The 144,179-nt window shown below is 40.1% G+C and overlaps 1 protein-coding gene across 2 annotated transcripts; it reads right to left on the bottom strand.

Annotated features, from left to right (window-relative positions):
- Nucleotides 1-23,262: 23,262 nt before the first annotated feature.
- si:dkey-106n21.1 (solute carrier family 23 member 2) lies at nt 23,263-106,151 on the bottom strand. 2 transcript variants are annotated; one of them, XM_036146029.1, is made up of 12 exons: nt 105,915-106,151; nt 98,333-98,479; nt 90,110-90,267; nt 85,227-85,410; nt 79,113-79,294; nt 71,431-71,548; nt 70,054-70,210; nt 57,434-57,687; nt 51,129-51,293; nt 49,143-49,251; nt 24,000-24,095; nt 23,263-23,920 (listed from the first exon to the last, which is right to left on the bottom strand). In XM_036146029.1, exons 1-12 carry the CDS (start codon nt 105,966-105,968, stop codon nt 23,736-23,738), a joined length of 1,809 nt encoding a protein of 602 aa, XP_036001922.1. In that variant the 5' UTR covers nt 105,969-106,151; the 3' UTR covers nt 23,263-23,735. The 2 variants fall into 2 exon arrangements, with proteins under 2 accessions (XP_036001922.1, XP_036001928.1); XM_036146035.1 differs by lacking the exons at nt 90,110-90,267; nt 105,915-106,151 and having other exon boundaries at nt 98,333-98,471.
- Between the last annotated feature and the right edge of the window lie 38,028 nt (nt 106,152-144,179).

Here is a 144,179-nt window from a genome sequence, read left to right as displayed (position 1 = left end):
AACAGGAACGGAAGCGCTGTGGCTGTACATCCTCCTGTGAAAGTGGGACGGCGTGAGCTCGCGCTGGCGAATACGCTTCCTCCTTATAAGCAGGAATTTGCCGTGAATGGAGGAAAAGATCCGGGCGCAGATCTGCTATCACATTTGCCTCGACCTCTAAAAACAACCTCGGGTCTAGATTAAAACCATGAACAGAGCAGATGCTGGAATCTCTGGGTAAGTGCACCTCTTGCTTCTGAGCAATAAGTTATGAGCGCCCAACAACATGGCTCTGCCGAAGGGCTCATGTTGAAAGGGGAAATTTTTAAAAAAAAAAAAAGCAACGTACCTGTCTGGTGATGGGTCCTAAATTGGCCAGATCATTCTGTCAAGACTGGAATGTATGAACCCAGAACTTGTACCAGACAGGCGGGTAAAATTAACAAAGATTTATTAAAGACAGATATGGCTGAAACCAGGTTGACAGACAAGCAGTCCGGCTAGACAGGTTCGGGCAGGATCGGTGGTCAGATAACAAGTCCAGGTCGATACACAGGCAAACAGGTTAAACAGACAGGGATCAAGGCTAACTTAGAAAATCCAGAAACTGGCTAGGTCCAGTACACAGGTTAGCAGGCAGAAAGCAGGCAGGAAAATCAGGTAATAGGGATCAGGCTGGCCCAAAATGTCCAAAGGCAAATCTGGTCAACATCAACAGGTCAATCAGAAATATGAACGCTGGATACGACTCACCGAAAGGCTTGTAATGATCTGGCAAAGTGGAGTGAACTGAAACTAGTTTAAGTAAGGAGGTGAACAGGTGAACAGAGCAGAGTGCTCATTACCAGTGACAGGTGGAACCATTCAAAGGGAAGGTGGTGACTGAAATGAACCGAACTGATTGCTTAGTGACTGATGACAGGGGAGTGGCAAACAGATTGGGAGGTGAAGTGAGCTGGCAGATTGCTGGCAGGTGAACTGAGCTGATGACTAAGAAGTAAAGTGCAAAACAGAATTAACACAAAAACCAACCTGAAACAGAAACTACAACTAACCGAACTAAGATAGAACCCAAACCAAAACAGAACCTAAACTAAGAGATAAACTCAAACTATGACAAAAGGGTGGAGGCCGTTCCGATTCAGCTTCCATTACTCTGATACTTTTAAATAAAACTGAGTGCAACTAATTCCCATTAGAAGGCACATATTTAGTAAACTCTGTCCATTTGTGTGTGTTTTGATCTTAGCATAAATCCAACTGTTCTGTGAGGTTTGTAAGAGAATATGAGGGAACAAAGAGTCCCATGTAAGCCAAGGAATACAACAGACGAGTCACTGATAAGTTTGAAACAGACTTTGGTCAGTCAAAAATAACCCAAGTTTTGAGAATCTTCTTCAGTCCACATCTAAAACTGGAAAGAGTATGGCACAAGTGCAAACCCACCTAGAGCTGGCCATCCCCTATTAACAGGCAGGCCAGGCCAGGAAAGCATTTACCAGAGAAAAAGCTGACAGGTCAATGAGAATCCTATAGGAGGTGTTGAAGAGTCTTTTACATGGTCTGTACATGGTAACCAATTACTGCAGAGTATAGTGATAAAAGAAGAAAGGCATTGGTGGAATAAATCTTTTTGCCAAAAGGTATGTATAGGGGCCAGAATACATGTGGAATATAAGTGTTCTTTTAGATTGAGCCTTTTTGAAATGTCTGGCCGTTTTATGGTTTTCCACGCAAAGTCCTACCTGTGGTAGCAAAATAACACTGAATATCACTCAACATGGTGGTGGCAGCAACATCCTGTGGGGATGCTTCATGTCAGCAAGGACAAGAAAACTGGTAGAAACTTACCTCAAAAGATTTGCAGCTGTATTTCTGTGAAAGGTTTTGACTCAGAGGGCCTGAGTCATAACCTTGAGTAACAGAAAGTGCTGAGAAAAACTTTTTTCCATTCCTTTAAAGACTGTATCTGTTTTCCCCTTCACATGTTGCTGTTCATGTTTACATTTGAATGTTAATGCATTAGTTCAGCAAGGACAAATTGCGTAATGATACCTAAAACAGTTCCTAAAATGTCAAGACAAGCCAGTCTCAGTCGCGTCTATTCGAGAGTTAAATTGAAAGTCCATTAATCACCATAATCTAATTCTTACTTTATAGGTCTAATAAAGTGTTCCCTGGCAGATATTTGCAGCATGTCGATTGATCTAATCAATCATGGCTCCAGCTAACTAAAATGCCTTTAATGCCTTCGATTTACCTGCAGTTTACTTGTGAATCACATGCTTGTGCGTCGGCAGACAGACTGCAAGATATCAGATATGGACACTGTTCCAGGAAAATGCTCTAATTATTTTTGCTTTGGATGCCTTTACAATTAGCTACATTATTTAGTGCCTGCTTACAGACAAACAGAGTATGAGGAAGAAAAGAGAAACACAGTTTTAACTTACTTTGGTATTCAGCAAATCCTCATGCTTCATTGCCTATGTAAAGCAAAACAAAAGACAAAACAAACCACCAATCACGTAACATCACAGTGTGATTTCAGAGCTTTTCACATCACCCCACCCCAGGACAATCTAGGCATGTATAAACCATTTTCATTACAGATAGTGAGTTGTCACAATACCGTCTCCCAAATTTCCCAAATACATCAAAGTAAAATATTCCTATTATATCTAGGGAGCGTTAACTGCTCTGCAAGTAAATCTAATTTTCTCATGTGTGAGAGCAAAGATTCTGTTTTGTTTGTTAGAACAGAACTGTGTTTCAGTGTCTTTTTTTGGCGATTTAGCAACTGAATCTGTCTCTGTTTTTAACCAGTCATGTGTTCTTCTAGCAGTTCTTCCATTTCTGAGCTTGATCAAACTGATCCTTTTCTTAATGTGTGTAACCGATTTAGGCAACAATTTCTCGGTCCTTCATCAGACATTAAAGAAGTTATGAAGTACTCGTCAACACTGTTGTGCACTCATATTTGACACACATTTTTCAATATCACGTGGAAACACGGGCAGCTTCTGTGAACCGACAGACAAAAGTAAACCTTTCTGTCTTGTAACCTTAGTCCTGTGGTCTCAAATTTAAATCCTCGAGGGCTGCTGTTCTGCAACTTTTAGAAGTGTCCATTGCCCTACACACCTGAATCAAATGCTAAACTACCTCACTTGCATGTAGTCCAGCTCTGCAGAGCCCTGCTGATGACCTCATATTGGAGTCAGGAGTGTTGAAACTGAGATAACTAAACGTTGCAAGACCGGCCCTTGAGGAATGGAGTTTAAGACCCCCGCCTTAGACAAATCATTGTTGGTCACTGGGTTCCATCAAAAGGTGTTAATCTCAATGATGAATTCTATGCTATTCAATTTTCCAAATGTGGTCCCTTTACTTTTAGTCCTTTTTTTTGTTTTAAACCTCACCTGAAAAAATATCTCAACCTGTAATACACTTGGCTTCACAAACAGAAATCTGACAAGTGCGGCATGCATTTTTACACAGCCTGCATCTAATACCCCTAAATAAAATACTGTCATTTGGGGACTTAACAATTCTGGCCTTTGTAGAGTTGTAGCCACAAGAAAAATGTTGATATAAATTTGTATACTCTATTTTGCGCGCATAGTTTGTTTCAAACATGTCAGCCAAGCTGGTCTGGTCCTCTAAATGGAACTTTTTGACCTAGATGCAAAGTGTCCAGTGAAGTTGAATGCACCATTCCCAGTGTGGAATATTGCACTGACAGTTCATGCTGTGGTTGGAAGGTGGATGGAGCTTAATACTTGGCAATCATACAAGAACACCTGTTAGTGACAAATGGCTTTAGACAAGGGTGAAGGTTCATCTTCCAGCAGGAAAACAACCCTAAATATCCTACCAGCGCTGCAATGGAATGGTTCAAGGCATATTCATGTGTTAGCATGGCCTAGTCAAAGAATCTGTGAAAACACAAATTACTACTAAAGCAAAAGGATATTTTGCTAAGAAGAATGGACAAAATTCTAGATGTACAAAGCTGGTAGAAATATCCCACAAAAATATTAACCTATGATTGCAGTGAACGATAGTAATAAAACATATTGACTCAGGAACAATGAAACAAGATTGCGAACAGAATAATATATACTACTTTTTGCAACAGCATTTTGCTGATCTCTAAAAAGCTCCTTCTACAATGTGATGCTGTCAATTCATGTTTGAGCTTGTAAAACGTTGTGCTACCTACTTTTTTCCCAACCCCACGCAATTTTTTTTTTTTTTTTAGGAATTTTTCACAGCTCTAGTGGTTTGCCTTGTTTTTATGACAGTAAGCTGAAATGAAGGGGGGAAGAGGGGGAGAATTATACAGCAAATGACTGCAGGTTGGATTCAAACCCAGGTCAACCGCGTCGAGGACTAAAGGCCTCCGTTTATGGGTTGCGCTACCCACTGCGCCACGATTGCCCCCAACCCGACGCAATTTTTAGCTTAACTTATAATTAAGAAATCAAAAGAAAGTAACTTGTCTGCATTTCAGCTCATATATATCAAGGAATTTCAACCATCACTCAGTGATTGCTGATATACTGTGCTGTGACATCTTGAATTCTTCACACTTTTGCCTCTCTGCCCAAAAAATAAAAAAGCTTTCGGGCGAATGAGCGGGCCAATTTTCTTGAAAAGTCAGTTTTATGTGATGTCAGTGTTTCAAGTTCTCTAATAGTTAGTCTTACCTGTCACAATAAAATCAATAATGGATGAAAAAAGTTAATTAAATGTAATCTGAGAATGGGTGCCAAGTCCAAACTTGTATGTCTGTTTTTTCTTCCTCCCTTTTTGACAGGACGTATAAGTTACACGCATATTTCACTGTCACCACCTGTTGTCACTAACAGAAGAAATCTACCTAGTTTTCCTTCAACATTGCAATAAAAACTGAAATCTAGTAGATGAGATGGAAAAACCATCTCCAGACACAAGAGGAAGACAGAGGCTATATCTTCCAATAAAATTTACCAATTCATGACTCTTCTCCACATCTTCACAAATGTGGAAAATACACATAGTTAGGCCTGTGACTTAAATATCGACTGCTTCACTGCCATTAGAAAAAAAGGCATTTGGAGTACAGTTTTATGTAGTAAGATTAAATGTGTTGAAGTGAAGTGACCAATGCGTCTTGATGTCACTACATTGTAGATTGCTGCAAAAGCAAAAGGTTGGTGTGCAAACAATGTCTAACATTAAATTAAATATATTCAATTGAGGTTCACAAGAAAGCAGAAGGTCATAAATTACTAACTGGAAGCTACAGAAAGTCCTACTTAGAAAATAGTAAATCATACATTACTGTCCACTATGTTAATGTTAAGGAGGAGGGATTACTGCAAAGTCAATTACTTGATGCAATTGGCTGTATTTGTTTATATAGAAAACTTTATTTTTTAATAATTTAAACTTGATTGCTTTTCATTATAATTAAGGTCAAATGAGAATTTTTGTTATTGAATGTAAATATGTCAACATCAGTCGTGTCCAAAGTCTGTCATCAATGTTCTACATGTTATTTTGTTTCTCTTGTTTAACTGACCTGACCAAAAATAATGCATCATTTACAGGCTTCTGAATGCTTTTGTAACACCTGGGGGACATAATTCACAATAATATGAAGCATTATTATACATAATAATATATCTATATAAATCTATATCTATATATATATCTATCTATCTATCTATCTATCTATCTATCTATCTATCTATCTATCTATCTATCTATCTATCTATCTATCTATCTATCTATCTATCTATCTATCTATCTATCTATCTATATATATATATATATATATATATATATATATATATATATATATACAGGTTACACAGTCTCAGTATTATAGGAAAGCTTGTTTCCAACTGTATTCTCTACAAAATAGACATGCCACGACAACAATTTGTAATGTAATCTCAAGGAAAAAGTGTTCTTAAGAATGTGTTGGCTTTTCCGCATTCCTTTACAGTTAAACATTGGCAATGTCTCAGAGCGTGTAGTGTGTTATCACTAAGCCAATTCTGTTTTGTTTGCCGTTTGTTACAATGACAACATTTGATCAGGAAAATCTCTTGATCTCACACAAGGATACATATAAAGTAAAGAAGGCAAAAAAAAAAAAAAAAACTGACGAAGCCTCATACTACAAAAATTCAAAGAGGCAGCAATCATTTGGCGAGTGGTTTTTAAAGTTATGCTGTAAATAAAGGTATGACCTTAATTTGCACACAAATTGAAGCCTGAATCCTGTAGATCATGTTTACATTGTTTACGTGATATCTAGGGAGGGAAAAGGAAATGTTTCTCTATAGAATTATCTATATTTTAGAAAAAAAAGACTATGAGGTGTGTTCAGAAAATGTATTTATTTAACGCGTTTGTCTGCCAAAATCAATTAACATCACAAAAATCCTGCAATGTCTAATATGGAGTGTTGCAATGCATTGCATTTGCTATTGCTGTCTTTTAGCACTATTATTTGTAAAAAACTAAACAAATAGCATGGTTATCACAGTTATAAAAATGTATCAAAATCATCAGATTTTCTTTTTCTGTGTTTTTTTTTTTATATTTGGCATCATTGTCATGCCTTGTTACCTTAGTTTTAGTTTAATATATTCAAAGTGATGGTATCTTTATTTATTTTTACTCAACAATAAAGTAAAGACACAATGTTATAATGAAACAAAGCCGTCAGATTTTTTTTTTTAAAGTGGAGCTGCAAGTCATCCTAGATCTGAAAACAATAAAAACAGTTTTTCATGATTATGTTATTACAAAAAGAACTTAAGAGTGAATTGAAAACAAACATAAACAATAAACAGAGTTCAGGCCAGTGACTCAGAGGTTGTCCTTTTTAGGTTAAGAGTTCAGGTGAGCGACCTGGAGCTTGTCCCATTTAGGTAGAGTTTAGGAGGCCGTCGGCGCAGGAGGACCCTAGGAGGCTGGTGATGCTGGACGGAGCAGGGGGTTTGGAGGCTGATGACACCAGGGCAACGCTCTAGGAGGCCAATATGCCCTGGGGTCTTGGAGACTGACAATGTCTGTGCAGGAGTTTTGGCAGTTGGCAACGCATCAAGTGGAAGCATTTGGACGACCACCCCTGTATGGTAGGCTTGAATCCTGGGCAGGGCTTGGCTGACATGGACTCTGGCCATAGCTTGGCAGTCTTGACCTCATGCAGAAGTTCTGGATGCAGGGGACATGGGAGCTTGAAATGACAAGGGCTTTAGAGGAGTGGTGCTGAAGCTGCGGGGGAAAGCTCTCAACAGACAACAGGGACCTAATCCCACCTGGATTACCTACTGAAATAACTTCAGAACTAGGACTGGAGGAGGGTGCATGCACTCTACATTAGAGAATTGAGGAACGTGAACAGTAGGTGCAGATGATTGATGATGATGATGATGATGATGATGATGATGATGATGATGATGATGATGATGATGATTTGGTTCTTGGGCTCAGATGGGACACTGCACATGTGTTTGGCCTTGCTATGGCAGGATCTGAGATGAGCAGCTGTCCCTCAGTGGTGTCAGCGGAAGCATTCAGCTGACCCTCAAAGGCCGATTCTGAGGCCTATGGCTGACCTTCAGTGGCTGATTCTGAGCTGTCTGGCTGACCCTCATTAGCTGTGGTGGGAGAGGAAGGTGGACCATGGTTATAGGCAGCCATAGCAGCTTCATAACTCCTCTTTGTTTCCTCAAACTTCCCCAAAACGTCAGGAGGAGGATGGAGAGGACGATGGTCACTCAAAACTTAGATCTTTCAGGCAAGGTCCCTCAGAATCACATCATGGTCACCTGATGGATCCAGAACTCCTGAGCAAAGTGAGGATGCTAACATGGGCCGGGTTGCTGGAACAGTAGGGTCGGAGCCTCCAGCAGACAGTGGTGTGGAATGCTCTCCAGCGGATGAGGAAAATGCCACTGTGAAAGACGAGAAAGCCTGCCTGCGTCTGTGACGTCTGCAGCGGGGGAATGAGGGGGACTCCACCTCAGTGGCAGGATGTTCCTTATTTGGTTAAGTTTAATCAATAGGTTCTGCTTTTGAGTAAAAGCTACTGCCTATTTAGTGTTCCATTTACTATGAAATAAAATAAAGCTTACTAAATAAAATATTAATACTTTATTTTTGACCAAAAACTTTCCCGTTTAAAGAAATTTTAATTTGTCATCTTATTTGTGGCTGCTCGCACAAGTGTCCATATACATCAGTCAACTGTGTTTGTCGGCCAAAGTTAAACCAGTCTTGAATTGTGCTTGTGGCCCCAAAATATTTAGCTGCAAATGCCGACCAGCCTATTTTGAACATCTATGCAACAAGCTGAGATGATGCTCAATATCAAATTCACAAGAATAAGACAATATTTTGTGGAAAAACAAAAACAAATATAAAATCCCTATTTCCTGTTTTCTCCAATAGACATTTTCCACACATCAAATCTGTCAATTAAAGGTGTCAGGATTTGTCCTGATGAACCTAAACACAGAACTCTGACTGGCAGACGAGGTTTGGGTGAAGACGATCCGGCAGGGAAGAGCTGACTGAGGGGAGTTTATATAGAGAGGCTTGCAGGTGGAGTGAGTCCCGGGTGACTAGAGGCTGACAGGAGTAGGTGATCAGAGTGGAGTGGAACTGGGTGGAACTGTCCATGAAGATGCAGGGGAAAAACTGAACCCTGACAAAAGGGTCTGTAGTCAGTGTTTAGTAATCCAGTCGAAGTTTAAATTGTCTTTCCTCGACTTTCATATGAACATAAATGACATCCATTCCTAATCAATTAGGGTCAATATGATGTTGGTCCACCTTTTGCAGCTATAACAGCTTTACTCTTCTGGGAAGGCTGTCTACAGGGTTTTGGAGTGTGTTTATGGGAGTTACTGACCAAATGTGAGGTCTTACACTGATCTTGGATGACATGACCTGGCTCATCTCCAATCTAATTCATCCCAATTCAAATCAGGATCCTGTGCAGGCCAGCCAAGGTCATCAATGTGTTTATGGACCTTTATGGTTGACTGAGGTAGGGTGGACCTCAGTCAACCCTATACCAGAATCCCCCCTACACAAATTTTTAAGCTTGGCACAATACAGTGAGACTAGTACCACTCTGCTGTGTACTCTCAAACCCAGACTCCTCCATCAGATTGCCTGATGGGGAAGGAGGAGTCATCACTCGAGAGAACACACCTCTGCTGCTCTAGAGTCCAGTGGTGGTGTACTTTATACCAGTGCATCCAATGCTTTGCATTACACTTTGTCATATATGGCTTGGATACAGCTCCTCTAACCCCGTCCATGGAGCTCTATGCACTGTTCTTGAGCTAATCTAAAGGCAACATAAAGTCTGGAGCTCTGTAGCGAATGATTGCAGAAAGTTGGTGACCTCTACACACTATGCACCTCTGTCAGTAACCTGGATAGACAGGAGACCCAAAATTCAAGCTGGACATGGTGTTGCGTTAAGATCTTTGTCTTGTTTTTTATAAGAAAGAGCTGGTGTCAATCAGACATCCTCTGGAGGAGAAAGCTGGAGGTCGGGCAGCGAAAAGAGCTGGCTTACTCACTGCAGAGGTGACAGTCAGGATAGCTAAGGCTTAACCAGAGTTCAGGAGACAGGCTTGAGTCATATACAGGGTCATACACTGGAGATCAGAATGATTTGCAGAATTAAAAATCAATAACCTTTAGATGATTCAGTCTTAATATTATGTAACTATTCCACAGGGAATTATAGAACTGAGTCATGGGATCTATCCAAATACCCTTATTAATAGCTCCTAGCTCCTGTTCCTTGATATTTCATGGGGTCAACAGTTAACTCATTCTCATCTGAAATAATTGATGTTCCCAAAGCATGATGAAACCCTGGCAGGCAACGCTCTGACAGCCTTTCTGTAATACCTTGCGGTAAGAACATTGTGACCGAGGGAACCTCTTCTGCTAATGAACACTCGCATATGTTGATACGACTTAATCCACATAAGCATTCTGTAATCCTGTTAGATTTGTGCAAAACCAGCTTTCATTTTTTTTCTCCCTGCAAACGACCCTGTTTCTAGACTGGGCAAGCCGTCAGACTTGGCACTAACCCCTGTCCACATGGCCTTTACATATGGTCCTCAATGTGTGTGACCTCATTTCACTCCCTCTGTCACTGGAGCTGATGGTGCAGGAGACTTGTGTGTTCCCTGCCATGTTTGCATTTTACAGTCTGTGATAAATCTTGGGAATGTGATACATCAGTGCATGTTTTCAGCACAATGAATCTTGTTTTGGCTATGTTTATTTGACTTCAAAGTCACCAGCATCCACATCCGTGCCCCCGTAGATATTTCTGGGCCATGAGTTGTCAACATTGTGCATTTCTGCAGTCTCATATATGTCATAGATTTCTAAGCTGGTTAAAGTGCTGCTGATGTACCAAAGTGAGGCAATCAGCACCCATCTTTGTTTAGGTTTCTGATATTTTATCTAAAGATAGAATAGAAATATTATTGTTATCCTAAAATAGGGATACGAGCAGCTAAGGTAAATTGAAGATTTCAGATTAATACAAAGGTGGAAAAAATATATAAAAACAGAAAATAAGCATAATAAACTATATTCAATTCAATTCAATTCAATTTTATTTATATAGCGCCAAATCATGAAACATGTCATCTCAAGGCACTTTACAAAATCATATATATTGTAAGAGCAAATTCACATCATGAGAAAAATAATACTGTACAATTAATAAAAACAGATTTGTACTCAGATTAAAGGCCATGTGAAACTGTGAAGGGTTTTAAAAAATGCAGAACATGCATGTATACTTGAACATAAAAAAACACAGACTGTTTACAATAAATGAAATCAAAAATCAGTGGAAAAACAAAAAAATAGCAGGGTGTAAAAACTCATTGAGTTTTTTTTTTTTTTGGAACAGTGATGGTTATATAACCAAACCGCTGCTGGGAGAAAGGACCTGCGGTAACGCTTCTTTGTGCATTTAGGATTCACCAGTGTGTCACTGAGGGAGCTTCTCTCTTAAGCAACAGCTTTGTGTATGGGGTACAAGACATTCTCCAACCGTGATGCTATTTTTGCAAGAGTTTTTTTTTTGTCTCTCACCATCGGCACTGGGTTTAGGGAGCATCCTAGGACACTGCAGTCCTTTTTGACAAGCTTTTCTAATTGATTGCCCTCAGCTGTAGATGAGCTGCTGCTCTAACAAACTAGACAACAGAAGATGGTACAGAGTCAAAAAAAGGTGTTTGTGTGCGCTTCCTGCACTCCAAAAGATCTCAGTCTTCTTAGCGGATAGAGTCTGTTCTGATCCTTCCTGTAAAGAGTATCAGTGTTTTGACTCCAGTCCAGTTTATTGTTCAGATGAACACTTGTGTCCAGTATCTCAATATCAGTTCCCTGGATGTTTACCAGTGTTGGTCAGGTGGATCTGTGCCTGCAGAAACCCACCACCGGCTCCCCTGTTTTCTCCATGTTGATCAGGAGATGGTGTCTGCTGTCTGTAATCACTTGTACAGCTTTCACCTGTGATTAAACCAACTCTGTCATCAGAGAAGTTTTGTAGAAAACAACCTGGGGAGTTGATGGAGAAGTCAGCAGTGTAAAAGGCAAACAGGAACAAACCCAGCAAGTTCCCTCCATGACCCTCATACTGCAGGCCAGCCAGTCAACATGTGTCCAGACATACTGCCAATGGTCCAGTATCCTCTGCGTCAGGTGACGGTCTACTCCTGACTGCTCCAGCTTAAGAGAACTTAAAGAACATGATCATCACAGTACTTCCAGGCTTCCTCAGATGGTTTAGAGTCCGGTGCAGCAGTAACTATGGATTTTGGATATGGTTTGTTCGGCTTACTTACCTGTGGGTGGGCAACAGTCTCATGCATTTTCTGACATTTCATTAACTAATTCATCTTCATCTATAACCTTTTTGACGTCTCCCTGTCTGCAAACCAGTTGTCACACAAACACTAAATAAAATATTTAAGAATAAATTAAGAATTTTTATATATCCCTAAATGCACAACAAACATGTTCACCTTGGATAAAAAAAAAGTCCCACTTATGACACACTATAGACAATGTAGCTGAAAACCTGCATGTTTTTATTTTATGTCTGTCATGGTTTTCAGGTGACGAGCCCACATGCAGATACGATCGGGAGGCAAAGCACAGTTTTAAGATGTTTATTTAAAGAAACAGGCAGATCTAAGGACGGGAACACGGGTGAGTCGGCTGGGTCAGAACGTCAAGGCTGGCGAGTCTGTAAGAAAGAGGAAGTCAGAAACTCTGAAAGTTGAACCAGGGGAATTGCTAGAGGTGCGCTGCTTACCATTTAGCCGGGCGGACCTAACTGGGAAGAAGTAGCGTCGGGAATACTCTATGATTCTACTCGGCTGGAGTTAGGCGGCTGGTGGCTGAGGACGGCTGATGTAACTGGCGAGGGATCCTGAGCGAACCTCGTCGGCAACGGTTGACAGATGGATTGACCAGAGTGAATGCAGAACCAGCAGGAACCGGGAGAGGGGAACTCAGGCCTCGCTGGGTAACATCCAGGAAGTATGAGGGGAGCGCCAGAGCAAAATCTGAGCAGGCGGTTCTGCTGGTCTGTTTCTTCGGAACGAGACGTCAAGACGGGTGAGTGCATCCAAGCACAAAAATCTGAGGCAAACAGAGATCCAAAAATTAGTCAAAAAACGAAGAGCAAAAACTCACAAGCTGGTGTCCGAGCGTAGGGACAGAGGCCACGTCGTACCACGACTGGTTAAGGCTCTGGCGTCTTCCATCTGTCAGCGCTCTGCTTAAGAAGCCAGAGGAAGCCGCCTGCAACGAGCTGCAGGTGTGGGCCACGCCTCCTCAGCCAACCAGACACACCTGAGGAATAGAGTTAGAGTAGAGCAGCACAGAGAATCCTGACACTACCCCCCCCCTCAACGGCCGCCTCCTGGCGGCCCAGACGACGAGGTGCTGGGCTGAGTAGCCCAAAAATCTGAAATCAAGTCCTTATTCAATATAGTAGCTGCGGAAACCCACGAGCGCTCCTCAGAGCTACAACCCTCCCAGTCGACGAGGTATTGGTGACCCCTACCTCGCCGACGGGCATCCACAACCCTGAGAACCCGAGGGTTCTGACTGTCCTGGGAGGGTGGAGGGGGTCCGGAAGGAGGGCACAAGTTGCTGTCCAAAACGGGCTTGATCTGGGACACATGAAAAGTAGGGTGTACTCGGGAGTGAGGGGGCAGACGTAAACGGACGGTGCTCGGGTTAATCACCGTCTCTATCTCATAGGGACCAGTGAACCGGGGAGCAAGCTTCTTAGCGGATGGGTTGGACAAAACGTCTCTGGAGGACAACCAAACCTTCTGACCGGGGCGATACTGAGGAGCTGGTCGGCGGTGCTGGTCGGCAAACCTCTTGCTCCGCTCCGCGGTGCGAGTGAGGGCAGTGATAGTTGTTCTCCAGATGTCCTGGCAGCGAGCAATGTAGTCGTTTACGGAGGTGAAGGGAATCCTGAGTTCATCTGTAGGTAGCAGTGGAGGCTGATATCCTAAAGCAACCTCAAAAGGTGAGCGTCCAGTAGCTGAGGTAATGTGTGAGTTGAGGGCATACTCCACCCAGGGCAAAAACTTGTTCCAGTCAGAGGGTGAAGATGACGTCAGGCAGCGGAGAGTAGTTTCTAATTGCTGGTTCATGCGTTCCGTTTGGCCATTAGTCTGAGGATGATATCCAGAGGTGAGTGTATAACGGGCACCCAGAGCAGAGCAAAAGTGCCGCCAGACCTGGGAGATAAACTGAGGACCCCGGTCAGAGAGGATGTCAACAGGGATGCCGTGAAGTTTGAACACATGTTTGATAAGAAGCTGGGCTGTCTGGAGTGCGTTGGGTAATTTGCGGATGGGAATAAGATGACAGGACTTAGAAAACCGATCAACTACCGTCAAGATAGTTGACATACCTTGGGACAAGGGGAGACCGGTAACGAAATCAATCGCTATGTGGGACCATGGACGTCTGGGGATGGGAAGAGGATTTAACAAACCGGAAGGTGGCTGCGTAGAAGACTTATTCTGGGCGCAAACGGGGCAGGCGAGAACATATTCTCTAACATCCTTAGTCCATGAAGGCCACCAGAACCGCCGGGAGACCTGGGACTGGGTTCTATAAATGCCCGGATGGGCGGAAAACTTCGTGTCATGACTCCAACGTAGAACCTCAGGACGAACAGACTGGGGAACGTACTTAAGCCCAGGTGGCCCTGTACCTGGGTCCGGGTCTAAGAGTTGGGCCTGTCTGATTCTGTCCTCCAGATCCCAATGCAGCGCTCCAACCGTACAGGTGGGGGGAAGAATCGGTTCCGGCTCCCTCTCTTGTTCAGAAGATGTAAACAGACGGGACAGTGCATCAGGCTTGACATTTCTGGAGCCGGGTCTGTAGGTGATGGTGAGGTTGAATCGAGAGAAAAACAAAGACCAACGGGCCTGTCTAGAGTTGAGTCGACGGGCTGACTGCAGATAGGAGAGGTTCTTGTGATCTGTCCATATTATGATGGGCTGCTCGGATCCCTCTAACCAGTGCCGCCACTCCTCCAACGCTAGTTTAATTGCTAGTAGCTCACGATCACCTACATCATAGTTCTGCTCTGCCGGTGATAAACGACGGGAGAAAAACGCACAAGGGTGCAACTTACAGTCTACCTCCGACTGTTGGGACAAAACCGCTCCCACCCCGGTATTAGAGGCATCGATCTCTAAGATAAACTGTTTGGCTGGGTCGGGGTGAACTAGTATGGGAGCCTGGGAAAAACGGGCCTTAAGTTTACTGAAAGCCTCCTCGGCCTCTGGACTCCAGACATAAGGTACTTTGGGGGAAGTGAGAGCATGTAAAGGAGATGCTACCTGACTATAGTTCCTGATAAAGCGCCGATAGAAGTTAGCGAAACCAAGAAAGCGTTGGAGCTGTTTGCGCGACTCAGGAACAGGCCATTCCACCACTGCCCTTATCTTTTCCGGATCAGACTTCACCTGTCCGCCCTCTAAAATCAGACCAAGAAAGGAAACAGAAGACTGGTGAAAATCACACTTCTCGGCCTTAACAAATAAGCGATTCTCTAATAATCGCTGGAGAACAAGACGGACGTGTTGTTTATGTTGTTCTAGGTCACGAGAGTAAATCAGGATATCGTCAAGATAGACGAAAACAAAAACATTCAGAAAATCCCGAAGGACATCGTTCACTAATGCTTGAAAAACTGCCGGGGCATTGCACAAACCAAAAGGCATGACTAAGTATTCAAAGTGACCTAGCGGGGTCTTAAAGGCCGTCTTCCACTCATCCCCCTGTCTCACCCGAACCAAATGATAAGCGTTGCGCAGATCAAGTTTAGTGAAGATCTTAGCATTCTGGACTGGTTCGAGGGCTGAGGATAATAGAGGGAGCGGGGTACTTGTTCTTAACGGTTATTTGGTTAAGCCCTCGATAATCGATACAGGGTCGAAGGGTTCCATCCTTCTTACCAACGAAAAAAAAACCGGCGCCCAATGGGGAGGATGAAGGACGGATTAACCCCGTAGCTAGAGATTCCCCTATATACTTCTCGAGCGCTTGACGTTCTGACCTGGAGATGTTGTAGAGCCGACTCACCGGTAGAGGAGCCCCAGGCAAAAGGTCAATAGCGCAATCGTAAGGGCGATGTGGGGGAAGTGAACAAGCCTGAGTCTTACTGAATACTCTCTGAAGATCGTGGTATTCCTCCGGAACTAGCGATAGGTCAATAACGTCCCCAGATTCTGTCTCAGGGGAAGGAGTAACAGATACAGGGCGAGCGGACTGTAAGCAACGAGAATGACAAGCTGGAGACCAAGATTCTAATCGGGACTCGGCCCAGTTAAACTGCGGGCTGTGGACACTTAACCAGGCTAAACCCAAAACAACGGGTGAACGCTTTACAGGGAACACGAAAAACGAAAGTTGTTCCCGGTGGTTACCCGAAACTATCACTACTAGAGGTCGAGTGCGATGGGTGATTAAGGTTAAACTCTGCCCATCCAAGGACGACACCCGGAGAGGCTCGGGTAAAGGTTCGACCGGCACACGAAGCTGATCCACTACGGTTTGGTCAATTAGGTTGAAGTCCGAACCGGAATCAACTAGAGCCGAGACATCGAAAGTATCCTGATCAAACATTAACGTCACTGGTAAATGTAAGCGAGAAAGAGATGGCGCCTTAGTAACTACTCGGGGGCTAGAACTATTAACGTCCACCGTTCTCCCCGTTACGAACGGTGGACTGGATCTTTTGGCCGAACCGGACAATCCTTAAGGAAATGACCTTCCCCTCCACAGTATAGACATAAGTTGCCCGCGAAGCGCTGTTGACGCTCCTTATTGGTTAAACCAACCTGGCCCAACTGCATGGGTTCGGGAGGTGATGGAGCGGACCGCGGTTCCCTATGGGTGAGCGTGGAAGAGGTGGATGATCGCATGACTTGGTTCGGTCTAACTCGGCTCCGACTACGTAACCGGGTATCCAACCGGATGGCTAGCGCCACAAAATCCTCAAAATCCCCGGGTTCCTCCACCCGGGCTAATTCATCCTTAAGGGACTCATCAAGAGCCTGAAAAAATACTGCCTTTAACGGTCTTGGTTGCCAATCCGCCGCTGCGGCAACCGTACGAAACTCCACTGAGAAGTCAGATACGCGTCGACCGCGCTGTCTTAACGAAAGGAGATGACGAGACTGGTGAGCCGAATCTAACTCGGGCGAAAAAATAGTCTTAAACTCGGTAACGAATTCCTGAAAAGTAACCCCGAATGACTGACAATCAGGGAATCGAGCCTCAGCCCAACTAAGTGCCTTACCTGTTAGGAGTCGTAATACATAAGATATCTTAACCTCATCAGAGGCGAAAGTCTGGGGGGATCGGTTAAACACCAGTTTACACTGAAAAAGGAAGCCTCCGCAACTCCCATGGTCACCAGAGAATTTCTCCGGACTAGGTGACGCGCCCTCAAGTGGCGGAGCCCAAAGCTGATTATCAGTGCTCGGAGCGACGGGAGGCGGGGTGCTAATGTTTTGAGTGACAGGCGACGTCATCGCGGAAGTAACTGTGTCCATGAGCTGGCTAAACTGAGCGGCTAATCTATGAAGCTGCTCCTGTGTTGAATCTACGGCTAAACCTAGCGACTGCATCTGCTCTTGCTGTGCGGCTAACTGCCGCCCGAACGTATCCGCTGGACTTTGGTGGCCAGAGCCTTCTTCTGTCATGGTTTTCAGGTGACGAGCCCACATGCAGATACGATCGGGAGGCAAAGCACAGTTTTAAGATGTTTATTTAAAGAAACAGGCAGATCTAAGGACGGGAACACGGGTGAGTCGGCTGGGTCAGAACGTCAAGGCTGGCGAGTCTGTAAGAAAGAGGAAGTCAGAAACTCTGAAAGTTGAACCAGGGGAATTGCTAGAGGTGCGCTGCTTACCATTTAGCCGGGCGGACCTAACTGGGAAGAAGTAGCGTCGGGAATACTCTATGATTCTACTCGGCTGGAGTTAGGCGGCTGGTGGCTGAGGACGGCTGATGTAACTGGCGAGGGATCCTGAGCGAACCTCGTCGGCAACGGTTGACAGATGGATTGACCAGAGTGAATGCAGAACCAGCAGGAACCGGGAGAGGGGAACTCAGGCCTCGCTGGGTAACATCCAGGAAGTATGAGGGGAGCGCCAGAGCAAAATCTGAGCAGGCGGTTCTGCTGGTCTGTTTCTTCGGAACGAGACGTCAAGACGGGTGAGTGCATCCAAGCACAAAAATCTGAGGCAAACAGAGATCCAAAAATTAGTCAAAAAACGAAGAGCAAAAACTCACAAGCTGGTGTCCGAGCGTAGGGACAGAGGCCACGTCGTACCACGACTGGTTAAGGCTCTGGCGTCTTCCATCTGTCAGCGCTCTGCTTAAGAAGCCAGAGGAAGCCGCCTGCAACGAGCTGCAGGTGTGGGCCACGCCTCCTCAGCCAACCAGACACACCTGAGGAATAGAGTTAGAGTAGAGCAGCACAGAGAATCCTGACAATGTCAAAATAGAATTTATCGTTTTTCTCTGAACTTTCCTGTCCTCTCTGAAGTTGATGGCTTTAGCATCTGCCAATTCTAAACCAGCAGGGTGCACAAGTAAGGGAGTAGGACAAAACCATATTATTAAATATATGCAAACAATACCTAATTAGTAGTTTATCATTTTAGTCTAATTTTCTTCTTTGTTAACTTTATCTACAGGCTTTATCTTGAGAAAGGAGTTAATCTCCTTATCTAGCTTGTTCTTTTTTCCATCTTACTTATCCTCTCTGCTACCAGGTAAGTTTAATATTTTAGGTCTGCCTGACAGGCCCATGAAACTTTTAAATTTTACTTCTGATAACATGACCATAGAAACAAACAACATTTTGTCATGATTTAAGGGTTTGTTTGCTCTGGACCTTTCCTGACTTTTCTAGAGTCAGCTCAGTCTCCTTCCAACCACCATCCTATCAGCTCTATCCACTTCTCATCCACCAGTTATCATCCAATCAGCTCAGTCTCCTTCCAGTCGCCGCTCTCCTCTCGATCAGCTCCACCTGCTGCCACTAAATGTAGTCAGCTCTGCTCACCTGTTCACCTGCCTACGTGTACCTGCCTCTTTCAGCCACTCTCTGCCAGAATGTCTTGTCTTACCTCCTGTGCACTTCCACTATGTTTCTACCAGTTCTTGTGTGCTCTAAAAATTGGTCTCTATTTCCCTGTTCCTGTTCAGCTCCCACTGATGTGTGCTTCCAGTGCCTGCGTGCTGCTCAGTCGGCCTAGTCCCCTGCGATTTCCAGCTACTTGCTAAGCCTGTTCTGGTCATCTCCTGTTTTCATCTCTGGTTCTGGTCTGCCACTGTCTGCTTCACCTGTGGTTCTACCGGTCAAGCCACCTGCATCCTCTGATCCCCTGCCCATTACAATCTGCCTGCAATTTCATCCACTATTCATTATTGCAACAAACTTTTTAGAACTAAACTCTGTATCTGGCTGATATCGGGTCTCCAGCTCTATTCAAAACACATTTAGGCTTTATGTAAGCTTTTTAAGTTCAAAATGTGCCGCTTCTTGCTGAGTACTCCACTCACACCAAGCAGTAGCTTCTAACAACCCCGGACAGTAGTGGTTGGTCACTGATTTGCATCTGACTTAGAATGCACCGAGGAGGATGGGCTTCCATGTCCTTAAAAACAGCAGCGCACCAACTGCAGGTTGCTCAAGTGCGAGCCACCAGGATTGACAAGGACTCCTGGATAGCTGTCAAAACGTCTTCAGAAAGAACTGAAGTCTGGTTGCCTCCAATTTAAGCCTGTTTGCTGTTGCGACGACTCGGATAACTGAGAACTGGCACAGGCTTCTTGCTAAAAGTAAACTCCCCATGCATGGGAAACATTCTGTGAGGAATAACTTCCTTAACATGACATCTGGCTGAACCATCAATTTAGCTCGTTCACCTAACTGACCAACCAACAGAACAAGAGAAGAAGTAGCCAATCATCAACAAATCCTAGTCAAAGCTGTTGAAGTGTTTCAAAGAACAAAAGCAGTGGAAGTGGGAGAGGAGGCAGGCAACCTCAGCGCTGAAACAGCAGGTCTAGAGAAACTGAGCAATGGTACTGAGGTGTAAAACTGTGGAAAAAGTGTTAAAACACATGATGTGGATGAGCATTTCACAATGGGTGTATATTTTATTCAAAGAATCATTTGATGACCATGTCACCATTGATGTATCTGCTCTTATGGCCATAACTTATGTTAAAAGCCTGATTGGATAACAACATCAATCTAACTCTGGACAACTGCATTATAATCAACTTCATTACAATGATCTTTTTTAACAGTTATTTGTCATTCTCCGGCAAAGGACATGGACTTTCTTGTGTATCAACAGCTTAACCACTCATTCATATCACTACCTGGGAAAACTTCCCACTCAAACGATAGCTGGTGTCTGGTATTTTTTAAATCACAAAGCTTTCTCAAATGCAATCTTTTCTTTGGCTATTTTTAATGAACACAATTCAGTCTTTAGTCAAACTGTTACAGTTAGATGTCACATTTACCAAATCACTGCCAGCACACAATCTGATCTATTGACAGCTTTGGAATATTTTCTCTTGTTCAGTAAAATCTCTGTAAACACAAGATATGGGTTGCATGTGAAAAGCCAAGTACAACAGCCCATGTGTTAGGCTGTTTGGAACCAACAACCATGCTACGTTCTAAATCCCCTTTTATCCACAGTCTGATGCTCAGTTAAAATATCTACAAGTCCCTTTTGGCACGTCTGAATGCCTAAAAGCCCCGAATTGCTACCATGTGATTGGAGAATTCGCCATCTCTCAAGCAACTGACCATGTTTACCTAAAAAGTAAAACAAAATAGGAACTGTAAAGGTCTTTCAATCCTGTTAAAACTGAAGCCATTTTCAGTCGAATAGTTTTCAAGTATCATCTCCAAGTCAAATAACTCTATCAATTAGTAAATTGTATTACTGTAAAAAGAATGGTGTGCAAAGATGCCATGGCTGAAACCACCATGCCTGGCAGTTTAATCTAAGTTAGGACCTTGAAAGGTACAGTCCATCCATCCATCTCTTGTCTATACCTGCTTATTATTGCAGGATGGTGAGGCTCCATCCTATGCGGTAATAGGGCAGGAAGAGGTTGCCAGTCCTTCAAAGGTGTCTACTTCTTTACATCCTACAAAAGAGCACTTCTACTACGATGGGACGGCGGCAGGATCAGGTAAATAAATCTTGCGGCCTTAAACTTTTTTACCCCATCATGATACACTGAGATTGGGAACATTTCCAGGGACAGCTTTTGCTGGGGACAGGTCATCCAAAACAGGACGTCTGGTTACTGCTTGCTACTTCGCTGCGAGCCGCCATTGTTGTCAGAATCCAAACTGTTGATTCTCTGATACATCGCATCTACAAAAATCCCGCCCGGCAAGCCTGATTGGCTCGTCCATCTTATGTGGATTTGAAATCCCTCCCAATGGCAGCGATTCCAGATGGATGTGTGGAGCAGTGTGGAGCTTTATAGAACTACATCCATCTTGCGAGAGTCAGGTTAAAAGCAAGGGATCACATGGATATAACATTAAATACTTTAGGGGATCACATGTGTGACCTTTGTTTTCGGCTTTGATGTTGAAGACATTGAATTTGTTTTCATGCAAAGTTGAACTCTTGAGATGGCTTAGATCTTATTGTTGCTAATAGTATGATTTGCTGTGCATTTTCATTCAAAACATCTTGTGAAGTTCTATAAGGATCAGTGACAAACACAAGACAAGAATCAGAAATGCTCCCTCAATAGTTTTATGAAGAAAAAGAACAGACTAGCACACTCAAACACTTGCAGTATTGAAATTCTTATAAATATATATATATATATATATATATATAGATATATATATATATCGATATATATCTATATATATATATATATATATATATATATATATACACACACATATATATATATATATATATATATATATATATATATATATATATATATATATATATATATATGCATACTATCAACATTACTTATGTGAGCCTCTCTAACTCTGCTTAATCTCAGCATTTACGTTAACCCAGTAAACCTTCTCCACGGCCTTAGTCCTGACTTTTGTTAATTTAACTAATTTTGGTTCAAAAGTCCACCCTTTTTTCAGTTCTCCCAAAGTGACAACAGGCATCAAAATCCACAAGAAATATTTAAGTGTAATTAATCTTAGGCTGCCCGAAAACCTTAACCCATGGGTTTCAGATTTTGAGGTATGTGATCTTCAGTAGATCACATACCTCTACTGAACAGCTGTTACATTTTATTATTAAAAATAGGAATTAGCCTTATGTGACATCTGTAGCTGCCCTTAAGCTCCCATATTAAGCTTCTAGCCACCACCTACCATGTCCACCTGCCTTGACAGCCCACTGAAAGATCTTGTGTTAGGTATCGTAATCAATTTGATGTCATTAATTTTTGTGTTAATGTTCGTAATTTTTTTAAGTGATCATATCAGTTATTTTTGATTCTTTCATCGGTTTCATCGGTTTTTCCAATTAATGGTTACACCTACAGTGTACTTATACATCCCAGTCCACTCAGACGTAATGGGTGCTTATACCTATCAGTGATGATTCTCTCTCAAACTTATTAATTTTCACCTTAAGTGAAAAAAAAGGTGGGACTATGTGGAGGAAGAAAATGTCCTTGGTATAAAAAAGGTATTTCTAAAAACAACACACACTTTTCCAAAAGTAGTTTAGATGCTCAATGGTCTGTGTCAAAGCCATATCTCCAGTCTATAGGAGACAAGATGGCAGCCGCAGGATTGATGTAAAACAATGACATGGTTTGGATAGGCTAAAATGTCATAATAGACAATAATGGATTTAAGTCCTTTTAAATACGCCCTTCATGTTTTAGGATTCAGAGTATTTGCTGTTTGAGAAGTATATGGTTTGTATACAGAATGAAGAACACTTGTCAACTGAGGAGGAAACTTCCAGTGTCTGCTTGATTATTTTTTAAAGGCAATTTTTTGCTGCTTTCCTTCTCCCACTTGACCTGTGTCCCAGTTAACCTGCAAGGTTAGCGACCAGAAGACAATGTCTTGAATGGACCACGGCGCATGTGTGCAGAACAAGGGACCTATGAGACTCGGTGCTCTTCTCCAATTAAAGTAGATTTACACTGAGCAGAAGGTTTGATGCCAACTTTCAGTACAACTCAGCAGAACCACAGACTGATCGCCTTCTTTACCTGGTGCATTGAAGCAGTAATTAGTGATGTATTGAGCACATAGATATAAACATACTTTTCAGAAGTCTTACATTCCTGTTTAAACTATAATTTTTCATTGATCTTATGCAATATTGATATTTTCTGAGACATTGAGTTTCAAGTTTTCATTTTTTATGGGTCATAACCATCAAAAATACAATAAATAAAGGGTTGAAATTGTATACACTATAGGTTGTAGAAGACAATATATGAGTTTCCCTTCCTTAAATCAGTGGCAAGAAATATAGAAGTTTTTAAAGATGTTGAAATATATATTTATGTGATGCTTACATGTTATTTTCCAATGGTATTGTGTCTGTAAGTTATTATTTATTGAATCAGAACAACTCTTTATAATCCAGCACCTTTTATTATCACAGTTCAGGACTACATAACACAAATTAATAAAAGCAAACTGCATTTTTTTAAGCGCAAAGGCACGTTTAAAAGGTTTGACTCTAAACCTAGACAATGACATGATATTTAACCCTTACCATAAAATACAGCTGCAAAAGTAGTGTACAATTCTATGTCAAACAAATAGTTGATATAAAATGTTTCTGTTCTGTTAGTATTGATCATGAGGTAGTAATGATCTTTTGAGAAATTGGTCTATTTTAGGAATAAACCACACATTGATGCATATAAACTTAAAAATCTTTTTTAATTTCAACATCAAAATCCTACTGGATATTTGGTAAGAAAATAAACAACTTGCATTTTGTTTATTAGTTCAACATGTAAGTTACATTTTAAAAAACCACAATCACCTCACAGGTGAAGTTCAATGGTAACAACAGCAATTTTGGCTTAATTCGGTTACGAGGATTAATATTAACCAGGAAGGTACCACTTCTTTATGTGGACACTCCCTCTTTTGAGGTTTTGTAAGATGGGAGAAAAGGTAGAAACTGGAAACATTTAAACCTTTTTAAAAAACGACTGCAAAAAGGGATATCGTAGCATGACATATCACAATAGTTTCTGCCGTCCTCTTGCACCCTGTCCTGCCAGCTGTTGATGCCTCTTTCTTTTTCAGTACCTAGAAAGAAAAGACAAGGTAAGTAGGTATCAAGGATGGGTCTTTAATATTTTAATGTATTATATATTTTTTTCCTTACCTGGAATTGTATTATCAAGAAGAAACCCAAACAATCCACCAATGAACATGTGTGTGGTGAAGAGAACCACAATCACCTGGTCCAGCTCTTTTATTCCTTCAGGAAGAAATAAAAAAAGTAAGTATCATTAAAAGATTGTGTAATATCTTGAAATGTAAAAAAATAAAATACAAATGTCTTGTTTAAGTTTAGTTTTCTAATGCAAATATAGTTCTATGGAATAGTATAGCCATCTTACATTTTCATTTTTCATTTGTTTCCGCACAACCTTGGCCCTAAAATGTTAACTGCTCCCTAAATCTATTTACCAGAGATCTCATCCATGGTGGTAAAAACTGCCATCCAGTGTTCCCGATGACTGGCAATGATTGTACGATGTTGCTGTGGAGTAATTTTGCCCCACTTTTCTTTGCAGAATTGCTTTAATTTAGCCAGACTGCAGATTATTTTGAGCATCCAAAGGTTGTTTAAGTTCCTGCCACAGCATATCAATGAGATTTAACTCCAGACACTGACAAGACCACTTGAGACCTCATTCGGTTTAACAATTGAGAGGTGGAATTGTGCTTCAGATCCTGAAGAAGAATTCTTGGTCAGCAGTGTGTGTCTTTGAGCTCCAGCACACTTGGGTAATGCAACAGCACAAAAGTAATTGAGTTTAAGTTCAGAAACTGATAGACTGATAGATGTTAGTGACTTTATTTCTCATTTGTTCTAGAATTTCTATAGATTGGGGCTTAAAATGGTTATCCTGAGCTCTTATAGCCAACTTCCTGTTGTCGGAAAAGGATTTCTTGATTCTACAGGCCTGGCAGTAATCAGGTCTGATTGTAACCAGTGAAACTAAAGGAAGATATCATCAATCACAGGTAATTAGGGTTAGGTTAACAAAGGGGTCAATTATATTTTCACAAAGGGCACGGTGGGGTTGGATAAGCTGTACACACATTCACTTGTAACAGTTAAACTGAGATACCCATTGTTCTAACATTCATATTTTGGAACATGAGAGAAAGCCAGACTACCTGGAGAGAACCCATGTGTGCATAGAAAGAACATCCAAACTTTATCGAGAGAGACCACACACTGCGATTTAACCCCAGGATCTTCTGGGTGAAATTATCATTGGAAAATTGAATTTTTTGTTTACTTGGGTTCTATTTTGTCTGATATTAAAATTTGCTTAATGATCTGATACTTTTAAATGTGACTAAAAAAGTAAGAACTGAAGAGTAGTTTTTCTATGGCATTGAGATTGAAAACGAGCCAACATATGGGCCCAGCTGAGACAGGTGTTTAAACTACGCCTCTAAACAAAGTGAAATAAGGCTTTTTTTCTAACTGGCTCACTAGAGGAGGCTTTATTGTTTCCAAAACTATCCCCTTATTTTATTTTTTGCTCAAATTGTTATAGTTTTACAGCTATTTAAGCCTGATGAGATTTAAAGGCCCTCTAAACCAGGGGTGTCAAACTCATTTTGGTTTAGGGGCCGCATTCAGCTTAATCTGATCTCAAGAGGGCCACACGAGTAAACTCATTGCAAGATTAAATAGAACTAATAAATGTGGACTTGTTCATTTTTATATTAAGTTAATTTCACTTTTACACAATATATTATGAATAACCTCAGCGTTTTTAAGAAAAGTATGTGCAATTTCAACAATACTTTTATTCAGTTAAACATTTACTTGTGCATTATGCATAAGAACTGATCACAGTGATTATACAATGTTGAAAAACATTTATTCACATTTTTTGGAACTTAAAAACACTGTCCTGCATGACAAAATACATCAAACAGATAAAAACTAAGAAATGATTTGAATTTTTCCACACCTGAAGCTTAATCTGCTAATTTAAACACAGCGCCCCTGGTGGACAATATAGGAACTGTATATTTTCAATTAAACAAAGTACATGTTTTTTTCAATAATTGTTTTATCATTCTCTTCCTTTTATCTTGTCCACTTGTGAAAGTCAAATCTGATGAACTCTTTGTGGCATCTTATTGCCACATTGCCAGACAGGACACTGGAAAAAAAAAAAAAAAAAAAAAACACTTTTTTTTTTTTTTTTTTTATAATGATAATGCATTTAGCCACAGGGCCGGACTAAATTGTTCGGCGGGCCGGATCCGGCCCGCGGGCCGGATCCGGCCCGCGGGCCGTATGTTTGACACCCCTGCTCTAAACAGTGCTGCTATTATAAAGGAAGACGTGTTTGGAGCAACTTATATGGCAAAGTGTTACATCATTCTCCAGCATCTGTGCAAAGATTGTGTAAGTCTAGAGGGCGTTGTTTCACTAACACCTCTATAACTCCTAAAAAAAAAAAAAGCAGCACAGGAATGAAACTTTTTCTGGAGACAGCCTTTGCAAAACAATGTTCACCTCATATAATATTTTAATAATGGTATTAATGATTGATACAAACACTGCTTGCATTTAAAACTAAATGATAAAATATATCAAATATAAATGATAAAATATATCAAATAATAGAACATTTGTTCCCTTAACAGATGTTGTCTCCAGGCCTTATGGTTTGGTTTTTCATTTGGGGGTCGCCTATTGAATCTGTGAACTTGAAGGGCACTACATTTGTGCTGGAGGAGTCAGGAGTCAGGTCGTGGAAAATGGTGCAACACCTGATTTTTTTGACCATGCCTTTGCTTCTTTATCAGCCATTTCTTTGATCTCCTCAACATATGTAATAGCCTACTGAAGCCTTACTGTCAAACTTAAAACAACAGCAGTGTTCAAAAACACAATCAAGCAGTAACAATGCCCACCTGGATAATTATAAAGTTAACATGGTATAGGCTACCGTCATAATGTTAAAGTAATAATAGGACTTGACTGAATGCCAATACGTATCACTGGTATTTTAATGCAGGCTGATAAAAAAAATACCAAAGCACACATATAAGAAAACGGAATCACTGACAAATTACATTGCTTTCTAATCAGTGTAACCGCTGACTGAGCAGATACGGTGTCAGGATTAAGCCTGGCTGTCCGCCTTGTCTGTAGCAGGCTAGCTGTACAGAATAAATTGCCACTGAAACTGAGTCAAGGCTTAATTAAGACAGGATATCTGGAAAATCCACTATCTTGGTTTTGTGAAGCCAGATCCACTCAAATCCACAGTAAGACAGACCATTACAGCACTACAGATCCTTCCTGCCTGCAGCCACCAGCATCTACAACTCGTTGAAGAGACCTCTATAACATGAGTTACGCTAGCATTTCATTTCCTTTGGGGTTCATAAAGTATTTCTGAATTGAATTGAATCGCTATTTTTTTTGTTTCTAATTTATCTATATTGAACTGAGGAACATGATTTTTTTAGGGCCAGCCAGTGGAAGAAAGTAAAAATACAAAAATTAAATTATCCTAAAATACTAAGTATTACTTGGTCGACATAACCTTTAACTGACTAACCAAGTAGTGAGAGGTATGGGAGAAGAGAGCAGCAACGTATAATGTGGAAAGCTGCTAGTTAGATGAGGTTTTGAAGGTATCTGGGGCTGGATTTGAATAGTTGTATGGCAATAAGAATGCAAAGCCACAGCAAGTGCTTCACATAAAGTCAAAGTGGAAATTGCTGTAAATCATAATACAGATTGTACACAAATTAAATGTGAAATAAATGAGAAAACTCATTGTTATTTACTGGCTTTGCCAGCTGACTGAAGTAAGGCTGCTTATCTGGGTTACACCAATCGAATGTCTTATGACAGTTTGAGTTGTACAGCACTTTGGTCAACTGTTGTTTTTCAGTGTGTGGGATAAACAAGTTTGAGTTAACTTGAGGCTGCGTGTTTTTCATCACTGATCTGGAAAGGTTTTGAGCTTCCAGTGACACAGAACAAGTGGAGAGCTAGTAGTGTGTATGGCAAGTCAGTTCGTCATACATTCAAATGCTTGGAAATAACTTGTGAAATCTGATAAAAGCAGTTAAATATGCAACAAACTGAATAATAGGCACTGACAGACACTTGACAGGTGTCATTACTGTTCAAACACTGGCTCAAAAGGTAAGTGGTTAATAACAATTCATTAATTTTGTATTTTTACATATGAAAAAGTTATTTAGTTCTGTATTGTTTTTTTGTTTGCTTTTTTGTCAATCCATCCATCGTCTTCCTGCTACCCCCACGTCCCAACCGGAAGGCCCAGATATCCATCTCCCCAGCCACTTGGGCAAGCTCCACCGGGGGAATCCCAAGGCGTTCCCAGGCCAGCTGAGAAACATAGTCCCTCCAGCATGTCCTGGGTCTTCCCCTGGGTCTCCTCCCGGTGGGACATGCCCAGAACACCTCACCAGGGAGGCGTCCAGGAGGCATCCTAGCCACCTCAACTGGCTCTTCTCGAGGTGGAGGAGCAGCGGTTCTACTCTGAGTCCTCCCCGGATGACTGAGCTGCTCACCCTATCTCTAAGGGAGAGCCCAGACACACTACAGAGAAAACTTATTTCGGCCGCTTGTATCCGGGATCTCGTTCTTTCGGTCATGACCCAAAGCTCATGACAATAGATGAGGGTAGGAACGTAGATCGATCTGTAACCAAAACTGATCCCCTCAACACCTTGGCTGTGCCTAGAAATTCTGTCCATAAAAGTTATGAACAGAATCGGTCACAAAGGGCAACCTTGGCAGAGTCCAACTCTGACCGGAAACGAGTCCGACTTACTGCCGGCTACGTGGACCAGACTCTGACACCGGTCATACAGAGACCTAACAGCCCTTATTAAAGGGCCCGGTACTCCATACTCCTGGAGTACCCCCCACAGGACCCCTCAAGGGACACAGTCGAATGCTTTCTCCAGATTCACTAAGCACTCCAGTGCACCCTCCAGGATCCTGCTGAGGGTGGAGAGCTGATCCAGTGTTACACGGCCAGGACGAAGACCACACTGCTCTTCCTGAATCCGAGATTCGACTATCCGATGGACCCTCCTTTCCAGAACCCCAGAATAGACCTTACCAGGGAGGCTTAAGAGTGTGATTCCTCTGTAGACGGAACACACCCTCCGGTCCCATTTTTTAAATAGGGGGACCACCACCCCAGTTTGCCAATCCAGGGGAACTGCCCCGATGTCCACGCAATGCTGCAGAGCTGCGTTAACCAACACAGCCCCACAACATCCAGTGCCTTAAGGTACTCAGGGCAAATCTCATCCACCCCCGGGGCCTTGCCACCAAAGAGCTTTTTAACAACCTCGGCGACCTCAGCACCAGAGATGGGAGAACCCGACCCAGAGCCTTCAGGCTCTGCTTCCGCAATGAAAGACGTGTTGGAGGGATTAAGGAGGTCTTTGAAGTATTCTGCCCACCGACACACAATGTCACGAGGCGAGGTCAGCAGCACATCTCCCCCACTATAAACAGTGTTGGTACTGCACTGCTTCCCCCTCCTGAGACGCCGGATAGTGGACCAGAATCGCTTCGAAGCCATATGGAAGTCTTTCTCCATGGCCTTTCCAAACTCTTCCCATGCTGAGTTTTTGCCTCGGTGACCAGCCGAGCCGCCTGCCGCTTTGACTGCCAGTACATATCAGCTGCTTCTGGAGTCCCACAGGCCAATAAAGGCCGATAGGACTCCTTCTTCAGCTTGACGGCTTCCCTCACTGCTAGTGTCCACCAGCGTGTTTGAGGGTTGCCGCCGCAAAATGAACCAACAACCTTGCGGCCACAGCTCCAACTAGCCGCCTCAACAATAGAGGAGCGGAACATGGTCCACTCAGACCCCCGCCTTCCTCGGGACGTGTTCAAAGCTCTCCCAGAGGTGGGAGTTAAAGCTCCGTCTCACGGGGGACTTTGCAAACCCAGCAAACCTTCACAATACGTTTGGGCCTGCCAGGTCTGACCGGCTTCCTCCCCCACCATCAGAGCCAGCTCACCACCAGGTAGTGGTTGGTGGAGCACTCCGCCCCTCTCTTCACCCGAGTGTCCAAGACATGTGGCCGCAGGTCAGATGAAACAACAACAAAGTCGATCATTGAACTACGGCCTAGGGTGTCCTGGTGCCAAGAGCACATTTGGACACCCTTATGCTTGAACATGGTGTTCGTGATGGAGAATCCATGACGAGCACAGAAGTCCAACAACAGAACACCACTCAAGTTCAGATCAGGTGGGCCATTCTTCCCAACCATGCCTCTCCAGGTCTCACTGTCATTGCCCATGTGAACGTTGAAGTCCCCCAGAGGAACGAGGGAGTCCCCAGGATGGGCACTCTCCAGTACCCCCTCCAAGGACTCCAAAAAGGGTGGGTAATCTGAACTGCTGTTTGGCGCATACGCACAAACAACAGTCAGAACCTGTCCCCCCACACGAATGCGGAGGGAGGCCACCCTCTCATTCACCGGGGTGAACCCCAACGTACAGGCAACAAGATGAGGGGCAACAAGTATGCCCACTCCAACTCGCCGCCTCTCACCAGGGGCAACTCCAAAGTGGAAGAATGTCCAACCCCTCTCAAGGAGACTGGATCCAGAGCCAGAACCATGCATCGAGGTGAGTCCGACTATCTCTAGTTGGAACCTCTCAACCTTGCGCACTAGTTCAGGCTCCTTCTCCACCAGAAAGGTGACATTCCACATCCCAAGAGCCAGCTTCTGCAGCAGAGAATTGGAATGCCAAGGTCCCCGCCCTCGACTGCCACCGGTTGTACAATGCACCCGACCCCTTTGGCCCCTCCAACAGGTGGTGAGCGCATTGGAAGGGGGACCCATGTTTTCTCTTTGGACTGAGCCCGGCCAGGCTCCATGGGCAAAAGCCTGGTCACCAGTCGCTTACCAACGTGCCCCACCTCCAGACCTAGCTCCAGAGTGGGGCCCCCAGCGACCCGCGTCCGGGTGAGGGAACACAACGTCAATTAATTGTACTCATCACAAGGGGGTTTTTGGGCTGCTCTTTGTCTGGTCCCTTACCTAGGACCTGTCTGCCTTGGGTGACCCTACTAGGGGCATAAAGCCCCTGACAGCATAGCTCCTAGGATCGTTGGGACACTCAAACACCTCCACCACGGTAAGGTGGCAGCCCAGGGATGGCCTTTTTTTATTTATTTTTTTTTTTTCATGAAATCAAGGCCAAATTGGTTGAAAACACACATTTATCATCTTTTTATTTTCTCAGTGAGAGGAATACTTCAGTTTTGGACCTAGTCATACATTTTGACAAATGGAGTGTAGGTCACTGTTTAGTTCAAAGTGAATAAAAAAAAAATACAAGATGTCTTTAATTTTAAATTAAGATACTGACACAAATCGTGCTTTGCCATACAATGTCTCCTATGTTATGGTCTTCTTACACTGTGCAGTTGATTTTAGCAATCTTATAAGACTACTCAATGACACACTGTGCAATGTGGATATAACAATCTTTGGTACGATGTCAAGTTCGATATGTGCACATCATACAATCACTATTTAGTTCTAAATTGCTTACGACATACGACAATAAGCTTCTGACATCCATCTACAACAACAGCTGGACATAATATAAACAAACTAAATCAGCTCTTCAATCCCAAATCCATCAGAAACAAACCACAATCAAATAAGTTTAATAATAAAGAGTCCAGTAATAAATTAAAGAGTTCTCTTTGGATGAATCAGTTTAATCAACTGTCAATATCCTTTCTTGAATAATAATAATAATAATAATAATAATAATAATAATAATAATAATAATAATAATAATAATAATAATAATAATAATAATAAAAATATGTTCTACAAAATGTTCCAGTTCAGTGCATCAAAGTTTGCTGCAGGTGCAAGAAAATTAATCCAACTGGGAGAAAAAATGCTTTGGGACCCAAATTCTTCATCAGTCATGGTCTCGGCTGCCACAATAAGAGAACAATAATGAAGTGTGGTGATGTGTTTCCTCAGATCAATCCAACTTGTCTGATCGGCGGCAAACAGGACAGGTTAACCCTGACAGGAATTGGTTCACAAATCCAGAACTTATTCATTTTATTTTTTAATTGCTGGGCAGTACTTTTTGGAACATGTGAAGCCTCTCATATCATAAGCTCTGATTTTTAGACGTAGGTCGTAGGAGCTGTCACACTGTGAATCTGACACTGTGAGATATTGATCGCAGGTTATCTTTGGTCGCAAGACGCTAAAAATGGCTGCCCTTAAACCTGTGTCACTGTGCGACATAAGACCACTTTAGAACCACGACCAAAGATTTCTCCACCCATCTGTAATGTCAGCTACAGAGGACCCAAAAATTCAGCCAAACACAGAAAACGTTTCAAAATGTTTGTTAAAATAATCTTGCTTGTGGAAAAAAGGAAACTGTCAGGAGCGCTCACAGCAACCGCCTCTCAGAGTCCGGTTGGAGATCATGGATCTGAACCGTGATCCTTGAAGCTCGGTTTGGATCCAGGGAGTCAGATGGATGATGACATCACACCAGGCTGCACTTTGTAGTTTGCAGGCAGCTGTAAGTTCAACACAGGGCTGAATGGCTGAGGCTTGAGAGGGATCCAAAAAAGAAGTCCAGGCCAATACACATGAAAACAGAATCAGACAGACAAACCCAAGGGCTAGGCAAGAGGCTTGAGTCGTGGGGTATATGTTTGGTCTTAGTCCATAAATCTATAATCATATATATATATATATATATATATATATATATATATATATATATATATATATATATATATATATATATATATATATATATATATATATATATATATACTTTTAATTAAATAAAGTCAAAGTGGTAGGAACGTAGGTTTGTATGTTTATCATTGCATTATTCGATCAATTATTTTTTTTATAAATATTATATTATAAAAGGTACTTGTTAAATCAATCTTTTGTTTGTTCTTAAGTTAACTAAACCCTCATGTCATGAGAAAATTCACCATTGATCAGGACTAATGACTAATGGTGAAATGAATGCTTGTGTTATGCTCAAAGAAAGGACTTTGCTTAAGGCAGAGAAGGAGGCCCTATCTAGGGTAGGACTTTTCCTCCCACGATGTGAAGAAGGACATTGCCGGTTAACAGGGCAGAGTGAAGCCCTGAAGATGGAAGTTGTTCTGTTTATATTATATTCTCAAGTTCTTTTTTTGTTTTAACTGTGTTCTATCTGTCGGCGTAAGCTGGTATGGATATATGTGATATCAGAGCAGCTTCATGGAATGTAAATGGTCTCAACAGCACTATCAAGAGGAGCAGAGTGATATCTAAGATAAAAAAGAGAGAACACTCAAATTATGCTTCTTCGGGAAATGCATCTGTCCCAAGCAGAACATGAAAAATTAAAAAAAGTTCAGATTTGGAAATGTTTATTACAGCTCCTTCAAAACTGTCCTTAAAAGAGGTGTTGCAGTATTAATGCATAAATCCCTACATTTTGAATTAATTAAGAAAATACAAGACAATGAAGCCAGTTATGTGTTGGTACAGGGCAAAATGGAATGGGAACTATGTACTCTTCTCAATGGATATGCCCTTGCACTATTCAATTCAATTAAATTCAATTCAATTTTATTTATATAGCGCCAAATCATGAAACATGTCATCTCAAGGCACTTTACAAAATCAAGTTCAATCATATTATACAGATTGGGTCAGATTATACAGATTGGTCAAAAAAATACACTATGATGTATCATTCCTGGGAAAGATCCTAGAACTGCTCTCCTTGGAGTCAAGAGGGGTTTTAATTTGTGCAGACGATTTTAATACAATCCTGAATAAAAACAACACATTTAATATTGAAGGACAACCACACCACAAAATAGGCTGTTGAGAAAATAATTAAATGACATTAGTTTACTGGATAATTGAGAGATGCAGCCAACATGTAGAGCTTTTTCTTACTTTGCTCCTCTTAATGCAGTGTTTTCAGGGATTGATCTCCTTTTGGGTCTCAGGAATAACATACGCAGAATAAAAAGCTGTCAAATTGGTACTCGGAACTTGTCAGATCATGCACCAATATATTTCACTCTCAATCTAGACACAAGAGCCAAAAAACTATATAGAGACTATATACAAGTTGACTAAATGATTAAAAAAAACATCATAAAAGAGATAAAAGCAGAAACAATATTTTTTTTTCTAGAATTAAGTGACAATGGACAAGTTGACCCTAATATTTTATGGGACACTTTGAAAGCTGTCATAAGAGGTAAATTCAAATATTGTTAAGTATGGCTAATAAAAAGCAAGGGGGGGAACAAACTAATTGAACTAGAGAATATATTAAAGGATTTGGAAAGCAGGCATACTGAGACTAATTGTAACCATCTTCTTTCATAAATCTAGGATAAAAGGACTAAAATTCTCGATATATACACACAAGGAACAAGAAGAAAAAAAGTATAAATTCATAAAACAATTGCTCTATGAAACTGGACCGAAGGCAGCAAAATTACTTGCAAGTAAAGTTAGGAAGAAACAAGTAATGCAGTCAGTATGTTCAATAGTGGACCCCATGACAGGAAAGTTACGAAGCAGTCTACAGACGTTCAAATGTATTATAAAACATTATACACACAACTGAACCAAAGTAATTTGGATGATGTAGAAATATTCCTTGATTCACCAACAATCGGGGAGAGTCAGAATAAGCATTAAACTAAGTTTATTAATGAACCAGAATTAGAGTTAATGTTTGAAAAAACAAAAAAACACCTGGTACAGATGGTCTACCAGCCGAATGGTACAAGAGGAATTGTCTCCAGTCTTATTAAAGGAAATTAACTGGACATTAGTAAATAGGACAACACCTCCATTGTGGTCTTATATCGGACAGTTCTACCAAAAGAAGGCCAAAATAAATTAATATGTAGCTCAGATAGACCTATATCCATCCTGAACCAAGACTATAAACTATATGCATCTATCTTGTCTGACAGGCTGAAGCTATTTGTCTCAGAGCTGATTGACGAGGATCAAACCGGGTTTGTCATAGGCAGACAGACTCAAGATAACACAAAACATTCTCTTTATGTAATCCATAACATTGAGTCAAATAATCATAGAGCAGTTTTTATCAGTCTTGATGCAGAAAAGGCCTTTGATCAGGTAAGCTGGGATTTCTTATTTCTGTTCCTGCACCAATTTGGTTTCACTAAAAACTCCATTAATAGTATTAAAACATTATATGCAACACCTACTGCGAGAGTTAAGATAAATGGACACCTAAGTGACCGAATAAAACTGGGAAGATCCACAAAACAGGGCTCTCCTTTGTCTCCAACCCTCTTTTCACTCTATATAGAACCCCTGACCCAGACGATTAGGGAAGATAATAATATCCACGGAATTGTTCAAAACTCAAAGGAACATAAAATAGCATTATATACTGATGATGTCTTTCTATACATTTCCCATCCAGAAGAGTCTATTCAGGCTCTATTACAATTGCGACACATACTGTATTTGGAATTTATTCTGGTTAGCTTAAATATGGATAAAACTTAATTTATGTGTTGGAATTACTGCCCATCAACATAACTTAAAGACAAAATCCCTGTTGATTGGTCTAAAAAAATAATTAAACATATGGGTGTGTGTGCTTAACACACTCCCCAAATGACCTGTACAAAAAAAAAAGAAACGTAGAAAGTGTGAACAGGTCTGTAATAGAAGATCTTACCCAATTGGTGACATGTATATTTAACTTAAAAGCAAGAATTGATCTCATAAAAGTCAGTTTTACCCAAGCTGTTATATTTATTTTCATCCCTGCCTATTAAAATTCCTCGTGCTCAGTTTCATGAATGGGACAAACGGATATCTCAGGGTTAAGTACAGTACTCTTATGATTAGAAAAAGATAAAGGGGGCTTATCACTACCAAGTCTTTATGATTATTATCTGGCAGCTCATCTTAAAACTGTGACACAGTGATGTGATGTTACTTGTGAAGTTAGGTGGAAGGAAATGGAGAACATGTGTGGAAATATCCCTATACAAGCACTGATTGGAGATCAGAAACTTACAGCAGTATGCCAAAAATAATTAAATCCTTTAGTATCTTTTACACTGCAGGGTTGGTTTGAAGTGGACGAGGAACTAAATCTGTGCAGTCAGATATGAGTTCTTTGATGGGCAGCGTTTCATTCAAACTTTAAATCCAACCAGTTTGTCTCAATATTTAAAATTTGGGAACATAAAGGAATAACAGCATATTGCAATTTTATGGCTAAGAATACTTTGCAAGCTTCCAAATGCAACAACAAAAATATGAGCTCAGAAATCTCAAAAGAATATATTAAAAAAAGATGGGAGAAAGAATTAAATATAGAGATATCACAATCACAAGAACAATGTGAGAACATGTGGAACTCCACAGCATCAACCTCCTCTTCCAATTATTGGCGAGACTTTAGCTGGGAAAATCTAGTGCGTTTTTTTGTAACACCCAAAACAACAATCTTTCAGAAGCTCAAACTCGTCAGCATGCTAGAGGGACTGCAGGGACAAAAATGCAAATCACTTCCACATTCTGTGTTCCTGGCCAAAAATTTAAACGAATTGGAGCAATGTCTAAGAGAAAACTGAATAGATTTTTCGTTTTAAATTTCAACAACCTACTTTATTACTATTGTTAGGAGATATTGCTCGCAGCCTGGAAAATAACAATAAATATCTACTAAAAATTCTCAGAGCCACAACTAGAAAAACTATTATTCGGAACTGGCCCAAACATAACTCTCTGACAGTGTAAACAAGAATGGTTGGAAAGATTAACTTTTACGTTAAGACTACAAGCACAGCTCTATGCTAGTAGATGGAATAAATGGATCAGACTCTTTAGAAATAAGTGAGGTTTACATTTGCTGCACGTTAGAAATTGAATATGCCGCTCAAATGAAAATGAAAATTAAATACAGTAGACATGGGGGGTGGGCTAGGGGAGGTAGGGGTGTTGGTCCTGGTGGGTGGTTGGCTGGCGGGCCCTGCGGCCTCTCCCCGGCCCCCGGGCTATGGTGGTGCCGCTGGAGGGGCCCCTTTCTCCGGGTGGAGCTTTCGGGGAGCGGGGGTGCCTATTGGAGTCAGTAGGGGAGCTGGCTCCCTGGGTTGGCTCCCCAGTCCTTTGCTCCCCATCCCCGGACTCCTCCCTCTGCTTGCTCCATCACGCCGCCACACATGTAGGTCCTTGGGGAGAGGGCATTACTGGAGGTTGCCACCTTTTGGTGACGTCCCTCTCCTCAATTTTATCATGCATTTTAGACACTTTCACTCCAAACATTTTCACAACGCACATTCATGTAGGCCATGATATGGGGGGGTGGGGGGAAGACGTCTGGGGGGGGGGGCTTATGTTGTGTGAGCCTCGCCCCGGGCGGCTCCCTTCACCCCCTCTCGCATTTAAACATTGAGGGTTCTGGGTAGTTGCTTGGAGGGGGGGCGCTGGCACCAGCTTTCTTCTGGAGAGGGGTGGGCTGTGCCGTGCACCCCCTTCGTTGCTCCCAGTTTTAAACACACCTGAGATCAACATGCAACAACACAACATCTGAGCGGGCGTAGGGAGGATCGGGGGTCTTTTGCACACCCCCGATCTCCGATCGCGGCACGGAGTCTGGGGCCTGGAGGAGGTGCGGGCCACTGGGTCCGGGGTCTTGGCGGGGGGCTGCTGCGGCTAGCCAGCGGCTTACCGGATCTGGGGCTGACGCCTCTGCTCTCCCCAGGAAAGGATGGGGGGCAGGGGTGACTAGGGTAAGGTCGGGGTGGGAGGGGGTTTATTAGGTATATAGTGGGTGAGGGGGGGCTCTGGTCGGATGGCCCGCACGGGTCATGTCGGCCCCCCCTCTTTGGGTGGCCTGGTCCGGGGGGCGTCTGGTCTGGGGGCGGGGCCGGGGGTCGGGCACAGGCAGTCGTATTGTTGAATTGTGGTGACCCCCCCCCCACTTGGGATTTTTGGATGTGAATGCTATGTGGGAATGTGTGTACAGCGTCCCTTTTTTTTTTTTTTCGTGTCTGTGTGTGGCGAGTGGGGCACAAGGGAGGGAGGGTGTGAATGAATGTTTTTTTTTTTTTTTTCTCCCAGGTTCGGGTCTGGTCTGTTCCCTCTCCCAAGATCTCAAGTCTCTGATAGGTGCGGAGCCCATCCCCCCACGTCCTGCCCTCCTCCGCTGCGTTGGCGGGCGCGGGCGCCTTGGCCCTCTGGCGCGCTGACGGTCCTCGGGTTTGGGGCGGGTTCCCGGGTGGGCGCCGGCCCATTCCCGGCCGTGGCTTCGCGGGGCCTGGCCCCCCGGGGGGCGGCCGGGGCCCCTGCTGCGGGGGCGGGGCGCCCCTGGGGCCTCTGGCCACCAGGGCCCTTGGCCAGGACCACTTCAGCGCGGCCGGCTGCCGGCGGAGCCCACGGGCTCATCCCCGCGGCTCTTGGGGGCGTCAGCATTGCGGTGGCTGGGGGATTTCCTCGGGGTCGTCTCTCCTCTTTCCTCGGGGGGGGGGGGGGGGGGGGGGGGGTTGCAGATTTCCTGTGAAGGCCCCTCTCGGGCGCACTGCTTTGGGGGCCCCTTTGGGAGTCCGGGTTACGGGTCCCCTGACTCCTTCCTCTGTGCTCAGGGAAGGTGGGTCTTCGGTTCTCCACAATCACTATCAATCTATTTCCTTCTGGATAATTTTCACCTAAACTAGTGCACTTTCACAAACTCCTACAGGTGCTGGGTCCCAGGTATTAAATGTTCACTTATATACAGAAAGGCTATAATTTATTTATTTACTTTCTTTTACTTTCTTTTTTAGGTATCACATTACACATGTCAGCTTAAATAATAATACATATGATTTAGCAATGGTATCAAGATGTTACACGATTGTATCTGTTGCTTTATGTCTGTTGGTTGTGCTGTTCTTTTTGTGTCTCTTTCCAGGTGATGGAGCAGACAGAGGACGTTTTATCATTCTCTTCCTTTTATCTCTTCTTTCTTTCACCTCTTCTTTCTCTTTTTTGTCTTCTTGTTTTTCTTTTACTCTCCTACTTTCCCATTGTAGTGTCCATATAATTTGAAATTCTACCCTGCAGGAATCACAATAAAGCTATTTACACGCACAAATCAAGCGGAGCATTATGGCGAAAGCTGTTTGCTCCACTTGTGAAAGTAAAATCTGTCGAACTCTATTTGGCATTGAGATATCAATTTTTATTGCCACATTGCTAGACAGGACACTGGAAAAAAAAAAAAAAGAAAAAAAAAAGAAAATGAAAATTAGGTTAATCAGTAAACTGGCCCATACCAGTGTGTAGTGTGGATTTTGTTAATGGCTCTTGGAGAATAACTCTTGCTACTGTTGTCGACACTGTTCTGTTATTTTCTCACTTTAAGATGGAAACATTTCAATAAAATAAAGTATTAAAAAAAGAAAAAGAAATGACTGAAAAGAAAACCAGGAGGGAGGGAGTATTTACCACTGCTGATTTAGTTTAAATTTTACCCAGGGCTCACATTATATACGGTGCAGATCCGGTTGTGGCGCCACAAGGAACCCAAATACCTACAAAATAAATGTGTCGACACAAACCAGCGTTCTGTTAGCTGTGACATCATTCAGGGAAGACAGATCACCCGCTATTACCATATAACACAGAAAAGATTCCTGGATCAATGTGTGCTTCTGTGCTTTTTTTGGAAACAGCTGCGACTCCGGCTGAGGAAAATGCCACAGGCTAGAACGGAAGTGAATGTGGTCCTATCTGTTGCTATCCCTCATACATGATTAAAAAACAGCCATGGTTTTCATTCTTTAGGGCAAAACCCGTTATCTGTGTGCTCAAATATCCAATTTCATCCTCCAAAAGGCAGTGTTTCTGTGTCACCATTTTGTTTACATTAGCCAAGTAAACTAAGTTGATGGGGTGGTTTTATTCTGAAATTCACCGGAATTTTATCCTTATCTAAGGAAACCCAGCAGATTGCATGAAGTCTTGTCAAGCAGCATTCACTCCTGAAGAAGCGTAGAGCTACAGGGAGAGTCGTCTGCATTGTCCATGGCTTTGCAGCAATCCCTCATACTGAGCAAGCATGAAGCGACAGTGGAGAGGAACCAGCAGACCCAGGCTCAGTGGGAACGGTCAGAGTCGGGTACCGCAACCCGCACCGTGTTCATTGTGATCCCAGGGTAAGCATACCTCATGCAGAAAAGTGCAGTTTGGCAAAGATGCAGCTGAAAAAAACCTGCTTAATAGTCCATCCAATGCTTGCCTTTAATAAGTTGATCCAAAGGTACAGCACATTGCAGCTGATGAGTGACCATGTTAGATGTAGAATTTGAACCTTTCATCCCTGACACAGTGCCAGTGTGTTTAGCTCCACATTTACATGTTTGATCATTGCTCTCTGTGAAAAAGAATACTGGAAGTGTCACGCAGTATAAACAGTGAGCATTTATTCACTGTTTAGTTTTACTTTTTTTTATAGCTATTGATGCTTTATAGCTTTGGAGGTTCTGGAGTGTTATTTGCTTCAACACAGGGTCATTTTGGTTTTACGAAGCTGCTCTCTGGACAAAACTTGTGATGGGCACGGGGAGATCATGTTACATCAATAATCTAGTTATGATCGCAGTCTACTGAATAATAATCCAATCAACTGTGAAGTGCCTGAGAATTCCTATCTCTGATAGGTTATGTCCTTGTCATGTAAAAACACATTGTAGACTTTTACCTACAAAAATTATTTACATTTAGGTGGGTAACAATCTTTGTTTTTTAACATTTACAGTAGGTAGGTAATTATAATTTAGCCTGTATGCATATGTTGATTCTGTGTAGATCAGCTAAAAATAAACACTAAATTCAAAACTGTACAATTAACTCTTGTTTTGTTTTATGTTATCGCATTATGTAATGATTACTGTTCCTGCCTGAGAAGCTGTTGTGTGCAGTTCCATGACGTCACTCCCTGCTCTCTGTTCTGCACCGGCGATCAAGGCTGAGCGGTTACGCCAGCTTTCATTACTGGAGCTGCTGCGAAATATAGATCCCTGGCTCTCCCAGTGGGTAACTGCCAGATTCTTGAAAGCCAATGTGTGAGTAACCGTCCAGTGTTCCTTGCAGAAGCGTCTCTGGGGCACAAAAACTCAACACCTATTTGCAGCAACAACATTTTTTGTGATGCACAAAACCTGACTTTGTTAAATTTTAAATAAAACAGATAGGTTAGCATAAACCAACACACTCAACATGACATTTTTTATAAGCTAAATGTAATTTAATTTTTATACATAAAATTACAAATAGAAGGTTACACTCATATTGTTCATCGATCCTTCATTGAGCCAGCAAGGACAAGGAACACAGATGGCCGCACACTATCCGGCAGAACGTAAATGTAACGTGTGCAATTCCAATATTTTGATTACATGATCATGTGCCTCATGGCTGTCTACTGAGAGCGTGTTGGGCATGTGCCCTGCGATTTCAGATGTTCATTATTTAAGCAAATGTTTGTGGGCCGGCCCCAGTATCAAGGTGCCTCAAAAGGACTTAGCCTACTGAGTTTGTCAGTATCCCGGCAAACTTAGATATATAGACACAAATGTTTATAACAGAAATTTATTGGTAAGGGAATCTGTCTTTTTTTACAATATTACTATATAAAGAATGATCCTGCCCCACTGATTATTGTGAACAAAGAGCTCCGCAGCGACATCTGGGGGGGCCAGACCCCCCTTGGCCCCAAATGCAGAGATACCACAGGTTCCTTGTATCGACCTGCCCTTGATCTGTCTCGTTCCTGATTTCTTCTGCCTGCCTTGTCCCCATGGGATACTCCTGCTGGTTTCTGATCTCTTGACACCGACCTCCTGTCTTGACTCTCGCCCACAGCCCCTTTCTGGATTCTCCTGGCTGCGGTGTATGAACCAAGCCTGGACCCCAGACATGTCTCCTGTCGCCCTGCTTGGGAACCTCTGTAAGGAGTGTGTGCCTCCTGCTAGTGATTCTCTCGCCTGGATCCTAGATTTTCCTCTCATCTAGCCCTTCTGGAAACCGCTGCCCTGTGGACTGTCTCCCTGTGCATGACCCACAAACTGACAACAGCAGGGCAAAACCATGCTTTTTCCCTGGCTAGCGTCAACAAGATTTGGATCAGTCTCCTAGTGATCCAAATCGTCTAGACGGAGCCGTTGGGATCAATCTACGGAGCCAGTGCAACCTCCCGGCATCTGAGAAGATTAGTGGCTTTTATTCAGTGCACTATCACCACCACTGAGTTGTTCTTGGCCACTAACTTTGCTCTTCTCCCTGCAGTGAACCCGTCAGAGTTCCAGTCAGTTCCAGTTCCAGCAACACCAGTCTATCAATGATAAACTCAGTTGATTTATCCAGTCTCCAGATTCTGATTAGACATTACACCATTGAATGTCACATGGTCATTCCATGCGACAATTTACTAAAAAAAATCAACATTAATATGTCAGTTGGCCATGACGAGTACGTGTAAACTTTTGAGCACAGCCTATAACCTTTTTTTTAAAAACTTTGTTGAGTTAATTCAAATAACCATAGGGAGGTGATGAGGAAATATACAGAGTTTCAATTCAAAGTATAGACGAAACATCACTGATGGTAAATGAAGTTATCTGGGGCCTGATTGGTTGTTTACTTTTCTAGTAACTTTGGTCAGTGTAATTTACAGGGATGTTTCCACAGTAGGTGGTCGATGCATTGAAAAGGAGAAAAAAAAAGACCTCTAAACAAATTCAACTCATTTGCCCTGCATGGAAATGTGTGTCAGTTACTTGGTCCCATCTGAAAAACATGTCTGAAATGTTTTTATTGGAACAGACTATTCTTAAAAAGGCTTTTGTTTCAAATCTGGAATTGCCACAAACAAAATTCAATTAACCTTTATAGTATTTGTCCAGGGCTTAAGCTGGGAGCTGAATGTCTTTGACGTTGCCAAGAAAAACTACAACCAGGTCCAGGAATAAATAAATCCATCAAAATGAGGAGAAAAGAACATTTTTTTCTCCTTTTTTTTTTGTAACTCTGAACACTCCAATGTTTGAACTTCTGGTGGCTCTCAAATCTACGTACCCTTGTTAAAATTCCAGGTTTTAGAGACTTAAAAAAATGATATAATAAATTGTTTCCAAACTTTTTCCACCAGTTTATATGGCACACATGCTGTAACAATTAAACCGTAAAACAAACCTCTAAGATGAAGAAATATTTAAAAAAAAAAAAAAAAAGTGATCTGGTTGCACACCCGTAAACTGACACTTTGTGGAAAAACCTTTTTGTTTCATTTCAGCATTCACTTTTTCATGTTACATCTTGACAAGATCCCATTTATTTGCTTCTGCCCATTTTCCAAGGTGACACATCGATTTGATTTGGTCTGGGTCGGCTTGGTTCAGTTCTACATGGGTGGTTTTCCAACACAATTCAATACCATGCCAATGTGGGCACGGTGAACATTGCAAGGTGGTGCCAAGAGTCTGACCTGTAACGTTTCTCTTCAGCCACTAAGCACAAAATTCTGTGCACCTCTGTACTGGACCACGGTATATATCCAACATTGAGTCTTCAGACTGACACGTTGCATTTGGAACCGCATCGGAACAGGCACTAAAAATAGTAACGGCAGTAATGTTTGGGTGATGCTCACTGCTGTTTTCTCACACACACATTTAAGAATTGTGGCCCATACGCCATGAACCAGAGCACATTCTCCCGTAAGACTTTGTAAGACGTTATCCAATGTTGGATGTTTCCTATGGGGTAAAAAAATGCTTGTCTCTTGTAACCCTAATTCTTTATCTACAACTACGTAAAATACAGAGATGCTGCAGAATGTTTTTGCACGTTTCTTCTGACTGATAGCTTTCTGGATATGGCTTGATTATGCACATTAGTACATGCTGGAAAAATCCTACTTGGCCAGGTTAACTTTCTTTTAGGGTTAGCAGATTCCTGAAAAAAATATTTGAGGTGTGAACTTAGTTTAATGGTTTGCACACAAACACAAGTCACAAGGTTATTTCACCTTCTTTTATTTTCTGTTTTCACATCAAATTTATATTTTCTTCCTGCTGAATTGTACAAGCTGAACATTTCCTTGAAGGTGGAAAAAGGCAGGAAACAATTTGTTCAAGACTCAGTTTTTTTAACTCTCACACCTCAAACTTTGAGCAAGCCGTTTGAGAGCCTCTGTAAGTGTTTATGCAACAATGCATTTTTCTCCAAGTACTTAGAAAATGAAATGAAAGCGTAGGCAACCCCTCACAAGGCTAGATGGCAGGATTGGCACAGAAAACAAAATCACGCTATTCAAGAAAACTTCAAAACCAGACCTACAAAGGTTTTCTGGGGGCAAAAGGGAACCCTTTGTTGTCACCAGACCCCTGAGCACGGATTTCCTCAGCTGGCTCAGTGTTGGCTTTTTATGTGGTATTTTTGACCAGCACATGGGTGAACACAGAGGACTGTGGATGCCTTCATGTCCGATGCCTCGCTTTCATAACTTCCCTCAGGCAATAAACCTCCTAATGAAGTTGTATTGAATCAAGAGCTGAACACAGCGCTGACGTAGTTTTAATCTGAACCCACTCTTGTTCAGTTAGCCCAAGACGCACGTAAGCAACCGTGTCCAAACAAGCAAATGCAAACACAAACTTTTCTTTGTCTTTGTGTGGAAACTCTTCCTGCTCAAAGAGCTGGAAGTCAAAAGTTCATGGTACCTGCTAAGTTTACTGGAACCCCTACAGTCTGTCATTTTAATAATATCTGGGAGAGGTGACAGTTTGTTTACAAAGAGCCCTGACAGGCCTCTTGTTGTGCGGGGTGCTTGAGCGTTGAGGCTGGAGAAAGACTCTGGAGAAGAGTGCTCCTTCTGATCCGGGCAGATTACAGCCACTGTCATGGGGGCCAGCCAAGAGGATTTGGGAGGTAAGCAGCCTAGAACTGAGAAAACCAGACAAGACTCTGTGCCCAGTGATGACTCTGGATTAGCACTTCCCTTGAAGACACTCGCATCACATGACTTATAGGATCAAAGTCTTATGTCTGCATAGAAGAACTGTTTAATCTTGGGGATGGCTCTTTTTTAGAGGGCCACCAGAAACAGTCTTGATGAAGCCAATCAATGTGGCGTTAAGGGAAGCTGACGGACTGTGATTGATCTGGTGGAGGTCTTCAACTTGTTGCGCATTGTTTCCCCTGTCTATTTTACCTGGACTGATGCCTTTGTGGCTAAATAAACTGAACTGAAAGTATGGGCAGTTAGGTCCAAAAGTGTTCATACCCCTGTCAGAATTAGGTTTGAAGTTATTTTCATTTAAACAAGAAGTTTATTTCTGACAGGACAGAAGACATGCATCTTTCAAAAGATTTAAAAAAAAAACAATAACTAGCATGTTTTATTCATAGTTTCTGACCAGTGTTTTGCATATTTTCACTGGTATTTTGACAGTTTATCATGTCACGATAAGGTTTAAGTCCCCGAGGTTGGAAGGCCTCTTTGTCATCACCTTAGGTTAGTTTATTATGTATTGTCAGGGACCATGTACAAAAACATTAATCTCACAATGAGAAGTGATGCTTTTAACCAGACCTAGCTAAAGTTACTTTCCATCTGCATTCCCTGGGCTAGTGTGCACAATAAAACAATGCACAAATATTAAAACAATCCACAATACAAAATTACCATTAACTCATATATAAAGAAATACTTGTACATTTCATTTATATTAGAAAACACATTTGCTAAATAGGTCAATTGGCCTCTATTGATCAATACTGAAAATACTTGGTACAGATATATAAGCAGTAATAGGAAGTAAAAAGCAAAAATAACATTAGGAGTTTTGTTGGCACAGTTGATTATTGATATGTTTTTTTTTTTTTTTTTTGAGAAAATGTTTGCAGATGTTAATCTTTAGTTTGCTCTAGGCATTCTATCAGATTCAAGTTGAGACTCAGGCTGGGACCTTCCTAAAGGTTGATTAGACCGTCAATCAGAAGAAACACATGAATCAAATTAATTACTTTAAACCTAAATCTGCCAAGAGTATGAAAAATATTGAGTTTTACTGTATATAGTTAAAAGTACTACAAAAGAATAATTCACTTTTTCCCACACTTGCAGTTCTCCTTTTTATTCCCCCCTCATTTTATGTCTCTCCCTCGTCGCTTTCAGCCTTTGTCTCTAATTTGCAAAGTACAATACATTATCCACAGCCCAGCATTTGCTGAAACCGGTACACACAAACAACCCAGAGGTACCAGTTAACCTGGACTTAACCCTGATTAAACCCTGGGTATGGGTTAAAATACTGACCTGTCACCTTAGCAGTTTAGCTCTAGCCCCTGACCTATAGTACTACTTATGTCATTCTGCTTATGCCCACACATATGCGGATTGCAAAGCATACTCAGCTTTATTAACTGCATAGTTAAATGGTTAAACTCATTAAAACAAAGGGCTGATGCTCCAGAGTGTGAAACCTAATTTTATTTCATCTGTTCACAGATGAACAACAGCAAATATCTTTACCTTTAACAATCTCCCACAATAAGTGCACTTTTGGGGCTATCAGGATGTGTTTATTTTCTCAGGTCCTTAGGCTGAAACCTGAAAAAAACATCCTGGACTGGAGAAACAAGCCAAAAACTAGAAATGTGAGAGGAATCAAAGATCAAGAGCATAAAAGAAACAGCATTGCCCCCAACTGGCAGAACTGATCCTTACATGGCATTATAAGTCATCTGATTGGCTGGGCCTGACCAACTGAGCTACAAACTAAATTAGTCTTTTTTTTCCTCTCTCTTTAACTGACAAGAGAAGAAAAATAAGTGGCAAACAACAACATATTAAGATCCGATCAGGTAAGGCAACTGTATTCTCTGTCCTTGTCACTTGGAAATCCAGGCTGAAGGCTAATGATAAACTGTTTGCCATCTGGGCCTCTGGGATTTGGCAACACCTTCCCTTTAGAAGCTTAGGCTGGCAGAACCGCTCCCATCTTTCCAAGTGTAATCTGAAAGCGGAAACACAATGGGAGGAAACTTTCTAACATTCTCCGTCATTGTATTGTGTAAGCCTGACATGAAAGCGTAGGTTTTGGCAAATAAGAGCTGTTTATCTGTGTTTGTCTAGAAGGTGGTTCCCCTTTAGCTTTGCCAAAAGTGATTGTTTTAGAATGTTCTGAACAACACAACAGAAAATTGGCACCAACACAGCATAGGTGTCATGGGAGAGTCATATCATAATAACCACATACAAGAGAATCCAATTCAAGCATCACAGTTTGTATCAATACTAATGTGGGTACTGATATACAAGTAGTGACTATTGTGGTTCCTAGGTCATGCACTGGTGAGCGGTTGGGACAATTACTCAAACAGTGCCACATCCTGACAAGCTGATACATGTCAGCAAGGTGTGGTGTTATAAATTGTAAAGAATGTTGTGCTTTCAGTTTACTGGTGGTATGGAAACCCAAGGTTAAAAGAGATAAAATCATAAAATTGAATGGTGTCCTGTAAAAGTATTCTTAGGACATGAACGTTGGCAATTTTTGCTGCGCCACAGCCAACCAACTCCAATGTGTTTTATTGAGATTTAAAGTAAAAGCAACAGAAAGTAAGAAAAGGAAGCATGGTTTTCAAAATATTTTTGCATGCAAAAATATGAAAAATATGCCGAGTTTCTTTCCTTCTGCGCGATTTAATCGACGAGTTGCCTCATTAGTTAATAGAGTTGATCTCAGCAAGTGTGGCTGTTCTGCGAATGCCTCTGAGGTTTGTTAGAGAACATCAGCGAATAAATATCATGAGGAGCAAGGAACACCGTATGCAGGTCAGTGACAGAGCTGTGGAAAAGGTTAAAGCAGGGTTAGGTCATAAAATAAAACCTAAAGCTTGAAATGAAAAGAGCAAGGCACAACAGGAAACTATCAACACATGGGTGAATGCCCTGAAAGGCCGGGGAAGGAGAACGCTGAGCCGTATATATACTCTGCAAGAACACAGAAATTTATATGCGCTAGCGGAGCTACTAAAGCAAAATTACATCACTCGTCTTGCAGGTCTGGTTTGGGTGTTAGTGCAGCTTGTTCTTGACACGTATTCTAGGCTGCAGGGTTTTCTTGTGTGCTGTCCAACATATTTTGTGTGTTTGTTTGGAAACTTAAGTTACAGTACTGTAAAAAGCTGGAGTATGAGGGACCCATTAGGACTTCAAAGGAGTTCAGCACATTTGTTCTCATGTTCTGCCCACAAAAAAAAAACAAAAAACTGTATCCTTGTTCTTGCTCCTTTGATTAAACGATCAAATCAGTATGCACAGGTCTTTAATCATTAGTTAGAGAGGCAGACAAGAAGCCTATGGCAATTCTGGTGGAGATTCAAAACTCTTCAGCTCAGGTGTGAAAACCTGGCAACACTGCTACTAATAGTTGTGTACCTCACCAATCTGGCCTTTATAGCGGGTTGATTAGAGACATTTATGAAAGAGAGCCACACAAAGTTCTGTTTGAATTTGCCACAAGCCATGTAGAGAATACAGTGAACCTGGTTGAAGATGTTCAGGTCAGATGAGTTCATGTTAAAATGGCAATATGGAATATGTTGGTGGCAGCATTATGCTGCAGGGGTGCTTTTCTTAATCAGGGAAAAGGAAGCTGGTGAAAACATGCAGCCCAAGGTAAAACAAATGATCAGTATGAACCCAAATTCATGTGAGAATTTCACAATTAAAATCCAGATTTAAATCCAGTTAAGAATACTGTCCACAATTGCTCTCCATCTAACTTAAGTTAGAGATATGTGGCAAAGAAGAATGAACAAAGACTTCAGTCATAAAAAGTGCAAAGGCAGTAGAGACATATCCTAAGAGGCCAAAGTATAAATGCAAACAACACAGAAATAAAATAATTTATGCATCTCCTTTCACTATCTCGCACTATTTTATGTTAGCCTGTTTCTGAACATCCACATTTTTATCGAACCTTTATTTAACCGGGTAAAGGACCCATTGAGATTGAGACCTCTTTTACAACACTGACCTGTAAAATATAGCATGACTAAAAGCAAAATTGTTTACAACCTTGGAATACTTCTTGTACTTTACTGAAGTAATAATTTACTAACGTGTTCCAACCTGGAAGGTCTTTGAAAAAGTGTGTCTGGGGGATAACTTTACCTGTGTCAATGATGCCTGGATTGGAGTGAAACCAGGTGGGTAACACAAGTCCACTGAAGGTAGAGAAGCCAAGGATGAGGAGATTGCGGGAAGAATTGAGGTCAACATACTAAAAAAAAGAAGAAAAGGGACATCATGTAACACAACTTGTTTTCTGAATCTTGGTAAACAAGTTTGTTGGTCTGTGCCAATGAGCCATGATCTCTATTTTGGAACGGATCTGAAATGCAATTAGACGTAATGTGGAAATAGCAAAACGCAACGAGTCAAATGCTATTTTAAGGGCTATCTACATGTATTTGATTATGACAGGTTAAAAAAGGCCAGAGTCCCCTCCTGAGTCTGATATTTATAGACTCAGAAGGGGATCAAATTGGAAAACAAGCAAGAATCTTTCAATCCCATTAGACAAAGATGGTCGGTATTCTATATCAACAGCAGCAGGTAAAGACAAACACATACAGGGTCAGCCATGAAGAGCAACATGCCCCACTTTTGATTTAACATCTCTTCCATCATTAGGCTCTTGTGTGTTTTTCCACTAGCTTAAACACTGAAACACAATACCCAGAGTTTAAGTTCAATGCTAAATCTGAACTCTTTGATATTGCAACCTGGCTTTGTGTGAATGGTACACCCTGAACTGCAGCTCCCTCAGTGTCTTGCCACATATGACTGGGACTCAAGGGAGCCATAGCTGTTCAACGCAAACAAAACAGTTGTTAGAATATCCAGGAAAAAGTGGGGGCGGACAGTATAACGTTTCAAACGTTTTACAAAAACCGATAAAACAATTTCTTTAAAGGAAAAAGGCCCCATTGGGTGGGACTCTAAACATTAATGAGATGCTGAGTTTGTGTTTTGCAAGAGCAAGGTGGAGGTCTTTGCTCTTGGTGTTGCTTTCTGCAAAAGCTTTCCTGGACTCCCTGCTGCTTGTTTTCTTTAACACTCGTTTAAAAGCAGCGTGAAACCTTTAAGGAACAGCCAAACAGTTATGGTCTTCGACAAATGAACCCAGCGTTAAGCTGTTATTAGTTATTATTGGTTATTTGAGCACTGCAATATTTTTCAGTTTCGACAAATGTTCTGCCAGATGTCATACTAACTTCCCTATAGTGGGGAAGTAAAGCCTAACGTCTAAAACATGTTCATTAGGCTCGCTATCAAAAGTAAAAAAAAAAAACAAAAAAAAACCTCAGTTAATAAAATAGTACAACGCTTTGTTACAACTACAAACAAGAACATCATTGTGAAATGGAAGGAAAATTAAAGATTTGTGTTTTGGTTTACAAATAAAAATATGTAAAATAAATATGTCCATCATACTAAGCCCCTCTTTATTTAATATTCATGAAGAACCTTTTTGCTGCCATTATAGCTCTAAGTATTTTGGTGTATGAACTTTGCCAAAAGACTGACATTTACTGCCTATTGTTCTTTCCAAAACAGCTGAAGTTCAGTCTAATAGGATGGAAAGTGATTGTGAACATTGGCCTGGGAAAATACATTTGTTTATTGACTCCCATAAAGGCATTTAAAGAATTACACCAACACGTGGTGAATTAAGTTCTTTATAAAAAGTAAAACAAAGAAGTTGAGGAAAACTGCTTTTTATAACAAATTTCATAACAAAATTCAGGTTCAAGGTAGTCTTTTATTTTACCAAAATGTTTTTTGTGCCTGGATTCAGTAATATTAACATTTTGGGGTGTAAATGACTAGTATTACATTTAACAGCACACGTTTCTGAGCTGCATTGGAAGAGCGGGAAGAGCAGAGATCTGATCCATTAGCAGGTTGTGACTGTGTTTCCAGCTTCCACACACCACATGTTCGTGTACCCAGTTGGGTAAGACATTCATCCACTTTAGAGACTGAGAAGTTTGTCCAATCTTCTTTGCAGTGCTTAGAATTTAATCAAATTAGACAAACAGCGAAAGTGAAGCGCCTAAAAAGACAAACAAAAAGCCAACCTAATGTGTTTACCTGGAGGTTGGATATCCCCACGGCTGCAATCATGCCAAACATGACCAGAAACATGCCTCCAATGACTGGGTCAGGGATGGTGATAAAAACTGCTCCAAACTTGCCAAAGACGCCCAGAACAATCATCAGAACTCCGGTTGTCTGGAGGACCAACCGGCTTCCAACCTGAAATGAAATAAGAAAAAACACATGGCAACCTGTGATTATATTTAGATATGTATGGTGAGAGACCAAGACAAGAAAACTGTGAATAGCATCAACTCCATTTATTTTGTCTATGATTTAACCGGTAGTTTTTGTAATAGAAATCTAAAATCTTGCTAAGATATTGTAATCTGGCAGGAAGTAAAATACTGGCAATAAATGGATTTTGATTCTTATGTGTATCTTTTGACGTTTACAAACGTCCTAGTCCCTCTTATTGACTACCAAAGAGGTAGCGGATATTTCTAAGTTTAAAGCCCTTGCAAACTTTGTGTTGGGTTCTTTGCAGTCACAGGATCTCAACTGAGAACAGCACAACCTGGTAAAAGTTTGCATTAGTCTCCAAATGTCTTGCAGTTTTTGCACTGATGTTTTGAGGAACAGTGATGTAGTTCTCTAGACGTTCAGAGACATGAATCACTAATGATGCTGCTCTAGTAAAAAGCACTAAATATGGAATAAGTTAAGCTGGTATTTCTTTTGAGCTTTAAAAAAATGCTTTTGATATTTGATTTAAATGTAAACAACAAATAATCACGTCAGCCTCATGTTGTTTTTAAAAAAGCTTAAAATTGCCAGTTGCCAGTAAAACCCAGTTAGACAGACATTAGATTTCTCTCACCCAACATTGTGCGTGCATTCAGTTTACCTTCCTTCACCTCTGTTTGGCATGTCTGAACAGATAACAGTGTAATGAATCCTAACGTCACACATAAGTGACTGTGTTTACATGCACTGTAGTAAAAGTCTGAAAAAGTGGAATATTTCATGAAGCAGAACGTGTCACACAGTTGATTTAGGTGTTGTAATAAGCACAGGCATCTGTGTAGGATGACTCTATGGGTCTTTCAGTTGGGCTTTAAAACTGAATCCCTGCATGATTTTTTTTTTTTATTATAAACCAGTCTTACTATGAAGAAAGGAATGGAGAGTCACCTGTTAAAGTTTCAGTTAGCAGTTTATCTTACAATGCCATACCTAGTTGTGATTCACTTGGCACAGGTCCAAAAGGCAAGACTGGTTATTTTGCAAAGGGTGATAAGTTCACTGCAAAACAGGTTTAACAAATTAACTGTGCTTTTTCAATCAACACCCTCAGCAAAACAAGAAAGTATCTCTAATAAATACATTATTTATTAGAGGAGTAATGGTGGCCTAGTGATTAAGAGAGCAGGGCCTTGCGTCCTTGAGAGTCTGCGAGGTTTCTGGTTTGACTCCCACTGACAGCCACTCTGGATCCCTGAGTAACACCCTTAGCCCCACAATGCTCCCTGGGTAACGCACAGTGGCAGCCCACTGCTTCATAAGAGATGGGTTAATGGCAGAGGACAAATTTCATTGAATGTATGTTACAATGTAAAGAAAGATTATTAATATTATTGTTTAAAGAAGAAGAGATTTAGGCTAGGTTTTATCATGCTACTGTAGTGTTCACAGCTTTTGCTGTGCCTCTGTGTTTCTGCTGCTGCTTGCTGACATCATTCTCTGCTCTCTGGACTGCTCCAGCAATTTTCCTGATTGACTGCACCTGTCATCGTCCTGATTACTGGCGCTGCACCAGCTGTGGGCGGCTCTACTTAAACATGCTTCTCCCTGTGCTCAGGCGCCAGATTCTTGAAAACCTTAGTGTGAGTAGACCATCCAGCGTTCATAGCCGGCCTTCCTGTGAGTGATCGTGTTCGTGTTTTGGATTCCTGCCTGTTTGCCTAGCCCTTATCGGACTCTCCAGTGGTTCTCGGTATCTGAACAAAGACTTGTGCCTGTTGCCTGATTCTGCCTTCCTGCCAAGCCTGTCTGTAATTTTGCCTATCGGATAAACTTTGGATAACTGGACCCAAGACTGAACTCTGGACTAGCCCGTTGAATTTTCCCCCTGGAACCTCTGCCTGTCAACGTCTGCTTGTGTATGACTCTGGACTGTCTCTGGACCAATGCCCCTGCTTCTAGCCGTCTAGGAATTATCCTCGGCCATCTATTATTCCCACAAACTGACACAGTCCTTGGATTCAGCACCACTTCTTGGATCCAAACAAGAGCTGTTCCAGTTCCTGAAGTTCCCGCATCAACTACTCCTAATCGTTGATAAAACCTTTAAACGCACACTGACGTCAGTTGAATTATAGGGTCCTAATCCAGTAGCCCTGTGAGAGGTATTCAAAAGGTGTGGTCAATAGGTTTGCAAATGTCATGCAAAAGTAGTCAGGCCCTTTGAGGTTTATGTAATTCTGTCACTTTACAATTAAAAATGGGTTTCATTTATACTTTCATTGTTTTATTTAAAAAATTTGAAAAAAATGTGACATAACTTGACCTCATCATGGTAATTAAAGCTGCAGTTTTAGGGTGTTTCTCTGTTGGTATTGCACATCTATAAACTGATATTTTGGTTGATTCTTCTACAGAAAATAACCTAGACTCAGTTAGAGAGAAAGTACAATGTCTTTGAACAGGATTTATTTTTATTTTTGGCACATTCTTAACCAGATTTAGGTTTGGGATTTGACTGAACTATTCTACCACATTTTTCTGTTTTAATATAACTATTCAATCATAGCTCCGGTGAAAAATGAACCCAGGCCTCAATTTCCATACAGTAATGTATTATTTTCTGGTTTGTCCATCCTTCCATCAACTTTGATTAATTTCCTACACCCTACTGAATATAAAAAAATTCAAGGCAGGCAACTTCACTGTCCAGAAGACTAAGAAGGTGTTTCCCCCCATAGCCATTGACCAGGCCCATGAGCAAATAATTGCTTGCATCTGTAACAGTGTTTAATATGCAGAGGATTCCACTTGTCAAATATTTGTTTGGTTCAGGTATAGTGGGGAGAAACAGCACCCTCTACTGGTAGTTGACGGTGATCAGTGTGGTGGACACGAGGACCTCGTTGCCAGTCAGTGAGTGACGAGCACGAGGTAGGTTCACTTAGGGGACACTCTGGTACAATGTATTGTATCACTGTTCATGTACTTGTTAGCCAACTGTAATATGTATGTAGATTAACGAGGATGTTTAATGTATTATATACTGTATGATGTATTCAAGGAAACTATTAGCTGTGTTAATACACCAGGGAATGTGTCAGCTAGCCTGCTAATAGAAAATGCTGTCCCTCATACGGTGCTGTTGCTGTGGTGACGAGCCTGAAGACTGATTCTTTTCTATATTCCATTTCAATGCAGATAACAACCTTTTTTACTCATCCTGTCTCCTGGCCATCATTATAAACACAGTGCAGAGAACGAAAGAAAGACAGATTGCATAAATTAAACGTGGAGAAGGAGAACTAAAGGTTACACATCAAAAGAGATGGTGGTGCTGTGGGCCTCACTTACAACCCCTCTGCACTGCTGCGATGGATTGTAGCAGCACCAGAAGTTGCTCAATCCATAAAGGAGTTTGAGATTAGCTCCAAAACCATGGGGCAGACGAGATGGCACATCTCACCATGACCAAACAACAAGCTTCCAGGTCACACTTGTTAATGATGTCCACTCTCTGGTCAGTGCAATGGAAACGTTTGGAAACTCTTTTGAAGAGGAACTAAATTGCTGTTGAGGCAGTAATCAAGGTAAAGCAGATAGCAGAGTGCCATTTTGAAGCTTTCACTAGAGAATGCTTTGCTGAAAGAATAAAGTCACTGGATGGTACTATACAAAGAACTAAGCTGATGGGGTTCAGCTCTTCAACTGTGAGGGGAGTATCAAAAGGCAAACAGCAATCGATCACTCTCAAACAGAACAAGGAGCTCTTTTCAAGGTTGTATATTGCTTGAAAGACCAGAGAAGGAACCCATGAGGATTTCTTTCGACATTAGAACCCGCCATGTCCCCCCGGCACTGTCTGATGATTGATGTCTACGTCTTGGACAGAAGAGTGACCTCCTTTAATGCTTGGAACGAGTTCATAGTCTATACTCTGAGGGCACCAAAGTAACCTGCACTATTGTAGATGGGGCAGCTATTATTCAGATGCTTAAACCAAATTCTGCCAAGACCTTCCATGAGTACACCCATGGCATTTTCTTTCCATACCTCAATAGAAAACTTGAAAGTGTGTCCAAGCTTGATCTGGAGTAGGACCGCTTCGAAAGCAGCTACAAGAGCAACGTGTGGTAAAAGGGTGCAGAGACATGGGATAGATACTGCAGCCAGTCCAAGGAACTATCAAAACTTCCTCAGAGTTGAAAGCAGTAAGACTGAGTTGTTCAGCCTACTTTCCAACGCTCTTCTCAAATGGCTTGTGCAGGATGACAAATAGCTTATTGTCACAGATGGCGTAGAAGTCCACAGCAAGCCACCATCTCCAGATATGTCTTGAATTGCTGCATGCACATACAAAGAAGCTTATAGCCGCATGGCCCATGCAGCAAGAAATGGCCGTCAGAAGATCATGACTCTTACTGTTGATACTGATGTGGTGCTAGCTGTGCCAGTGGCTCAGGGTCTACAGCCAGGTGATGAGATTTAGCTGGCATTTGGTGCGGGAAAGTGTTTCTTATACGCACCATCCTATGAAATTGTAACAGGTCTAGGGCCTGAGAAGGCCCACACACTACCGTTGTTCAATGCATTGACAGTCTGTGACACTGTATCAAGTCTTGTTGGTCATGTGAAGTAGATGGCTTCGGATGTTTGGGCTGTTTTTCCTGAGCTTACACTTGGTCTGTTGAAACTATCCTCTGCTCTGGATGACATACCACAGGAGGTAATGGCCACAATAGAGAGGTTTATCATCCTGCTCTATGACCATATCAGCTCATGCACAGAAAAAAACAATGCAAGGAGGAAAATATTTGCTAAAGGGCACAATATGCTGTCAATCCCTCTAACAAAGGCTGCCCTAAAGGAGCATGTTAGGAGAGTGGGATACCAGGGAGGTCATGTGTGGGTTTAGATGCTGGTATCCACACCAGAACTACGTTCACCATGTCGACAGGTTAGAGACATCCCAGGGCTACAGTGAACCGTTTTGGACATGTTTACCAGATACAGGCCAGACCAGCTATGAACATATCTCCTGCAAATGTAAGAGGGCAGTGTAGGCAGTGCAAGTGCATAAAAGCTGAATTAAGCTGCTGTAAAGCTTTCTGTTACTGTGAAGGGGAGTGTTGAATAGACTCCAATGATAGATAGTGTTCTGTCTTGCATTCTCTCTTTTCATTTTATAGTCCTATTTTAATTGTCATTTCAAAGTATTTAAACCCACTTTCCCCTTACCTCCATCCCTCCAATAGTTTACTTCAGGAAATGCTGTGTTGTGTTCAAGTTGTTACAAGTTTATTTCAAGTTTCACGTTTACATGAAACGTACTTATATTATGTGATCAAATGCTGTTAATTCAAGTTTCAAGAACACATAAAATGTAGAGTGAATTGTAAATAGTTATTTTACTCATTAGAACAAAACATTGATCTAAAATACAGTTCAGGTCTCAAGTGTAATTTGTTAATAGTTATTTTACTCTTTCCTAACATCGCTGATGTTGTTTTGCAGTTGCACCTCCATTTTCTTCCTGTAGTTGTTTTTTTACTTTTCTTAACTTTCTCCTCATTACTTCCTGCACTCGCAGTTCTTCTTTCCTACCTTACCTGAAAACGTTCCTCTTTGTGCACACTTACAATAAGTAATAAATAAACTTTACTTATTTACGTTGCAGTTGTATCTTGCTGTTTTTAGTATGTGAAATGTTCAAAGCTTTGGATACTACTTAATAACCTAACGCTTCTTTAAACTTATCCACAACTTTCTCCCTGACTTATCTGCTGGAGTGTATTTATGGGGCCGTTTGTTCCCTTATGTTCTCTAACAATTCTCTAACAAAACTCTGAGGCCAATACAGAGCAGCTGTATTTAGATGACTTTACATCACATATAGGTGGAATCTATTCCATGTATAATTTCCCTTCTACTTCTCAGTTATTTACTTTTTTGTTGGTCAACTGGATTACATATAAATAAAACACCTCACAAGTTGTAGTTGTATTGCCAAAAAAACAGTAAAGAAGGTTTGTAGATTTGCAAGGCACTATAGCTTTAATTGTGTGAGGCATTACAAGGATTTTAGAGTGTCACTGTCCTATTTTGGAGGTGTGTACCTTGGTAATCCCAAGTGCAGCAATGTTTTGGCTGTAGGAGGTGGTGCCATTGCCAGTTCCCCACAGTGCAGCCAGGATACAGCCGATGCCCTCGACAGCGATGCCTCGGTTGATAGCGTGAATGGGTGGCGGAGGAGCACCAGACAAACGAGCACAAGCGTAATAGTCACCAATGGATTCCATAGTAGATGCCAAGACGCCTGCCATCATTCCCAACACTGAGGACAGGCTCACAGTGGGCATGCCCCACTGACCTGGGGACAGGAAACAAATTAGGCATACTTCACTTTCTATTAAAAATCTTAATTAATTCAGATTGTTTAACAGAATCCATGATCTAGTTCCAACATTCCATAGGTTTTTTTACTGTGAAAATTTCAAAAGAACCATTTCCTATTAGAAGTAGAGTGCAGTGAAATGTTTCCCCTTACAGATTTTTTTCTATTGCTTTTTTGTCAAACTTAAATATTTAAAATCATCAAACATTTTTTATATCAGCAAACAAGCTGATTGCAGTTTCAACATGTTGATTTAATAATCCAAACCAACCTGTCCCAATGTGAAATTGTCAATATCTCCTCAATCTAATATCTGGATGTGCCACCTAAAAACTGAGATTAAAGGCCAAGACACACCAAATTGTCCGATTCATCCAATACGATTGAAAATCGCTTTATATCAATTAGATCTGGTCTAAGTGAATAGTGCCGGGCAGATTGGCTTGCGGTTCTCTGCAAATGTGTCTTGCATAGCTCCAACCAAGGTAGATGCAGCAATTTGATGGGAAATCCATGAGTCAGACAGGAAGAGAGAGACTTTGACCAAGTAAAACACATCTGCTTTGGTGAAAATACAAAATAACTTCTCCAAATAGCAAGGTAAACGGCACACAATTTCCATCCAGGTTCATCCCCATATAGGTTGGAAATACAGCACAATAACAGCTACCCATGGTAGGAACTCAGAAGTACAGAAAAGTAGTAAGGATGTGAACAGTGCTCTTCTTTGAGCTTGTTTGAGCAGCAACCACAGCTTTACTTTTACTGCCCAGCTTGTTTATGCTGGCAGACTTTCCAGAAGCTGCGGTTCATACTCTCGCGTGAATACTCAATCACGCGAGTTTGGCGCTCCTTAGAGGGATCCTCTATGCAGCCAGTAAATTAGGAAAAAAATCTGTATGGATCTGTCCGTCAGATCAGACGGATCGGAGAGTTTGGTGAATCTTCGCCTTAATTTGTTATACTAGGCAAGGGTTTGATTACATAGCTGTGGCGCAACCTTTGGCCACTTATCTTGAGAATTGTTTGAATTTAGTTCCATTGAAGTGTTTCCAAGCACATGAAACCTGTTTAAGCTGATGCATTTAGAGTTACGCTTGGACTTCGATCAGTGGTGGAGCCAGGCTTTTTAATTTGGAGGGGGGTTGTTTTGTTTATTACTCAAACAATTTCCCTACCACTCATCTATAAGGGTGTGCACCAGAATGGACGGATGCCTGGATTTGATAACTGACAAAGGTTATCTAACCAGATTTAATTAGGAAAGCACCCAACTTCAACATCACATGTACCCCTTTGAAACAAAGTACCACATCAGCTAAAATTATGTTTTAACTGTATCCCTCTTTCCCTGTAGGAGGGCAAAAAGAAATAAAAAAAAATTCCCTTACCATAGAGCATTAAGTCATATTTACTGTGAAAAAAAAGACGAAATTATAACCTAACATTCTTTAATAAGTGGGTCTCTGCTTAAACTGCAGTGAACCAACATGCACTCAGTTCCACTCAGTCAAGTTCAGTACTGACAAGACCTCGAAGAGGGAGGCAAAAAAAAAGTTGCAGGTCTGTTTAGAACATTTATTTTTCCATCTTCAGTGGAAACATTTAGATAGTCCAAGTCAATAGGCCTTCCTGTGAATAGCTGTCCAAACATATATTTCATTCTTTTTTTCAACCCTCTTCACTGCCTCTGGATAGCTTATCTTATTGGTTGTTTAAACTTTTCTTTCTGCCCATTTCCTGACCTACCCATATGTCACAGTGCTGACCACCACAGTTACAGCACTTTTCCTGCACATCATCTTAACGTTCTTCAAATTAATGATCAGCCACATATTTGGGACACCTCTGGCTTCCTTTTCAGACGAAAGCTATATGCTCATATCTTTGATATTTTCAATCCTAGAAATGCAGCATAATCATTCTTCGTATTCAGATAACAAACAACATTAGTGGTTCTCTTTACTGAGAAAATCCAAAAGATCAAAGGGACAGTCTCTACATCTGCTGGTGAAGATTCTCAGTCATCCAGGTCATGGTCATTCCAAAAAAAAAAAAAAAAACATCTATATCTAATTCAGAACCAAAGCTGTCTCCAACTAGAACTTACCTTGACAAAATGTCTCTATTTAGCCAAATAAACCACAAAAACTTAGAAATCGTTCACCAGCTAAATTCCTCCTCCTGCTGCCTTGATGTTTTACCCACAGCTTTAAGGAAGTTTTGCCTGTCATAGCGTGTGATTTGACTGAGATAAAAAACACGCCCCTTCTGTCAGGTGTTTTCACCCCAGTTCCTAAAAACAGCAATTATGTTGAAAAAGAACAATTTACTTAATTTGGTTCTGCAAACCTGCAGGCTCAAACCTCCCCTTTATCAGTAGGATTATTGAAAAAGCTGTGTTTCAACAATTAAATACCTTCTTAACAATGGCGAGCACCTGGAAAACTGAGTCAGCCTTTCCAGTACAGCATTCATCTGGTCAGTCACCATAACTATGCAGACAACACACAGCTCTACATCACCATGTCAAAATTTTCTTCAGTTGAATAAAAACAAAACTGAAGAGCGATCAAAAGTTAGTGCACCTGTATAGCTGCTTTGGCTTGGAACCACTGATCAGGCCCTAAATCTGGGTGTAGTGATGGACTCAAGCCTGAACCTCCAAAAGCATCTAAACATAATGACAAAGTCGGTCTTGTATCATCTAAAGACCATTTCCAGGATTAAAGGACTAATGTCTCAGCAGGATCTGGAAAAACTAATCCATGCGTTTAGCTTTAGTCAAATCAATTACTGCAACGATGTTTTTACAGGTCTGCCAAAAAAGTCGATCAGACAATTGCAGTTAAATCAGAATGCTGCTGCCCACGTTTTCACTAACACTAAGAAAGTAGAGCACATCACCCCATTTCTAAAGTCCTTACACTGGCTCCCTGTATCTCGTTACAAAAGGGTCTAATGTGTGTGTGAATGTGAACCCCAGAAGGCTCCATCAGGTATAGAAAATGATTGGATAGAGGGTTTAATGCTCCATTAGGTCATTGTAGGTCATAGAAAATGTGCAATCCACAGAAAAGCAAATGGTAATGTACAAAGTAAACTGTTTGCCTTAATTTTAGGATCTTAATCCAGTTACAAAATTCAAAACATCAAAGCTATTGTTGTTGGATAAGATTAACAGTAATCCTTCCAATACACATGATGAAAACCTTGTAAGAATCTGAAACATGGATGTCATTTAAAATTCAGTACACAGTTTAAAAGGCTATCACTATAGGTTTTTCAAGAATGATCTTTAGGTCATTTTCACCACAAATATTGTTCCAACTGGGATTATTAACTTAAATGACAGTTGGCGCTGTGTATGAATGTTTTGTTTTATTAGTAAAAGTTTATGATCCACTGTTAACTTGCCAAAGTGGAAAGTGTTTGCAATGCACATCTCAGCAGGGAAGAGATCCCATTCAGAAAAGCATAATGTTTTATTTCCTTGCTGTTAAGTGTTCTAGAAAAAATATCATAATGCATATTTAGAACCTAAATGCACTTAAAGGCAAAACATCAACCACTGTTTACTATTTCTGCAAATGGAGAACTTTGATTTGGCATTTTCTGTTGATGCACGTGCAGTATGTTAACTTTTCAGATGGATGATGCAGATACTCTGGCTTGTGGGATGTGTGGCTTGAGTCAAATGCAAAGACAGATTTCTATGTATTATAGTTTTTTTTTCCTGCCTCAACGCCTGTCCCCATTTGGCAGGAACTGAAGGTCTTGGACTTGGACAATGTCCCGGTGTAGTGGGTTCTTGGTGGGCTGGCTGTCGCTGATGGGACAGACGCTCTGCATTTAATTTCACTGAGCTTGACCTGTTGTTAACCATTGCCAGATAACTATTACTCAGGCTCCTGTACTGTCACTACTACAGGAATCTGTAATCAAACACATGCACCACCCTAAATGTGAAAATACGGTATAAGCCCATACACTTAAACAAGAAAAAGTAGCCAGGTCTCGTAAATTCCCATGTAGCAACATTTCGGCAGAATACCAAAGAGAGGTCGGACAACCCCTGAGTCATGCAATGCCCTTGATTTGCACTCAGTTTTGATGCCTGTCAAAGACTGAATGAAAGGGAGACTGGCGAAGAAGTTGTGTTAAATGTAGGAACTTGGAATTTTACGCGATGATTGTTGACCCTTTGAAACACGAGAACGCTGGTGACACTTAAGATATAAAAAGTACACCCACATTTCCACATACCTAGACACAAGAGCCCCCATCTGCCATCGCTAAGAAGAAAATAACCACCTTTCGATTCAGATTTTACATATCAGGACAAGACAAATAATGGTGGTCTGTTTCCACTCATTGTTTTATCTAATACCCAAAGATTAGGCTAAAGTGGAAAAGCTTTGTGAGGAAAAACTAAGCACACCCCATCATTCCACAGCCAGCAGAACAATCTTCTGTGTCAGTAACTTGAATCAGTTGTTTGCGTCTGCTTCGGTCTTAGGGTGTCCACCTAAAAAAACAAACTGGACTGGTGTCACAAAACCAACGCTGTCACAGGCTGTAACAGCTGAGGAGACTGAGGTCTTTTGGAGTGCAAGTGCTGCTCCTGAAGACATTCTTGGTGGCATCAGCCATCTTCTATGGTCTCGGAGCAGCAGCTTATCTATAGCTGAGAGGAAGCGGCTGGATGATCTGGTCTTATTTAGACCGGAGTCAGAACAGCGATGCTCTTTACAGGAAGGGTCAGAGCTGACAGGAGTCTGAGGTCTTTTGGAGTGCAAGGGGCGTTCCTGAAGACCTTCTTTGACTATGTGGTGACCCCTGCCATCTTCTATGGTGTTGTCTGGTGAAGCAGCATCTTATCTGTCGCTGTGAGGGAGCAGCTGGATAAGCTCATTAGGAGAACCAGCTCTGTCCTGGGATGCCCCCTGGACCCAGTGCAGGTGGTGGGAGATGGAAGGACTGAGAGAAAAATTACATCACTGCATGGGGCTGTGGCTGTGGAGCTGGGTAGCTCTTTCAATGCTCTCAGAGCATTGCAGAGGGTCAGGCTCGATCCGGCATTATTTACAATTGATTTACAAATTAAGCAAACCGGCATTATGATAGTTATGCAATACTGCCGCTACATGTCGCCACGTCTGTTTAGATTTGTTCATCGCGCCTGAGAGAGGATTATTTCTCATCTCAAAAAGCATTATCAAAACACTGTCAAGATGGAGGTTTTGTGTATATAACCTTATTTTATCATGATCAAACGGTTTTTGGTCTTTTTTTAATAAGCATATTACGTGGCTATACACCTTTAAGCGTTTACAAAATTCTAATGGTTGAGTGGGTTCTGATCTGATCATGGATCTTTAAAACCGTATCCCAGATGTTAATGTCCATTTGTACATGCTTTAGTTACTCTGAGGTGTTGCTGGGCAATCATGCATGTAGCACATTTTTCTCACATGTTGTATAAATTTTCTGCTGTGTTTCCCCTGTTTAACTTGAATATTGAATTTTCATCTGAATATGCCATATTATCAACAATTGTGCAATACGTCCTTTTATTTATCTATTTATTTATTTAATTTCTGATAATTTTGTTCTCTGTTGTTATCGTTAAGAACTTAACTATAGGTCTGATTTGTGTTTTTTGATTATTCTATCAGGCAAATAATACCTGAGAAATACAAAATGCAGTTGTCAAATGATGGTTCAAAACAATCTAGCCCTACTTGAAAAGGTAATTGCCCCCTAAGACTGATAACTAGGTATTACACCCACTGTCTCACGGTGCCACTTGGAAGCCAAAGTAAAATGTATAGAGCTGTGCAGGAAGGTAAGCAATTTAGGGTTCAATACTAGATTAAACTAACCAGTAGGAATAAAACTCACAATCTTTGGATTATTGGACTATTATACCTTCCAGTAAACTTTGCTCAATGTGGGCAGTAACTAGGGTACCCCTACTAGTAAAACCTGTACTTAATATGTTTCTCTGCAATTTTTTTTATTCTCAGAAATAGCTCCTTTAGTACACAATATTGCCAAAGTATTCACTCACCTCCCTTGACTCTAATACAAATTTAAGTGACATCCCATTCTTAATCATAGGGCTTAATGTGACTTTGGTGCATCCTTTGCAACTATACCAGCTTCAACTCCTCAGGGAAGGCTGTCCACAAGATTCTGCAGTGTGTTTATGGGAATTTTTGACCACACTTCCGTAAGACCAGACTGATGTAGGAAAAGAAGGTTTGGCTCTCAGTCTCCGCTCTAATTCCTCGCAAAGGTTGAGGTCAGAGGTTGAGGTCAGAACTCTGCAGGCCAGTCTAGGTCATTCGCACCAAACTTTCTCTTGCATGTTTTTATGAACATTGCTTTGTGCTCTTGTGAGCCAAACCAACAAAGCAACCAACAAATGGCAAAACAGACTTTAAAACTTAACGAAATCTTAAGATTATGTCTGCTGTACGATTCTTGGCTTCACTGTGGCATATCCTATTGATGAATGTTGTCTAATCAGCAAACATAATCTCTCAGTAATAGTGTCAATTATCTATATGATACATTGATTATTTATATAGCTATACTAATTCTAAATGAGTAGATGGTGTTACACAGTGTCTGTACAAGAGTGTTAAGGAATAATGCTCCTAACAGCTCCATAAAATAGAAATTCACTAATTTATTCAGACCAACTCAGGGACATCGTTTAGCTACATTTTTGGAAAACTATTTTTAAACATCTTTTTTGAGTGATTTGCAAACTTAGTGCTCAAAGCATCATTACCTATTAAAGCAGTCTCTCCAGGTATTTTCAAATTGTAAATATTCCAAACATCTGTCAAAGTCTTCCAACCGGCTGCCAGCATTTCCAAAAAACCTTTATGCTTCATGACAACGAGAGGTTGAATGCTAGAAGTAATCAAATACAGCAACTTTCTCAGTAATTCAGTCAGCCTTCCTGTTGCTCCTAAAGCTCTGTCACTCCACAGTAGAATGCCAGGTATTGCTCCACTCCGTGCTCCTGTAGTACATTTTTCAGTTGTTGTTACTGTAACAATCCAACATGAATTCAACTTCTGTAAATGTTTTTTTTTTTTTTTTTTTTTTTTTTTAAATCACGCTAACATCTATCATATCTTATCGCAGATGTCTCTTCTTTGAACTGATTGCTGAGCCTGCCTCTGATTGGCTTAGATTTTTTCTATTCTTCATATAGACACATTGTCTTGGTTCTGTAATGAGCTCATGACGGCATGTAGCTCAAACACTTTCTTGCCCCTATTAAATTTGTGAAGAACCAGGGAGTGCTGGTTTTCCAGCTTATTTAACATCTATTTTGTATCTACTCTGTCTTAAAACTAAAAATATTTCAGCAGATGAGGCAGAGCAGCAAACTGTCCAACTGCTGCTTCTGCAACCAGCACTGCCCATATGTTAAAACTAATGGATAAAATACATCTAGCCATGACATCTGGATTGGTGCGGGGACCAGGAACAAGGGGCTTATGATACCCAATCCAATAACTTCACCAGTATCTGATTCAATACCAGCAGTGGATCAAATCCAGCCCATGTCATGTCATCACTTTGTTTTCTGTGTTTGTGTCATATAAAAAAAAGGTCTGGGTAAGAATACCCCTCAAGCTTTAAAGCTGGAATTCCAACTTTGGTGGGCAGTCGCGTCGACTTGGAATGCAAAAATTCTGACAAATGGAAAATTGAGATGAAAGCTAAAGTACCTTTTTACATGACTGTGGCAAACCCATAAACTGAGTTTAACCTTCCATATTGAGTACCTTGGCACATGTCTAAACCCTCGCTGAACTACTCAAGTTGCATTTTAAGTAATATAACGTCCCCTGTAGGTGTTGTGAAAGTAGTTGTCTAGTACACATGCACACACTTACTAAGTGAATACATAGATGGAAGTGATAAAAAATATTAGCAATTCAAAGGAGTCTGTCAAAAAATAGTTGCAGTTCTCAGTTGACATGTATTTCTTTCTAAAGGTCCTGAAGTCACTCTAATACACAACATATTCCCAAAGTTTAAACTTGAACATATTTGACTGATATACACAGAATTTGAAACAGCTGTTAAATCTCCTTCACCTGACGGTACTTACATCCATGCCAGGCTCACTAAAGAGTTCTTCCCGGTGAAAATAATGGACACCCGTTAAATTCTAGGGTTTTGCACACAGGCATTTGTGGAAAACTATGTACACCCTTGCGATTTTTACATGACTCAAGAAGTAAAGTAAAAACCAGTTGCTGTTAGTTAAATGCTCTTGATTAAGAGATATTTGGCAAGTGTGGTCACTATAAAAGGAGAGGTTTTGACAGTGCAGTGTGAAAAGCTATTGTTGCTACTTATGCTTGGAAGAGTTAGAAAGCCATTTTCATCCATTTAAAGCACATGATTCTAAAATAAAAATTGTCCACAAGTATAAAATTGGAAGACATTTTTAATTCTTCTTAACTTACTTTAAGAAAAAAAGAGAAATCTTCCTATGAAACCTGCTCTTATTTTCTGGTTTTCTTTATGAGCTTATTTAATTTGAGTGGAAAGTTTTTATTATTTGTATTCAGTAGCGGTTCTACATTCAATAACACCTGGAGGCGAAGGGGCGAGACCCCCTCCGAGCAACTTATTTCTATTTTTCCTGGGCTTGGCAAAAATAGCTGACACAGCAGGAAAACAGGATGTAGCCTATATTTATTAAAACATTTTTTATTTGAAAACCATCTCGCTCATGTAGTGTCTTACTTTTCCTGGTCAGTCAGTATGGATAGTCATTCATTTTAATTGATAAAGCAGAGTAAATATTTATACATTCGTATATAATGTAACCTTTATTGATCTGTGTGGCCTGAACTCATCCAAAACAGTCTCATAATATATGCCAAGTCTGGGATGGGATGATAGGGCCATGTGGGGAGTGTTTGGTAACCCGCTGTAGCCATGCTGCTCATTCCGGCGTCGTTACTGGCCTGGCTGGCTTTAACCATGCTAACCTTGGCCCCTCCAGTAAAACACTGTGGTCCCATGGTTAAAACTTAATCGTTGGTTAGTTTTGTGCACAGGTTGCATCCTGCAGACATTTTCTCTACTCCACTCGTTTCCTTCTCCTTTCTTTCCGGCATCTCTGCTACTTTAACTCAGTCCAGTCTCTTTCTAGCTTTTATTCTCAAATTAGGTGTGGCCGTTTGTAACACCACTCAATGCAAAATATCAGATTGATCCGGTCTGTTCTTGTACTGTGCCACCTGCAGCCACGAAGAAGGCTTCACACCCACATATCACTGCAGCTGTGTTTTATTATGGGGTAGAAAAAAAATTCAACCACTGGCCGTTCAGGAATCCTCCCGAACCTTCCTATGGCCACCCGGACCCTGGGCGTGACTGACTTTTGCCCATTCATACCATCCTGTTTTGCACTGTAGAGTGGACCCCCCCCCAACCCCGTTGGAGAAACCCAGAGCTAAACTGGCCCCTCCCCTTTCCTCATCTTATAAGCCTGTCAGCCTTTTTGCAGGGTTGCAGCATCTCCTCACAGCAAGCAGGGGTGCCTACAGCTTCAAGGGACACCAAATTGCCAATCTCCCACTCAGTGACATGATAGATAATGGAAAACCGCTTTTGTGGCACTGATGATTTTAAATTGATTTTCTTTTTTTTAAATGCTTGTGCTTTGCATCATGGAAAAAAATGCTGCCCTGGTTAGCTGCCCGGTTTGCCCGTGCAAAAAAACGCTACTGTTTGTATTGCTACTGTCTTTGTCACTTCTGTATTGCTGTTTTGTGTATGATCAAAATAGGTCTCTCTTGTAAATAAGATACTTGATCTCAGTGGAACAGCATGTACAAATAAAGGTTAAATGAAATAAATAATACTATATTTTTACCATACAATGCTCAGAGAAAAAGAAAACCCTGGTACAGTAACGTAAAAGATAGTAGATAAAGGACTAGACAAGTCAGATTTGTTTGGTGGTCATGGTTAGAGGAAGTCTTTTACAAAATGTGGCATTATGGTATGCAAAGTTGCATCTGACTGAGCAACAAGACTTCTCCTCAGCTTCCAGATTGTTACCCATGAAATCACCTGTATACAAAAGTCCTCTAGAGTCAAATGTGTGGCCATCTCTCCGACGGCTGAAGCTTACTCAGACTGGGTCATCAAACTTAGAAAAATTTCTAAAATAATGAAATGAAAGAGAATAAAGACATTAACCTAAACGTTGTGACCTCAGCTTGACTGAAACAGCGTGGTGAAAACCCCCCAAAAATCTACTAACCTCAGGAACTGAAGAAAAGTTGTAAATACATGCAGGCCAAAGTTCCTCCACAAAGATATGAGACACCAACAAAGTCAAAGCATGAGCCAAGCCATGCTAGCAGTAAAACACAGCTGGAAAGAGCTCGATTAAAGTGCAATTTGCAGCAAGAGTCGGTTTTTTGAATGCAATTCAGTCACATTGTAAATCTGCTTATGTTCACAGGAAGCTTTTTCATTTAAAGTTCAATTTCAATCTGGCCTCTAAATGTACATCACCAACATTTGGATCAGGTGCTTGATTTAACCCATTGTCACCTGCCTTAGTCACCTGCCTACAAGAGGGGGGGTCATTGAAAGCCATCATCCTTCATATCATCATTATTAGTAAGTGCTTTAGTAGGCTGACCTGTTTTTTGTTAGTGAAACAACAGTTTTAGATTGTTGCATCAATCCCCTGAGTGCAATTGTGTTTAGAGTTGTTATGGAATAAATACTTGCAATAAGTTTGAAATGTCTCACTAGCATCCTTCTGGACTTCAGCATTAATTTAAAAATAATAATTTGTGTAATCCATGTAAGTAGTGTGTAACGTTACCTAATGAGTCGGATTTTCCTCATAAACTACAGCTACTAGTTGAATCTGTGTTTCTACATACATTTAAGTCATTTAGAATCTAACCTAAATTTGTGGAAGTTCTTTTTCCTACCGGAAGAGACAGGCCATTTCCATTTATTTGAATATGCATATTTTGGCTTGTCAAGGGAGAGGTCCGTAATTTGCACATGTGCACTCAAAGGAAATAGGTTTTGATCCATGCATCCACAAAGTATGATGCATCTATATTTGGTTTAGTGTTCTCTGCTTTCTAGATATAAGTACATGGTGTTTCAGGAGGAAATCCATACAGGTGTGCATGAAGCCCCCTATTACTTCACAGAAGCTATGTTTACATGGACAAACGTAATCGGAATAAAGGGCTGAAAAATCTGTGATGTAAACAAACCAATCAGAATATTGTGATCAGATCTGCATGCATGTAAACACTTGTCAGGATCAAGTTATTCTGAAAGTGGCAAGCTGACCTGAGTGCGCATGTGCGCTCCCATGTCAACGTGGCGTACTTCTGCTTTGAGTGGCGGAAATAAGCCGCGAAGCAAAATCGTCCGTGCTCCCGATACAACCTTTCTATTTCAAACATTTTAGATTGATCTATGTAGATTATTATTATAATCTACTAATAATTGATTATTATTTATAATAGTATATAATAGTAATATTAATTATGTGCACAGTATTATGTGCATAATATTATAATTTATTCACAAACATTTCAACCCTTAATTAGAATCTGGTGCATGTTCAGCTTGGGTGCTCAGAAGACAAAAAAGCTGTTTGTTGGATATTTTCTTGTTGCTCAGCAAATGGACTGAACTTATATAGCGCTTAGTCATGCTGACCACCCAAAGCGCTGTACACTATAGCCACATTCACCCAATCGCTCTCACTAACGCGCACACATTCATACACCGAGACAAAGCTCGGTAGGCAACTTGGGGTTAAGTGCCTTCCAGCGCAAGGGCAAGCTGGACTTGAACCCACAACCTTCCAATTGCCAGATGGACTACTCAACCCATCAAGCCACAGTCGCCCAAAGTCACAGCAAAGACGGAAATACTTCTTCTGTGGTTTTATTTTTACTATTTTAGGGAAATGTATTAACTGCACATGTCAGAGTGGTTCTATTATGAATACAGCCAGGTTTATATAAACGCACATCTTGATCAGATTAATTGATTGTGTGCCGCTATAAAAAGGTACAATCTGATAATTTTTTGTTTTTTAATCCGAATACATATCAATCCGATCGTGAATTGTTTTTGCTAGTAAACATAGTTACTGTTTTGATGCCCAAAGACTGTGTGCTCCCATTTGATCATAACAGGTGGTGTGCTCTTTGGCCTGTGTTGATAGTTGCATTTTGCATCTGGATGTTTGAAACAGTTTGTGATTCTGGGTGTGAAGGAGGATTTTTTGGCGTTTACCTGGATAAGGCATGTGGAACCACGGCGAGTTTGTCACAGCGTTCAGGTTGATGTCAGTTCTTGCTGAGAAGCCATACTGATTAGACTTTGAAGGCAAGGCGTCAAAGACGGTCAGTAAGAAGCAGACCAGCCAGGCCCCACACATTCCGAACAACGCCTGGAATTTAAGACCAACATAGAGAGCATCTTAGTAGTGTTCAACTTATGTTAGCAGACTCATATAGCAAACATTTTTAGATTTAAACAGACTGTGCATGTATTGTGTTCACAATACCAAGTGACTGGGGAGTTATTCTGTCAACAGGTATTATGTTGGAACTAGAACAGGCTTTTACTATATACAAGTATATCTTTATTTAAAAAAAACATAAGAAAATAACTGCAATACAGCAGCAAGGTAAAAGAAAAACAAACACAGCAAAAGGTGCTAATGAGATTTGGTTAACTTTTACCTCGTCAACTGGATCTAAAGAAAGATCCTGGCTTATTTCCTCACACTATTAAGTGCAGGATTCTGTGGTCCCTTGACAGAAATCATCTTCGAGTGCAGATGAATAGCTCTAAAGAGAATTTGAGACTCGTAGAGGTTCGTTGATTATCATTAAGCAAATGTTTGACAACTTTTATTTACTGTGAAATAATTGGATAAATTACCTCAACTTTGGAATTAAAAATTAGCAATATTGAAATTGTATGTAGCTATACAACATGCTGTGGCTAAACCGCACATGAGCAATTTTTTTATACTGAAAATATAACGTCTGTCTTTTCTAGAGCTCTGCTGTATGTAACAGGTTACCAGGTTCTAAAATGTATTAAGTCTAGACAGAGGGGGTCAAAACTACAAAACAGATTACAATCTAAACAAAGGTCAAGGTCTTTCAGTTACTGCTGCATATTGTCTGGGTGATTGCTACACCTTGATTCTTTTCTTTTTCAGTTGTTCTATTGTAGATTGTTGCTATGTCTGGGATCATTTGAGCAGGAGGGCTTACGTTTGAATGATTCAAGAATAGTGCTGCAAAACAGGTTTGGTACAAGTTGCTAAACCCCATTTAGCCAAACACTGGTGGGGGTGTATTTATTTAAGCCCAGTATGTGTAAATTATGCCTTGTTCTGATTAGAGATAATCCACAATCAATTGCAACATGTGCTGTTGAGTTTAACAACCATGACATTACTCGCTGTATGGTTTCATTCTGGAAAATGATCAGGCATAAAAAAATCATGAACTCAAAATTAAAATGAAATTTGTGGCCACGATGAGCGTACCTTAAACCTGACAATAGTTTAGTTTTCAAAATGCCTGCGTCTAATGAAACAACCTTGCGAAAAGACAAATGCATAAGAATCCTCTATAATCTAGGGAAACTCACAGAGAAGAGCTTGAAGAGAGGATATTGGAAAACCTTCCACTTCTTGTCCTTGTATGTAATCATTGGAACATCAACTTTGCTGAGGTACTGGGAGAACAGGAGGATCAGGCAGACTGTCCTGTAGGACAATAAGACAAAGGACAGAAGATAGGAGAAAATGTATACTCTGCTCACACATTCCATTAATTATCACAATTCACTGGAATGTATTTATTATATGTTTTCCACATTAAAGGATATCATGCAAAATCCACTTTTTTAGCACTTAAATACATTTTGTTATGTATTTGGAGTCTCTAGGAGTGCAGCAAAATGCAAATTTCAATTTAGTCGTAGATATTTTAATATTACTGGGGTCAAAATCGTTAATCCGTTTGGTTTTCTCTTTTATCTATTACATTTTTTGAACTGTTACATCACAGTATTTGCTGCAGAACGGCTTACCAATTTTGCAAACTCGCCGTTTTTATTTTTTGCTGCAATCTTGTAGTCTGAGCTCAAGGATGTCAATGTGTGGATTAATCCCAAATGTTCGGTGGTTGGGTAGAGTGGAGTAGAGGGGAGGGGGGGGGGGGCGTATGACAAGTGCCTCATTTGCACCAAAACGAATTGCTCTTAGACAAACCTCTAGGTTTGGTTGTTGTACACACTATTATACATAAGAAGAACCTCTGCTATTTAACTTTTTCTTTTATTGAAGACAATATTAGTTATTATTATAAAAATAAAGGAAACTGCTGCTGTTTTGTCAGCAGAGGTTCTGCAAAAAACTGTTCAACCACATAACAACAAAACAGAAGACAATACATTTAGTTTAAAAGAAAATGTTACAGCGGACAAATCAGATACATAGATAATGAAAGCACCTCTGTTTATTATTATTCCACCGGTTCATGTATCAAAGACGATTCCTATGTCAAATGCAACAGCTGAGCTCAGATTTTCCAGCCTCCATCCAATGAGAACCTCCCACTGAAGGTTGGAGTTAATAATTACAATAATAACTCTGCCTCTCGCAGTGCCACTGACAGCTGGAGGTGGGCACCAGCCCCACACAGCCCTTCACACATAAGCACATATAGAAAATGGATGAATGGAATGACATTGATAACAATTATGAATATTATTTATAGTGCACTTTAATGTTGCACTATATTGCTACAAAAAAGTTACAAATCGAAATGATAAACAATAACATAAGCAAAATGAAAAAGATTATATATTAATTATAAAACCTGAAAATCAGCTCCTTCTCGACCCCCCTCTGACAGAGTTTAGTCTGGGATGGCTGTGTCCAGCTCCTGGTCTTGGTACTATGGTCCGCTCTCAGTGCTGGTTCTATCGGGGGAATAGGGCTCTTCGTGGTTCGGGCATGCTGGCTGACTAGAGTGTTTTTTTGTTTTGTGTTTTTCCCTCCTTTTCTTCCAACCAGATGGTCCAAAGGGGGGACGGGTGGTTTGGGGTGGTGTTGTTGGTCTCAGTTTGCGGTTGGCTCTCAGGCCCTGCTGCCTATCTCTGGCACTGTGTACTATGGTGGTGCAGCTAGCGGAGCCTCCCTCTCTGGGGGATTTTTGGGAGAATGGAGGTGCCTATTGGAGATGACTTCCTAGGAAGGCGTGTTGCTCCCCAGTCATTCCTTCCCATCCCTGAACACCTTCCTCTGCCTGCTCCATCATGCTGTCACACATATAGGACCTTGGGGGTTGGGGCATCGCTGGGGAGTGGAAAGGATTTCCCAGCTTCCCTGTCTGGTGATGTCAATGGCCCCAATTTTATTATACACACTTTCATTTATAACATTCTCACAACACACATATAAGTAGGGCATTAATTGGGGGGTAAGGAATTTGAAGTGGGTGGGGGTGGGGGTGATTGTGTAGGCCTCCCCCTGGTGGCTTCCTGTGCCCAAGTATGTGCCCTAAGAGACAGATTTAACTCTCACACCAGTTGCTCCTTTAAAATAAACCTTTTAAATCACTTCTTATTTTTGGCTGTAATGTCCTCTGTCTGGAATATTAAACATTATATACCTTTACTAGATTAGATTAGGTTGTTTTAATCTTCATTACTAAAAATTATGTGTGAAAACTCTGTGTCTATGTCGCTGTCACACCCAAATTTCCCCATTGTGGGACTATAAAGGAATTTCTTATCTTATTTCTTCTGTTTTGCAGAGCCAGTTCCTCTGTCAAAGGCACTGGAATTGACATTAAAGACAACTGCTGAGCACAACTCAGAAGTAGAGGGCTTGTCAGACATGGATGATCCCTTGCATGATGCTGATAAAAACGTCCTCCACAAAATAAACCAAGCAGCAGTCAGGAGGAGAACTTTGGGAATGAGGAGCCTGTTTCAAACTAGTATGTGTTTTTTTTTGTTGTTACTCTTACATTGTGAAATGCTTACCATTGGACTTTAAGCAGACAGCTTTATTAACTTTTTTTTCATCTTGTTTTAATTTCCTATTAACTTTTACGGCTCCTGTGCATCTGTGTAAGTTTTATTACATTGCCTGTGTCAGCATTGTAGTTGTTTAAATCCCTCTGGGAAAAAGAAGCAAGGTACAAATACTAAATAGAATTACAGAAATAAGCACTGTAAGAGTTTTAAAGTAGATGGCAACTGAATATTTTTGAGCTTTTTGAAATGAATAACTTTTAAGAGTTTAGGAGCATGATCATGTCTGTTGTAGATTACAAAAATAGAGCTAAAGAAAAAGTGATATGCGACAAAACTGATGTGTATATTTTACCGGGGCACTGTGGCTTTTTCCATCCTTACAATTTTCCTGTGTTTTGTCCTTGGTGTCTGTCCTTAATAAAACAGCTGCTTACTAATTAAAATCTTTATTTCTTTCTCTTTTCATATAAATATTGTAAGACATGCACCACTCAGTTTTAGACAATGTAAGCAATTCATTATACTAGACACAACAATTCAATATTGATGTGTATCAGCAACATGTGACAATGAGCAGGAAATTTGATCTCTAATTAGACCTCCATCTGGATTAATATTTCATGCAGCAAAACTGATATGACTGCAGATTAACACATCATAATTCTTCAGTATCATGAATGTACTGAAATACAGTACATTCAAATATCAAATGTTTGGTAGCTTTTTACAGCAGCCACTAAAAACCTTTTCTCGTAAATTATTGGGGAGTATCAATTGAAACATGGACAAAAAAGAAGTTTTCAATGCACAGAAATAACTTATTTAAATATTTTACTTAGGGCTGGGCAAGTTAACGCGTTAATTTCGCGTTAATTCATTAGACTATTAACGGCGATATTTATTTTATCGCGCATTAACGCATGTTGCTCAAATGCTTTCAGTCAGTGTCAGTCAGCAGGCACGCTGACTGCAGCGCGCTGTCACGGCAGCACTCTCGCTCCCCCTCCCCTCTCGTACATGGCTCAGCGGCGCCAGCCAATCAGCACGCAGGCTCAGCCTGGCCCGCCCACTCAGCTCTCACACAAACTTAATACACAAACAGCTGAGAGAGACCGCAGCAGCGGAAAAACATGAAGTAGCACCGTTCGGCTTTATTTTAATACCGTAAATGAAATCAAGCTGTATGTTTTGTAAAAAGCCGGTTCATTTCAGTGGAAACACAACAAATTTATCTAAGCACGTGAAAAAACATGAAAACGTCGAGCCCCAGAAACGGAGAGAGGAGACGAAACTTCTCTCACTGCCCCGACAGACCCACAGACTGACGTCTCTGACTGAGGCGTTTCAGTCCTCCAAGGAACATCCAGGTAGATCAGTGGATGGATGGATGGATGGATGTTACTGGAGCCCACACATAACATGTAATTAAGACCTTGAAAGAACCCAGTACATATATTAAAAAGTGTTATTTAAGATAAGATAACATTAGCTAATCCTTTTTTTATCCCACGACGGGGAAATTAATAGGATTAAAGCAACAGGCAGGTGCACACAACACAGACAAAATTACATAAGGATTGAAATATATAAGAGGTGGATTAGCGAAAAAACACTGAACATAACATTATTATTATTATTATTATTATTATTATTAAATTGTAATAATAAAATAAAAACCACAAAACCCAAAAGGTCAACAGTTTCATGATACATCAAGCTTAGGGACTGGCTAATATACAGCAGGTCAAAAAAGGCCATATTTTGGCTGCAGTGCTTGTTCTCTTATGAAGAAAAGATCAACTAGTGCACTAAATTCAATAGATGGGTTGAAAATATCCAGTATAAAATAAGTGCTACAAATGTTACAACACTTTTGTTCATATGGCAGCAGAACATTAAAATAAAAGTGCTCTTTACACTACTTTTGAATTCATTCTTGGAGTTTGTAAATACAATGCGATTAATCGCGATTAATCACGATTAATCAGGGCGATTAATCGCGATTAAATATTTTAATCGTTGCCCAGCCCTAATTTTACTATCTAACTAAAGGGAAATTATTAATAATATATCTTCCTCAAAAGACCAACCGTATCAAATAATAAGGTCATTTAAGTTCTTCAATCAATTCCAAGATTCAGCTAAAAACAAACAAACAAGCAAACCACACGTTCTGTATAAAACTTAGTTCTGAACAGCACTTACAAAAGTTACTGTAAAGAAAAGAAAACACCCCTTTGTTAACTTTCAGATACATAGTAATATATGATCTTTACTTGGTTGTGACGTTATTTTATCCTAACCATAAGTGTACAATCCAATAAAAAGGGTGAGGGTGAAATACATAATTATAAATACATAATAATAATATAATTTTGCTGCTTCCATAATATTATATTAGGCACAATAGCAGTAGGGGCTGAAAATCACTTACACTTTATTAACTGAGTCTGACTAGCTCTACATAACTGTCACATTTCGGTTGTGAAGGATTCAAATGCAGAGACTGACTGAGCTGAAAAACTGAGTTCTTTAATAATAATAAAAAAAAACTTACAAATAGCAGAACAATGAGAACATAATATGGGAAACATGCAGATTAATGGGCAGTCAACGGAATGCAGATCAGAAGAAAGGAACATAAGGCAGAGCAACAGAAGAAGCCAGTGATGAGTAGTGAAAACCAGAAACCAGAAAGCATTTATATAGAGGGGCATGTGGAGAAAGGCAAAGCAGAAAGAAGTGAGAGCAATCAGGTGGAGATAAGGAACACCTGAAACTAATAGAGATGAGCTGATGGGAGACGTGTAATGAACAGTAACTGAACAGAGAAAAGCACATGGAAGAAATCTAGCAGAAATCCACAATGTACAAAGAACACAAGAATGAAGCTTGCAAGCAACTGTCCACTATCACCACACGCTCATCCAGGAGGAGTGAATGCTGTTGGTCAATGACTCGATGCAATCTGCTGGGTCTCCTAGCTTTTTACCAATCGGAATAATTACCTCAACTCAATTGCATTGTTTGATAATTAGGATAAATTTTGAATGTATGTGATTGACCTGAAATCTGTATGATTGGATTGAATTGTGAAAAGTGCCTTGAAACAACATGTGTTGTGCATCAGCACTATATAAATACACATAATTTGAATAAACTGAACTGAATTGAAAATCAAAATCAAAAGGGTTTTCAAGCCAAAAGCCTTTTTGTCTTAAAAACATTATGGCTGCTCAACTAAGGTGTTCAACATTGGTTCTGACAATTAGTGGAAGTGTCCTTTGGGAGTGTTGTAACCTTTCATAAGCTCAACAGTAACACTATGGTGGGAAGGAAAGGAGCTTCAGACTGCTGTGCCATTTTCACACAGCCTTTCCCTCATTATTAGGCAATGGAAATGCACATGGATGATTCTAGTCAAATCTGGGCCTGTAGCCTTCTGAAAAAGAACTACAAGGAACGCGTTCTCTTATCTTCAGACATTTTTGTTTTCCGTGAGATGGGCTGCGCTTGTATGTCATATCTCGCAAAGGATTGTGGGATTCCTTATAGCTCCTTAGCGGCAGAAAGGGACATTGTGAGCTTCCTATGCTAAAGAAACTATGATAGGAAGCTTACAGGCTCCCTTTTCTACCTCCTTCCTTACTGACTGCATTGTTATGACAACACTTATCATAGCAAACGCTAACTCTCGTCTGCTTTGATTAAAGAGTCCTTTCCCATTAAATCTTTTTTTGGATGCAAGTTGGCAGTAATACTGGCAGCAGGTGGAGCTGATCTGGGCTAGTGTGCAAGTTTAAAGGTTCTTTTTTTCATTTCCCGTGTAAAAGGCAAGGCAAATTTATTTATATTGCACTTTTCAGTAACAAGACAATTTAAAATGCTCCTTTGGGCTCCAAATGAGTTTTCCTCCATTTACCACGGTGGTCTCTATAGACTTCATTAGCCCCAAATTCCACATCCTCCATGACTGTTCCATTTCGTTCACATATGTGTATGTCTGTCCCATGGAGCAACTACATTGTTATTTTAATTAATGAGAACCATTCCACATTCTCCGTGACTTCTCTGAAGGTCAAAGTCAGCCAGGGGAGGTTCTAGACAGGAGCCTACGGGGGCCTTTCTTACCTTAGAAGATATTACACCTCTAAACAAAAGATTTTTAATGTGTGTCTGCATCTCAATATCAAAACAATAATCAATAAAGATTCTAGATATAATTAGTACAACTTAATGTCATCTGTTATAGCAGCAGTCATTTCTATTTTAAATATTTTTTCTTAAGATGCTATAATTTAATTCAATGAAACAAAATCATGTTGCCTTTATCACAAGCACATTTGACTATTTTTTTAAGACATCAAACCCCTATTCATGGAGAAAGTACCTGCAGAGATTATGTCTCAGATAGTATTGTCCTCAAAAAACGTGGTTGCCTTCAGGCATATTCAGAACTCAGCACTCATCAAGTGCTTGACAGACATCTGTGCTGGGTTTCAATGTGGTTCTTTACATTTCATCTTTGCATGAGAATGCATTTGATAAATGTATGTTATTGCAAGCAGATACACTTATTCAGAAGATTCAGGTTTGCTCACAGTGCAAAACACATCAAACAGATCGTTGCAGCAGAGCAATACACCGAAATCAGTCTGAGGATGCAGTAACTAGTAGAAGTGTGACTATTAAGAAATATAGCAGATTTAAATCAGTGTAGATAGATAGCCTGCTTCAGAAGGATTTGTTTATGGACTAAAGTTGTCATGCGTCCCAGCTAGTGGTATGATAATGTGGTCAAATATTATCATTGCAGACTTCAACCCTCAGAAGCCAGTTCAAGTTTTAATGCCTCACTATGATTTTAGTGTAACCCCAACCATCTACTAACAGCTGCTTCTAGCAAGACAAGAATTTTGTAGAACACTTCTGGTATGTGGCAGTCTAGAAAGCTGTTGAATCTGTGGAAATGATTTATGTCAATATGGAACCAAATTCCAAAGTAGTTTTTTAACATCTGAGTAACACATGCTGTGTATGGCTGGATCAATTATACACTAAACCAGCAAAGTAGAGGCTGAGTCTATAGTTTTATAGTTGTCTAGGAATTTGGCACATGCAGCAGACTAAGCCTCTTTCATATTGTGTAACGCGTGCATAACATGCTTTGAGCTTTAGCAAACTAAGGGCCATTTGGGCACACTAAAAGCTTATCATAATCTCTATATTAAGAGGACATCACTCTGAAAACTGTTAAATGGGTGCGTTGTTGAAACACTCACAGAGCAGCAATTCCCCAGTGACTGCCACATTTCTTCCCAGCCTCGATGAACAGTGACAGGCCAATGAGGTTGATTGTAGGAGCAATAGCCAGAGGGCCGATGTATTTAAGCACAAGACCCACCAGTCCAGAAAAGCCTAAGACTATCTGGAGCAGGGAGGCAACAAGGATGGCCCCTTGAATCTGTAGAAAGAAAGAAAGAAAGAAAGAGAGGGAATCATATTTTAACCACACGCTAATAAGAGAGATTTTTAATATTGTGTGACAGGGCACAAAGGGAGATGGAGGAATGACACAATGAATGCAAAAAGAAACGAGAACCTAGCTAAGAGCACAAAAGGATGAAGTAAATGCAAAATCCATACACAAAGACTAAATTCCATACACAGGGGGATTGTTGGCATAACAAGAAGTGAACAAAACACAGCTAACATTCAGAATATTAAATTAAAAATGCACATTAACTGAAAACCGTTACACAAATTCCCACATATAGTGATGAAACCAATGAGGCATGCCAAGAAACACGTTCAGTGACCTAGTTAACTGCTTTTAGCAAAAAGAAAATCTAACAATGATTTTTCTGCCTTCTATACATTCAAACTCTGCACAATTTATTGTGTTTGAAACATTTTGTGAGACACAAACACAAGCGTACATAAACTGTTGTTACCATGGCTTTCACTAAGTTCAACAAACATGGCAGCCATATTGCATTTTCTAATAACTTTTATGTCACGAAACAACGATGAGGAAAAAGTCCTGTTACACTATTGTCTCTTAAAATGGGCGTCCTTGAAAAAAATGGCTTTCTGGCTTGGGGGAGCTAAGTAGGAGGCTGGCTGGCTGGTAGGACGGACAGATTGACAGATGGATCACAAAGTGTGAATTTGGGAAATTCTTTGATAAACTTTGAACTAAAATATTAAAAACAAATCATTAAATAGTAAACATTTTGACCTAGCACGGAAAGTGCATTAGTATGATTGAAGTAGAAATCAAATCTACTTATGTGCTATGATATTTTCAATAAGTGGAGCTACAGTTCTCTGAGACCCCATTACGTAGGATTTATTTTTCTTTCTTTGTTTTTTTGTAATTTCCAGCTGAGTAAATAAAGACATCAAGAGCTAAGAGGTCTGCAAGCCAAGTTCTCAGCTAAGTCAATAGAAAAAAAGGACTTCAAATGTGAACAAAACATCTTTACTTGGCAGAGCCCTTAATAAATTTTCTGCAACAGATGGATTTATGATTCCACCACCGCAGTTTTTAATGTCTGAAACATCACAGCCTTCACTGTCATTAAACACTATACAGCTACAAATTCTGCCAAACACATTTTTACTTGAAGTGTATTATGCAAAAAAAAAAGTGAATTACAGCACGTGGAGAGGGAAGCTGAACTATATCAAAAAGTGTGTAAAGATATATTCACATTATCTGTAACTAACAGCATAATTAACTTAAACAAATGGGAAAATATTGTTGAACAAAAAACTTGCATAACAGTTTCTACCGAGCTGTCATTTTCAGAAACCTGTTTAAAAGTGACTAAACTCAGCTATAGGGACCAGTCTGCAACATTTTATAGGAGATAATATTATTCTTATTATACCTATTATACAATTTATGAAAGTCTTTCTATATATTATCAGGAAATAAAGAGATCATGGTAGGTATATTTTTCTAATATTATCCATAAAAACATCAAAATTGACCACCCTTTATTTAGAGTTCCTAACAGGCTAACGTATCCCTCACATTCTGTCCCTCCTGAACTTTTATCCAGCAAGTCCTACAAGGACTTTGCAGATTTTCTCAACAAAACCAAATCTGACAACCAGACAGTCAACATGTCAAAGTAGAATGGGAGGCAGCTCTTTTAGTTATCAGGCTCTCAGTTTTGGTCCGTGAGGCAGACACCATGTCTACTTTTAAGACTAGACTTAAAACTTTCCTTTTTGACAAAGATTACAGTTAGAGTGGCTTAGGTTGCCCTGAGCTACCCCTGTAGTTATGCTGCTATAGGCTTAGGTTGCTGGAGGACATCAAGATCTATTTCTCTCACTTTGCTGAGTTCTCCTACTGTTCTCCAATTTGAGTCGCTGGTTGTAATTTCAACTTTAAACTTTATTTTCTCTCTGTCATTTTTCTCTCCATAGTAGGTACACTAGTATGGTGTTCTGTTAGCTGTGACATCATCCAGGGGAGGCAGATCATCTTCCATTACCATATAACATAGAAAGGATTCCTGGATCAATGTGTGCTTTTTTGTGTCTCTGCTCTGTCTTCTCTAACCCCTAGTAGGTCGAGGCACATGACCGTTCACACTGAACCTGGTTCAGCTGGAGTTTTTCTCTCCACTGTCGCTTCATGCATGCTCAGTATGCAATACGCTCTTTCAGGAGGAGTGAATGCTCCTTGGAGAGACTTGATGCAATCTGCTGGTTTTCCTTAGATAGGAAACTTTATGACCAATCTGTCTGGAAGTTATGATTGGATATGACTTTGTAAAGTGTCATGAGATAATGTGTAAATTTGTAAATTTGCACTGTAAATTTGCACTATATAAATTAAATAAAATTGAATTGAAGGTCTCTTGTTTCTGCAGTATCATTAGTTTAACAAACTGAATTATGTGTCTTTGACAAACATTTCATAACCTAAAAAAAACTTGCTGTGGTTTATTGCGCACAAGGTTTCCTAAGAAAAGTTGCACCAAGGAAATAATTTTCTTCAATCACATAATTTATTTAAGGCCCTGAAAACTGCGGCGATCAAACCTCTTTTGAAGAAATCAATTCTAGATGCATCAATAATAATAATAAGACAGTTAAAAAACTAATTCACCCTTCTATAAAAAGTATCTTCAGTGCTCTCTAGTCAAAGTTTCACAGAACAAGCTTCATAACAATGATGGATTTAGAACTTCAGTCTTGGCATTACTTGATCTCAGTGCTGCACTTGACAAGCTAATTTCGTATTCATCCAGCGAGACAAGAGGCCCGTTTACACTACACTTTTTTAACCGAGCCAAGCCGAGACCAGTCTGAGCTTGGATCAGTTAACCAAGCCAAGACGACCGTTTACACACCACACTATCCCGGTTCCTTGGTTGCTCCTCGCCTCCTAGTGACGATCTGTGGTACTACCGCTCTCTGGGATTGAAGGCGGAAGCAGCAAAACAAAACGGCAGCGCCCGTAACATTCAGGATGTAATGTTTAGACAGAGTCGGCTTTTGGGACGTGGATAAAACAAACGAACGTCTAATAAGGATTTTTTTTTATTTTATTTTTTTTATTAGTTTATTTGTCAGGGACAATGCAGCGCACATTACATTCATAATTGTAATAGGCAGAGCCATAACAAAATGTATAGATGTGTTGCATGAAAGGTTTCTAGCCTATAGGCTAATTTGCAACCCCAGTCCCCAGACTAATGCAGGAAACAACAGACACTGAGGTTCATCACACTGCTAAGCAGAATCATCTCTGGAAATCGTGTGGCAAGGTAAGGAAGCTAGTATTATTATGAATGTCTAAAATTTGTCTGAATGGAGTGTGAATCGGGACGTGCAGCCAGACACGCCGGAAAAACCGCGGACAGTCAGCTGACTGTAAGGGGATGACTGCATGAGCAGTGGAGGAATAGCCATGTCCTCTGTTGCAAACCTGTCCGTTTATGATCAAGGCTAGCCGATTTTACCATTTATTTGCTGTATTTTTTGTGCATTTATTTTATGCTTATTTATTTATTGAGCATGTATTTATTTATTTCTATTTATTTTTAGTTATGTTAGAGTTGGTCATCTATAATGTTCACCTCATATCAGATTTTATTAGTGACATTAATACAAATGCTGTTTGAGTGGTTTGCATGGACTCTAAAACAAAATAAAAGAATTTAATACAGGATAAATTATATGCAATGAGATAACCTATTCATGGTAAATATATCAAATAACATAACGTTCTTTCCCCTCACAGTTGTTAAGTCACAGATCCTTGTTGTTTGTGTAGTTTTTTTCTGCTTTTGCAGCAGTGAGATTGCGTATTTTTTTCACTTAAGGAGAAATGTTTCAGCAAAACAGCGCTCTCTAGAAATTTGTGGAAAATGGTGTAACGCCAGAATTTATTGACAACACCTTTATTTCTTTATCAGCCATTTTTCAAATCTCAATACATGCAGTACTCTATTAAAGCTGCCAGATAGCCTGTCTGCTTCGTGTGTTGGATTTTTCCTGTTTTGTCCCTTTTCAGGTTGTCCCTTTTGTCCCAGAATTCTTCACACTGATCCTTTAACCAGCTTGCTGATCAAACCTCTAACCGTACCCTCTGACTACCTCTGCCTGCTTCACACAGTCGGAGCCCCTGGACCTACGGATCAAATCCTGTGGAACTTCCTGGACTCTGAGAGGCTTCGTTGCTTTTGTTCAGTGTGAATTAACTCTCACTGAGTTGTTCCAAGAGGGTGTTTGCATGCATGCAGATGCTAACCCTAACTTTGTTCATTTTATTAATTAAAACTAATTTTCAAATATCTTTAAGGACTTGTACCAGAACCACTTATAGACTATATAATTAATCTGTAGTGATACAGAAGATTCCCCACAGCTGCCTCAGATGGCAACTGTAAGGTCCCTCTCCATAAAACCTCTTTTGTTCAATGTACTCCCTTTTGTGAGATACTGAACTTTGAACTAAGTCCCTGTTAATTTCAAGTCTATGATCAGATTCAAAATTTTTACAAAACAAACAAGACCCTATTTGTGTCAAAAGCCCCACTATAATCATGTTTAATCTGTTTTACAGCCATGTTTTAATCCTATAATTGTATATATGGTATTGTTTTGAATTTATTTTTTATCTATACCTTTAAAATAAACTCAATAAAAAGAAAACTGATGTCAGAAGTCCCTCTCTCTCTTTTCATACCACCTCCCTTGAGTCCAATGGTTGTTCAGTGCTTGAATGAAGGAGATTTCAAAATACAGAGCCAAAGCCAAAGAGTCAGTCTGGTGGCCCGGGACAACTAAACAGATAATTTAATTGGTGGACATGTATGAAGTAAAACATAGAACCCAACTCCAGACCCAGACCATAAAAAGGCAGAATGTTTATGTGGGTATATTCTTCCAAAATATATTAGGGTAGGAGAGCTTAAGTGTACGATGGCTTATATTAAAGCTATTAAGGAGATTTTTGCTGAACTTAAAATTTCAGAGACTGTGGAATTACACAATACTACTTCTTGGGATAAATCATGGGGCTTAACATGAGTTGCTCAGGGTTTTTGGATCATGTTTAGGTAATTTGTAATCAATGCAAACCTCTTGGTGCTTCTTCTTTCAGGCATAGATTTGTTAAGAGCGTGAATCAGGCAAACCCAGTATTCAAACCAAAACAAGTGAGGTATAAGAAAACACAGGATTTAATGAACATACAGAGACAGGCAGGCTCAATGGTCAGAATGGCAGTCCAAAATCCGGTACACGAAAAGCAGTCCAAAACAGGCAGAAGTACAGACCAGGATAAGGCAAACTCAGAATCTCTCAAGGCAGGTCCAGGTCAGAAAAACAGGTGAACAATCATACAGGGCAGGAAAATCAGGTTCAGGGTTCAGGCTGGCTCAGAAGTCAAAAAGGCAATCAGGGTAATATCTACAGGTCAGTCAAAAAGAGACCGCTGGACAAAACTCACCGAAGGCTTGTTAATGATCTGGCAGATTGCAGATGTTTGTAGCAGGACTATATAGAGGAGTGAGCAGGTGAACAGGAGTGAAGACTAATTACAAGTGACAGGTGGAAATAATCAAAGGAAAGGTGGTAACTGAAATGAACTGAACTGATTGGTTAGTGACTGGAGGTTGACAGGTGAGCAGATCTGATTGGCTGGTAACTGGTGATCGGGGAGTGACAGATAAACAGATTGAGTGAGCTGGCAGATTGCCGGGAGGAGACAGAACTGAACTGGAAAGATAAAGAAAATCAAACTACAATAAAATCTAACCTATTCCATAAACCAAAACTCATAACAAAAACCCAAATCCTGACAAGAGTCACTAGTCCAGGTTACCAGAAATTTTTGTTTTGCTTCCAGTGAATGTTTTACTCACCTCGCGTATTCGTGACATCCAGATTTCATCGCCGTTTTCCCCTGGCAGCGGATTGGTGTGATTCTGCAGCTGCATGGACGGGGTCACTGGTGTACTTTGGGCTGGGCACTGCCATTTTGGCAGGGCAAGAATGGCCAAAGTAGGGGTGATGAAACTGAAAGTCCCTCCCTGAAGGATTGGTAACCTTTAAAGTAGAAAAGTCAAGTTGTTAAAAGTCAGTAGAGAAGGAAGATCTCAATGGGCTGAATGGGCACCAAGCAAAGTTGGAGATGAAATTTAGACAGGAAGATGGCCCTTCAATGCAGAGTATGCATGCTCCTCTAACCTTCCCCAAACGTTAGGGAATTGGTTTAGGATTATATGAAAAACACCAAAAAAAAGTAATCATAGGAAAAAAATCTGTTGCCACCTAAATGCCACGTGTATTCAATCCACAGCTTGTCAGAATGGGCAGGCGCCCACAGCGCGGTAGGCAGGAGTTTACGATGCATCACTCTTAACCCATAATGCAACAGTGCTTTTCTCTAATCATAACAGGATGGAGGCTACAACAGAGCAATGTTTTAATTATGCCCTTAATTATGACCTGAATGAGCTGGATATATCTTTATAAACTCTAAAGCGTTCACACTGAGAGCAAATGTGTCAGGCCGAGCAACAGAGTTACACGATATCCCTACGCACAGGTGCCACACGGGAGCGACGTGTCCCAAAGTGACGCTAAGTGATCCCACAGAGGCAATTCCAGCAACGCATAACACGGGATTTTGGCAATTAAAACGGAGCCAGAGTCACACAACACCCACGAGGGATGCAAAATGCAAAATGACAGTTGTTGGAGTTGAAAAAAATTCTCTGCCGGGAGAATTCACAAAAAGTGTAATCAGGTAAGATTTGTTTTTGTCTTTTACTGTATTTGTAGGTGGTGGTTGTTACACTGCGTGTTCTGTGCACGCCGTGACAACCAATCAGGAACTGGATTTGGCTGTGACGTGGGGCGAAGGACTGCAGTGGAGACAAAGCTGTTTTTACTCAACATGGAAGACCAGCTGATAATGGCGGTCTGTGAGTTGTATCACTCAACCAATTATTACTACAGAGACAAATCCAGAAAGGAGCAAAAATGGAGAAGAGTGAGTGGCGAGGCTGGAGTGGCATGGAAGTGAAAGCATCACTAGTATTGTACTGCTGTATTCCTGAGTTGTTGCCCGCTGTACAATTACCGTCGCATGCTGTGCGAATGGCCGGCGATAATGTCAGGTCAGCAATAGCACGCCAAAGTGGCGACTTTGTGAACGCCACCATTGTGAACGCACCTTGAGGGAAAAAACAGCATGTTGCTTGGAGGTTGCATCACATTTATAGTTATCTGATTGGTTCTTACCTGTTCCTGCTGACCCTGTTAGTTCCTCCTTTGAAACCGGGTTCTACTGGCGGCTTTCCAGACTGATATGCCATCTTTACAGTGTAAGTCAGTCTGGTTGGCCAGGCTGGTCATTTGCTGCCCTACATTTCCGTTATCGCCACTGGCAATAGAACAAACTTTCACCTTGAATTATTTTCTGCTGTATGTACAGGGCTCTGCTAAAATGTTCATACTCCTTGAACTTTTTGGCATTTTGTCCCTAACTTTAATGCATGTGTTTGTATTGTATAGTTGCAAAAGATAAATAAATAAAAATAATCCAAATAACTCAGCACCCCCCCTCCCCCCTCCGGAAGGTAGCTGGTGCCGGTGCACCCCCTCCAAGCAACTACCCAGAACCCTCATTGTCTAAATGCGAGAGGGGGTGAGTGGAGCCATCCGAGGCGAGGCTCACACAACATAAGCCCCCCCCCCAGACGTCTTCACCCCCACCCCCCCATACCATGGCCTACATGAATGTGTGTTGTGAAAATGTTTGGAGTGAAAGTGTCTAAAATGCATAATAAAATTGGGGTGAGGGACGTCATCAGAAAGTGACAAGCTCCAGTAACGCCCCCCTCCCCAAGGTCCTACATGCGTGGCAGCATGATGGAGCAGGCAGAGGGAGGAGTCCGGGGATGGGGAGAAAAGGACTGGGGAGCCTACAGCAGTCCCAGGGAGCCAGCTCCCTAACTGACTCCAATAGGCACCCCCGCTCCCCGAAAGGCCACCTGGAGAAGGGGGCCCCACCAGCGGCACCACCATAGCCAGGGGGCTAGGGAGAGGCGGCAGCCAACCACCCACCAGGACCAACACCTTCACCCCCCAAGCCCATCCACCAAGCCTACTGCCCCCCCCCCCCCCCCCAAAAAAAAAAATTTGATAAATAAATAAGCTGGGTCCATCTTCTAAACAACCTTTAGCTTTAAAGCAGCACCAAGTCATTTTTCGAGTGGCACTCCCTCTACAGGACTTTTTGAATATAGCGCGGTCGTAAACACTGGCTGCCCTCTGTGTGCCCCCACAGCTACCCCACACTTTCACTCTCAAAGCAGCTACAGAGAGAGCGAGAAATGTTTATATGCAGAGAGATCATTTTTGCCAGCTCACACTGCCTAACACAGCAACACATGCGGGTCTATATAAAGGTCTGGTTCATAGTTGGTTATTTTGTAGCCCAAATAAGCAACTTCACGGTCAAAAACAAGCCTGATAAACCACAGCCTGCGGCTCACAATAGTTACAAGAGACTTCAGGAAAAAAAAGCCCACAGCCACTTATGATAAGTGCCGTAAAGCTGTTTGTCTTACCGCGGGAACAAGAACAGAGCAACGAGACTGCCACTGGGTCAGTGCAAAGGAAGTTGCAAGTGTTTTTTTGGCGAGAGACAGTAGGAGAAGATGACAGACCCCTGAATCATCTAATAAACACTTAGATTACCATCACAGGGGCTTAAAGAGGATATAGGAAGAAATGTATTTAGTGCTGCTTTAAACCAAAGTCTTCAGTTAGTTAATTGCAACTTGGCTTATTATAGTTCCAGACCAGAATCAGGTCACGGACTTAAATCATCAAAAATCAGCTTCCCTGTTCCTGCTTAACAGTAACATCACCACACCACAATGCTGCCAACACCATGTTTTACCATAGGGATTGTGTTTACAAGAGACATGTTTGGTCCTCCTCCACACTTAATGTTTTGCATACAGAAACCTGATAAAAATGGGGCATGCACTGGAATCCCAGGAATGAAAACACATTAACACCTCTACTAGAACACCTATCCAGGGTCCATTTTGAGTCTGAGCTGTACCATCCAAGTTCCTCTATCTGCTTCCTTCCTCCAGGGTTAGTCTCGTGATATTATTACTTTGCCAGTGTTAGCCAGTGTCTCCTGTCCTACTGTAGTTTTCAGACTCTTCCGTTTTCATCAAGTGTGAGTAACATTCGTGCCTGTATATCTATGCTGCCTGGGGAGTTACGTGGATTGATAGATAGACAGAGTGATCCGATAGGATGAAGAATGACACAAAAAGTGCAATCTTTCAGTCACCAATTAGAGACCAGCAAGAAGTCACATGGAAGTTGAGGAATATACATAAAGCCTCATTACTGAAATGCATGTATTTAAGCCTACACAAAAATAACTCCAAATAAACCCAAAATGGAATGGGAATGCTGAAATATAAAGGATCAGACACATTTTAGACAAAATAAAATCTTTGCTTTTTATTTTGTAATCTATGTTTACTACAATTTTGATAAGATTGGCACCCTAGCACTCCATATTAAGTAGCCATGACTTCATGTAAGGCCCAATGTTCAGCATTTGGGCTCTTCTGACTGGAGAGCCTTTTTTTGCTGTTGAGCTCTATGTAAAGGTCTCCAGATAACAGCTGTACTAAATTGCACACATATAAGACCTTTTTTACTAAATAGGTGACTTTTGGTGCTGAATTCTGTGTGTGTGATTACATATGTATGTCCTTTTTTTAAAAATGTAAAGCATTGAAAATCACTTATCATTTTCCCTCCACTTGACAAATTTGAACTAGTTTGTGTGAATCTACTACATGGAATCCCAATAAAATTCATAGAAGTGGCTGGAACATGGCAAAGATGTGAACAATTTCAATAAGTATGAATGATTTTGCAAGGTACATGCATATTCCAGGTGTTAGTAAACTATTTGAAAGGTACAATAAAAACAAAGGTTAACTGACTTATCATTCAGTGACACCCTGTTTGCTTGGATCCCATGTGACCTTTTAACCATTTGCCAAAAATGTAGGTGGAGAACTTGAACAAAGACCTGAGCTATTTGCACAGGCTGATTGATGCACAAATGTGTATGCACACGGTTTTGAACAGTGTTCCAACACAGATGCAGAATTAGAAACTTGCAGCGAGTCGTAAGATCAATAAACTCAATTAACAGAAATCATAAGCAGATAAACTGTAAATATTCAAACACAGCGATATAAAGCCAAGTGTAGTAAAGGCAGTACAAGGATTTCACCAGAAAGAGAAAGTCTTCCTCCTAGCATTTGTGTGGCACACAGCCCAGTGACCGTCTGACTCACACCAAATCAATCCAGGACAGAGCATGTAGGTGGACACAGATTTACTTTCAGTAAATCCCCAATAAACTATCATTTAAAAGCTTCCTCTACCATTGCAGCAGTCACTCAGCGCAAGGGTTAGAAGTTCAAACATACCTGAGCAAGGAGAAGCCATTATTATGTGGGATATTCATTCAGTTTACACATGCTTAAAAAAATAAAAAGTACATCAACCCAACAGCAAACAGAAACCAACCCACACATACAGTAATAAATAGCCTTCTACAATGAGCCAAGGACCTCAGATTTACGACATGTAAATCTGAGGTAAAGAAGTTTACATACATCTGAAAATTCTAGTTTATGTAGCTAAGCCTTGTATAAACCGAGGGCTTATTTCCCTGGTGCTTTGTTACCTGGTTCCAACGGCCGTCTGCAGCAGAGTGCACAATCCTGACACAAAGAATATGGTGGAAATGAGCTGGCTTTTGGCCACATTGTTGTCCGTGATGCATAGAGGCTCAGCCAGGAGCAGCGGGACTGCGATGATACCACCAAAGGCAAGGACGTAGTGCTGTGGAGAGGGAATGAGTCTGATTGATACCTGAGATTGGCAAAAATTTCACGGTGTAAAACATGATCAACACAGGATGGGAATGTGTTGGAGGGGTAGCTGATGTTAAAAGTTTCTTGCATTTTCTTCACTGTTCTTTTAATGTGTGTAATGAATGAACTGGAGAACCCAATAATCAGCTGAACACAGAATAGAGTTCTGAAAGGTTTATTGTGAGGATGAGTTGTGGCAGGCAAGCAGAACCAGACTTGACAGATGATTAATGGCTGATGATGCGGTCAAGCAGAACCAGATTAGAACAGGGGTAGCAGGCAGTGACAGACCTGAACCAGTGCTGAAGGCAGGAGCTGATCAGAACAGGCGATGCTGACAGAGGAACCACCAGAATAGGCAGAGCAAGTGGCTGGAGCTCACAAGGAAATAAGGAAGACTTGTTCAGGGCACAGTCACTCGTAGTATAAAACAGTGAGGGCTAAACACAAACAGGGCAGAAAAGTCCAGCCCACTGAGCACACGGAAATTAGTTGAGACAGAGCAGCAGCACACATGAAGCAAGGTGAGATGATCTGGTAGGGATAGGTTGGGTGAGGCAGGTATATATGGGGAGCCTGACAGGTAATCAGAATAGAGACTAATTGACTGCAAAAGCTGGAGCTGATCAGGTACAGAGTGGTGGCTGTTAGGTAGCTGAGCTGAATGGAGGATGAGTGGTGGCTGAGGGGAGTGTAGAAGATTACAGAAAAGTCCACAAACCAAAACAAACGAAAACCTAAATCATGATAGTACCCCCTCCTCAAGGGGAGATACTAGACGCCCTAAGAAACAGCCTTTAAAAAGTCCAGAAACAAAAAACAACTCAGACATGGTGGGCAGAGGGGTCCTCGATAGGAGGGCAAAAAATCCAAAACAAAAGCAACCCAAAAAGGGCGAACTAATAATTCTGGTGGGGGTCCCGGAGGCAGACTTCAGTGAAGCGGATTCTCTGGAGAACTTCCCCGACGAAGCAGAGTCTCTGAAGGCTTTGCCCATCATGGCATGATCCCTGGCAGAAGACCCATGGAGGCTGGCAATGGTGCAGGGCTCTTGGAGACCGGCAATAACGGTGCAGGGCTCTTGCCGGGCGTCGGTGATTCAGAATACCTCTGAAGATCAAGCTGGAATTTGCCAGACTGGTGCCCAATCTAGAGGTGGATCCACCTGGATCCCCTTCTTGCAGAACTTTGGAGCAAAGCCAGGAGCCGGAACCTCAGGGACAGAAACAGAGGTGCCCCTTGCACCCTTCAAGGCAGCACCATCCACGTCAGGGAGCTTCCTCCCTGACGTGGATGGGCACAAAAGCGTCTTCCTTGATGTGGACGGGCACAAAAGCATCCACCCTGACTTGAGCGGGCACAGAAGCATCCTCACAAATAACGGCAGGTTCTGTGGCTTGGATGCTGGTGTTTTACTGCTTTTTGATTGGTGTGTTCCTGAAACATTGTCTAAAGCAGGGGTCACCAACATGGTGCCTGCGGGCACCAAGTAGCCTTTGAGGACCAACTGTGTTGCCCACGAGCCTTCTAATAAATAGCCTAATCCACCAGTGAGCTGCATCTGAAACTTAATTTTATACCATTACTCTTCTTGTTTAAACACACTAACATTTATATAGATTTAAAAATGACAACATCTATAACAAAGCATGAAATCTTTTTATTTTATTTTACATAAAGTAAGGGTGAACTCTGACTCTTCTAGTTCAAAGGTCAGTACTGGTAGCCCTTCGTATGACACAACATCAAATGAAGTAGCTTTCAGTTTCAAAAAGGTTGGTGACGTCTGGTCTAAAGTGCACAAATAAAGTCAAATCAAATAAAGTAATGACAGTCAAATCGCATGCTTTCAGTTTACATCCTCGCTGTATTACTGAGTCCTGCCAAGGTACAATATCTTGTGATGTGGGAAAGAAGGATTTTGGTTCATTCTGCAGTTTAATGGCTGGTCTACATGCTCTTGCATATGGCTGTTGCACCACTTTGGGTTAGCATGTTATGAAGGCCCACACAGGAATTCACCACATTCATCGTCTTTTGTCAAGGTGAAATTCAATGTGCCACACTAGAATTCCCCAGCGCAATGCCAGGATATCAAATGGGTTTTCGAGCACTCATCTAGCTCTAGAGTGTCTGTAATTGTAGACCTTCTGCCAATTATCAAGGTCGGCATCTGTAAGATAAGATGTACAAACATTAAAAACCTTCACATCTTTGACAAGTGCTTGGATGCAAACACACCTTACTATAAGCCACAACATATGCAACTTATATAAATCTGCTAAGTTGTCACTGGGAATGCTGCATCTCCCAGGAACACGTGAGGTGCTCTGATGTCGGAGCAGATCAGGCCCAAGTAGTTTCATTTAGTTTGTCGCAGAGATCTTGAACCCAACTCATTGTTTTAGACCTCCCTACCCACCCTGCATCCGCATCAAGTGTAAACTCTACAGTGCTTGTTCAGGCTCACACACCCTCCATGGAGACCTACGCGACATCCCAAAGAGCGACTATAACCGAGCCTTTACTTTTCCAACGAGGTATCGTACGTCTTCCTCCATTGTGTTCTGGCAAAGTAATTCCAAAAATGACACAGAAAAACAGAATGATATGAAGGATGAATGAAGGACACATGAATACAAAAGAAAGAAGAAAGGGATGGATAAAGGAAAGAAAGAAAGAAGAACATACAATAGAATTCAATTAATTGTCATTGCATTGTCACAAGTACAGAGCAATGAAATGTGGTATCTCTGCTATTAACCCATATCCTAGGGAAGCAGTGGGCTGCCACTGTGCGGCGCCTGGGGAGCGTTCTGGGGTTAAGGGTCTTGCTCAGGGACCCAGAGTGCAGGCACTGGGGATCGAACCGGGTACTTGCATCCTTCTCTGAGTGCAAGCACGCTGCTCTAACCACTAGGCCAGCACTCCATGAGAAGGAAAGAAAGATAAAAGGAATTAAACAAGGAAAGAAAGAAAGATTAAAAGAAGCAGATGACAACTGAGGGATGCAACGAAGAATGGGTGGATGTGAGGAAGTTAGTTTGGTACGATGTATACAACAATTGTATGAGATGGGGAATTAAGTCTGGAAATAAATTAAGATTTTTCCAGACTGATTAGGATTCCTGAAACTGTAACCATTAGATAGAAGGAAAGTAGTTTGAACAATGAAGAATAACACAGAGGTCACTAGTCCTGCTCCAAAGCCAACATATTTCATAGACCAAATTCATTTGGGGGGGGGGGGGGGGGGGGGGGTTACTTTGTTTTTTTTTTTTGTCAGATGATAGGCAAAGTGAGCTCTTTGCCCACAATTAGTACTTAGAGTGAAGGTGAGATGTTTAAACCAAAGAAAACTGTGCCAACTGTCGGGCAAGGTAGTGATAATGTTATGGCGGTTGCTTGTTCAGTTGCAATTGTTACTGGGTTTTTAGGGTATTAGATTTCTACCACACAGAGGTTCAATTTTGATCTCATTTGTCCACGGTATATTCTTGCACTTGTCTGGTATTTGCTCTGCATGGCTTTCTATGGCTTATTCAACAGTTAAGCAGTTTTACCACAACTCCAAATTTGCAGAATGCACAACCTTTAGTGGAACTGTCAAAAGACTCTCACACTTGAGCTTTGAATTTCTTCAGCTACTTAAGTTTTACACAGGTCAATGACTGCTTGTCTGATAAATGCCTTCCTTATCTCCAAACTGTCTACTTTGTTCTTCGGTCTTACTGATGTTGTTTGCTGATGTTTTTGTAACAAACCTACACAGCTTTCAAAGACCTGGATATAACACTGAGTAGAAATTACAAGCAGTCAATTTACTGATCAGGTAATAAGGACACTGGTTGAATTTATTTTATTTTGGTGTATTGGGAAAGAGTCTGATTACATATGCATGCCTTAATTTTATTTGACTGTTATTTGTAAAAAAAAAAAAAAAAGTTTAAACCATGTATAATTGTCCTGCCACTTTATAATTAGCCGCCTTTGTTTGTTGGTCCATTAAATAAAATGTAAATAAAATGCATTGAAGTTTGTGGTTGTGATAGGGTAAAATGAGAAAAAAGCACTGTAGATATTATCTCTACTACTACTTCCTGCTCATCCGTGGATCATCTGGGGGCTCATGAGGGAAACCAAATGACTAAACTCCAAAAATATTAAATCGCTTATTCATGACCAACACTTATCCATTTTGCTCTGTTATGTCATGGTTGCTTAACTCTGAAACAAACTCGTGACCCCATGGTCCTCTGATTTCCTTGTGGAGGCACAAGCATGACACTTTCTTATACACATTTTCCCATACCTTACTCGTAATCATATGATGTAATTAATAAATTCTGAAAACATAGGTAGCCCTATGGCCGACACCACATGATTTAAAGTATTTCGTTTGTTTGTTTTTTCTGTGTTTTGCTATACACAAATAATTTTAAACAAATCATCTTTACCGATTCTAGATCTGACAGACTTGATTACTTTGTACCAAAATCAAATCTTAGGTTTAATAGAAAATAATACATGTCTATAACTTATTTGAATAATTTACTCTATGGGCTACATACATTAAAAAAAATAAGAAACAGAACAGCAGCTGTCTTGTGCTGGTATTAGACCCATTAGGGTTTCACAAACCTGAATCCTATTCACATGACAAGTTTATCTGATGTGTTCAACGGCCAGACATGCTGGAGTCTATTCAGTGATATTGCTTAGAAAAAAATGTGTTTGCTGATTGATTTTAAGCAGCACAACAGAAAGAATGCTGTGGGTGTATCACACGATAGTAACACAGATTTTGTTATAATCAGTGTTTTACAAAACAATAGAAATCAGCAGAAAAACTACTTTACAAGGAAAGCCATAATAAACTTAGGTCAAGGAGAGCTTATATGTAATATTAGATTTATAATACAATATTGTTTTCTTTGAACAGAGACTAGCACTCTCTCTGGAGCCTAAATGCATTAGCAATGCAACACAAATAAGTCAAAGCTGAATTTGACCAAAACAATGGAGAAAAACCCACAATAATAATAATCTTAATAATAATAATAATAATAATAATCTTAATAATACCAACAATAATAATATTAATAAAAGACAAACTAAGATATGTAAAGCCCCTAAACATTCACAAAAATAATATTTAACATTTAACATACCAGAACATATTAAATGTTTAATATATATTTTAACAATTCTGAAAAAGAAAACAAGTAATTTAACTAAACAATTAAAAAATACATTTTAAGCTTTTTGCAAAATGGAATAGAATCATTATTCTTTTGTGGATTGAATCAGGAGAAACCTTATTCCCATTTCACATTGCTAAATTTGTATCACATCAGATACATATGATTAGAACTTTGTTACTCAGGATTTAAACTTGGTTTTGTTTGTGTTTAAATTTCAGAAATGTTGCTGTGATACTGATTGTTTTCGATGAGACTGAAAACCATGGTAAGATCAAAAGAGCTGTGGGTTGCCTTCAGAAAATAGACTGTAGCAGCTTAAGAGCCTAGAAAGGGATGTAAAAAGGTATATATTTAAAAATAATACTTAAAGCAAGACATGCACATACTGGGATAGATTTGCCCTTGTAGCATGCTGCCTAGACCTAAATGTGGTAGAGAACTAGCGATGGGCACAAAGCATGCAGTTTTATCTACTAACACCAGAAAGGCTTAACCCCGATTTGAAGAGGAGTTAGTGTTGCAAAAGGACTGGTGATACAAACCTGATGGTAGAAAGAAAAGAAGAAGGTCAGGATCCCCAAAGGTGTCATTACTATTCTAGCTCCTTGGTGATCCTGCAGTCTATTTATGTGCACTTTTGTGTTGTTCCCCCCATGATCCTCGTTTTTGACACCTGTTTAGCTCTCTGGTAGTATTTATGTTAAATATTATTTTAGTAGTTCTGCTAGATCTGCTGCTCCTTAAGTTTAGTTAGGGTTTTCCCCTCAGATCTGTTCATTCTCATATTTCCCTATTAGATTCAGTTTTGCCTCTGCCTTGCCAGCTCATTACCACTATTTCCCTTCCGCTTAAGTGCCCTTAACTCATTCCAGCTGTGTAATTTACTTGACCTGTTGTTCCTACCATCTACCCTCCCACACATACACACACACACATATATATATATATATTTTTTTTTTTATTTTTTTATTTTTTTTCTGTATATATATTAACTTCTAGTTGCTGAACTCAACTTGCTCCGTCTTCATATGTGAAACTACTCTGTTCCGTCTTCATCCATGCTGGGTTTCGGGTTCCTGCTTCCCTTTCAGCCTGTAAGCCTGGTTTATTTTCTTATTAAATCACCTTGAACTCATCATGCGCCTCCCAAGTTCTTGAATGTGTTCTGTGTGTCACGTTCACAGCTTTGCTGTCATTCTGTGTCTCTGCTCCTGACTGCTGACGTCACTCTCTGCTCCCTGTGCTGCTCTAGCAATTATCCCCTGATGTCCTGCACCTGTGATTTGCCCTAATTAGAGGTGCTGCCACACCTGTGTGTTGCCCTATTTATACCTGTCTCCTCCAGTGTGCAGGGGCCAGATTCTCGATACCCTTGTCTGTGAGTGGATCGTCCAGCGGTCATTGACTGCCTTCCTTTTGTGGATTCCTGCCTATTTGCCTCACCCTTTTCTGACTCTTCTGCTGGTCTTCAGTTTCTGGACATTAACCTGTGTATGTTACCTGACTCAACCTCTCTGCCTAGTCTCCCTGTACTTCTGCCTCTCTGTTTGCATTGTGGATCAAGACCCTGGACTGGACTCTGGAGTTCTGTTGAATTCTCCTCTCTGATACCTCTGCCTGCCTCTGGTCTTTCGTGTATGACGTCATGTTTGCTACTGTTTGCAAAGGACACTGCACAGTAGATTTGGGAACGCGATTTCAGGGATCAAAGATTTCCTGTCCAATGACAATGACTGGCTAACAAACTGCTTTAGACTTCATAGAGCTTTGCATTCTGCAATAACATTCAGTGGATTGTTATCATCTGACATTTAAAACTGCAACCAAGTTCACTTTTTAACTGGTTATTTTAATGTGGACAACATTTGTGCTTTTAATTCTGATTTACACATTTAATAAACACCTTTCTGTAAAATTTAGATTCTTTACTTTTTTCAATGACTGCCATTGGTAGCCATGAAATAACAGTGATCAATCTAGGCATCTAGGCAGCAATACCTGACGCTGCTAATGAAAGGGAGTTGGTTGCACCTGTGATCTTTTCTGTATACCCACCTCTCCCTGTGTGTTGCTGCCAGATTCTTGAAAGCCTTTTTCTCAAAGAGCACTATCAAAACACTATCAAGATGGAGGCTTGGTGTATATAACGTTATTTTATTATGATCAAATGGTTTTTGGTCTTTTTTATAAGCATATCACGTGGCTCTATACCTTTAAACCTACTCATGTGTTCTGGCTGAATTATTGGGTATTCTTCTTGGTGCATTACACTATAAAGGAAAATGGCATACATGTGCATGGTTTTTCAAATCAGATTTTTTCAGGGTTTTTTTTGGTGTACGTACACTTTTAGTATGGATTCCACACAATATTTTGTACATGAGACCCATGTTACTTTTCTCCTTTACCCAGGTAAAAGGGCTGTAGCTCATGTATAGGATTCACCTTTGCATAGTGGATTTTGATGTGTGCGAGGAGCAGGAAAAAGTACCAGCAATGGCTCATAGAGCTTGTTAATGTTGTTCTCATTCAGCTAATGCTCCTCTTTTTCCAGACAAAGTAGAATACTCTTACTTTGTTAGTTTTCTGCAAGTAAATATTATAGTTGTACTGTAACTCAAAAAACAGCTTTGGTCTGATTGGCTCACTTTGATCATTGCAATGACATTTTGGGTTCTTTGTCCAACAAATTTCCAAAGAGAGCCATATTGCTATTAATTTAACCTGTTGGTAGTGGTACAGTAAATTAATCAAATCCCCAACTGATTACCGTTTTTTTATTGACTGCCTTATGTTTTATTTAACAGTGATAAGCTGATATTTATTTACCTGAAAGCCGAGGAGAATGCAGAGGTACCATGGCGGCCTATCATTGAGGGAGTAAACCAAATCTACACCACGGTCCACCGTCTGTCCCAGAGACTCATCTATGTGTGGTTCCACAATGTCAGTCAGCTGTGGCTGTTCGTCACTGCCCTTGAAAAGAAGCACAGCAAAAGAAAACAAGGTAAACGGGTTATCTATTCTAATCTAAACAGTTTCCAAGCCAAAAAAAGAAACTTGACTAGCATGAGTCCTGGTTTAGCTTTGTCTCGTTGGTTTAGTCTCGACACTAAAAACAAAGGAGGAGAACACAGAGAAGGATAAACAGAACAGTAAACACCTTTGATAAATCAAGAAATGACTGTGATTAACCACCTTGCTTTTGAAAAGCTGAGATCACTTTATTTGCCACTCCCAAGTGCAATTATTTCCTATAGAATTAAAAAGTCACCTAAATTGAACCTTCCTGACAGAAAGAGAATGGCTAAAGATTCCACAAAGCAAAACATGGTACCAAAGTCTAATGAAATTTAAGAACAGATGAGAAACATTCACAATACTGCAAAGACTTTTAGACTTATACAACAATGAGAGAGAGAAAAGACTGAACCATCCCAGAAGGGGGAAGTGCTCAGTGTGTTAGTTTAGATGGATGGGCAAGTCGTCAGAGGGTTTGCAGTTGTGCCAGACTCTTTCAGCTTCCCTTTTGCTCTTGAAGATCTTCAAATCTGAAGCTATTCTATTTTAACCTAACCTTGCTTTAAATATCCTCCATATATATCTTTACGTCAGATCTGTATGTGTTCCAGGTTCAGACAGGATTTAATTCAAAGCACTAGTGAACAAACTGCATCATTAAAACACATCAGACAGGCCAGGGAGAAGTTTTAAAAAAGAGTTATCTTCTAAAACATTAACCCAGACTGTACAGTTCCCGGAGCATTTAAAACACACTTACTGCAAAAGCTAGAAAAACATGGCCGTTCACCAAAACCTAACTCCAGTTATTGGGGGCCTGTGGTCTACAGCGTTTATATGTGTTTATTGTCCGGTACATCTGAATCAAATATTTGGGTCAGCCCAGTACTCTGGTACCCTTGAAACGGACAAGCTGGGCAAGGTGAGCTAAGGGGATAGAATCTGTCCAAGGAATACATTTTATTTTGCACTCAACACATCTTGCCACAGACAAGCACAATAAACCCATTGTTGAATGGAACAGAAGACAATACAACCCTTAAAAAAACCTGTTAGAAGCTTAATGGTTTAGATCAAACAATACTCATTGTAATGGTTTGGTCAAAATCTAGACCTACATCCTACTGAGATACTGAGGTAAGACTTAGAAATGTATTTTTGATCCAATCTGGCTGAGTTTCAGTTAGTTTGCAAAGTAGAATGTTAGCTAATAAAGCTGCGAGAGATGCAAAAAGAGTTACAGCTCTTGATACTGCAAAAGGAGTATGTACCAAATATTGACTGAGGGGCTGAATATAAATGCACTCGACAGCTTTCAGATATTTAATTTAGAAAAAAACAACTGAAGAACCATACATAATGTTTCTTCCACCTAATGCAGTGGATTCTTTTGGTCATCCATCATCCATTGAATTCTGCTTAGCTGAGATCAGATGCTCAACCCACCTCAACTGACTCCTTTCACATAAATGGTGCATCAAAACTAAACACATGACGTTTGTGGTTGTAATGTGACTACTGTAAAAATGTTTTTTTGTGAATGTATGTAAACTTCTGACTGTAACTGCACATTTCATATCGGAATTATTTGATCAAATTAAAATAATACAAGTATTATTTTAATTTGATCAAAAAGACTTTAGAATTCAAATGGAGAAACATTTCAACTATTTTCAGTTCAGAAAAGTTATTTTCATCATCTGAAATAACTTGCAGTCACTTTTTAAGCTATTGTTTTTTGCTGTCTGTGTGAAAGATGCTCATTGAAAAGCCCTCCTGTTTTGCATCTGGCTCCTGACAAACCACCAAACAAATGTCAACAATATGTATCCGTCAGACTAAATCGATGAGCCGTTTTGAAATGGAAATAAGCCCCCTAACAACTGTAAATGCACAAAGAAACATTGACAGTTACCAGAAACTTTAGAAATCCTTTGATACATTTTAAATTGGTCCCTTAAAGGTTGTGAAACACCAGTGCAGCTGTTTTATAGACACAGAAAGCAGGGAAACGCGGAGAGGGGAACACTGTTCATGACAAGAAGCATATTTCATCTGGTGTGTCTTCAAGTTTGCTGAAATACATCAGTGCATTCTGTGTTGTTCTGAACCAATGATTTCTCTATGGATGCAACGTTTTGAATCAGTAATAAATAAGAAGGTGTGAGAAACTGCAGCAACAGCTTGCACGAATGTTTTAGAAGACGTATCAGATCCAGCACCGGCAGGGGGAGCGGGCTGTCTCTTCTAAAGAGACCCCTTTCATTGTATTTCATCTTGACTCGTGTCACACACAAGATTTACAAAGCTGACACCGGCAAAAATGCAAGGCCATGTGTTTCCCTTTGTTTTTTTATCTACTTTAGTGCTGCAGCTTCTCAGCAGGTAGTAAACTCCAAACAAAAAGGTCCTGGAGCTAGCATGTGCATGCGTTTGCTTCCATCTACTGGCTATCGAACTGCATTGTAGCAATTACAGGGCAGGCACGTTGTACCCTCGATGATTTCATGCACACATAGTTGTTGCATGAATTATTTTCGGTTAAAGCGAGACATTGCTCTTTAAATTGTCATTTAATTTAAAAATGAAAAAGCAAGAGACACAGAAATGTTGCTGTAACTCCAGATAAACTACTGTTTACATTTATTCTCCATTTTACTTCAGTTCAAGTCTTCAGAAATCTTAGAGATAGACAAAAAGCCATCTATGAAGTGGATCATCTCATTGCAAAGTTCTTGCTCCATATGTGTGCGTTAAATTGAGACACATGGTTTTAAGGAAGATAAGGTGTTCATCATTCAAGTTGCTGAGAACTGTTACATGAACAAAAACAGTTTACTAGCACATCCATAGACTAATAATCCACCATCATTATCAGCAAGACAATAATTGTTAATATGGTCCAACAGATTGTGGTACTTACTTACACTTTAGTGTTCTGTTTTTTGTATTGTATGTACACTTCTGCTGTATGGATTTTGTACTATACTGCGAAGCACTTTGTGATATTTTGATCTTTGTAACAGACTATATAAAAAAGGCTATTTTATGTAGCAAATCATCTTTGTCTTTAATCTATTAAATTAATACTTCAAAATATTTTTTTTATATATTGGACAGGACAAGATTATGTGTGATTAATTACCACTAAATCTGGCTGGTGGGATTTTTCTGTACGTGCATCCGTGTGCTGTTATATGTGCCTTTTGACCTTTACACCAATGAAAATAAGAATCTACATGTTGGAGCTGCGAAAACAGTCCGTTTGTTGGTGATTGACAGCAAGACATCCTGGAAAAAACAAACAAAAAGAAACTAGACCTACTATAATTTAAAGATACGTTTCAGCAAGAGGAAGACAAGGGATATTGTGGTCACATGACTAATGAGGCCTCTAGTTTGCAGAGCTTTGTTGATGACGTACTTCAGATGATCTGCAAATTTGCAGTAGAAGTTAGAGGAAGTGAGCGGTTTATTTGTGCTGGAACAAGCTCACTGAACGTCAATCAATCTACTCAATCACTGTGGTTGCTTCACCTTCTGTTTTTACCCTACATTGAAAGGATAAGAGAATTTCTATGGTTTTAGGTTTGCTCCAAAATATTTTATGGGATATTTTCAAATCTTACTTGACACAAGTTAAATTGTTTGTTATTGTTGTACTATTGTTGTATTTTTATGATGTATTCTGTGCAGTAGTGTTATGTTGTGTCCAGTGCTCCATTGTTACTGCCCTCTGGTGAGAGCAGTCTGTGGAAAACTGTTTCCTATTGGGACAAGAAAGTCTAAAGTAAGAAGCACGTTTTAGTCAATCTCACCTTTGTTTTTGGACTTTCAACCCATTCCTCTCTTGATACCTGAAACCTTAAAAGGAATGGGACAATCTGACAATCTGTGACTGGCAAACAAAGACTGTTTTGTCTTTCTTGTCTCGTGAATTTTTGCACAATAATAAAAAAAAGAGAGAAAATTTCACAGGTTAATTTTAAAAACACATTCATTAAAAAGAATGGTTTTGAAATGTTTCGGAAACAAATCATAAAAAACTTTGTGGCAAATTTAGGAGGAGCAAAATTATTACATCTACTGCTGTTACCTAGAGGTGCAACAGAAGGTCTTGTAATATTAAAATACCACAAGTCTCTGTCACAAAGCCATCGTCAGTAAGTGACTATTAACCTAATATTATAATAGTATTTAAAAATGTCATAACATGTTGTAATTATGAGACTTAATTTGAAGTAATGAATGGGTGTAGTTCTTGAGTTTCCATGAAGGCATTTAGTAAAGCCATTTTTAAGCAAACAACTCATCAGTTTTGCTATATTCTTAGGATGTTTCTGGTGAAAAATAAACCCAGGTAAAAGCACAAGACTGACCAGGAAAGGGAGAAGGGACGGTGTTATGAAAAATGACATACAACTGCAAATGATAATTTGTATAAAAGGACCCTGGATTGGAAAGTGGAACCAGAGCTTTTCAGATAAGATAAGATAAGATGAGATTGATCTCACAGTGGAGAAATTCACTTGTCACACATTGGCTTAATAAACAAAAGAAGGTGCCAAAAAGGAGGAAAAAGGTGCATAAGGTATAAGGGATGTACAGTGTGTCTACATATATACAGTGTAACAAAAAATTTAAAATAAAAATAAAATAAAAGTACAAGGGAAATAAAGCAGCACATATGACTTATGTCACTCAGGTGACTTATATACAAATGGAGTGACGTTGTACATTAAGTGGTACCAGGTAAAGAGCCACAGTGAGGTAATGCGATAACTATACAGCTGAAGTCGCTTATTAAAATGGATTATTTAACAGTATTATTGCACAGATTATTGCACGGTGTAGTAAATAGAATTGTACAGTGGTTTCCTCAGCATTGCTTTAGCCATAAACTATTTGTCGTCAAAGTCAAGCCCATTCCCCTTTTAGAGGACTTTTAAAGGATACTTTTTAGACTTGGAAAGCAACAAAACAAAAATAAACATAAAATATCTCAAAGTTAGAAATGCAATTGAGAGTAGATACTGGAAAAGGTTTACACATATGGGAAAACAGACAGAAATTGATCCAGCAGACAGCACATAGCGCTAGGGAACAGAAACCTTGACCCACTGAAAAGAATTGTTTCTTTAGTGCTATCAATCTTTTATCTACTTCAATTGGTTTTTAACTTTTGAGTCACTAAGACCTCCAATGCTGCACTGAACCAGATATAAAACTCTGAGAAAATCAGAAAAGTGAAAGGAATAAGAGGAAATTCCACAACATTTTGAGCACATAACCATACACCAAGGTCTATTAAGCATTTTTTGTATCCTAAAGAAAAGACAACTAGGTTAGAAACACAAGTTATTGGCAAAACTGTAGAAGCTTTCAGATCTAGGCTGTGTGTGTTCGACCAGTATTTTAGTACAAACATCATTTTATTTGTTTGCTTACATAGTGTTCTTTAGTTGCAGTGCTAACTTTATGAATGAGCCTACAGGGGAATGTGTAGGTTTGTGCCGCGTTAGAGCACACAGCCACCTCCTGGCCACCCATCCCAGCTGGCTAATGAAACAGTGCCCAGTTCACAGCATGTGGAGTTGGCTGTTGGGATAAAGTGTGCGTTGATGATTGGTAAAATAGTCTACAAAATATCCGCTCATTTTTAAATCTGACAGTTTTCAGTGTATTACTATTCATAGATAGCTATCGATGACATCTTTGCTGGATCAAGCTATAGCTTCACATATTTGGGGGTTGTGGCAATTATCATTTGTCATGAGTTGTATTAATTATGAAAACTATTATCTTCGTACCTGCAGACTAACTTATAGAGCTATTCAGCTGCAGCGTGCTCTAACAGCACATCCATCCACATTTGTAAGATACTGCACATCCGTGGCTCATGAGACTGGCTGGATACCATCTGAGATCATTCTCATGACAAAGTGCGTTGTCTTTTGCCGAGATATTCAACACCTGCTTTACACGTCCCACGTAAACCTCTGACCACCTTTCTGCGTTCAGTGTCCTGTGTATAAGGTCCCAATAAAGCAATAAAATGACAGATGCAAAAGTTAAGTGTACCTGCTGAGCAAATGTTCCTTTCACGTGTTCAGTTATTACAATATTTCTGGAAACCTATGCTGCCTTTACTTCTTTAAAATTTATTTTTACTGTCACTATTCTCTCCTGGTCTCTGCCAACCAAAGCAGTGGGCATAAGTGGGAATTCGGAAATTAAATCTTTACGTGCAATGGTATTAAACCTCTAATAGAGCGGTGTCTAATTTAATGGAGTCACTTGAAGACACTCTATAAAGACTTGTAATTTTCTTGATCTTAATTATTTTACTCCTTTTATAGATTATTTCAACGTTTTCTGAAAACAAAGCAAAAGGTGGAATTTTATTTTCCATAGAAATATCGCTAATATTTATTTTTTCCAACCAACTCATTATTGTAAATTGGCTCATTGTGTCTTGTGAGCTTGATGTATGGCTACAATCCTACTGCCTACTGCTAACTTAAGATTTTACTGTAATAAAGGTAGTTTCTGTCTTACTACGACTTCCAGGTGGTGAACAATATGTGAATGTAGCTAATTATGCTGCTGTGTGTACATGCGCTGACTGCCTGACATGCTCACACATCTGCGTACTAGCTTTTATGTTCCCAGTCCCCAAATAGTGAGTGGGGGGAAAAAAGGACAAATATCAATCTCTGACTCAGCTGTGAACACTTGCACACCCTGTGGAGTCTGTTTTGCACCATTCCCGCACTCACGGTGGGATTCATGTCACCACATAGAATAAGAAACTGATTTTCATCAGTAACTTTAAGCTTAATCAGAAGTACTGCACAGTCACCCCTACATGTAACATTGCAGCACAACCCAACACTTATTAGAGGCTCAAGAGGAGGAAAAGCTTCCATAATGTGAGTGTGTAAACAAATTTAGGTCACCACTACAAAAATAATACCCACGACGCACACACTTCTCTTCATGTCCACCGTTTTTCCAAACCGTGTCCGTTTTAGGGTTTGTGTTTAAGCATCTTAACTAGGGTGGTGAAGCTGCTTGAAGTCTGGCGTCTAGATTGTGAGAACACTTTTTGCCTATATGTTTTTAAACCATTCAAATTCATTTCACCGAAATATTCTCGTGCTTGCTGAAACGCACGCACGCTTTAGTCGCTGCATTCCACTGTGGCTTATATTCAGCCTTTACACTGCACAGTACTTATTTCACTCCTGTATCCATTATTTACAGAAAATAAACAAAGAAAAATAAAACATCCTGGTTATTGATTATGTTGTTTTATGTGAACTTAAATCTTTCAGCCACAAAGCACTGCTGAAACGTTTAAAGAGCATTCAGATGACAATTTACTTACCCCAAATGCGGAGTGGAATCCAAGCTCTATCTTCTCTTCTGTCGTAAGATGCATTCTGGTAACAGAGGTAAGACAGAGTGGGGTTTCTTCTGTTGGCCTTTAGCAACGACACTCGATGGGATTAAAACTCTCGGCTGACTGCAGAAGTAAAAGGGATCCCGTGAACAACATCCACACGTCACCAGAGAAACGTGGTGTCACATTCAAGAAGAGTGCGGCTCTGGTATTTTGTAATCTCTTGTCCCACTCTGAAATGTTTCTGCTGTGCTCGTGAGCAAATGAAAGCTTTGGTTACTTTGACTTGCAGTCATGTGTCTGCTGATGTGTGACGATGGATCTAACAAGGATATCAGACGATTTGTCACAAGAATTTGTCAGACCCATCCACTGCTATGCAGGTCTGGAGATGGAATATCTGTGCAGTAAGTGTTACTATGAGACGCCGTTGTTTCTCTTCAAAAGTGGACATCACATAACCTTTTTTCATCTCATGAACTCGATATTTAGCTCGTCCACTTTGTTTTATATCTCATACTCTGATTTCCTGACAAGAAGTGATATATTCTGCATTTATTTCCTGACAAATCACTGTTAACTCTTATAAAGCTAAAGTTACTTTTATAGGTTGATGTCAAATTAATTTAAGTTCTATATTTTTTCAATACCAACATTTATTGAATTTTCAATTTTCTTCTGTTATGAGCTTTGATTGCTGCATTTGGAAAAAAAAACTGAGGTCAACGGGCATAGACAAAATCTACTAAGGGTTTGTAAGAATCGCTTGCCTTGGTTAAAGCAGCACTGTGTACCAGTTAGCCACTTGGGCCACTAGACCTGTAACTTTCAGGTTTAGCATCCCTGAAGGTCACTGGCAACATTCCACCGTCGCAAAATTAAACAGTCTCCCTCCATGTTTTGGAATCTGACAGCAGACCACTTTGAACCAGCAGATTGAGAAGTCATGGAGTTGTTTGTAAAGACAAGGCCACATTCACCCCTTTAGATTAAATCCTACATCAGAGAACCAAAAATATGTCTGACCAGTTAAGTATCACGTCTGTTTTTGTTTTTTTGTTTGTTTGTTTTGTCACAGCAGTTTCCTACATGACCCATTCATCCGACCCTCTCAAGTTACATGGTGGAGTTTTTGAGAGGAGCACCCCCATGTACTGTATAAATACATGCCAAGTGCTGACTTTTCAATAAATCATTTAATATATGTCAAATCAAGCTAATACTTGTGTCAAAACTTACACTGTGCTGCTTTAAGGAAAGTGTACATTGTTTCATGATGTGTTGAGTGTGATTTTTAGTTTGAAGCAGAAAGAAAAGATGTAAAACAACAGAGGCAAACACAACAGAAGAAGGTTTACATACCATCTAAAAATGGCTACAACATTCAGTATTATTAACTACTGACCATGACATAATTTTTATGCACTGCTCAATATAATTCAGACATATTTTTAATCCCAAAGGGAAATTATTAAAAATGCCTGGATCTCAAGCTATACAGATATTTTCAAAAAATCATCATGTATGGTAATTGCCATGGGCGGGCGGGGAGGATTTCCTGGCTCTGATTGAAGAAACTCTGTCGATGAATTACAGTCTTATGAAGAGGATGCTCGGGTTTGTTAACTTTGGTTAAAATTTTATGAATCTCTCGAGGCTGTGCACAAGCATTCTATTTTTACTACTCCCTAGTAAACCTTTGATCTATCCAACAGATCACAAATTACTTTAAGGTACTTTTGCTGAGAGGTACTAGAACAAATCTTCTTGTTAAGTCTTTTGAATAAGTCGTGTCTTTTTGTATCTTTTTTTTTTTTAGATATCTAAAATATCCAGTTGCTTTGTAGATATCTGGTATTATTTTTGTAAATATGAACCATATAAACGTGCTTTTCTGAGTGCTGTTAATGACAAATAATGCCCTAAATTATTTTTGACTTGATCTATTTAAAAGAACAAAATTCTAAAGTAAAAGAAGTGCAGTGATATTTTTTTCTTCTTGTTAATAACTTGCTGTGACTACTATAGTGTGATTGTATGCTGATTTCATGCATCAAAATAGAGAACAGTAGTACAACCATAAGTAATACTTTAATCATCGATGTCCACACGTGTGAAATCATGGTCATGATTTGCATTTCTGTTCAGTACTTCTTGTGACACTATTATCACATTGATTCACTGCACCTAAGATATCTTCACGCAGACAACACAGTGGTGGAGTGACCATTGTACAAGACAAGTCAAATGAAATGGTTTTGTTTCTATTTGAAAATCCTATTCTTTGTAGCAAATTGGAATATACTATGTGTGGCTAGGCATACAATAACCAGATAAGCTTAAGTAACTACTTCCTCTCGGCCGTAGATAAGCTGCTGCTTCAACAAACTACACCAAAGAAGATAGTTGGTGCAACCACAGACACAAAACTGGTCTCCGGAAGTACTCCATGCACTCAATTTTAGTCTTCTCAGCAGGTAGAGTCTGTCCTGGCCCTATAAAGAACAGTGTCATGACTCCAGGCTAATTTATTGTTCAGGTGATCACATTGGTACTAATAAGAGTCCACCATCTCAATGTCAGTTCCATGAATGTTCACCATTGTTAGAGTAGTGGGTCTGCACATGTGGAAATCCACCACTCCTTGGTTTTCCCTGGGTTGACAAGGAGATGGTTACGCTGGCACTAGCGCCACAAACTCCTGGGTCCACTGTTTGTACAGTCGTCCTCCCCTGTGATGACGTGATGAAGCCGGCTATGACAGAGTCATCAGAGACCTTTTTTGATGGCAGCCCTAGAAAATTGATGGAGAGATCTGCAGTGTAGATGGTGGAGAGGAATGGAGCCAGCAAACTTCCCTGTGCAGCCCCCATAAAGCAGACCAACCTGTCAGACACACTTCTGTGTGTCTTCACAATACTGTGGGCCGATAGAGAGGTAGTCCAGTATCTACTGGGACAGGTGGTGGTCCGCTCCTGACCACTCCAGCTAGTTCTTCAAATGTCATGGCTAGATAGTATTAAAAGAACTGGAGAAATCAAAGAACATGACCCTTGCGGTGCTTTCAGGTTTCTATAGGTGAATCAGAGCCTGGTGCAGGATGTAGATAATGGTCTCATCCACCTAACGCCAGGCTGGTAGGAAAATCATAGCGAATCCAACAAACACCTTACCAGGGGGCAGAAGTGTTGAAGACCAACCTCTTGAGTGTCAGTTGCAAGGTGGATGATACCAGCCTCTCACTTCTAGGTGAATCGGATGTGATGTCTTTGGCACTGGGACCACACAGCAGGTCTCCCATAACAGCAGTACTTTCTCAAGCTTCAGGCTTATGTTGAACATGTATCCCATGATGTCACATGGTTGCTTTGCGCAGGATCGCTTGAGCCTGAAGTCGATGCCATCCGGACCTGCAGCCTTTCACACCTTGATCTTCCACAGCCAGTTCTTTGCCTTTCTTGTTGAAAGGGATAGGATAGTTATAGGGGAGGTGGGGCGTAGGATGGAGTCCTCTGAAGTGGAGGGTGTGGGTGATGGCTGAGAGGTGTGAAGTTTGGGGAAGAAAAGCAGTCATTGGACGAACTGTATATACCTCATGCACCTTTTCCTCCTTTTGGCATTGAGCCGATGTGACACGTGCATTTCTCCACAGTGAGATCAATAAAGTCTATCTTATCTTATCAGTCAGTCATCAAAGATAGGGATGACTGGGCCAGTGGAGGTACAATATGAGTGTCTGATCAAACCTGTTGAACAACTGGTCCAGATCATTCACCCACCCTAAATGTCCTGCAGCCTGTTTGTGACCTGAAATTGTCTTCAGGATCTTCTCAGCCCCACTGATGTTGTTCTGCTGGCATAGCACTCAATCAGGAACCCATTATCCAAATGTGCAGAAGTGACCAGCATGTGCTACTGTAATTGCTAACGCATATCAGATTGTAATGTGGTAGCAGTTGGAGGTTCAGCAGTGCTCTCACAGGGAACTGCTACCTCATCACATTGTACTAGCTAGCATTTTCATTTAGAAATAAGTGTTTATATTTCTTGCTTTCAAGAGGTTTAAAAGTGAAACAAGAACTGAACTGTGACGAATTAAGTGATTAATTAAGTGATATTTTACTTTGTCGATGTTAATAAGAACTTAATTATTGGAAAACTGTAAAAGCGTTCATACTTAAATTTTACAATAATCTTTGTGAAGACAGAAATCGATTCTAAGATGGCAATATGATGCCATAATAACATCTAGTCTTGAGCAGTTATTACACAATGATTTATAATTTTCCAGACTGAAAAAAAGCATAATTTAAAGACGCATCCACAGCTACATTGTCATGAAAAAATATTCAACCTCACTTTACTTAAACGACCAACACAAATAAGTGCATAACTTTAAATTGGAAGTAAAATTATCTACTTGTCTAAATTTACAAATAATATTTACAAAAATATAGCATACATTTATATTCAGTCCCCTTAAGTTATTATTTTGTAAAGCCATTTTTTGCTGCAATTCGTTCTTTAAGTCGTTATGTTGAAAGGAAATAGATTCATACCCCTAAAGAGATGGATCTTTTAGTCCATTCACTGAATATAGCTGGAGCTCAGTCAGACTGGATGGAGAACATCTGTGAACATCCATTTTGGACTTTGGGTGTGAGATTCTAAAACAAGAATATGTTTTGATATAAACCATTCCATTATACCTCTGGGTGTATGTGGAGGAATGTTCTACTGCTGGAAGGTGAACCTTCAACTTGGTCTCAAGCATTAGGTGATGTGCACTATTAGTTTTCTTTTACTTTCAGAATTTTGCATGCATCATGTCTGCTGTCACTTACATGGCTTGTGAAAAATTGCATACAGTCTTGCTTTAACTGATGGGTTGTCTTTTTGCTACTCCCCCATGAATGCAAGATTTGTGGAATGCACGGCTAACAATTGTCCTGATTTTCATACCTGAGCTGTTGCTCCTCTAGAGTCACCATGGACACTTTTGGTTGTGCCTCTAATGCATGCTTTCCTTGCCTGGCCTGTCAGTTTAGGTGAACAGCCATGTTTTAGTTAGTTTACAGTTATAGCATACTCCAGGTGCTAAATATCAAATCAAACATTATTTATATAGCATCTTTCAACAACGTAATGCATTGGCCAAAGTGCTTTATAGCATTACAAAAATAAATAAATAAATACAGAACACATTAAAACAAATAAAGTATCAAGTAAAATGCCTTTTTAAATAAATGGGTCTTGAGTTTGGCATTGAATGGATGCAGGTCAGTGATGGAGCTTAGATCATAGGGAAGAGTGTTCCATGTTGTTGGACTAGCCACTAAAATAGACAGATCCCCCCATTGCTGACACCCAATATGCAGTTTAACGTTTGAATGTTGGTTTATAGCTTACACCCACTTTAAATTTTTCCACAACTTTATCCCTGGACTATCTTCCATGTTCTATGGTTTTCACTGTGCTGTTTGTATCAGATGGCGGCTAGAATTTTAAACTCTGACCATGACAAATCAAATCAAGTTGTTCTTTTGTTGCAAAAATTAAAGACTTCAAACTTGACTTAGACTTGTGCCCTAAAGACTTTATACTCAATCTTGACAGTAAGGAAGAGTGAAAGGGAATTGGTACCGAATGTGGCTGCTGTATGTCCTGTTAAAGGATGCCATTGGTTATTTTTTGGTTATTCGTTCAACATAAACAGAAAGGAATCTATTTCCATTATTTTTCTTGGAGAAAAAAAAGCCTATTTAAATTTAGGATACATATTTGATCAGTTTTTAAAATAATTAAAATCAGTCTTAAACAGTTTTTGGAATTTTAAATTAAATGTGTAATAATTACAAGACAGCTGTTAATTAATATTAAAATTGTTAAATGTAATTATTAAATACATGCTGTAGTCTAGGCTTCAAGACAAGCAGTACTGGTTTCGAATCCTAACACTGCTCCAGGGTTAGAGGTGCACTAGATGTCAAGGATTAGATGAGAAAAGGATTCAGTCTATGGAGACTTTCTACTCAGTTCAATTCAGTTTTATTCATATAGCGCCAATTCACGTCATGTCCCAGCATCCCAGTCAGATAAAAAAAAAAATTTAACTGGGACATTGCAAAAACATCTTTCTTTTGACCCACAGTCTTTTAAAAAGCACTATTAAACAAAAATACATTTTTGCTGTGCATATTGGAAGTTTCTCAATCTCATTTGAAAAAGTAATTCCAGAACAAAAAACAACAGAAAAAGTGAGATGAGTCTTCGTTTACCTCATGAATAAAAAGAAGGGCGCCGTTAGAAGAACACAACTTTCGAAGGACCTGCATTAGTTCTCTCAACACTTTTAGTCATTTGTACCAACAAATTTGATGAAGGAGCTAACAGGTGGGCGTCACCCTCGCAAGATAAAAGCTACGGCCATGCCATAGATTTCATACAGGTGAACTCCATTTAGCGGTATCAGAGTTGAAGGGTTGAATCCAAATACATTCCACACTTTTCTTATATTTGTATTTGCATAACAATTATTGTTTTCCTTCCACTCTACAATTGTGCACTACTTTGTGTTGGAATAATAAAATCCCCATGACACATTCAAGTTTCTGGTAGGCAACATGACAAAATGTCAAAAAAAGTGAACTTCGTGCCTAACTCTCTTTTTTTCTGTGAATGTACTTAAAATATTTGATGTTTCACATGATTTCTCTCCTCTAGGCAGACCCAAGAGAAGCTGTTTGGCATCATTCATTGTTGAGGTCTCAGAGAATCAACTGAAAAGCGGCACAGCAGCTTGAGACTGCCTGTTCTGTAAATTTAGCTTGACATGAAAACAAATCTGAGACATCTTTGTGAAGATTGAAGTCTGTTTTTTTTTTCATTGTGTTACTTATATCATCAACACAATAAGGACCTTTAGCTGGATGGTGTCTGTAGGATTTAATGCTAGTTGAAAGTTAGGATTTGACTGTGTCCAGGAAGCAAAGCAAAAGGAGGGGGAGGATCTTCAAAGTGGAACTTTGAAATTTTCCACAAAGAGGTAGTTTATAGCCCATTCAAAAGGTGTGTGAAGAGATTTTACATGGTACTGCATGGACTGAAAAGGTTCTTTGTACCATTGGCCTCTTAGTTCACATTACAAAAAAATAGAACAGAACATTCTCCATTCTTAAAGAACTTCTAGTCGTTGTTGTGATTATGTTAATATTAAATCAAAGTTTACAGTTTATCATATATTTTAAAGACTAAGTTATGAAATTTCCAACATTAGGCCGCTCCGTAGACAGTAGCAAATAAAATATGTGAAAAAAAAAAATGGATCACAGTTTAATCTACAGGCTTGAAGCATGAATTCTTGTGATGCTTGAGACAAAAGCTGTTCAGACAGTAACACATGACATGTGTGCAAACAAGTGACCAGCATGTGCTACTGTAACAACTTCCATCAACCTACGTATGGCATTGTGAATGTAAGAAACCTGGTGTTGGCTTCAAGTCACAAGAAGAAAGTCAGGGTAGATAATTTGCATAAAAAAGCATGCTTATAAAAGACACGAAGCCGGAGAAAAGGAAATGCTCTTTTTCTACCAAAGTTCATGAGAAGTTTGTACCGATTCGTGACGCAGAATAATTCTTTAGGATAATCTCAGAGTTTCAGAACCTTTTTAACCAAGAGCCCCCTTTCTTGCACTGACAAAAATTCTGCTACCCCCACAACTGCAACACTCACATTCAAACACACACTGAAAATGTTGTTTGATGGATACAAATTATTATTAAACATAAGTAAAACCAAATTGATGTTATTTCACAACTGTATTAATAATACATGAGTACATGAAACACATTTCTTGGGATAATGACTGACAATAAGATAAACTGGAAGTCTCATATAAAAAATATACTTATATTTTTTAAGGAGCATTTCTGTCTTGAGCAAAGTAAAACATATATTCTGAACATATATTCCAAGGAAACCCAACAGATTGCATGAAGTCACTGACTTGCAGCATTCACTCCTCCTGGATGAAGTATTAAAAAAAAATCCACCCGGAACAGTATTTAATTAAAACAGTAAGAAAACCAGATCAAACGGAACTGACAAGGCAGTGATATAGTAGTTCTGTTTTCATTAAGCTTTCACTTGCACATGCTGTAAATACAGCTATCTCAAAGAAATTAATCATAGTTTAAATATTCTCCTTTCATTAATTGCAACTCATAAAGTGGTTGTATTTTACTGCCAGTAATCTTTTAACATTAAGTCAACTAAGTATGTATTAAACCAGTCTCAGAGGGCTGTAGTCCCACACATGTCCACCAGATGGTAGCACAACAAAACCCTGCTTGTTAAACTCTTCTTGCTGATAGGCAAAGTAAGGTTCGGTTAATTTAAAACCCAAGCAAGTAGATTGCGTTAAAAATAATGATTATTTTTAAGTCAGAAAATGTGATGTTCAAGGATTAGGTGGCATATCAGCTGAAGATGATAATTGCATGCATGTTCTGTAGGCCATTGTGATACTTTCTTCTTTAACGTGCAGATGACTAAACTCTTTTGTGTGAGTTAAACCAAAGACATGACAAGTTTGCTTTACAAAACGTGAATTTAATATACAGTTTACTCAAGATTAACTTGTTGAACCGTACACCAGCTGAACACTTTATCTAGTACTTACTGTCCTTGTGAAGGGTGTATCCCACCTTTCGCAGCAGCAGCCACCCACCCATAGGTTGATCGGATAGAGCGAACGTATGCATGGATGGATTGATGGACAGATGGATGGACATGGTGAAAATGACTAGCTGAAGTTAAAATTGAGCTTCAGAATGGAAAGCAAATGGGGTTTAAAATACTTTGAATGTTGCATGGTTGTTGTTGCCAGGCCGGCCTATCTGGGTGATTTAGAAAATGCTGATCTAATGGGATTTTATTTTTATTTAATTATCAATTTATTTATTTACACAATCATCTCTCTGGTTAATAGGGAATGGTCCAAAAACCAGAGAACATTCAGGGAACAGAAGTCGAGTGAACAAAATGCCATTAGAGGTGGGGCGAGAATAACTAGCCGCAGTAGGTAACCTGTATTTTCCGCATGTTTGTTAAAACCGTCACTATGTCCCAACCACTAGAGGAACAAATCCAAGCCGGGCCAGGGGCGGGGCAACTGACCGTGCCCTTTATAACATCATTTTACTACATACACATGCCCAGAACAGTGGGGGTTACAAGCTATGGCACCACATGTGGTGTGAAGTCCACCCTTAAAGTGGATGTGCACCAGAATGAATGGTTAACTGGGTTTGATAACTGACAAAGAATATCTAACCAGATCCAATTAGAAAAAACGCCCAACTTCACCATCATATGTACCCCTTCAAAACAAAATACTACATCAGCTACAATGATTTCATAACTGTACCCTTCTTTCACTTTAGGAGGGCAGAAATTAATAAAATAAAAAACCTTACCATAGAGCATTAAGTCACATTTACTGCACAAAAAGACACAAAATCATAACTTAACATTCTTAAATAAATGGTCTCTGCTTGAACTGCAGTGAGCCAACATGCACTCAGTTCCACTCAGTCAAGTGTAGTACTGACAAGACCTCGAAGAGCGAGGCAAAACAAAATGCAGGTCAGTGTAGAAAATTATTTTTTCCATCTTTAGTTCAAAACTTCAACTATTATATATATATATATATTCCAAGTCAAAAGGCCTACCAGTGTATATCTGTCCAAACTTTACGATAAATTTTCAAGATTTCATTATTTTTTTCAAAATAATGGATAATGCCTCTGGATAGCTTATCTAATTGATTGTTTTAACTTGTAGGATTTCTACTGCCCTTTTTCTGACTTCCCGATGTGTCACTCTGCGCTTACCAGCACAGTTACAGCACTTTTCCTGCACATCATCTTCACATTCTTCAAATTTACGATCAGCACCACATTTGGGACACCTCTGGCTTCCTTTTCAGGCAGCAGCCACGTGCCCATATCTTTGACATTTTCAATTTTTTTCCCAACACGCTTATCCCTATCGGGGTCACGAGGGATGCTGGTGCCTATCTCCAGCTGTCAATGGGTGAGAGGCAGGATACATCCTGGACAGGTCACACAGCATAATCATTCTTCTTTTTCAGATAACAAACATTAATGGTGCATACCGCCATCTACTGTACATGAATGTGTAACTATAGCCTTCACCTACTATATTCTACATATTAGTTTTGTACTTTGTAAAAATCAGAAGAATGCTTTATTTATAATGCTGACTTCCTCCCTTTCCTCCTCTGTTCCTAATATTCCTTTTAGACTCCATTCTTTCTGTCTCCTTTTCTTCATCCCCTTGTTCTTAGAGATTGGCAACAAAAAAAGAAAAAAAAAACTTGAGTTGCGCATTATTGCCACCATCTGGTTGATGGTTTCGTCTCTCAGGTGTGTGTATGCATGAAGTAAAGTTAGTCTTTTTAGTATTCAATCAAACAAAAAGTAATTTCAATCAAAATGCGTACTCAAAATGAAAAAAATATGTGATCAAAATAAATATAAAAAATTAACCCAATATTTTATCAAAGTAAATGATGTGATCGAAACAAATTTCCCTCAATATATATGTATTTAAAAATACTTGAAAAATCTAATTATTTTAATCCTTTTCATATTAATTTCTATGGTTGCTCTATAAGTTATTTACAATGTACTTATGAAGTTAAATTTTTATTTGATCTTTTCAAATTCTAAACTAAATCCTCTTTAATGCTTATATTTCAGATATACTAATATAACAAGTACTACTGTTTTATCCTCCCCACAGCGGTCACAACTTCCTGTATCATACATTTTGTATTTAGTATAATGAAGTATAGTTATAATCAGGCTCAAATCTGTCCCCTGTTTCCTCCCTTTTTAATCCTATAAAATCATCTTCTTGTTCTTCCACATCTCATCTTTTCTGTAATTATTTCTTTAGTTTTTGATTGATACTTTCCTTATTCTGCAATTAACTTTGATGTTCTGTAAATTTCTTCCTCTAGTTGGTTGGATTACAACCATTTGTGTTACATTGCGCCAACAACTATCTTCACCAAAGGTATCCATGAAGGAGCTCCAAAACAGAGACTGGAGGATCTGTCCATAGCACTGCTGTAAGCGGTACACTCCCTAGAGCTGGGCTTTATGGAAGAGTGGCCTGAAAAAAACAGTACGTAGGGTTAAAAATAGAAAGGCAAGTTCTGGGTTGGCTAAAAGGCTCGTGGGTGTCTCCCCAATTGTATTAAAGAAATCTGGTCAGATGAAACTAAAATTTTACTTTTATAATTTGACTTTTTCAGGCACCAAGAAGTGTCTGCTTACACTTACCTCCACCTGTCTTTGTTCTATGCATCTGACCCATGCCCGGATTCTGGACTGCCCTCTGCCAAGCCCTGTGTTTGCTTGAGTTAAGGTGTTAGTCTTTACTGCTTGCTTCTGCCACCACGGCACTGAGTTGGAGCTCTGAGACCCACGGATGAGTTCCAGCGCAACCCCCAGAATCCTGACAAGGTTAGTGGCTTTAATCAATGCATTGATATAAAAGCGGAGATGGGGGCTCCATTTATGCTTCTACTGCAGGGGTAAGGGACACATTGTTGCACGTTGTCCAGCAAAAAGATCAGGCTAAGTATTAGATTGGAGGATTCTACAGAGTCAAACCAAACATTTTTCCTCCTCTAAGCATAGTATTCCCACATCCATTGAGATTGGCAACCAGACCCACTCAGTGTCTGTGTTCATTGAGTCAGGGGCTGACACTGAGTTTATGGATGGACGGTTTGCTACAGACCTGGGCATACACATTGTTCCTGCAGCCTCATCTCGGAAAGTTCTGGCTTTGGGTGGTCACATTCCTAACTGCAAAGGAGGAAAGGAGCTTTGGATTGCTGTGCCGATTTTGGACAGTTTTTAACTCCAACGTCGTTATGTGATGGAACCGCACATGGATGTTGGGAGTCAAATTCAGGCCTCCAGTCTTCCGAAAATTAACCACAAAGTGTGCGCTCCCTTCTCTCCTGACTTTTTCGCTGACCTGTGATGTCACGCAAAGGATTCTGGGATTGCTTATAGCTCTTTAGTGCTAGTAAGGGACATTGCAAGGTTCCTATGCTAAAGTAAAGCTGTGAGAGGAAGCATACAGGCTCCTTTTCCTACCTCCTTCCTTACTGACTGAACTATTTGGACAGCACTTATCATGGCGACCTCTGACACACTTCTGCTTTGGCTAAAGAGTCCTTACCCAAAAGAGGTATTCGGATGAAGCTTCTAGCAGTTAAATCTTTCCAAGTTTAGCAGTATGGAGACAGCATTACCACTGAAAGATGATGATGATTCTGGTGATTTATGGTGGATGGCAAAATAGCTACAACAGTGACTCTTCTCTGCCTCTGGAGTCCTTTTAAGCATGCCGTCTGATAACTTGCTGCAGTTGTGGGTAGTTAGCTGCCTGCTGCACCTGAGAGGGGGGGGGGGGCAGTCAGGAGCTGCACATACACCCAGAACTGTACACAGGCCCACTCAACAGGGAAGAAGCCATTAATCCAAAAGCAACATAAAAAGCCTGTTTACAATTTTCAAATACACTCAGACCTAACTATTTAGAGCGCTGTCCTAAATTTGAAGTGTTTGGCTATAATGAAAATTGCTGTAGTTGGAGGATACTAGGTAAGTCTGCAAATAAAAGAAAACCATTCCAACTGTAAACTCTACTAGTGATATTATCATGTTAAGTGCACATTTTGCTGCAAGAGGGATCAGTTCACGTCACTAAATAGATGGCATCAAGCGGAACAAAAGTCGTTTTACTTTTTTCTAATTGAACCTTTCTTTATTTAACCAGATAAAAGACCTCTTTCACATGGCTTGGCCAAGAAACGCAGCAGCACCTCATGATAGACAAGACAGAAAGCAATAATAAAACAACCAAGAAAATATATAAAGTATGAGCAATTTGACAAATTAAGGGTAGGAGATGTTGCATTGATAATATATGATTTAAAACTATAACTATTAGGATTGGAAACACGTTCACTGTTTGAAGGATTTCCATTGTTGTTGTTTTTTTTTCAGATAGGGCAGAAAGCTTTCAGTGAAACTATTTCTGACCGTTTCAGTTCAGATTGGAAGGCATTCCAAGCAGAGAGGACAGATAAACTTCCTTTCTTGTTTCAGGTGGAAGACGAGGACCAGGGAAAGGCAAAATGCAACTTGATCGTAAGGCATAATGGCTTTGAATTCTCTGGAGAAAAGTGCATAAAGCAGATATTTTCTGCACCACTTTAATGATGAGAGCTCCTGACATGTGGCTTTGTTATTTCTCCATTAAGCATTTTTTAAGGATACAATTCTCACATAACCAACATTTTCCCTGCTGAGCCACAGGGTGTCACCAAAGGCCTGGCTAAACCTTGAGCTTGCTGTGGGTCTGTTCAGATATAGACAGTCAGTTTGTTATTTGAACATAGGAACTGCTGCTGGGAAAAGGCCAAACGGCGCTATTCTGCACCTCCAGACCATTTGTACAGGAGGCCCTCCGTCTTTGTGCTCTAAGAAGACAGAAGGGCTAGATTTGCCTCTATAGAGGTAAAAGTGTTCATGTTAGTGACCTCCGATGACATTTAAAGCTATGCAGTCACTTTCTGATTAGTTGAAGCCTTCTGTCCTGTGATTGATTTGATTTTTTTTTGGTTTTCTGAGACTATATTGGGCTGCCATGCCTGTGCATGTTGACAGGCGTTTTAAATTTAATTCTATTGTAGCCTATTTTTTTGCACTGAATGTTTGATATCAAATTCTTTTGAGACATCTTTAAAAAAAATGCCCTCTAATAGTTTTTTTTTTTTAAATCTCCCCATGGTGTCCACTCTCATTTCAGCAGTCAGAAGGACAACACACTGAATTTCGGAGGTTTAAACAAGTCAAGCGTTGACTCCATTGTGTCCACCTGATGTAAAATATCTGTGTTTATTCTTTAATTATTACTTTTACTAAGAAGGAATACATTTGGGGGTTGTCCTAATTTATTCCTCAAACATTTAATTTTGTATTTCTTTTTATGGAAAATGTTAACACGCCTTTTCTTCCATTTTAAATGTTTATTCATATTACTTGAATTTTTCCTTTTTATCTTTGTACAGCATGCAGACTTTCATAGTGTGTACTATTTTTAACACCTGGCTATATAATAACATACATTTTTTTAACGTAATTACTAAAAATATTTGATGATTCCGAATGTTGTTGTGATGCACCTTTTGTATTTCTAATCTCTACGGAAGGCTACATTTCAAAGCTTATGTAGAGAAAACTTTGTGGGTAGACATCTACCAACGCTTTCAATCCAAATGGAAACACATGTTCTGTAACAAGTTGTGCTCATGGCCATGAACATGTTGCCAACATGTTGACTGAATTAGGTCGTTGCACTTCCTGTGATCACTTACCATTTTTTTGCAAGGTTGTATTTCCTACGTAACAGGATGTTCGCAACACACAAACTCAATAGTGACGCAAACAAAAACATGGATCCAGGAAAACAATCAATTTACCTCTGACACTGACACACAAATGCGCTGCCTGGCCTCTGCTTTGACCTCTCCACAATCAGTGTGTCAATGAATAACCGAGTCACTTGTGAGCTCATATGACCTCTGGCATTGATAGGCTTGACTGAATCAAATGTCTGCATTTCGCAATGATTAATCCACTCAGAATGATGAACAGAGCTAATGTAAACCAGAGATCAATAATTCATCTTGGTTGATATTTACATTCATCTCTAGATGTGCAAAACTGGTAGAAACATACACTAATGCTGCTGTAATATAGAAATATAATAAAAGCCTCTCTTTATCCTTCTATTCTATCTTGTAAAATAGATGAAATATGTTTAGGGTTGTAATGTAACATAATTTTAAGAAGTTGCAGAGGAATTAATCCTTTTTCAAGGCTCTGTAGTTTCAATTCAGACGGCCATAATTTTTCTGTTTGTGAATGAACATGCTCATGATTCCCTTACTCCCCTACTCCTCCCTCCATGGTTCAATAGTCTCCTCTTTCCCTTCCCCCCAACGTTCATCCAGCGGCTACATTTTGTGAATGCGTGCTGACAGTGTCATCGTCAGCCTCCTCTGTTGCCCTGATACAAGGCAAACGTAAATCATCTGGTGCCATGCAAACAAGTATGTGCACAAACACGCATCCACCGCATCCTCCCATTTTAGGATTAAGGGATTTAATCTTCATGGCAACCACCACCGGATGCTGCTGCAATCCGGAACCGGAGGGTTAGCGAACGGAGATAACAACAAGAGTGAAAGAAGCTGGAGCTTATTAGAAGGAGGAAGCGCAAGCTCCTTCACAAAGAGGCTGCAGACTGTTTCATATTCATAGCGATAGAGGAGTGAGGGATGCAGGGGAGGTATAGACAGGATTAAGAATGGATGATCATTCATTCATAATTCTGTCGTCATTCAGATCGCCTCTCAGCCCAGTGAGCAGAGTGATCGCCCTCTTATGTAAGAGAGAGAGATGGGATATAAGGCACCAGGAGGAATGGGGTGGGGGTTTAGCAGCGGGGTTAGGTTGAGCAGGGTTGTACTGACATATAAAACAAGGAAAACAAAATGTAACATAGTGGGTAGAGCAACAAATTTTCATCTGTATTGTTCTGTTTCAGATTTATTACAAGAATTGTGGATTTTACATCATACACTGCAAAAACGGATCTAAAAATAAGTAAAATGTTCTTAAAGTTAGTGTATTTGTCCTTACATCATAGGTCCTTAGCTGTGTCTGACGTACAGATGCTATGGCACAACTTACATATCTAACATTAAGAATTCATACAGAACCATGTAGGTCATTCCATTAAGATGTGTCATTCTTTTTTGTCGCTTTGTTCAGAATTATTACTGGGACTCTATGGTTTTGCAGCATCTTAAAGGAAAATAAATGACTGAAACCACTGAAACCACCACCATTTCTACAGTTAAACTAATTTGAATGAAATGACAGAGAAAGCACCAAAGTTTTTTCCCTGATACAGTGCAGGGCAGTACTGTGCTGTTTCCTCATCTGTATCTGTATACTGTAATCACTCTAACACGTTTTTCATTCTTTCAACAAATATAAAGTCCACTGTTTGGAAGGTAATAATGGGGGGAACAAAGGAATATTACTTAGCACGGTCATTAGAACAGTTACCAAGCTACTAGTAATTTAGAAAAGTGTATTTCTAAAATCTATTATCCAGTCTAAATGTACGATTAAATAAATACACATAGAACTTGCTCAAGTAACAACTTGCTTCCTTAAACTTCAACGCCCCGTAGGAAGATCTTAATAAGCTCTTTCAGTGTCAAATGTCCAGGAGGACCTGAAAATGACTCCCCTTCATGCCCGAGAGCTTGTGCTGATCAGTTGGCCTCTGTCTTCACTCAGAACTTCAACAAGTCTATTTGAGATTCCCTCCTGCTGCAACCACTCTGCCCAGTCCACAATAAATGCCCCATCATGGGCTTAAATGACTACAAGCCTTTAGCCCTGGCATCTGCGGGAATGAAATCCTTTTGAGCGCACGCTGTTGAAGCTTCAGTTTGTTTTGTACACACCCATCATTGTGTAGTGTGACCCATCCACAAGACAGGACAACAAGGCAGGCCCAAACTATAATGTTTACATAGGTCTGCAAAAGAATTCATTGCAGCTGACCTTCCCTTCATCCAGAAGTTGCACAAGGGGGGAAGCTAAAATCACAGCAAATCCAACACATCCTGTCTGTTTGACCTATGCTGTCTTTTTGCTGCTGCCTACTGGACCGGAGCGGTACTGCAGTTTTCCTCACAACTTCCCCATACGTCATTGGTCTATTTTACATATATGGCCTTTAGCAAATGGAAACACAAAAAACCTGAAAGCCCCAGGCTTTGGTTAACCCTGGTAAACCAAGGCTTGGGGCTTTAAATCACGGGGCTTCTAATGGAAAAGGGGTAATGTGAGTGACAAGGGCCAGCCAGGCTCCAGTAAGGAAGCATCTGATTACAATGTTTATAGGTAACCAGTCATCATATCTCAATGTGACACATTGCAATGCTCAGTAGTACACATATATGATTCTCTAATATATTTACAGTGTACTAAAACGGTTTATTTTCAGTGGGCATATATGTGGGTGAAACAGGTAGACTATCCAAACGTGTTCAACATTAGCATCTTAATATAACATTATAGTCAAAATGGCCTTTAGAAATTTGTTTTTTGGGGGAAGGAATCTAAGCTCTGGTCTTTAATGGCATTTATTTTTCTTAAATTACTTTTCCTTTAATACTTGAGTATAAAAGTATACCTAAGTATACTTAGGTATGCTTGAGTATACTTTGAAGTACTTTTACTTGAGTATTAAGTTTGGGTTGACACTAACCCTATTGTTATAGATACTGACCCTAGTAATCTATACTTTTACCTGATTAATAGCTTGTTACCTTTTATACCTCTGCTTATGTCCTGTTGTTCTGCTGTGGTTTCTGTTGACATGATCTTCTCGTTGATCCGGTGCCTTCATTCTCTGTTCTTTGTATCTGTTTTTTTGTATTTTTTCACTAAAGCTTTCTATACATTATCTTTATTGTTATTCTTTACCAAACACCAAGCCTGATTTTAGTTCTGCGCTGCATTTCAGTAATTTCCTAACTCATCAGAAGAATTGTCTCTTAAATCACACTATTGACTTGAGAATATTTCTAAACCAAAGTAATTCTCAAGAACTCCTCTCAATATTTAAAGAGAGTAGTTTCTGATTGAGTGCTTCCAATGGAGAAAGGTTTGAAATAGAAAGGAATTTTAGGATGGAAATAAAATGAAATGAGGGATGAATCATGTCGCAGTGACTAACGCCTTGCATAACAAAGTCTGAGAATTCTTGCTTCTCGTCAGCAAGCGCCTACAAAGATAATGTTTTGTAAGCCACCCACGGTGCCTTCCTCAAAATCAGTTCTTGCAGGCACACTAACACAGTTTGGCATCTCATACACAGACACGGTAAGTATTTAGGATATACTAGATTGATATAATATGAAAACACCAATTGACAGTATTGGTGGGCAGAACAAACTATTTGTTGCATCTCTTTGCAGCACTTTGGAATTGCCATGCTCCAGTCAGGCTTTTATTTGTCCCAGATGTCTATCTACATGATCTACACAACACTGGCTGCTCTTTGTAGATATCTGAGAACAGTGACATAACACTGAAGTAGCAAATAGGCTCTGTATTTCATTGTGAATATCAGTGTAAAAGGATAAAAAAAAAAAAAACAGATTGCAAGTAATGTAGATTTTTTTACATTACAGTTTTTCATGGAATCCACCTAGTTTTTTTAAAGTAACTTTCTGTTAAAAGCTCAGACATAGTTAACATCTTGACCTGAAATTGTAAGGCCCTATTTTCTATATTTTCCGAAAGGAAATGGCCAGAAATCAATACTATACAAAGTTCTTATGTGACGTCACATATCCAGACTCTTTTTTACATAGCTAGCAATGTTTGTTTTATATTGGGTGAAATAACCATGCAGACGGTTTCGGAAAAGTACTCGTTTCCCTACATCCCAAAAATTAGTTACTGTAGCACCAGCCAAATTAGCTTAGCTAATGTAGCCTGTGTTTGGAAGCTGGGAGGAACAAGTACATACCACTAATAGAGCTAACTAACATGGACGTACCAAAATCTGAACAAAATAGTTCCAGCACACATACAGTTAAACACTGACATTGTTTATAAAAAGGATTGATATATATATTTTTTTTTTTTTTTTTTACCGGAATAAAAGTGATTGGAGCAGATTCTTACCAATTTCGATGACTGATCCATGTGGTTAATGTTTCCTTCAGATTTCCGTGTATGCTATTGTAATTACTCTGCCAGTCATCAGAACCTTGTTTTTCACATCAAGAGTTTGAAAGTCATTTACAAAGCTGTTAAAACACTCATGTATGTGTCCATGGATTTCAGGCCGTGAAGCTCCTCCATTATGTAGGCTCTTTTCCTGTTCACTAAGTATTTAACTATGTCATAGTAGGATATCAGAGGCACTTTGTCCACATTGTCTGATATTGTTCTGTTCTCTTCCGAGAACATTGTTTATGTGTCGTTCTCTGGCACATTCGTCAAGAGTATCAGTATACTTTCTTTTTGTTTGTCTGCAACCATGATGATTGTGGTTGCCTAGCATTGGCTAGCGCTGTGCTTGACTACCAACATAGCAGTTTAATGGTGTGGATCACTTCTATTTTAGACTTGTGGAAAATATGTATTGCTACAGTTCAAAACCTTTTTTAATTAGATGATAAGGAAAGTACCAGAGTGAGTGGATATTTGTACGATTTCAGTAGAGGACAAAGATACAGATAATTTAAAAATACCATAAGCAGTGCACCAAAGGAACCCTTAGGATCATCCTTTGGAACTTTATCGAACCATTATTAGTACTTGCTTTCAGATGAATGCCGAAACGTTGCCCTTGACATAAAAATATGATTTAGTATTAGTTTAATACAATGGTTTTATTATGTCACAACATAATAAATGTTGTGACATAATAAACAAGTTCGAAAAAGTAAATTTTTTTCTTCTCAGCTTTCATTCTTCCAGACTATTTTCTTTTCCAGCTTTAGAAAGTATTTCTTAATTTCGAAAAATGCAAAAGGAAAATGAATAAAATGAAAACAAAAGTTAAGAGTTCCAAAATAGAGTTGAATAAGTTTTCTATATGTTATACCGTAATATTTTTTTTTTGTTTTCTTCTCCTGATAAGAAGTTAATAATAAACAGCCTAAATAACATTTTGTTGTCACATTAATGGTTAAAAATTATTTCAATAGGTTGAGCTCAATGACATATTAATCTACAAATTACTCCTCTTAAAATGTGTCCTTTTAAAATTACATTTAATTGTTTAAAACATAGTAATTTCAAAAGTAAACATTTGGAAGTTCATGACTTTAGAGTTTTTAAACTTCGGGTATGTTCCAGTGCTGGGGCTGCATCCTTCTAAGGCCGGGTCCTTCGTCGATCACAAGAATGAGAAGACCGGAAGATGTATGCTGTGATTTGGATGGTCTAGTCTTCACAGGCTGTCCTCGGCCTTACCTCAGCATGACTCATGTTGTCTGGCAACGAAGACAGCGCAAAGTACAGCTGTGAAGTCAAACAAATGGAGCCTGGATGTTAATCCTGCTGCCTACTCTCCAATGTACCGTATTTTTCAGACTTGTACTTTTTAATTATTTTCGCACTTAAAATCCTTACATTTTCTCAAAAGTTGCCTGTGCACCTTTTAATCTGGTGCACCTTATAAATGATTACCGTTGTGCTTACTGACCGATTTTATGTGGTACAATGCACTAAGAAATCTGGTAAAATGTGCAAGTACGACTTTGGTAAGCAATGATGGCGCTCCGCTCAATGGATATTCGGAGCATTATGGTACACTGTGTCACTATCTGATCGGACCCCTGAGCAGTCTAGAGACGGGGACATGGTCATGCTTAGGGTGTAAAAGCTGAATTTTTTTATTAGACAAATTGGATTGGGATGGGTTGGCTTGCCAGAGCACAGTCGTCATGATCTTTTACAGGAAACAGCGTAGACCACTCGTTACAAACAAGGATTGCTGGGCTGTCTTTTTACAAGGGATTGATTCAACATCTACAGGCTAGTGCTACTGATTCCAGAAACAAAGAATCAAGAAGCTTTATTATCATTATGTGTTGCCATGATGAAATTTTTTGTGAGGCAGACGCTGGCTCATAAATACACAACACACAGGCATAAGACATTATATTAATCTTTTTTTTACAGGTTGAATGCATTAGCCAACTACATCACTCTGAGGGGCTTAGGCGTGCAGCAAATTGACTCATTTTCAAGTCAAAAAATTGGACAGCAGACTACAATACTGTGCAATGAATTTTGTTACACAATTGTGTAATTTGCATGGATGTCTAAACAGACAGTTCCTGAGAGATTGAAGTGTACAAATACACATTTGCAAGTATGACAGTATAAATGGTTTGATTTACATCACATCAGAAACATGTGTAACCAGTAGTGTTTTTGAACTGGACTAATGGTTTATTGATGCAGCTCCCATAAAACACTATTACGCCGAGGTACAAAATGCTTTCTATTGTAACTCTGTAAAAGTTTTTTTTAATAGCTCAGTGGAAAGTCAATCAATTTCAGTTTCCTTAGAAAGAAGAGCTGTTGTTGAGCCTTCTTCACCAGGAGGGAGGTGTTCACAGTCCAGCACAGGCCAGAGGAGATGTGAATGCCTAGGAACGTTTTATGTTTTCTACAAGCTCCACCACCTCCCCCTGTAATCAAAGAGGAGCCTGATCAGTCTTCCTGGACCTCCTGTAGTCTACACTGACCTCCTTGGTGTTGCTGGTGTCCAAAATGAGGTTGTTCCTGGACCACCACTGTGTCAGATTGCACATCATCTCTGTAGGAAATTAAACGCATCATAGTGGGTTTTCCGCAAACTTCTCGACCGTGAGGTAACCACCGTGATTACCGCAAACACCATGGACTCCAGGCTGAACTATTAATACTAAACAAAACTATACTCAGACCTTTCATCCCTCCCAAAATCAAAGACTTGACTGTTTCATTTTGCATTTGTTCAGTACATTAAACAAACTTGATAGCCTGTGTTATGTTATTGAATGTGTTTTATTATCTTAATTGTGGATCCAACACAGCATACAGGTCAGAGTAATTCTTGACAGTCTCTAAATAAGTATCATAACGAGTGAGAATCATGTTACCTCAGACAGTTATGACTTTTGAGATGTCTATTCTCCATGTGAAATATAGAATTAGAGGTAATGCTTTATCTTTCATTTTAAGGTGGCTTTCCAATACAAGAAAAAGTCAAACTAATTAGATACATTTATTAACTTTTCAAGCCTAGATCAGGAAACATCTATATGTGGCAAAGTAGTTTTCTTGGAATGATTCACAGTTTGTCTTAAGCAGTGAGTTAAAAATACAATTGAACGAATGACAAAAAGGTGAAAAAATTGATAGCCGGATAGATGGATGGATGTGTAGTGCCACTGAAAAACAATAAGCCCCCTCCCTAACAGATTTCTTCTGTTATTGCTTTTTTGTCACACTTTTCCTATAATCAAACAAAGTAAACCCAAGTATAATCAAAAAACAAATGAGGATTTGAATTGTAAAGAAAAACAAAAAACACTTTCACTATGTACACCAGCCCCCATATATACCATAAATAGTGTCTGTGTGCTTGGAATAATTTCTAGAAATTTCTCCTAGAATTGTATTTGTCGCTTTCTCCTTTTTTGAAAATGACCGCCTACTTGTCATTGAGGCTCCCCTGTCTGTCATCCGCCCAAACACAAATATCCCTTTTGCGTCACACTGCAGAGCGATCCAAACCTGGGCTGGATTTCGTTGTTCCGGCAACCAAAATAAATTGTCTATGGGTGAAGATGAGTCAGAGTATCCCACAACTCCACCCCTTTCCTTTCTTCCTTCATATCACTTGGCTTTTAGTATGCCTATTTTATTCCACCAACATTTCTTTTCTACTTAACTTTGTTTGATCCCTCTTTATTCTTTTTCATTCTCTCTTTATAATTTTTGCTGCCTGTGACCTTTTTTATTTAAAGATAGATAACTAATTACTTCAATAATTCTAGTTTAAACTGTATTTTTTTTATAACATTTAGGAAAGAATTGAGATTTACAGAAAATACATTAATTTGTTGCATATACTCTTTTCTACTATGTGTTTTTTTTTTTTTTGGGTGGGGGCATTTAGAGGAACTTCACTGTCTGCCAGTGATGGTACAATTTCTACATTCCCCTGTGGGGCTGTGGGGCAGGGGTTTCTTCACGTGGTTGCTCTGCGGGTTTTGTGGCTGCCATAGCTATCTGTCTGTGTGGGGGTTGCTGGCCCCGGGTGTGCCCACTCCGGTGCACTGGACAGATTCCAGGGCATCAGGTGGGCCTTCTGCTGGGGGCATGGATTCTACATTTGACTCATACTTGGTGGTGGCCTTCGGCACCCATCACTGAGCACAATTCATATTGCACCACATATTTGCCCTGTATTTTGCCTATTGTTTTCAGGTTTTATCATTTATGTCTAGATATTTTCTTTGTGTCTCCGTCCTTTCTCTAATTATTTATTCTGTCCTTATTATCCGTATTCCCCTCTCCCATGTTTAGCATCAGTTTGTACATAATACCTTAACAGCAAATAGATAAGTCATCAAGGGTTGTGCGTCAATGGGGGAAGTATAAAGCCTCGCTCAGTAAAAGAAAATATGTTTTACATAACTACGGCAGTCTGAGTAACATTCTGCTTGCCATGAAGCTGGACTTGAGGAGGGGGAAAAGAAGACAACTGACAGTAGAAATGGTTGTGCCGCACAAGCCGGCTTTTGAGTTGACGATTCATATTCTTCCTAGGTCATTTTCCAGCATGATAAGACGCATATTAATTCATTGAAAATATATTTATCAGCCTCAAAAGCTAATAAATATCATAACACAGCATGATTTTGCTGTGGCTCAGTGAACATGATTGTGTATAGCCATTTAGCAGACAGATTGCTGTGCAAAATTATAAGGCCCTTTCAAAACTAAGCTCCCAATAAACCTGTAAACTCAATCACCCATTTCATGGTTACTTGTAAGCACCACTTGACATTAGTATCTCCCACAAATAATGTACACTTAAATGAACAAATCAGTAGCTTTGCAGCCCCTGCTTTGCATCTACTGTCGAACCTGGTCCCATAACTACCACCAGGGCTCTTAACTCTCACACAATGACCGTATGACAGACGCATTTCCCTAACTTCTCATGCATAAAAATAACAATGCGCCATATGGGCTGCGGATGATCCATTCAGAGCACTGTGTGACGTGACAGCTTTGATTTGCCCCACCTCTGCTGCCTGCACTTCCCCAGCCAGCCTGATTGAACACACCTGCTCACAAACATCTCCTCCTCCTGTATGTAGTTAATAAGACTGGTCCCTTCCTTCAAGAAGTGAGGCGGAGGTTTACTCTGAGCCTCCAGGGGTCCTCATGTGGAACAGATGCAGAGGGACTTTCACCTGAGCTCCTCTGGCTATAATAGAAAACAGTACAAACCCTCTTTTAGAGGATACTTACAGGAGTTTGCTGAATTTATCAAGATTATCCCACATAAAACAGTAGCAGAAGGTTCAAAGCACTTATTGTACTTGAGTGAGCTAAGGTCAAATGATGAGAGCAGGAAGCACACTAAGCATGACTCAGACATACACACACAAATTATCACATTACCCAGTCTTACCTTGCATTAGTCAGACTGCATAAAAACAGAAATGTATTCAGTTCATGGTCTTACTGATGACTTCAAGGGACCCAAGCAGTCGGAGGGTTCGCCGTCTTTATGCCTCCTACGGCCACTTCAGCATTTAGAAGGCATGTTGCCTCATCACCGGGTCATTAAAATTTCATGGGGGTTTTTTTTGTTTGCAAATTGTTGTTTGAGCAAAGTGCTTATTTCAGTGTGGACCAAGGTGGATAAATGATTTATAGGTACCGTTTAGATGACACAATTTAAGGGAGTTATACAGAGCATTGTGTCTCAAATCACTCAGAAGTGGGATCCACGAGCCGGTAGGATAATGATAAACAGGAATAAATCTGATTTGTCAGCTGTATTTCTTGATAAACTCAGACATACATTTTTTTTTACTGTTTTGCAAAACTTCTGCTGACAAAAATAAATGTTTTTCTTTATCTGTTAAAAAGAATTAATATGGTCTATAAGTAAAACTTTAATAGCAGAAGTTCTCTATTTATTAAAAACTGTTTCATGCATCCTGAGTGTGAAAAAATGTATCTTCCTTTTTCTTCTACAGCAGCTCCCAAACATACAGTACTACACACAATTTAAATTGGGTGGACCAAATCCGTTTTGGATGTTTTGTTTTTCTTATCCACTGTAGAAGCAATCTTTGAAGATCAGGCACAACAGGCCAGTTTATTGCTTACACAGCTTTATCTTTGTTCATGTAATTTAGTGCTCCTGATTTGGAATCTTTGAAGAACATGCCCAAAATGTACAATCCAGCAAACCTAAAAAAGAGCTTGAACGAATGAGAGGCAGGAATGTATTATTTACAGACATACAGCATATGTTATCTGAAAACTGTCAGATCTTTGCAATTCCTAGCTCTGTACCCGTTTTGCCCAGACAGACAAACAAAGAACTCGGTATTGTCACAATCCCCAGGTGTTAGTTCAGTTTTAGATTGTGCATCCATCAGTTTTTCACTTTTTAGTATTGTTTATTAGTCTGTAGATTTTGTTATTTCCTTCTTGTTTCCTGACATTATTTTATATTCTTTTCATTGGGAATTTAGTCTGTTCATTCTTGTTTCTGTTAGATCTTTGTTTTCCTGTCGCCCTGCGTTTCTGTCTTCAGGGCCCCATTTCAGAAAGCTGGTTTAGTGGATATCATACTCATTTCTGGGGTATATTCCTGCACACCCTGGCTTTTCCATTTCAGAAAGCTCAGAAGCCTTAACAATGAGTCAAATTATGACAACAAATTACTCCAGGGAAAAACCCTGCTACCAAGCAGGGTTGTTTGGGCTAACCCTGAGCTTTTCCTACTTCTTGGCTGAGATCTGCACGAGGAGGTGTTGGAAAAGGTGTGTCCTTTTCTGGAGGAGCCTGTATGCTGGATCTCAAATACTCCACAGAAATCTCAGTCAGGACAAGCTGATCAGATCATGGTTAAATGATAATCGTAATCTTCATCCTTATTGTCATTGCAACATATATTCCAATGAAATTTGCTCTCTGCATTTAACTCATCCCTTTGGGGAGCAGTGGGCTGCCACTCTGCGGCACCCGGGGAGCAATCTGGGGTTAAGGGTCTTGCTCAGGGACCCAGATTGACAGTCTGTGGGAGTTGAACCCGGGACCAGGGTTCTGGGTTCAACTCAGTCCTGTTTGAAAAACCCATGTCTTCTGCTCCTGCTCCATAGTCTTTCAACCAGCAAGCTGAGGTAGGCTCTCCTCCATCTCCTGCTCCTGATCCCAAGTTCTCAGATGAAGGGGTCCAGATTGCCTGGCCTCTGTCTTCCAATCTCCTTTTGGGTTCCCCATACTGCCATGACCCCCTGACAAGATACTCTGTGGAGTTTCCCTCCTCCACCGCTAGCCTTCAGTGTTCTAAAGCCCCTGCCAGCCTTAACATTTTCATTTGTATTTTGATCACTTCTGTCTGATGAATTCTTTATCATTGTTTAAAAAGATTTTGCCATATTCAGTTAATTTTTCAGTGTTCATCGTTGTTAGAAATGTCTTATATAGGTTAATTATTTCACTTGTAGTTTTTGTTTACTTTTTTCTTTTATTCTGTTCTGTTTGTATTTCAGCACATGCCCATGATATGTGTTAGTATATTTCCCCTTTAGTTAGTGGTTTGTCTGGCATCCAATGTCAATCTTCACTCTTCCCTCAGTTTGTAAGCTCGCTGGTTGTCGCTGGTCATTACTGGTTACTCATTTTCTCTGCCTGTGCTCCATGTCCTGTTCTCCATGTGTAACTTCTGTAAGTTTTTTGTTTTATTTATTAAACCTCATCCATGCTCGTTCCAAGTCACTTTCTGTATTTTGGTCTTACTTTCAACATGCAAAACAGGACTTTATCAAAGTGTTCTTACATTTAGAGGTACATGTTAAATACTAAGCAAACCTTACCAATTTTGTTTCTTCTTCATTGCAATTGATGCTGTATTAGAAATATGACATCTTAAAGTTTCACTCAGTTTCACAAACCTCAGTTTGTGCACTTATACATTAGCAAGTACCTTGCAATTTTTTTGTGTTTCTGTTCAGTAAATATGTTGGAGTTAGAGAGAGCAAACATCTCAATAGAAATGTTGGATAGTGACTCACAAGATTGCAGTGTTGAAGTTATTGAGTGTAACTTTTTCCCACTGACTCACCATCACTGTGCAACATTTCAATTTTGAGGTCAAAGTTGGAGTTTTCACAACTTCACTGTATAGTGAGGATAAATCGTGGCATTGTGGAAAGGAAATGACTCATCTGACAAGTTTACAGCAATGTGAAGTGATTCAGTCTTATTTGTTGCTATGGAAAAAAATCTTATTCAAATCCTAAATGATTCATTGTTTCTAAGATGCTATGAATATAACCCAGATTACATTTACATAGTCTATAGTTAGATCAGTGAAAAACACTTTTTGAATATGTAGGTAGACTATTTTGAAGCTTTCACACTTAGCTTACTGCACAAAACACTTCTGCTACTGTGGGTGCCTTTTCATTTGTCTTTTTTTATTTTAGGTGTTTAAAGTTTTACAGTTCAATTGGTACATGCAATAGTCTACAAACAAATGAAGGCAAGTATGAACAGGGGTGCATGGATACACCGCTATTAAAAATGTACATTATTTTCATATTGAAGCAGGTAAAATGTGTACTGAACAGACTGGATTAGTTCAAGAACCGATTTTGACTTGTAAAACCCCCAACCCTTATAGGCCTTATTGCAAATAACATTATAAGTAAAATCACAGTATAAAACTCAATTTTGTCCAACACTCCAAAACCTTTAAAAAGTCTCCTCTTGCATGTATTGGAGTGGTGACGTAACCAACAACCATGTAAAAAGAGGTGAACTTCCCACAAGGTGCACTTTGAAACTCTCCGTATAAAATGCTTTTACTGAATCTGTGTTGAACTGAGTTCAAATTTTATTTATACGGAACAGGATCAAAATTGTCTTTATAACCACTATATGCCGGAGCCGCCCTGCCTGGACATAACTGTGTACTGTAACTGTGGAGTTTTGTAATTGCAGAATATCTTTCACAATTACAAAAAAAACAAACATTACATCTCTTCTGATTCTTAAATACAATTACACAAATTATATGTTTTGTGTCACACATTTAAAACCCCTTAAATTCTCAGTTTTGATCCAAATGGTGCAAAACAAACTCACACACCTGTATCAACACTACCCCACAATGTTTTTTGAATCGTATTTTTTTTTCCCATAACGCAACTACAAATCAGTAAATACAACTACACAAATCTGCTGCTGTGAGTCATAAATACACATATTGCCGTGTTACCGTTGAAGGATCCACCCAACGTAGACTGGTTGTTGCATGCTAGTAAGGGCGTCGGGAGTCTGCTGCAGAAAGTCAACCATTCAGCACTTATTGAATCGCCAAAATGTACCAATTATCTCAACACGCAAACATGAAAGCTAAAGTCATTATTTGTCTATTTAACAGAACTACAATTTCTCTTGTAACCTGAATTATGCTTTGACTGTCTTACACGGCAGCTGTGCACCAAATTTTCCCTTGTGATGCAATAAAGAACTGAACTTACCTGAACTGAACAAACGCTAAAATGAACCATGACATTCCTTAAACTCATGCTGTGCTATCCTGAGACGCTTATCTGAGACTTCACTTGTCCGCTTCACTTGAAATAAATGACAAACTTGTGGTTTTCACTTGCTGTCCGGTTACGTTGGCCAGGGATGTGACCACTTTGGGGCATTCATAGAGCGTTGGAATTGCCAGATATGAAGCACTTCTGCTGATAAGAATAACACATTTAACACAAAGGTGGCATCAAAGAAAAGTTGCTGGCTTGGTCATGACACAGCAGAACACTATACGTTCCACACCAATGAGCTCAGGAAACACTCTGTACAGAAGAGTGAGACACACAAGGTTCAAAGAGGTGACAGGACTTGATGTTCCACAAATTTCGCTTCAATTCTTAAATTTTAAATCCAGATATCCAGTATGTTTTCCAAAATGTCATCTTGCATGGTAAGATAGAAAACACTGTGAAACAGTTAGACGGGAAATATTTGAAAAATGTTAAGGTCAAGCTGTGTTAATACTGAAAACACTGCACTTGTAAGACAAACACGAAGTGGACCAAATCCCAATATCTTTTTTCGGCATTACGTTTGTCTGGCTGAATACTGGGTACTCAACATCTGAATCATTACATCATCAGTGGTCATCAGCATCATAGCACAACTTCCTTTACCAGGAAAATGTAAACAAAATGGAATAGCAGCAGATTTTAGCCCTATTATTGCTATGCTGTTTTTGGAATGTGTGCCAAACAAGCACAATTAAAAAGCTGGGTCAGCACGAGCAGAGGACCACGGAGATTGTTATATTTTACACAAGGTGGGTGAGACAGCTCTGTATGAGGCGGCGGCATGCAAGCAGGGGCACATACAGCTTCACTGAACTGATGCCCAGCAAGGTATTTGCAATATATGAGTTACTTGATCAGTATTATTGCTCATTTAGAATCATATTTACCTAGGTTACCATGCACTGTATTCCGCTTCCTGCTTTGGGAGCGGCCTCCAGTCCGCTTGGCAATGGAGCGGTATTCGAACCACAACAGAGCTCAGTTCAATATGTTTTTACAAGGAATGCACAATGTGCAGTAATATGGTTAAAGTTTGTTCATTAAGAAATACATTTAATGGAGGGTATACTTTGAGATATGTTCATACAGGTGACAGACATTATCCTGGCTTGTTCCTTTTCACATAAACACTTCTACAAAGTTGCCACTGTTTTTGCCTTTTTTATCTTATTGTTACAACTGAGAAGCAGGCGCTTTACCGATCCGTTGTGGTGAAGAGAGAGCTGAGCCAATAGGCGAAGCTCTCGATTTACCGGTCGATCTACGTTCCTACCCTCATCTATGGTCACGAGCTTTGGGTTGTGACTGAAAAAGCGAGATCCCGGATACAAGCGGCCGAAATGAGTTTTCTCTGTAGTGTGTCTAGGCTCTCCCTTAGAGATAGGGTGAGGAGCTCAGTCATCCGGGGAGGACTCAGAGTAGAGCCGCTGCTCCTCCACGTCGAGAGGAGCCAGTTGAGGTGGCTCGGGCATCTGGTCAGGATGCCTCCTGGACGCCTCCCTGGTGAGGTGTTCCGGGCACGTCCCACCGGGAGGAGGCCTAGGGGAAGACCCAGGACACGCTGGAGGGACTATGTCTCCCGGCTGGCCTGGGAACGTCTTGGGATTCCTCCTGAGGAGCTGGCCCAAGTGGCCGGGGAGAGGGACGTCTGGGCCTCCCTACTGAAGCTGCTACCCCCGTGACCCGACCCCGGATAAGTGGAAGACAATGAATGGATAGATGGATGGATGGATGGATGGATGGATGGATGGATGGATGGATGGATGGATGGATGGATGGATGGATGGATGGATGGATGGATGGATGGATGGATGGATGGATGTTACAACTCATTTTGGCATGTGTCACGACTTACCCCAGTAGTTGGGTGAATTTATAAGCCACCACCTTTTTCCACTGGAAGATCTCAATTTGCCTTGTGTAAGTTGGTTAAAACTTAGCTTAATTTAGTAATATCCGCTTATCCATGCATGTCCAATATTAATTATAGGAATGACTCTTACCATATGCCTGCAACAACCCACTTATCAGAGTCTTCTGTTGGATGAAAGGTGGTATTTCAGAAGAAGGGTCTCCATCCAGCTCCTGGAAAGCAATAGCTCAGAAAAAAATATTTTTGTTAGTATTTAGGTAAGACATACAGTCAAAACCTGGTTGTCTTTGTGTCACCTTAATGTGATGTTTCTAAGTTATCACTGATTCTTGGAAGGTATAGCAAACAACATCTTTTTCTTTCCTTCTTGTAATTTTGTTTTAAAACATCTCCTTCTTTCCAATTGTCTGCATAATTACCCTGAATGTAGTTACTTCATGTTACTTGAGATGCCAAAAAGAAGCAAAGAAAAATTAACAGGAAAATAACCAAAATACAAGAAAAAAGTAAACAAAAAATTATGTCTCTGAAGGAGCATAATTATGTTTGTCTCATTAATACAAAAGATTATTAACTTATTTCTGACTGTTGAATTCTTTCTGGTCCATATATTCATTACTAGTATTGCCTTTTAAATATATGCAACTATCCAGATCTCAGTTGTTCTAATCTAAAAGCTTTAAGGGGACCAATTTACACTTTGTCCAACATAATTATTTATCAGTACAAGCAATGATTTTCTGTTTATGTTCATGAGCATCTTGTGTTTTTTGCAAAGATTATAGTTTTCCCCAAGTAATCACAACAAGAACACTGTCTAAAACAAAGCTAAGGATCAATATTTGAGCTATACAGAAAAAAGAATTAGAAATGAAAAACCTTATCAGTAACCTGAATCTTTATACCAAGTCTGAACCTCGTACTTGAGAGAGTCTGATTTTTTAAATGTTTCACAGACAACAACTCTATGAATAAAACAAAAATCTGATGATCATTATAATCAACTTCAATGATTCTGGAATAAAAATCCTAACTACAAAAAGTGAACTCCTAAGCATTAAGCTTTTAAGTGTATTTACAATCTAAGGGTGTACATATTATATGAGCAGGCTACATTTAGTTGATGTGATCGCAGACACTCCAGGTGTCCTTCAATATTTAAATAAGAGTTTCCTTTTCTCCCTTGTGAAAATCATCAAGTATTTTTTGGAGCAGAACACACTGACGGGTAAACTCCCTAAATGTTGACGTTTCGGTCAGATTTGTTTTATCATATCTTTTTGACCCTAGCAGACTAACTGACCCTTTTTCAAGGTACACCTCAGCCATAACAGTACACCATAACTACATACCTTCGAATGATTATGTAATAGACGAAACAACAACATGAAAGCATGGTCCATCCTGCCTTGTATCAACGGTTCAGGCTGCTGGTGGTGGTGTAATGGTGTGCGGGATATTTTCTTGGCACACTTTGGGGAACTTAGTCCCAATTGATCATCGTGTCAACGCCACAGAGTATTGTTGCTGACCATGTCCATCCCTTCATGACCATATTGTACCCATCTTCTGATGGCTACTTCCAGCAGGATAACGTTCCATGTCATAAAGCTGGAATCATCTCAGACTGGTTTCTTGAACATGACAGTGAGTTCACTGTACTCAAATGGCCTCTACAGTCACCTGATCTCAATCCAATAGAGCATCTTTGGGATGTGGTGGAACGAAAGATTTGCATCATGGATGTGCAGCTGACAAATCTGTGGCATCTGCATTATGGTGTCTTGTCAATATGGACAAAACGCTCTGAGGAATGTTTCCAGTACCTTGTTGAATCTAAGCTACGAAGGATTAAAGTAGTTCCGAAGGCAAAAGGGAGTGGAACCCGGTACTTGTGTACAGAAAACACACATTTCCTTAAGACTGACTTTTCTTGTAAACCTATATTGGTAAACTGTGAACTCTTTTACTATTTACAAACCACAGATGGGCACGCTGCATTTAATAACTTGAATCAGATCGGAACAGCTGGCTCTGCTTTTCTTACGTGGCAGGAGGCGTAGAGAATGCGGAGCCGAATCTGCGCAGTGCATACATCCTATAACCTATAAAAAATGTTTGGCTCCCATCAAAAGTCTGCAGTATTGTACTGAACAATTGCTTGGAATAAAGCTCTAAATTTTAACTCTGTGAGAAAAGTTTGGATCGGACAGATCAGTCTGTCTTCTCCCCCCGCGCTGCACCACTGCGATCCCTGCACATGCAGAGAGACGCTGTGCTTTATTTACATTTATTTATACCAACAGGAGTAGAACAGACAAAAGTCATGTCCAAAATGTTTGCTTCAAGGGAAATTATGCCCCTTTGCCCAGTTAGGATGGTTGTTTAGGTTGGTGTGAAACCAGCACAAATGTCCTATTTAAATTATTGTAAGAAAAATAGCACACATGATGCACATACATTCTGGAAAATGCCTTACTTTGGTTTACTAAAAGATTTTTTGAATAGCATTGTTTGTTGGTTGGTCATGTGAATCTCTGCGGTTATAACTAGCCTCTTAACTGAATCCCATGATCGCAGGACACAGTTTGAGCTGACAAAGGCTGGGGAGTAAATCATCACACCACAACATCAGACCAAAAAATACCAGATGAATCAAAGAACTCCTATCTGTGTGGAGCAAAGGCAGTTGTCGCAACTGGGGTCAGTATTATATATGGTCAGTCATAGATGTAATTCCTACCCAAGTCAGCTGTTCAGTAAAAGTTGCTGGATATTTGTGGTCCTTTTTGCTATTACTTTAAAATGAAAACAAAAAGATAAATGTTCTGTGCTGTATCTAACATTTTCCATTTCAAAGGTTTTAATTTGTCTTTAAGTTCTTTCATTTGTCATTAAGTTTTTAATGAGTCTTTTTTGAAACACCTCCCATCCTTGTAAATTTCTCCTTTCCATCTGCATGAACTGTGTGGGCTACACAACAATTATCATTTTGAGGGACACAAATGGACTAAGGACAGCACTGTGGACACCTAATATACCTGGGTAAAATACCTCTCAGATGAAGGACAGGAAGTTTTAAATGAGAAGTACAACATATGAATTAGTTTTTTCTGTTTTTGGTACAATAGATTAGCATGTCATCCATATATTATATTAATTATTATTATTATATATTAACCAGAGATTGATGAAGACGTGGGAGCTTTTCAGACACACCCAAACTTCTGAGATCACAAATACACATGTTGTTTATTATACACATAAACAGTCATATTCAATAAATTAGAATATGGGTTCTGTCAAGGTTCTCTGTTTTCTGTGCTTTACCTCTGCTTCACAGGTGGTTGCAGTTGACGGGTGGGCGTGGCCCACACCTGCGACTCATCAAAGAACCTTCGTCTCGGGCTTTAAAAGGAGTACACAGACAGCTGGAAGATGCTAGAGTGTTACCCCGTCGTGGTATGCCTAGGCCACTGATGTGTCTCCCGTGCTTCAAGAACACAGAGAAGTATCTAAAGCCCCATAAGCTGGTCTGAGTTGATGAGAAGATGGATGGAGCTAAATAAAGCACAATCCTGGAAGAAACCCTGTTAGAGCCCACAATTGGTTCCCCTTGCAACAGGACTACAACCCCTAAACATACAGCCAGAGCTAGAATGGATTTTTTTTTTATTACAGCATACAACTGGAAACAATTTAAGTTTTTTGATGTATAAAACTGAACGAGACATACCATCAGAAATGCAAAAATTGCAGCAGTAAAGGTTTGTTCCAAAAATTATTGACTAAATGGACTCAAACTTAAACAATGTGTATTTTCCTTTCTCCTCACGTTTATGAGCTACTTCTCATAGCTCATTCCAATAAAACATGTTGAAGTTTGGTTGTAAACTGACCAAATGTGAAATAGGTTAACAGGTGTGAATACATTAGGTATTCACACCTCTTAACCTATAATGCATATATGCTTCATGTGCACTGAGCGCCTAAGAATCCCTGAGACTCCTACTCTGTTTCCAGATCACAATTAATAGCATAAAAAAATTTAAGCCATCTATTTTTCCACCTTCGGTGTCAAGTCTCTACATGGTTGCACAGCCCACGTAAAACCAACCCGGTCTGTCCAGCACATCCAGCGGATGTGGCGGCTCCTTTTAGCAAGGTCTTGGCATTCTCTGGTTACTGAGTGTGCGAGCAGACAGGTCCCTGTGTGTATCCCTTACACTTGCTTAGGCAGGCAGGAAGTTCCTGTTGACATGAATGAACTGGCCTTTCAATAATGCAGGAGGAGCTCAGGAAGACCATTACCTCAGAAACTGCCCTGCTTAGACTGGCTGTGTGCATTTGTGTGTGTGGTAAAGTGGAGTGAGTGTGTTGGTGTGCGTGTGTCCGGAAAGGAGTAAAAGGGAAGCTAATCTTTAATGTTAAGTGCAATCATTAGTGTGTGTGTAGTAGTGTTGAAACATCCTCATATGGAGAACATTAGAAAAATCTGTAGCCTCTCACAGTTATTAGGCTCTTTCAGAATAAACTTAAATTCAAAGGACTTTGGAGGACATGGATTACCATTAAAGGTCATTGTTAATGTATCTAAATGCATTTGATATGGATTCAACAAGAAAACATGGCTCCTTTTTTGCTCAATCTTGATTTTACTCAATATTTGAAATTAAATAATTTCTTGACACATTTTCCATTACAGATGTTGCTATTTTAGTTATTTTTGTATTCTACACTTTGATAGTTTGAAATGTTTTGTCTTCTTTGGCTTTTCCCTTTTTGACCATCTTTTGCAACACCAACTACCTTAATGTCATCTTTCCATTCATCCACACATCTCCCCTTTAGTCTTCCTCGAGGCCTCCTGCCTGACAATTCCAACCTCAACATCCTTTTATTGATGCGCTCACTATCCCTCCTCTGTACATGTCCAAATCATCTCAGTCTGGCCTCAGACTTCTAACATGAGCTGTCTCTCTGATGTACTCATTCCCCATACTAACCATCCTCGTCCATACTAACCAAAGAGAGATTCAATATCTTCATCTCTGCTAACTCCAACTCTGCCTCCTGCATCTTCCTTGGTGTCTTTAAACCATTCAGCATCACTGGTCTTTTAAATCTCTCCTTTCATTCTCAATAATACTCCGTTATTACACAACAAACTTGACACTTGCTTGGACATGTTTCTTCACCTCTTTTCCACACTCTGGACTATGCTCTTGACTACCCATCCATCCATCCATCCATCCATCCATCCATCCATCCATCCATCCTTCCATTTTCTATCACATCTACCCCTCGTAGGGTCACGAGGGGTGCTGGTGCCTATCTCCAGCTGTCAATGGGCAAGGGGCGGGGTACACCCTGGACAGGTCGCCAGTCTATCACAGGACAAACAACCATTTACACACACACTCGCATGTAAGGGGGAACATGTAAACTCCATGCAGAAAGATCCAGGGTAGGGATCAAACCTAGGACCTTGTTGCTGAAAGGCAACAGCGCTACCCCCTGCTCCACTGTGCAGCCCTGCAGCTCTGGTCTATCATGCAAACTCACAGCTCCAACTGTCCCTGTCATTGCGTCCCTCTTATTCACACACATGTATTTTGTATTGCTACATCAAACCTTTATTCCTCTCCTTTCCACGGAAAACATCCATCTCTCTAGACTTTTCACCACCTGTTCTCTGCTCTCCCTGCATATAACAACAAAATTTGTCACCACCGCAAGCAAGACGAGGCTCAGAGCCAATCCTATCAAGCATCACTCAAACACACCTCACTTCTACTCAGGACCAACATCCTTTTCCACTCTTCATCCTTTTCTATTCCTTCCTTCCTTACTTCAGCCTTGCTAACCTTTGCTACATCCTGATTCACAATGGTCCCTTCTTCTGATTTTTGGTTTCTCTCATTTTCATCATTCATCAACTGTTCAAAGAACTATTTTCATCTTCCTATCACACTAGTTGCACCTGCTAGTACATTTCCATCTAAATCTTTAATCACCCTAACCTGCTGTTGTGCTATAACATACAGTTTTAAGTTATTTAATGTTTAACAAATAACTCTCTGTTAGGTATTGTCTGGTGAATTTCAGCCCAAGAGCTGATATCAGAACAATAGTTGAAAGGAATGATTTGAGCACTGGTGATCTTTTAACAGCAAACTCTGCACACATATAGAATAAGGAGTGACAACTTCTCTTCAAGTTCAAGAATTTATTAACAGAAATAAAGTGAACATCCAGAGAACATCACTATAGAATGCTGTTTATCTGAATTAACACTATATTTCAATCAACAAATCCTCTCTACTAGGCAAGTGAAACTTAATTAAACTGCTAAGGAAAATTAAGATTAAAGAAGCTAAGGAACCATGTACACACAAAATAAACACAAGGACAAAATAAAATAAAAGAGTTTATGACTCAAAAATGACCCCAATAGCTGTTAAGGACTATATGCATTCTTAAATCCCTCAGGGGGTTTTGCCAGTGCAATCAAACGTTTAAAAGAATACTAGGAAAGATTTTATCTTTTTTTTTCTGTCTGCATGTTACATGTAATCATGTGTATTCTGAGCCAGAAATGTTATTATGGTAACAAATAATGAAAATTGTTGATTATTTAAAAGGGGTGTTCCTTTAACTCTGGTTGGTGGTTGACTGCAAGGAACTGAATGTGAGGTGAGTTGTGCAATTTGGCTGGAGTAACATGTCAGACTGGGAATTATTTATTTCATCTTACTGTTAGGAGGTTAAGGAAAAGGCAGCTGACAATTGTGAGTAAAAAACCTTGGAGAGCACAGAGGGTAACAGGTTAGTCATGAGGCAAGACAAAAAAACAAAAAGATTTGCAGGTTGCCATATACGATCACACATGGGCAATGAATGAACAACAGACAGCTCCTCTTAAACCCCATATTAAGAATCCTGCTGGTGAACCCGATAAACTGCTGGACACAGCTTCGTTTTAAAAAAGTTTAGTTTTTAAAAGTTTAGTGGCAGATGATGCAGGCAGGCATTAATGGGCAGAAGACCAGAGGATGCTAGTAAGGTGAATGGCAGAACCAAACTAACTGGGGGTTGCAGACAGTGGCAGACCAGAATCAATGCTGAAGGCAGGAGCTGACTGGAACGGATGGTGCGGACTGAGGAAACATCCGGAACGGGCAGAGCAAGCAGCTAAAACCCACAGGTAAAAAGGCAGATTTGGTGTATAACTCTGACACTGGAAGCGCACATCAGTGAGGGCTGTACACAAACAGGAGTCCAGCTGACTGAACAAACAGAAACTGGTAGAAACGCAACAGCAGCACACATGAGGCAAGATGAGTGGCAGGTATAAGTAGCCATGTGAACAGGTGAGTAGAGTTGACTCTAATTAGTGCAGCAGGTGGATCTGATCAAGAGCAGAGTGGTGGCTGAGGAGTGGACAGAACTGATAGGATGGTGGCTGAGAGGTGACCGGGCTGATTCTAGAAAAGTCCGGAGTCCAAAACAAACAAACAAAAAACCTAAATAACGACACCCCACTTATTTGGATTGATAATTTACAGGTGCGTGGGAGCACATTGCTTTGTCCCGCCCTCTAGGGAAACTTGCAGCTCAGTGGAAGAAACACTACACAGACAACCCAGATTCCTGACAGACTGGCCTTCCAGAGTCCTGAGCCTGTTGCAACCTAGTCCTGGGGTCCGTTCTTCGTACGTTGCTTAAAACATCCGAGATCAAATGACACATCCAAGATGATTTCATCCGGCTAATCATGAT

The sequence above is a fragment of the Fundulus heteroclitus genome, chromosome 2 (assembly GCF_011125445.2).
Source record: "Fundulus heteroclitus isolate FHET01 chromosome 2, MU-UCD_Fhet_4.1, whole genome shotgun sequence".
Taxonomy (NCBI): Eukaryota; Metazoa; Chordata; class Actinopteri; order Cyprinodontiformes; family Fundulidae; genus Fundulus; species Fundulus heteroclitus.
This window is presented reverse-complemented; position numbering and strand designations above follow the sequence as displayed.

What these genes read in the sequence shown, in the direction of transcription:
- si:dkey-106n21.1 (XM_036146029.1), bottom strand. Translation starts at nt 105,968, where the DNA reads ATGCATCTTACGACAGAAGAGAAGATAGAGCTTGGATTCCACTCCGCA. An exon ending in CAGACGGCCGTTGGAACCAG is followed by an intron (nt 85,411 to 90,109) that starts GTAACAAAGCAC and finishes TCTACTTTAAAG; the next exon opens with GTTACCAATCCTTCAGGGAG. An exon ending in GGATGTCACGAATACGCGAG is followed by an intron (nt 79,295 to 85,226) that starts GTGAGTAAAACA and finishes TTCTTTCTACAG; the next exon opens with ATTCAAGGGGCCATCCTTGT.